Below are 144179 nucleotides of genomic sequence, written 5' to 3' on the forward strand. Positions count from 1 at the left end.
TTGGCTTTAAATGTATTTCTTAAGTAGGTGGATTGAAAGAAATTGTAACCATGACTGTCTTCATGTCTCCCCTCAACTGAGGAGGGGAACCCAGCTATCCACAATGGCATCTCAGACCCCTGCCCAAGTGCCTGTATGACATTCCTATGGAGAAAAGTATCTTAAGATGAGCCCACAAATGCCTTATCATGAGTCTTCTGTTTTCACTTGAAGCTTCTGACAAAATAAAAAGAAAATGTGCAAGAAATATATTGCTCTTCAAAAATACAGCCTTTGTGCAGAGAGGTACATAAAAATGTATACAGAGATAAACATTTTAAATAAAATTTCTACAACATTTGTGTTATTTATTTTTTAACAGACTGCTTTTGGACTCCTTGTTTCCAATAAGTGTCTATTTTCCTATTCACTTAAATTTAAGGGAATAAATGTGTCATCATTGAGATGTATGTTTTTGTTGTCACAAAGGACACTTCTATAGTATAGTGACATGAAAATGATCATACTGTGCACTCATAAAAAGTATTTTCCATGTTTACAACAGTAGGCCACTCAATGAACAACAAAAAAAAACCCACAATGCATGTCAAACAGAAAAGATACACCAATGTGACAATAGAAAAATATTTATTGATTTATAAATGACAAAATCATATTACATATTTGTTTTATTATAGTCTTCTATAATAATCTTTGTATATGGAATATGTATATGTTCTACATCCATTACATATGCTAAGGTTAAATTTTAAGAGACAAAAATTCTTAATATAACATATTTATATATATATATACATATAACATATAATATAATAAATTATTATATTTCTCATCCACATAAAATGAGACAGAAGTTTAACCATCCATCTTTGTTGTGTCAGATTTACTTCATGAATCAGAAGAAGCCCACATTCCTTTAGTTCTACCTAAGGTATGGTTTATTTATTCATAGATATGCCTCCTAGAACTTCAGGAAACACAATTGCACCAAAGCTGAGCTAATGAGAAAGTAATAGAAAGTAATGAAAAGGTAGCAGATTCTCTTTCTTGAGAAGAATTCTTGGAAGTCACAGACAGATAATTCTACCCATACCTATCTGAAATTTGGTGCCATAGTCACATTGAACAGTATGACAGGCTAAGGAAATGTAATGTTTATTTGGATAATAATGTCATCAAGTGCAAACAAGGATTCTAGTTAAAAAAAAAGAAGAGAGAATAAATATGGAAAAGAAACTAGGAATCTTTGACATACACATAATATTTCTACAGTAATAATGATACATTCTAATGAACATTTATAATAAGAAGAAAATATTTGAGAAGTCCAATAGAAGAATGGGCTAAGAATATAAATAAGTAATTCAAAGTGGAGAAAATGCCAGGTAATTAAAATATTTATGTAGAGAAAAAATGAAATTAGTGATCTGAATAATGATATAAAATAATATCTTGTATTCATTTATTAATTCATTTTAGAAATATAGATCTTACCAAACATTAGTAAAAAGTGGGTAGATAACTATCTTCATGTTTTATCTCAAGGGTGAAGACTGATATGGAAATCATTTTCTTAGTGGAAAAATTATGCATATGCTTTATGTTCCAATCACCATATGCTGCTATATTCTCACAATAAGTAGCAATAGAAGTCCACTCAAGTAAGTTCTCCAGGATTTTTGTACCACAATTTGTACTGAATTTAGAAGCCCATTACTTAAATATTACATGCAGAATGTCTAGCACATCTAGCAAGCAATTTCATGATGTAATAAGGCAATATAAAAATAACATTTCATATTAAATATGTATGTATTCATGGATAAACCCAAGAAACACTATTGTAGGGGCATTAAAATGTTTATGTGAAAATATTAAGCATATTTTAAGAAATATTTAGCTATCTACTCAAAAATGACTTACAAATACTTAAAATATACACAGAGAAAAACATTGTGACATATGTTTTTCAAACAAACATCCAAGTGCATAAATAGGACATAATAGAATAAATATCTACATAAAAATTAAGAAATTCTACTGAAGATCAAATCTGTAGTAAAATTAAGTGGATTAAAATTAAAGGGGACTTGCAAGGATCAGCAATAAACTGAGATATTTAATTTAATTTAGTGCACTATTTCTGCTACACCTATAATACCCAGGATGAAGAGCAAAAATACTATAGATTAGAGAGGTATAAATTAAGGTTGAACAAAGTTTCATTGCTGAGGAAAAAAATATCCGAATAAGAAATGTGAAGGGGTTTGAATACTACAGAATTTGGAGGTTAACTGAATTTGTAATAATTCCCAGATTCTTAATTGAGTGGAAAAATGGTGTTGATTTTTGTACATAAAAGAGATTTTATGGGAGAGTTAAAATCAACTTTAGACAGGTTAAAGTGCTAACAGTCTATAAAGATGGAAGGTACATAATTGAATTTTAGGTTCTGGTTCTCAAAAGACACATTTGAGAATAATCATTAAGAAAATCATAGAAATCCACAAAATAAAAAGAACAAAAGTACAACCTTATTAAGCACAAATATTAAGGGCTGAACAAAGATAAAGATACCAAATTAAACCAAGAAGTGACAAAAGAAAAACTAGAAGGATGAGGAATTCTTGAGGTAAAATAATCTAAGGAAATCCTATCAGTAGTGTGTGAAAACTAAAGAAAAAACCTAAGGAGTAACAAATAAGGAAATTATTGAAAAACAGTTATTTGTAATTAGCAACAAGACTTGTTTGATATCACATAACTCAACATGTCCCAAAAACGCTAGAACACTTGCTGGCTGCAAACCTGCACAATGACTACTGAGTACTTTGTGAAAAATACTGATTCAATTAGAATGGCTTCAAATACAATGACAGCAAGTCCAATTGAGAAAGTTTAAAAATAAAGATATTTGTAATTTCACACAACATGAAGGGTTTAATGAAAAACTACATTAATCTTTTCAACATCAATAAAGACCCAAGAACTTTTATCTTTCTGGCACTCTGTCTTCCAATGATGGTTTATTATCTCTCTCCTTCCTAGTTATACCATGACTTAGAAGATATGCTAAAATATGCAAGTGTCACTAGGCATTCATGGGTTGCATGTGGGTCACTGTGCATGAAAGCCTGGTGGATACAGACATTTGGTGTCTGGGAACACCATTGGACATTTCCTCTGTTCCATTGCCCAGGGACAATGTGAATCTCTTTCCCAATCTGCCATGGCCCATAAAGCACCCAAGAGGGGTGTGACCTGCCAAGATATCAATCAACCTGTCGACTGCAAGACATCATGAAGCAAGACTTCACCCTTGAAACCTTATCCCTGTCTTTGATGTACGCCTTCAATAAACCACTGGAGCCATTTTCCTTTTGTCTAGTTCCAGAACCCATGTGGACTAGATCTATCAGGGGCTTCATTCTGTAAATATATTTCTGAGTATTTGCCTTGTTATTTGATAATTATCTGAGATTGTAGTTTTTAGGGTGGCTTGGATTCCTGGGCAGAAATAAGAACCCCTTATTGAGATGCTGGCCATTGATCCCCCTGAAATGCAAGGACAAAAAAAAAATTCCAAACAGAAATGGGAATATCTCTTCCTATATATATTTAATCATTAAGAAAAATCTTCCAAAGGTTGATGATGTTGTTGAGTGGTAGAGCACTGCCTGGAAAGCATGAGAATCTGACTTTTATCAAGAACACTGCAAAGAGAAAAGAAAAACCATCAACAATCCTTAGCCAATTTATTTTGTTTCATTAACCAGAGTTTATCTTGCAGTAAGCCTTAACCCAGCCATTGAGACAAACGAGAAAGCCATGCTTACTTATTATCTCTTTCTCTGGGCTAGCCCCTCTTTACTGAAGAATATAGTTATGACCACTTACAGCAGAAAAATCCACACATGGGTTTCCTTGGAACCTATGATTAGTCTGTGGGCATATACAATATCTGACAGGATTTTGATGTTTACAAACAAAACAAATAAAGTATTCCATGAAATATTGTGTAATGTAAAAACTAAGCCTGCTACATTAAATTATCATTACTATAATGAAATATCTGAAGGAGGCTAAATTTATATGGAAAAAAAGTTTCTTTAGCTCATAGTCTTGGAGATGAAAGTCTTGGAAGTTTCTTAGCTCATGATACTTACATCAATTCAGCTCTGGTGAAGACCTCATGTCAGATGTCATCACAGTTTTGGAAGCATGAATGGGAAGAAAAAGTCAAATCACAGAACAGAAAACCACATAATAATTCATGGGTTTGGCTAACTCTTACAGTAACTTACCCTCATGGAGAACTCAAGGGTCCTATGAGAGATAAATTAATCCCTTCTGAAGGCAGCTGCTGCAATGCCATAAGGAACTAACTCTAGGCCCTATCTCTTAAAGGTTCCATTGATTTCCACATCATAACACTGGGAACCAAACCTCTCACACACAAGCTCAGTTCTACTTAGGGTATGGCTTATTTATTCATAGATATTCCTCCTAGAACTTCAGGAAACCCAATTGCACCAAAGCTGAACTAATGAGAAAGTAATAGGAAGTAATGAAAAAGGTAACAGATTCAGATAGGAATTAAATGAAAGACAACTGTGGGAGACCATCCTTGCACATGACTGAGTTTCCTCCCTGGCTGGGTGTGAGGCGCTCAGTCACTTTTAATGTGGAAGAGCTTTCCCCGCACTTCTTGGGTTTGAGAGCTTGTCCATGTGGAGGTGTGTCTCACCACTGCCCCAAAGATCCAATCATCGAACCTGACCTTGCCACACTGCCCCCACTTCATTGGATGGGATTTTCCCCAGAATTCTTTGTTTCCCAATAAAAACCCTCTCCCTAGAGTGCTTGCTCTCTCTTGCTGGCCTCTTCAGTAAATCTCACTGCCCCCCTGGGTAGCTTGAGGCTGAGGGTTCGAGGAGCCACCCTGGAGCTGGTTTAAAGGTAAAATGGAGTCTGTGTCTTTAATTTAAAGTATCTGAGGATTTTCCCGCATGACCAAACATTTCACATGGTCTACACTGGCTGTGGACTAAAGACAACAAATAGAAATAGTAATAAAAAGAATATATTAATCCAACTATATCAATAATCAATTTAAATAGCAATAGTATAACTGCATCAATTGAAAAAGAATCAAGGTCCAATAAGAAATACATATATTGCCAATAAGAGTTACATATTAAATGTGAAGATCCTTGATGATTAAAAGTAAATGGATTATAATATATACATATATATATATATATGCTAAAATAATTAAGAGAAATCAAGTACATTGATTTAAGTAAATTTAAAAGCATCAAAAGTTTTCAGGTGTAAACAGAAGCATTATATATTTATAAAGGGAAAAATCATGTGGGAGCACATAATGAGCATCTGGCAACAGAATGCAAAATACATGAAACAAAGGTGATAGAAATACAAAGAAATACATTAGTCCACTGTTAGAGTATTCAATAACCATGTATCAACACATAAATCCAGAATGCAGAAAATTAGTAAGGATAAAATTGAATTTAACAAATTCTTCAACCAAATGGATATAATGGGCATCTGGAGACTATTTCATTTACAAACAAGACATAAAACAAAAACAACAGAAATTAAAATTGACTCTCAAATCACAATGAAATTAAACTAGAAATAACAGAAAGGTGGATGCAAAATTTCCAAATACTTGAAATTTTTGTGACATACTATTAAAAAATTATGTGATAAAGGGGGTTGAGAGAGAAGAGGGGAGGGGAGGGGAGGGGAGGGGGGATAGTAGAGAATAGGATAGAGAGCAGAATTCATCAGACACTAGAATGGCAATATGTAAATCAATGGAAATGTAATTGAAGTAACTGATGTGATTCAGCAATCTGTATACGGGGTAAAAATGGGAGTTCATAACTCTTTTGAATCAAACTGTGAAATATATCAAAATAGATGTAATGTTTTGAACTACCAACAATAAAAAAAAAATTATGTGAGTCAAAGAAGACATTTCAAGTGAAATTTTTTTAAAAAATTGAATTAGTGAAAATAAATACCACACATCAAAATTTGTGGAATTAGAAAATACAAAACTTATAGGAAAATTTAGAGCACACAACACATAATTTGAAAAAAAGAGAGATCTAAAATTAATCATCTCAGCTCATTTTAGGAAACTGGAAAAAGTATAATTCCAAAATATGTAGAAGAAGTAGCATAATAAAATCAAAGAAATGAATGAATTTTAAACAGGGAATCAGAGAAAATCATTGAAACCAAAATCTGATGTTTGAAAAGATCAATAAATCAATACATTTTGATCCAAGCTAACCAACAAAGAGAGAGGACAAACATTCTTAATGTCTGAAGGGCAATAGAGGACAAATTATGTGAGCATTAAAAGAATTACATATGTGTGTGTGTGTGTGTGTGTGTGTCTGTGTGTATGTATACATATATACACACATGTGTATATATATATATAATAAAAATTATATGCCTAAAAATTTGATCATCTAGATAAAATGGATGAGTCCTTTGAAAAATATAAGCTGATGAAATTTACACAGAAAAAGTAGAACAACCAAGTAGGCTCTTATATATCAAAGAAATTTGACCAACAACTGGCAATATAGTAAGTATCAGGCACATATAGTACCACTAGTGAATTCTACCAAACATATAAGGAAAAAAAACCACTGTACCAAACTCTAAAATCATCTTCATAACATAACAATGGAAATTCTTCCTACCTCACTCTGTATTATCCTAATATCAACTGCTAGAGAGGATGTAGAACAATGGGGCGTCTCATGCATTGCTAGGGGAAATGCAAAATGATACAGATTCTTTGGAAGAAAATTTGGTAGTGTCTTATAAAACTAAATATTCTGTTACCATATGCTACCTCAATTTTACTTCTCAGTATTAAATTCAAAGGAATTTAAAACTTATACCCACATAAAAATGCACATAGATGATTATAGCATTTTATTCATAATTGACAAAACTTGGAAGCAACCAAAGTGGTCTTATTAAATAAATTAATAAATAAAATATGGTAATTCCAAACCACAGAATATTATTATTCATCACCAGGAAAATAAGCTTTCAGCTATAAAAAGACATGGAGAAAACTTACATGCATATTATAAGTGAAAGAAGTCAGTCAGAAAAGGGTACATACTATGTGATTACCATCTATCTGTAATTGAATTATGACCTTCACATTCTGGTAAAAGCAAAACTAGGGAAAAGTAAAAAAAAAATAGAGAAGGGGCAGAGATGAATAGATATTGCATGAAAGATTTGGGGGGCATGAAACTACTGTTTATGATGCTATGTTGGATATATATCATCATACATTTGTCCAAACCACATAATGTATAAAACCAATAGTTGACTGTAATGTGAACTATAGGCTTCAGGTGATAATGATTTGTCCATTTATGGCCAACAGTAGTAACAAATACACTACTCTGGGAGTGGATATAACAGAATAGGCTACATATGAATAAGAGCAGGAGGTATATGGGGAACCTCTATACCTTTTTCTTAATATTGTTATGTGCCTAAGACTACTAAAAAATAGGTTATTTAAAAGAAAAGTACCATGGGTAAATACAACTCAGATTCAATAAAAGGAAGAAATTATATCAAACTTTGTGGAGACAGTTGAGATAAATTCCTTCAAGATAGGTAGGACTGAGGGAAGTAAATAGGGACAAATAATTATTACACGGTGAACAGTTGTATTTAAAGATTCTCAAAATAGTACATTTTCAAGAGTGAAAGGAGGACAAAAAAATGCATTTTTCTTGGTACTGGATTTGACCCAGGGAAGCTTAATCACTGAGCCTTATCCCCAGCCCTTTTTCATATTTTATTTAGAGACAGGGTCTCACCAAATTGTTTAAGGCCTTGCCAAATTGCTGTGGCTGGCTTCGAACACTTGATCCTCCTGCCTCAGCCTCCTGAGCCACTGAGATTATAGGCATGTAGCTTTGTGCCCAGCACACAATGCTTTTTAAAAACTTTGGTAGATAAACAGATAAGTTAATTCCAAGGATGAGCTAAGTTAAAACCGAGAGTGAATTATTATATAAGATATAGAAATCCCCTTGTCCAAATCCCCTTGTCCATTTGATTTATTTGTTCAATTGATTCTCTTAAGTCTTTTTTCTTGTGCAGTTGATTTTCTTATTCACTGACTACTAGTATGCAAGAAGTCTCTGTGGGATGCTGTACAATAGTTTGTGCTAAATTTCTGTCATCCATACATATATTCATGGAATACATGTCCACTGCAACCTGAATGCCTCTTGCTGATTAAGTATTATTGCTTCATACAACTGTGTGCTATTATATCAGGATATTCCAGGCTTGTGAACTGGATTTCCTTCCAAGGCAGCAGAGCAAAATGTATTATTTCAATACATATATATCTGATGTTTGGGGGTGCTGAGGGGAAGAAGTGCAGAAAGAATAGTGGAGGCTTTCTCCTGTAAAGCCGGACTGACAAGCAAACTAAGGTAAGAGAGAGGGAGAGAAAATTGGATCAAGTGGGGGACTGTGAGGGTCAACACCATAAAACAGAAATACTTGTAAATGGGGAAACTTCAAACAGAAAAACAAACTAAGACTAAAACTAGTTCTGCTGGGAGCAACTATTCCAAACTCATAGATTTGAGTGTTTTTCACACAAACATCACAATAAAACACATCTGCCTTTCAATTCTTGTTTTTAGTCATTCTAATAATATCAAAACCATGCAACTAACTGACCTTGCTTGTGTAGAAGACAAAAACTAAGGGCTCTGAGTGCCTAAACACAAATGCATTAGCTAATATAGTTTTTTTTTTAAGAAAACAAAACAAAACAAAAAACTTCTTATGACACTCAGATTTGCCTTATATCTCACTCCCTTGGCAAAGAATATTCCTTCTGATTTCAATGAAGATTACCACTTAAGAGTCATGTAAGCAAAACAAAACAAAACAAAACAAAAACAAGAAAACAAAACAAATAAACAAAACAAAACAAAACTTCCCTGACATTCTGCTTGCTTGTGTAAACTATGTTATTATTGTCTTAGTGGGTGAATAGCTTCAAAAGTCAATAGATAGACTGATTAGAAGCCAAAGAATTAAAAATGTATGCCAAAGAGAAAGGCTGTGAATAGAAAATTATCTGATATTTATGACCTTGGAAAATTTGAGGAGCCCCTGGGGGGGAAAAATTAAGTAGAGAAGCATGGAACTCTGCAATGTGTTAGATTTATGTGGACTGGAAATTCAATTTGTTCATTGGCCACTGCTCTCAGAATAATTTTTTGTTGTTGTTTTTAATAAAAATTTAAAAAGGTCAAATTCACTTCAAAGGAAGTACTATGATCTTCCAAAAAATAACATTAATTTTCACAATCTGGACAAGATTTAGTATGCTTCCATAAGGAAAGAGAGAATAAAAAAGGAATGCATGAAACTTTGATCTTAAGTATTCCGGTTAAACTAACATGTAAATAATAGCATGTTATGTAAACAGACTAGAAAGAGTAAAATTATTATTTTTATATTGTTTTTCTTTGAGAAATAGATTATGACAAATAAACTCTTCAACATTTTTTTCCAGAATATAGAGAAAAGAATCTGAACCAAGCTCATTTTGTAAATGCTTAGTAGGTATTCCCATATATACGAAAAATCTTCCTTCAAATCTTGCATAAACAGGCTCCATATACAAAACAAAATAAAACAAAACAAAACAAAAACAAATTCCAACCAATAAACTGCTGCTGGGACCAGAAAGACAGCTGCAGTAAAAGTCTACATGTTTATGAGGACAAAATTATAGTATTATAATTAACTTTCTCACTGATGTTGCCTAGGTACTATATCTTGTTCCCATAGTTAAGCTGTTGGACTTAAACTTGAAATGTCTACCTCACCTATCTCATGATAAAAATCAAAGACACAAGAACATCTATATGTATATATATCTTCTGAGAGTACAGAGCTTCTGAGATGGCTGGGAGTTCCAGGTGTTGTAGTTACGTTACAAATCTGTTGATTTAATTTACTTTGGCTTTGTCATATTATCCCAATAATTGTATGTTGTGTAAAATAGCAAATTGAATGGAGTGGAAGATGCTCTCTTGAGTGAAGTCTGCATACATCTAGATCTATGAGTGATAGAATTATTGTCTTTTTATTATAATAGACACTTCCAATAAAATTTTAGTCAGATGTAAGCCATCAAGAGAGGATTTTCTTCTCTCCAAGCCATTCTTTCAAAGAATTCCACTGTGTATTTTAAACTTAATCTTGAAATTATTTTAACTGCACCAATCAGTAGAAATGTGAGCCAAAAGAAAACAATTAGAGATTAAACAACTGTCTAAAATAATAATATTATTAAAATTAAGACTTACTGAGAATTTGCCATATTCTAGGCATTGTAGAAGACAATTATTAGCAATTTTTAGATATTAAGAGTTTAAAATTGTTAATTTTATCAGCAAATTAAATCATCATATTTTTGTTTTCTCAAGCTGATTTACACAACAGATGTATTATTATTTTAATTGCGTGACTGTAAATTGCTCGAGACTGCACTGTAAGTATTTTCCTGTTAGGGAAAATGTATCTCTTCATATCTCTCAATACAAATCTGTTTTAGTTTTTTACTTCTGTTTGTTAGTTTACTAGGACAGCTAACTTATGTTTTAGAAGTGCAAGAAATTTTTTCATAGATTTTTTAAGAAAAGTTTTCTTTCTTCAGAATAATATGGAGGAATTCACTTATTATTTGATATCAGATGTCAATAGCAAAATTTACAACCTTGTCCTTTCTCTAAATAGCTTTCTTTAAAAAATAAGTTTTAATTTGATCTCCATAATTATATCTTTGTTTGTTTGTTTGTTTTGGTGCTAAAGTTTGAACCCAAGGGTGCTTTATCACTCAGCTACATTCCCAACCTTTTATATTTTTAAATTAATTAATTATTTATTTATTTTTAAGTACTAGGGATTGAACTCAGGGACACTCAGCCACTGTGTCACATCCCCAGCTCTATTTTGCATTTTATTTATAGACAGGGTCTCACTAAGTTGCTTAGCACTTTGCTTTTGCTAAGGCAGACTTTGAACTGTCCATCCTCTTGCCTTAGTCTCCCAAGCCTCTGGTATTACAGGCGTATGCCACTGCCTGGCTTATTTTTTTAATTTTGAGACGGGAGCTCACTAAAATGTTCAGGCTGCTCTTGAACTTGTGATCCTCCTGTCTCAGACTCTTGAGACATGGGATTGCATGTGTGCAACCATGCCAGGCTTCTTAAAATAGGTTAACTCAAATTTCTTGGTCCCATTTTTTTTAAAGTTAAGTATAAGCATATGAAAAAAATGATGTCACATCATTGTAATGAAATAAAGAGACAGTCTACATTATCATTCATATATATATATATATATATATATATATATATATATATATATATGTTATTGGCGGGAACATATCTTTATGCAAACTTTTTGAGTGATAATTTAACAATTTCAAAACTGTGAATGCAACAGTTGTTCTACCTTACATCACTGTGTACATTAAAAAAATAGAAATAAGTATTCAGAACTGCAGCCAAGTGTCATTTCTTGAGGTATTAATTTTTATCTTTTTTTTCTTTCTCCTTTTCCTTCTATGTTTTTCTTCCATTTGATGCTTGACTTAAGCATTGCAATTCCTTGGTGAAAAATCTGGGCATAGAAGAAAGCTGGTGGAAGCTTCCAGAAGACAAAAATTCTTCAGGTCCTTCCTGCTGATTCAGAGGAAGACACCCAAAGTAGAAAATGAATGCTTTGAAACAAGGGGGATTCCAGTAGGTAAAACAGAGTCACATGATTACCTCCAAGTGCTGTTCCCACTGTGTGTATGCATATGCATGTGTTGAGTGTGTGATTTCCATTTTCCTTGTGGCTTTTATTTCCCTTGGTGTATGGCAACTCCAGATGGTTAATGCTTTGCCTATAAGAGTATGCCTTATTCAAGTCTGGCTTAGAAGTAGAAGAAATTTTCTGAGATTTAGAAAATAGAGCCAATTCCCCTTTAGTTAGTGACTAGTGATCAAATTCCATTTTACACCAACCTAGTTAGGATTAAGTAGATTCAAAGGAAAGAGTGATTTTCTGTAAAAAGCATTTGAACTTTTATACTGGTGTATGCACATAGGGGTTTGTATAATGGTATTTACTTTGTCTATGGGCCACTAAATTGGAGCACTAATTAAATAAGTAATGAAAACATCCGAAGCACATATAGTGCTATGCAGCATATCATACTTGCTGACAGGGAAAATATAGGGGGTTCTATGCTTAGAAGAAAAGAGTAAGTTATGAGTTTTGTGAATAACATACAAACACACACACTTCTATATATCCACCTACAGGATTGATGTTATAGACATTTTTATAGTCTGAGAAACCATAATCATGTGTTGAATTTGGCAGGACATTTAATATTTAAAATTCAGATATTGAGAGATTGTATAATATATGTCTTAATTATTTAATTTTTCAGAATCTCTCTACTCTCAAAAGATATAGACAGTACACAAAATATCTAAACCATATTGAGAAACCATATTTTCTACTTTTGGTTTTTGGTTTTCATCATGAAACATAGGTGAGGGAGACATTTCAAGTGCAATCCAGCAACTTAACTGGGCTAAAAGATAGAATAGTTCATAAACTGAAGCAGTATGACAAAAGCTATTTTTATATTTTCTCAATTAGATTATTATTTAGAAAGTTCTGGAAAAAAGAAATGACATTTGGCTACAGTCCTGAATACTTATTTCTATTTTTTTTTAATTTTGCATAGTGTTGCAAGGTAAAATAACTACTGCATTCACAGTTTTGAAATTGTTAAATTATTACTCAGAAAGTTTGCATAATGATATGTTTCCACCAATAACATATAAATTCTTTTCTTCCACATTGTCTCATGTGAATATGGTCAGATTTTAAAATTTAAAATTAATGACTTTGTTTATGTAGAACACACTGCTCATAAAAAGCAATTCTATATTGTTATAAACAATAATTCTATATTATATCTATAAAAATTATAATTGTGTTTTGATTGGAATTAGTCAAAGACCTTCATTTTCATGGAAATGTGGTCTTTACAAATTGTTTTTTTCTGCCCTCTGGTGTCCATTTGTCAAAATGCAGAGAAAATTATTTAAACTATTAAAAGTGAGCCCATTAGCTGTGGTTTCACTTTTCACTACTCAGTTAATATTAAGTAGATTATATCAGGAATAAACAAGTTTAAAATAACTTTTATTATAATATAATGTCATGGTTATTTTATTTTTAGTTATTGTTGTTGAACACTCTTCTAATGTTTTATAACTTATAAATTAAACTTTATCATGGGTATGTTTACGTAAGAAAGACATATTACACATATGGACTGTACTCTCTATGGTTTTAGGTACATATTGTGGGTTCTTGAAATATGTCTCCTGCATTTAATGGAGAATGCTGGATGTCTGGGGCACATGAATCATGCATCGAAGTTTGGAGAATTTAGGGTGCTAAGAAATCATTTCACTCAATTTCCTCATTTTAATTTTGCCCCATAAATACAATGACTTAATTAGAATGGTTCACTTGAGGTTTTTCTTATAAAATTTAATTCTATTATCTTTTAACTATTTGCAATCAGTTATTAAAATTATTTATAAGTAGAGTAATTTCCTAAAAACATTTACACATTTATGTGTTTAATATAATCTGAGGTTCTGAATATAGCACACAAAATGTGCTTTTCAAACAAATAATTGAAACACTTTAAAAGGTTCTTTTGCATGTCCTTTTCATACTTTGTTTTATTATTCTTAATACAAGAGTTCCTTGGGACTATTGTCTATTGCCCCCTCTGGATCCTCAGTTTTGCTGAATTGCCCCAACCCTTGTTTGCTAGCACAGAGGGAAAAGGAAGTCTTTAACTTGGACTGAAAAAGAACAGAACACATTTGACAAACTAAAAAATGAGCTTTGGTCTCAGCATTTGCATTGATGAAGTTAGGGGAATAGCAAAAGGGGTGCTCACCCAAAATTTGGGACCATGGAAATGTCCCATGGCATATCTGTCCAAGAGACTGGATTATGTTTCAGCAGGATGGCCAAATTGTCTCAAGGCCATTGCTGCCACAGAAATTCTAGTTAAAGAAGTAGACAAGCTCACATTGGGGCAAAATCTACAAGTGATAGCCCCACACGTTGTTGTGACCTTGCTCAGAAGTCCCCCAGAGCATTGGCTTGCCAGCGCCTGCATCACTCAATACCAGGCTCTTCATCCTAGAATAAGCTTTCTAAAGACCTAAGCTCTAAACCTGTACACCCTCCTTCCTGATGACAATCCATCTGAGTCCTTACATAACTGTCAGAAGATTCTGGAGAGGCTCTTAGAGTGTTAGGCCTGACCTGAGGGACACACCTTGGCTGGACCTGGATGAGACAGCCAGCAGCTACATACAGAATGGAATCAGGTATGCGGGGGCATGTACGGTCACTTTAAATGAGGTTATTTGGGCTCAAGCTCTGAGGAATGGAATGTTGGCACAAAAAGAGGAGCTAATTGCTCTTACCCAAGCCTTCTGACATAGCAAAGGAAAGACTGCTGACATCTACACGGACTGTAGATATGCTTTTACTACTGCTCATGTACATGGGGCCCTCTATCAAGAAAGAAGGTTACAACTTCAGGAGGAAAAACATCAAACACACAAATAAAATATTGACTTTACTAAAGCCTCTCTGGTTATCAAGAAAGGTGGGTATTAAGCATTACTAGAGACACCAGAACACATATACCCCAGAGGCAAAAGAAAACTCTTTTGCTAATAAAACGGCCACAGAGGTGGCTCTAAAACCAGTGGGTCCTGTGCATATTTTACTGGTGTTGCCTAACTGCTCCTTACCTACTTCCCCCACCTACATGGAACAAAAAGACTCTAGGAGAAAATTTAACAGTGACAGAAGACCAAAATGAATGGAAAATTCTACCAGACCAGAGAATCCTGATACCAGAAACTTTTAAGAAAATTGCTAATCAATTACATCAAGAACCCCATATAGGTAGTACTAAATAACTGAGATGATACAGAAGGACTTTTACATTACCAAACTAACTCAATTGACAGAACAAGTCTCTTCTGGGTGTCAGAGTTGTGCTCAGGTAAATCACAATGCAAAGGTAAGACAATTTCTGGGCACTTGACTGAGTGGAGAAGTGCCAGGAGAAAGATGGGAAATAGGCTTCACTGAAGTAAAACCCGGACTGTATGGTTATCAATATTTGTTGGTATTTGTGGACACCTTCTCAGGTTGGGTCAAACATTTCCCATCAAGTCAGAACAGCAACCATTACAGTCAAAAAACTTATCCAGGAGACAATTCCCACATGTGGCCTTCCAATAGATATGGGGTCCAATACTGGTCCAGCTTTCATACCTCAGATAACCAAACTTTATCTAGAGCACTTAATATTAAATGGTACTTACAGTGTGCATACTGGCCTCAGAGTTCAGGACATGTAGAGATAATGAACAGGGCTCTAAAAGATTCTCCAACAAAGTTAAAAATAGAGATTGGCAAACACTTGGTTAGTTTTCTTCCTTTTGCTCTTTTGCAAGCAAATTGTACTCCATACATAATGGGTTTAACCCCATTTGAGATAATGTTTGGAAGACCTCCTCCATTGGTCCCCAAAATAAGAGATTAAAAAACTGACTGAGCTAAGTAATCACTTATTTCTTAAGTCCTTACAGACTCTTCAAAAAGCTTCTCAACAAACTCAGGCTTTGATAAAGGCAACTCAGCTATCATCTGCAGAAAGGACTTTCACTCACAGGTTCCTGCCTAGAGACCTAGTGTGGTTAAAACACCACCATCCATCCACCTTGGAACCTTTCTGGCATGGATCTTTACCAGTGATCCTGACTGTAAAGCAGAAAAGGGCACATGGAGCCAGGAGTCAAAGAACAAGAATAAGGCACCAAAAGGAGTTTTGTTGGGAAGGCGGGGGGCGGGGGGTTGCTCCCAGGTGAGGTTCACTGGTTTGCCAAAAGATGAGGGCTAGGGAAGTCATGTATGCCGGAGGAGAGAACAATACCTATAGAGGTCATTAGAGGTAGGAGGGCCTAGGCCAAAAAAATTGTTCCTACCATTATTGGGTTGGCAGAGCAGAGTTTAGGGGCGGGTCTCTACAGCCAGATGAAAAGTTCCCGCCATGGCCATCATGAAATGGGGAGGAGGAAGGGAAAAGGAAAGGAAAGCTGCTGGCCCAACATCCCAATCTCTTTGATGTTATAGGGCACTATTCTCATCTGGCTACTTTATGCTGGTAGGGGGATGGTGTCTAAGGAAGGTTGGAAGTTGGGGGCTCTTTGGGAAAGTGGCTATAGGGATGGAGGAGCATCTGATTTACTGCCACCCATGAGACTTTGCTGATGTGGTTTTGGATAAATCTGAGGAGACAAAGAGCAATCATTAGCAAGACACAGATCATAAACATGGGGCCAACAATCGGACCCAAATGAGCAGCAAAGGCCAAGTTCCACCATTCGAGGAGGAGTGAGGAGGACGGCTGCTGCCTTCATTTCAGTTCTTCACTTAGCCAGTGTAGCACATCGGTGTTTCTTCTACTATGCCGGTTTTATTGATGTAATAGCAACATTCTTCCCTGAGGAACAGACAGATACCACCTTTGTCAGTGATGAGTAGGTCTAGGGCCCACTTATTTTGGAGTGTGACCCATGTAAGTAATGTTATTTGTCTTTGGAAAGATGCCAGGGAGTTGGCAGAGGCTTTGATGGCTAGCTGTAATTTTTCTTTAAGATCTTTAGTTGTGTTTAAGCTATAGCCTAATGCTCTGGCCCTGATACGTGAGGCAGCCAGGGATATGAGGCAAGGGAAATGCCTAAAATCACTGGAAGAAAGGCAGCCCATTTATATCTAGTGGGTGGAGGCAGGCTCAGTTAGAGAAACTTAGCTTGCCCATACAATGTTAGTTGAGGAACTAGGGTGACAGGGATCCAGAAAAGAGTGGCAGTAGAGAAGTTGATGACTTTTGTCAATGTCTTATCACACCAAAAGAAAAATCTCAGGGGTGCTTGGACTTGGGAGGACACCATAATAGTCACACTTCATCTGGGCCTGGTTTGGGAGGCCTAGCAGATGAAAAGATTTTGCTACTGTTGCAGGGGATTTGTCCAAGAGGGGGATCCCCATCAGAGGTGAAGAGGTATCATCCCCTTGGGAGATGTTGTGGGGGAAAGGTAAGAGGGACAGCCATTAAGTGGGGAGGGCAATCCAGAGTAGGACACAGAAAAAACTCAGAGCCAGATCCATCCACACTGGCCTCTATGGGACCCAACACACAGTGGGCTGGGTTCACCCCTTTCCTGAAGGGGCAGACACTCTCCAGAGCCTAACATCTGGTGCAGGATCCCCCCTTCTGACCATTGGACTTCCACATGTGCCAAGAGCTAGCCCAGAACAGCCACTCCAATCCACACGGGTTCCAGGATCTCAGTAGGCCTGGTTCACCCCTCCCCTGGCAGGGCATATATTACCATAACCTAGACTTTGACACAGTATTACCCCTTCCAACAAACAGACTACTGCTGGAGGTCAAGCCCAGTGGCCCAGATCCACCCACATCAGCTTCTGCAGGGTCCAGGCTCATAGCAGCCTGGTTCACCCCTTTCCTGGTGGGGCAGACACTCACCAGAGCCTAGCCTCTGTCACAGGACCACCCTTACAACCAGCAGACTACCACTGGGGGTCAAGGCCAGAGGCCCAGATCCACCCACTACAACTTATGCAGGTCCCGATCCAGGATGCATTAGCAGTTATTGAAGGACACCAGGAGGGTCTGGGAGCCCAACATCAGGGTGAGGTAGAAACAATCTGCATAGGTACAACAAGAATTTAGGGAAGAAATCGTAATATCTCATATTCACACAGAAAGAAAGGAAGACACATGAGCATCATGAAAAAACAAAGGAGAAAAGTGCCCCAAACAAACCAGGACACTACAATAACAGAACCCATGGACAGTGAATTTGATGAAATGTCAGAGAAGGAGTTCAGATTTATAATTAAAATGATCTGTGAATTAAAGAGTTACCTAAATGAACAAATACAAGCAAAAATTGATCACTTCAACAATGAGATAAGAGATCAAATACAGGTAGCAAAAGTTTACTTTGAGAGAGATAGAGACCCTGAAAAAAAATCAGTTAGAAATCCTTGAAATGAAGGATACAATAAATCAAATAAAAAACTCAATAGAAAACATAACCAACAGACTAGATCACTTGGAAGAAAGAATGTCAGATAATGAAGACAAAATATACAATCTGGAAAAGTAAGTTGATCACACAGTGAAGAAATTGAGAAACCATAAACAGAACATATAAGAATTATGGGACAGCATAAACAGACCAAATCTAAGAGTTATTGGGATAGAGAAAGGCACAGAGTTTCAAACCAAAGGAATGCACAATCTCTTCAATTAGATAATATCAGAAAATTTCCTAAGCATGGAGGAACAAATTGGAAAACCAAAAACAAGAGGCTTACAGGACACCAAATGTACAAAATTATAACATATCTACACCAAGGTACATTATAATGAAAATGCCTCACATACATAATAAGGATACAATCCTAAAAGCCACAAGAGAGAGGAATAAGACCACATATAGGGGGAGACCAATTCGTATCTCAGCAGATTTTTCAACCCAGAACCTCAAAGCCAGGAGATTGTGGAACAACGTATGCCAGGCTCTGAAAGAAAATAGATACCAACCAAGAATCTTCTATCTAACAAAACAAAGTTTTAGATTTGATGATGAAATAAAAACCTTCCATGATAAATAAAAGTTAAACAACTTTACAACTAGAAAGCCTGCACTATAGAACATCCTCAGCAAAATATTCCAAGAAGAGGAAATGAAAAACAATGAAGAAAATCAGCAGAGGGAGGTATTGCACTAAAGTAACATCTAATCAGAGGAGAAATCAAGTCATGTTAAATACCAAAAATAAACAAAAATGGCTGGGAATACAAATCATGTCTCAATAATAACCTTAAATGTTAATAAGCTAAACTCACATTCAAAAGAAATATACTAGCAGATTGGATTATGAAAAGCCCAACTGCTGCTTCCAAGACACTCATCTCATAGAAAAAGACATACACAGACTGAAGCTGAAGGGTTGGGAAAATCATATCCCTCATATGGACTGCAGAAACAAGTAGGGGTTTCCATCCTCATATCAAATAAAGTAGACTTCAAACTACAGTTAATCAAAAAGGATAAATAAGGACATTACATACTGCTAAAGAGAACCACACACCAACAAGACTTAACAATTATAAATATATATGGCCCAAACAAAGGAGCAGCCATGTTCATCAAACAATCTCTCTCAAGTTCAAAAGTCAAATGGACCACAACACAGTAATTTTGGGTGACTCTAACACACCTCATTCAACACTAGATTGATTTTTCAAACAAAAGTTGAACAAAGAAATTATAGAACTCAATAATACAATCAATAACTTAGACTTAACTGATGTATATAGAATATTCCAACCTTCAACACGAGAATATACTTTTTTCTCAGCAGTACGTGGAACCTTCTCTAAAATAGACCATATACTATGCAACAAAGCAACCCTTAGCAAACATAAAAAAGTAGAGATACTACCCTGCATTCTATCAGATCATAATGGAATTAAATTGGAAATCAATGATAAAATAAAAAATAAAATTCATTCCAACATCTGGTGACTAAATAAGATGATACTGAATGAACAATGGGTTACAGAAGACATCAAGGAGGAAATTAAAAAGCTTTTAGAGGTGAATGAGAACACAGATACAACATATCAAAATCTCTGGGACACTATAAAAGTAGTTCTAAGAAAAAAGTTCATTGCATAGAGTTCATTTCTTAAAAGAAGAAAAAGTCAGCAAATAAATTACTTAACACTACATCTCAGAATCCTAGAAAAAGAAGAACAAATCAACACCAAAAGAAGCAGAAGACAGAAAATAATTAAAATCATAGCTGAAACCAATAAAATTCAAACAAAAGAAACAATTGAAAAAAATTGACAGAACAAAAAGCTGATTCTTTGAAAACATAAATAAAATTGACAGACCCCCTTAGCCATGCTAACAAAGAGAAGCAGAGAGAAAACTCAAATCACTAACATACATGATGAAAAAAAGGAAATATCACAACAGACACTACAGAAATACAGAAGATAATTAGAAATTATTTTGAAAACCTGTACTCTAATAAAATAGAAAATATCAAAGGCTTTGACAAATTTCTAGAGTCATATAATTTGCCCAAATTGAATCATGATGATATACACAATTTGAAAGGATCAATTTCAAATGACAAGATAGGATATGCCATGAAAAGTCTACCAACCAAGAAAAGCCCAGGATCGGGTAGATATACAGCCAGTTTTTACAAGACCTTTAAAGAAGAACTAATACCAATACTCTCCAATTTATTTTAGGAAATAGAAAAAGAGGCAGCACTTCCAAACTCATTTTATGAGGCAAATATCACTCTGATAAAACCAGGCAAAGACACATCAAAGAAAGAAAACTTCAGACCAATATCTCTAATAAATATAGATGCAAAAATTCTCAATTAAATTCTGGAAAATTAAATACAAAAACATATCAAAATGATCATGTACCATGATAAAGTGGGATTTATCTCAGAGATGCAAGGTTAGTTTCATGTATGGAATCAATAAATGTAATTCATTACATCAATAGACTTAAAGATAAGAATCATATGATCATCTCAATAGAAGCAGAAAAAGCATTTGACAAAATATAGCACGGTTTTATGTTCAAAACACTAGAAAATCTAGGGATAACAAGAACATATCTCAACATCATAAAAGCTATCTATGCTAAGCTCCAGGCCAACATCACTCTAAATGGAGAAAAATTGAAGGCATTCTCTCTAAAAACTGGAACAAGACAGGGATGCCCTCTTTCAACACTTCTACTTAACATAGTTCTGGAAACACTGGCCAGAGCAATTAGACAAAAGAAATTAAAGGGATACACACAGGAAAAGAATAACTCAAATTGGCACTATTTGCTGATGATATGATTCTATACCTGGAAGACCCTAAAAGTTCCACCAGAAAACTTCTAGAACTGGTAAATGAATTCAGCAAAGTAGGATATAAAATAAACATACATAAATTAAAAGCATGTCTGTATATCAGTGACAAATCCTCTGAGAAGGAAATGAGGAAAACTACCCCATTTACAATAACCTCCAAAAAAAAAAGATACTTGGGAATCAACTTGACAAAAGAGGCGAAAATCTATAAAATAAAAACTACAGAACCCTAAAGAAAGAAATCAAAAATAGACCTTAGAAGATGGAAAGATTTCTTGGAAAGGCAGAATTAATATTATAAAAATGACCATATTACCAAAAGCACTATACAGATTTAATGCAATTCTGATCAAAATCCCAATGGCATTCCTCAAAGAAATAGAAAAAAAGCAATCATGAAATTTATCTGGAAAAATGAGAGACCCAGAATAGCTAAATCAATCCTTAACAGGAAAAAATGAAGCAGGTGGCATCACTATATCAGAGCTTAAACTATATTACAGAGCAATAGTAACAAAAACAACATGGTATTGGCATCAATATAGATAGGTAGGCCAATGGTAGAAAATAGCAAATACAGAGACTAACCCACAAAATTACAACTATCTTATATTGGACAAAGGTGGACAAAACATGTATTAGAGGAAAGATAGCCTCTTCAAAAAATGGTGCTGGGAAACCTGAAAATCCATATGCAAACAAAAAGAAAGAAAAAAAAAGAAATTAAACTCTATCTCTCATCATGCAGAAAACTCAACTCAAAGTGGATCAAGGACCTAGGAATTAAACCAGAGACTCTGTGTATAATAGAAGAAAAAGTAGGCCCTAATTTTTATCATGTGGGATTAGGCCCCAACTTTCTTAATAAGATTCCTATAGCACAAGAATTAAAACCAAGAATCAATCAATGGGATGGAATCAAGCTAAAAAGTTTCTTCTCAGAAAAAGAAACAATCAGTGAGGTGAATAGAGAGCCTACATCTTGTTAGGAAATTTTTACCCCTCACACATCATATAGAACACTAATCTCTAAGGTATATAAAGATCTCAAAAAGCCAAACACCAAAAAAACCAAATAACCCAATCAATAAATGGGCCAACCACCTGAACAGACACTTCTCAAAAGAGGATATACAATCAATCAACAAATATATGAAAAATGTTCATCATCAGTAGCAATTAGAGAAATGGAAATCAAAACTAAGATTTTAGGTCATGCCAGTCATAATGGCAGCTAGTATGCATACAAACAACAATAACTGTTGACAAGATTGTGGTTAAAAAGGTACATTCATACACTGCTGGTGGGACTGCAAATTCTTGCAGCCAATATGGAAAGCAGTATGGAGATTTCTTCGAAAAATTGAAATGGAACCACCAATTGACCTAGCTATCCCAGTACTTGGTGTATACCCAAAGGACTTAAAATCAGCATACTATATGGACAGCCACATCAATATTTATAGCAGCAAAATTCACAATAAATTAACTGTGGAACCAACCTATATGCCCTTCAATAGATGAATGAATAAAAAAAAATTGTGGCACATATACATAATAGAGTATTACCAAGCAATAAAACAGAGTAAAATCATGACATTTGCAGGTAAATGGATGGAGTTAGAGAAGATAATGCTAAATGAAGTTATCCAATCCCAAAAAACGAAATGCCAAATGTTTTCTTTGACGTAAGGAGGCTGATTCATACTGGGACAGGGAGTGGGAGCATGGGAGGAATAGATAAACTCTAGATAGGTCAGAGGGGTTGGAGGGAAAGAGAGGGGCACAGGGCTAGTAATGATGGTGGAATGTGATGATCATTATTATCCAAAGTACAGGTATGAAGGCATGAATTGGTGTGAATATACTTATGTATACAACCAGAGATATGAAAAAGTGTGCTCTATCTGTGTAATAAGAATTTTAATGCATTCTCCTGTGATATATATATAAATAAATAAATAAATAGGAAAAAATCAGAAATATTATCGACCCTGGAGTAGTTTAGAAGTTGTAACCCCTGAAGTATAAGGGCCAGCCATGAAAATTGGTCTCCCTTCTCTGTTTCATGTGCCTCTAGCTGGTGAGTGAGGGCTGTTTCTTTGTGAAGCATTTCTTGGTGAAGCTGAGGAATCACTCCAGTGTAGGTGTAGAAAATCTTAAAAGTTCCAGAGGCAAAACTGTCCCAGGGCCAGATGTACAGCTTTCCCTCTACTCCTACTGCACAATGATTGTCCCAGGGACCTCTGATATTGAGGTTGGTCATACCTCTAGATGGCATAGGAATTGTGTTTGGGTGGTCTCTCTGAGGTGTGCATATTGCAGGAGGTGTGAGGGCATCCTCCAAAAATATCTGGTTGGGACTTTAAGTATCTCTTGGTTTGATCATAGAGGAAGCAGAGGAGGGGCGCTTAGCCAGAAAGGCTGAGGCGGGTTACTAGAATAGAGATAGTTGTTTGGCAAACAGCAGGTTGGCTATTGCTGGTTCCTAATGTCCAGGTCTTCCCATCCCAGATCCCCTGTATGTGAAAATGGCATCGGGAGTAATTAGGCAGTGTCCTTTGGGTCATGGACACCTGTAGGAACAGATTCAAGAGGAAAAGAAGTGGAAGGCCCACAAGTGATCTTGAGTTTAGTGGGTCCCACCAATTAGGATGACCAGGACTTAGGATCTGGGGCAAGCTAGAGGCAAGAAACATGATACCAAGAGGGGTGGTCTAATAGTTTTGCTGATGTAGGAGTGGTGAGAATCATTATATGGGGTCCCATACTGCACAGTTGGAGTGATTGAAGATGGAGTTCCTTTAAGAGGACAGAGTCTCCCGGTTAAAATGAACCTCAGAAGGCACTAGTTCTCCTGGGGCAGAAAGGTGTCGGTTTGCGTGTTCGTGGAGGAGAATGTGGAGCAAGATTAGATAAGGTAAATATGAGGCCAGGAGTGGGGGTTAGACGGAAGATTATGATTAATCAGGAAGGGGCAGTCATAGAGCAGTTTTAAGGGGCTGATCCCTGTGGGAGCTCTAGGGGTAGCTCAGATTTGGGTAAGCACAAGGGGAAGCAGACCAGGCCAGGAGATTTGAAGCTCAGTTGAGAATTTTTTAAGGTGGTTTTTGAGGATTTAGAGGACCTATTACCCCAAGACTGTTGTCTATAAGGAATGTGAAGTTTCCAGGAGATGTTGAGACTTTCTGAGACCTGTTGAGTTATTTGAGAAGTGAAGGCAGGGCCATGGTCTGACTGAATGGACATCAGAAAGCTGAAGCTGGGAATGATCTGCTCAATGAGGACTGAGGCCACAATGTTTACTGTCTCTTGAGAGGTCAGGAAAGCCTCAATCCATCCTGAAAATGTATCAATGAGGGTGAGAAGGTATTGGAACTTTTTGTGTCTGGGCATGTGAGTGAAATCTACCTGCCAATCTTTGCCTGGTTGGTGTCCTCGCATCTGATGAGTGGAGACGTTGGGGCCCCCCTGAGGTGTAACAGAGGAACATATTGAACATGTGGAATGGACCTGTTGAATGAAGTCACACATGCCAGGTAGGTAAAAGAAAGATTGGAGGAATTGAAAGAGTGTTTGGAAACCAATGTGAAATGACTTGTTGATGTCAAAGAGGAGATCTTGGGCTTGGAGTTGAAGAGGGGCAACCTTGTCCCCCAGGAAAATAAAGCCCTTGTCTCTGATATGGCCCTCTCATTGCAGGAGGTCAGTGTGTTCTTGCTGGGTGTAGGCCAGTTTGGTGGGCATAGAAAGAAAGAGAAAGGGAGCCATGGGCGGCTCGCTGATTAAGCTTCTAGCAACCACATCAACCTTGTTTGTTCCCTCAGTTATGGGGTTGGAAGTAGTTTGATGACCCCGGCAATCTATAATAGCAACTTGGGAAGGGAGGTGGAGTGCCTCAAGAAGTTTAGAGATGAGAGAGGAATTGACTATAGGGGAGTCTTTGGTAGTTAGGAATCCTGTCTCCTTCCAAATGGCTGAGTGAGAATGTGCAATAAGAAAGGCATATTTGGAGTCAGTATTGATGTTAATTGACTTGCATTTTGAAAGGTGGAGAGCTCAGATGAGGGCAAAGAGCTCTGCCCTCTGAGAGGTTGTACCTTCAGGGAGGTGGCTGGCCTCCAGGAACCCCAAAACAGTAACCATGACATAGGTTGCTCTGTGGTGATTGTCTGGCCAAACAATTGAGCTTCCATCTACAAAAATTGTCAGGTCTGGTGCCAGCAAGGGGTGGTCAAAGAATTCATCCTGAGATGTGCAGAACACCTCAAGTACTTGAGGAAAAGAGTGGGTAGTAGGATGGGTAGATCCATACATTGGGAAAAAAAGAAGCTGGGTTAAGGGATGGAGAGGCACAGAGGGAAATGGTGGGGTTTTTGATAAAAAGCAAATGAAACTCCCGAATTTGGGAGGGGCCATGGAGGGAGAGAGATTTATGTCCGAGGAGGTCATGAAGTCTATGGGTGGAAAACACAGTCAAAGTTAAAGGAGAGTTAACTTTAGAGATTCTTTGGTAAGTTCAGCTGCCATGGTGACGGTCTGGAGACAGGGCAATCATCCCCATAGTGTAGAGTAAAGCTGTTTAGAGAGATATGTTGCAAGAGAGTAGGAGAGTCCAATGGGCTGGGCAAGAAGACCAGTGACAATCCCTTCTCTTTCATCTTTAAAAAAGTGGAAGGGACAGTTGGGGTTGGGGAGGGAGAGTGAAAGTGAGAAAATCAAAACATCTTTGAGTTTGAGGAAAGATACAGAGACCTAGGCCAGTGATGTCAAGTGTTCAGTGGGAGTGCCTTTAGCTGCCTGGTAAAGGGGTTTGAGAAGAAGCACAAAGTTGGGAAACCAATGTCAGAAGAATCCAGTGAGCCCCCAAAATGAAAGGATCTGGTCTTCTGACTCAGGAGACTGCAAGCTCCCAAGAGTTTAGATTCTGTTTATAGTGAGGCTTTTGGAAAAATCAAAACCTTATGATTTTGGCATGATTGTCAAAAAAAATGCAATAACCATATCTGGGTGGATTTGTCTCTATGTCTTATATTATATTCTATTGGTCTTCTTATCTATGTAATTAGAAGAATGCCCAGGTAGGTAACTGAGGGGACCAAGAGTCAAGCTTTGGCTGGGTAAACTTGGCATCCTCTGGAATCTAAAAAGTTGGGAAAACAGTGAAATGAGAGGTTGAGGGTGGTATGTGAGAGGAGGGTATAACAGTTAGGGACCACTGGATGAAGGGGAATAACTGCTTTGTGGACTAAATGGAGATCTTGTACTAGGCAGTATGCTCTTGATGGTTTGGGGACAGGCAGGATAGGAGTGTCACAGGGAGAGTCTATGGGAATAAGAAGGCCTTGATCTGGTGGTTGTTCAATGATGGGTTTGAGTCTCCTGTGGTGAGGAAGAGAAATGGGAAATTGAGGTCTAGAGGGGAACTTATTGTCAGGCTTAAGAAATGGGAAATTGAGGTCTAGAGGGGAACTTATTGTCAGGCTTTAGCTAAATCTGCACCAGTTGATGGTGTTTTGCTATTTCTGGTTTGGAGGTGTTGCAGACTTGGGGGTCTACTTGGCCTGATGGGAGGGGATAAGTGGTGGTTAGGGAGTGGTGTGTGTATAGTAGATTGAATAAAGGGGAGGAGGAGCTGGGTAGTACAGGGATGGGGTGAGAGCTGGATGGTAGCCCCCAAGAGCTGGAGAACATCTTCTCCTAGGAGGGGAACTGGCCAGAAAGGGATAACTAAAAAGGAGTGGTGAAAGGATATCCCTTTAGGGAGCACATCAGAGTGGACATTTTCTTTGGTAATGAGGGTGTTCCATCTATCCCCATGACTGGTTTTGGGATAGATATAAAGGCTCAGAGTGGACAGGCAAGACAAAATAGGTAGCTCCTGTGTCCAAAAGGAAGGTAATGGACTTACTTGCTACCTGGCGCATTACCCTGGGCTTGGCAAGTGTTGTGGGGGATCAAGGTTTCTTCAGTTGTCAGCCAGTTCCAGAAGCTCAAGAGAAGGAACTGCCTGTTTGGCCATACCCCGACGTTGAGATGCCAAGGAGGGACCAGTCAAGGGACAGTCTCTCTTCCAATGTCCCAGCTGCTTGCAGCTGGGGCATGGCTGAGAAGTAGGTGATTGCTTAGGGCACTTGTGGGCCCAGTTGCCTTCTTGTCTGATTTGAAGCAGGCTCTAGTGGTTCAGATTTCTGAGAAGCCCTGAAGGGAGGTCCTCAGAAGGTGGCATTCCAGACAAAAGCCTTGGTAGCAGCTTTGCAGGAGCCTGGGCTGGCTGTAAAGCTGCTACCAAGGCTTTTGTCTGGAATGACACCTTTTTCTGAATGTGGGTCTGCTGGCTGAGTTCAGCTTTTCTTCACAGGCACTGTAAACTTTAAAGGCCATTCTCACCACATCTTGGATGGGGATTTGGAGACCATCCTCATCCCTCTTTAGCTTTTTTTTTTTTAATATCAGGGGATGATTTAGTGATAAAATGAGTGTCCAGAATGGGCACCCCAGAAGGCGATTCAGGGTCTAATTTAGAGAATGAAGGTTTTCGTTAAGCAGTTAAGGAACATTGCAGGATTCTCATTAGGCCCTTAAGTGACTTCTATCAGTTTATCAAAATTAACAACCTTATTAGAAACTGCCTACATGCCTGCCAGCAGACATTGTATCATCTGGGCACAGTGGCATTGACTCTGTCCATTTTGATAGTCCCAATCAGGATTGGTGTTGAGAACTCCAGCTGTGCCTAGAGGCTTGATGTCTTCAGCCAAATAAACCTGGTCAGCATGGTCCCATACAGCTACCTGGACTTGAGTGTATTTATCAGGGGTAAGAGTGGAGATAAAGATGACATGAAAGTCATGCCAAGTAAGGTCATAGGCTTGGGAAAGGTATTTAAATTCTTTGATATATGTAGTGGGGGCAGCAGTAAAGGAGCCTAAGCATTTTTGATTTGGGAGAGATTTTGTAGAGAAAAAGGGACATGAATTCAAATGATGCCTTCAGATCCTGTCACTTCATGCTGAGGACAGAGTAGTTCAGGGTTTTGGGTCATTTGGTGAGACTTGGTATGGGCACTTACTGGGGAAGAGACAGGGGAGGGAGGATGGTCTAACTCAGGAGGAGCTGGTTCCAGATAACAATGAGAATCAAGATGGGAAGGTCTGGGGGGGGGGTTGAGAGGAGAGTGTCTTAGGAAGTCAGTAAGCAGAGAGGGGTCAGAGTCAGGAGCAGAGAGGGATGTGGAAGTTTCTTTAGCAAGAAGGACTTGGAAAGTGAAACAGGTGGAGCAGACAGAGGAATGGGAGCATAAATCCCAAAAGGCCTGAACATAAGGAACCTAACCACATTTTTTCTGTCTTTTGGCAGAAATTGTCCAAATCAGTGAGGATTTTAAATCAAAAGTCCCCTCAGGAGGCCATTTAGAGACATTATTTAAAGTTTATTATGGCCAGGCCACAGTGAAATAGAAAAGGAGCCATTTACAGTGTAAGTCCTGAGTGAGTCTCAATATGGAAAAATTTATGTTTTGACACCTTTCAAGGAGCTTTTGGGGTCCAGAGTGGACTCTGTGTTTCCCATGATCTTTTGACACCAGGGGGTGAGCAGGAAGAAAAACCACATCCCAATTACCTTCTTCTCATTGGAGAATGGAGTGGCCTGGCCAGGGATTGAGACTTGAGAGAGAAAAAATATATACCCCAAAATCATGCCCCCAATGACCATATCTTACAGCCACACCCTACCTGCTTTCAGTTATTGCTTAGTTTATCCTATCAAGGGATTGATTTGCTGATTGTATTAAGGCTCTCATAACCCAATTATTTCTGCTCTAGACCTTCCTGCACTGTCTCACACATGAGCCTTTGGGGGACATTTAATATCCAAACCATAAAAATCTCCACAGAAATATATTCATTGTGGAAAAAAGTTGAATAGAAATCAAGGACATCTTACACAGATTGTAGTAGCCTCTGGTTTGCTCAAAAACAACAACCAAGTTTGGGATTTTATTGAGAAAGAGAAGAATTATATAACATATCTTTATAAAAACCTCATTGACACTTGTAGCATTATGTGAGAGTTGGAAAATTCTGAATGGCAAGTGGCTGCAGTTAATAAGAAAAACTACTCTTAAAAATCATAGCAGGTAATCTTTCTGGATTGGGTTTGTAAGGTAGTTCTGGAAAAGATGGTTGAAATCTTAGTGTTTCCTCATGGCCTCTAGACTCTCTTTTGTTGAGTGTGACAGGAATGACCAAATTACATAATAAATTCTCAGATTTCCTTCTTTTAATAAAGATCGTTTTCGGGAAAGCAACATGAAAAAATCACCTTTGAAGTTAGGTATTATTGTCTTTCAGTTCCTTGATGGACATTCTTCTTTCTGGTTCCATGTTGGAGGGAAAGTCCATGTAAATGAACTGAGTCTCATTTGAGCATCAAAGAGTACAGAAGTAAAAACAAAATCTCTCTCAAAGCAAGGTCATCTGGAGTGTAGCATTGAATTCTCTTTATTAGTTTTATAAGCATGAGTATAATCTTGAAGAATTGAGCCAACATTATCCTATTTGGAAGGATAACTTTTATAAAGATTAGATAAGCAAAAAAAGAAAAACATAAATATAAAAATATAAGAAAAAAACAGTCACAATATATGTGATTTGAATAAGTGTTCTAAATTATAAACCTTAGAATTACTAGAAGAATTATTATAATTAGTAAGTTACAGAGAAATTTGGTTGCATGTGACATTCAATATTTTAACATTATAATTAGAATTGTGCATAATTTTATAGTAGACATCTCAGTCATCATTTGGGAGATTTTTATAAAAATTTGGAACATATTATAAACTTACTTATATAATTTTATAATGTATAAACATTTTTTAAAAATTTTGACCAAGTTTTTTAATATATAAAATTTTAAAATATTAAGTAAGTCTAATTAGTTTAATACCATTCTTTTATCAGGGGAGGGATACATCTTTTAGGGTTCCAAAGTATCAAGTATAAATTCCCAAGGTTAATTTGACATAAAAAGAAGTAATTAGAGTTTTGATCCTGGTGAAGCCAAGGACAAAAGTTTTAAATAATTTATCAAAATAAAATTATAGGTCACTGAATAATAATAATACTTTATTCAGAGTAATAATTAAAAGACTATATAAAACAAAATATATGATAGTTTTTAGTTATATTTCCCTAATTGCTCATGATGTTGAATATTTTTTCCCATACATATTGGTTCTTTCTTTTTCTTTGAGAAAGGTGTTTTGTTCATTTATTGATTGGCATTTTTATTTGGGGTGTAATAAGTTTTGAGATTTTTTACATATTCTAGAATATATAAAATATATTTTTATATATTCATCTGTAAAAAAAAATAACTGGCAAAGATTTTCTCCCACTCTGTAGACTTTCTTTTCATTCTCTTACTTGTTTCCTTTGCTGTGGAGAAACTTTTTAAATTGACACTCTCCTACTTATTCTTTCTTGATTTTATTTCTTAAGTTTTAGTGTTATTATTAAGGAAGTCAATGTCTGTGTTTTTATGTTGGAGTGTTGATGCTATGGTTTCTTATACTAGTTTCAGAGATTCTGGTCTAGTTTCTAGGTTTAGATCCACTTTAAGTTATTTTTTCCTGTTAAGTGATAGCTAAGGATCTAGTTTTACCTTCCACAAATGGCTATTCAGTGTTTCCAACACCATTTTTTTTAAGACCTTCGCTTCTACCTTATGATTTTGGAATGTTTGTCAAAAAAAATGCAATAACCATATCTGGGTGGATTTGTCTCTATGTTTTATATTCTATTCTATTGGTCTTATCTGTTTTTATGCCAGTACCACATGCTTTTGTTGTGACATCTCTGTAATATAATTTAAAATTAATATAAAAATATCTTCACTTTTATTCTTATTGCTCAGGATTGCCTTGGCTATTCTGGATCTATTTTTTTTTTCATTTGAATTTTAGGACTTTTTTTTCTAGTTCTATGAAGAAAATTATTGATATTTTGATAGGGATTGCATTCAATCTGTAGATTAATTTTAGTAATATGGCCATTTTAATAAGGTTAATTCTGCCTGTCCAAGAACATGGGACTTTTTTCTCTTTTAAAGTCTTCTCCTGTATACATATATAAATATACTGTAGTGAATTACACTTTCATATATATCTACAAGACAACTCATGCTGCTTTATGGTAACTTCAACAGTTTTCAATGCCTTGCAGATATTGAGTTTAGTTTTCAATGTAAATTAAGACATTATTAGGCAGGTTCTAGAAACCTTTGTTTGTGTTGTCTAAATAAAGGCAGTAGTTGCCATTTTCACACTAATTCAAGTTGCTAGACACAGACTTTTGTACCCAAGTCACACTCTACAAATAAGAGAAAAATAGTTAGTACTTCTTGCCACATTCTTATTGAGAGGGACACTTTCCAACAACAATAATTCACAGAATTAAGTTCATTTGGGTAAGCACACAAACAGATGCATGTGATATATGTGAAAATATGTACATATGTATGAGACATGAATGCATATCCATAGATTAAAAATATCACAATGTTCCCATTTTATTATGGAAAATGGGAGAGAGAAGAATATAATTTGGAATAAGAAAATTTGTTGTTTATGTATATCTACTACATTGCTGAATCTTCAATTCCAGATGATAGCCAGAAAAACGTCCTTTGCTGTTATTTATCCACAATTTGACCTGCCAAAATACAAACACATGACATGCCAGTTGAACACTGACTGATCAAGGGAATTCTGCATTACATGAACAGGTTGTGTTCCCTGTAATTATGAAGTATTATATGCCCACAAATATGAACAGCTAAAAAATTTATTGTTTCTGTGCATGTATGTTCTATGAAAATTGAGCCACAAAGACATAGAAATAACACCAATTTTTAAATTTGTTTTAATTAGTTATACACAATAGTAGGATGCATTTATGTAGAATTATATGTTGTAAAATTATATGTTGTAGAATCACATAGGAGATATATATATATATATCTATATATCTATATATATAGATATATATATATATATATATATATATCTGTCTGTTCCATTCTAATATCCTTACTATCCCCACATCCTCTCCCCTCCCCTCCCTTCACTCCTCTCTACCTAAGGTAACTCTCTATTGCCAACTTCTTATTGTGAACTAGCAACTGCATATTAGTGAAAACATTCAGCCTATGGTTTTTTCAGGTGTTGGCTTATTTCACTTAGCATGATATTTGCCAATTCCACCCATTTACTGGCAAATGCCATAATTTAATTCTTCTTTAAGGCTGAGTAATATTCCTTTGAGAATATATATATATATATATATATATATATATATATATATCACATTTTCTTTATCTGTTCCTCTATTGAAGGACACCTAGATTGGTTCCATAATTAACCTATTGTGAATTGAGCTGCTATAAATATTCACAAGTCTGCATCACTGTAGTATACTGATTTTCAATTCTTAAATTGTTCCAAAAAACTGAAAGGGGGAGAATGCTTCCAAATTTGCTCCACTTGGGCAACATAATTCACAAACCAAAACCAGACAAGGACACAAAGACAAAATAAAAATATACATCATAACCCCTGTTAGAAAAAGCATTTGACAAAGTCCAACACCCAAAGTTTAAAACACCAGAGGAACTAGAGACAGAGGAAACATACATCAACACTGTACAAGCTATATAAATGCAAGGCCAACATTAAACTGAATTAAGAAAAACTGAAATCATTTCCTCTGAAAACAAAAACAAGACAAACATACCACTCCCACACATTTTCAATACAGTTTTCCAAATTCTAGCTGAACAATCAGGCAGGAAAAAAAATTAAATGCATATGAAGAGGAAAACAAAAAGCTCAAATTATCTCTGTTTTCTTATGACATAAATTCATACTTACAGGAAAAAACTCTAGCAAAAGACTTCGAGAGCTGATAAACAAATTTAGTAAAGTAGTACAATATCAAAATCTTCATACATAAATCAATAGTTTCGCCTATGCTCCAATAATGAATCTGCTGAAAAAGAAATTGGAAAAAAGACTTCGAGAGCTGATAAACAAATTTAGTAAAGTAGTACAATATCAAAATCTTCATACATAAATCAATAGTTTCGCCTATGCTCCAATAATGAATCTGCTGAAAAAGAAATTGGAAAAAAATCCCATTCACAATAATCTCAAAAATACTTGGGAATTAATATAATAAAAGAGTTGAAGGACCTCTACAATGAAAACTATAGAACACTGTAGAAATAAATTGAATACTTTATAAGATAAAATTATCTCCCATGTTCTTGAAAATGCAGAATTAATATTATAAAAATGGTCATATTACCAAAGTATTATGTAATTTTAATGCAATCCCTATAAAAATACCAATGACATTCTTCACAGAACTAGAAAAGATAGTTCTGAAATTCATTTGTAAAAATAAGAGACCCAGAATACTCAGACATCTGGAGCAAAAAGAGTGACGCAGAGTTATCACAATACCAGAACTCAAATTATACTAGAGTTATAGACTAAAACAACAACAACTGAGTAACAACTACAACAACAATAACAACAAAACCAAGAAGAGTAGTGTGGGTTCACTTGGTCCAGATGAAGCCCACCAAACAGTTGAGAAGGGTGTTGTGATGGAGTTGAAAAGAGACAACCAGAGACCAGTTTCAGAGAACTTAATCCACTTTATTATTGCATAGGGAAGATTTTTATTCATATCCTGTTAATGGGCAAATTTAGCTGAAGGTCATAATAATCCAATGAGCTCACAGCACCCTTAAGAGTGGCAATCAGTGGGCTAAAAGGCCAGCAGCAAAAAGCAGAAGGAAAAGAAACACACTGTGCACCTGAGGGTGGCCAGGTTACCATAGTAATGGGGCTTGGCTGTGTTCAGTGTTACAGACCACAAATATCTGGACTCAGTGTGCTGATCCCTAAGAGCACCTCACAAAGACAATGTAGGCTGCCTTCCAGCTCATGGGCCCAACAAAGTAGCATGGTACTGGCACCAGAACAGACATGAAGATCAATGGAATAGTTATATATAAAAAAAAAAAACAGAGACAAATTCACATGAATACACTTATCTGATACTATGAAAATGTGCCAAAAACATGTTGGAGAAAAGATAGCTTTTCCAACAAATGGGTCCAGGAAAACTAAAACTCCATATGTAGGTGAATAAAACTTGACCCATATATGTCATCCTGAACAAATGTCTACTCAAAATAAACCAAAGACCTAGGAATTAAACCAGAAACTCTGCAACTGCTAGAAGAAAATGTAGGCCCAACACTACACCATGTTGGTATAGGAACCAACCTTATTAACAAGACTACTGAGACACAAGAAATACAACTAAAAGTAAATAAGTGCTATGGCATCCAATTAAAAAGCTAATTCATGCTGGGGTTGTGGCTCAGTGGTAGAGCACTTGTCTAGCATATGTGAGACAGTGGGTTTGATTTTCAGCACTACATATAAATATATGAATAAAATAAAGGTCTATCAACATCTAAAAAATTAAATTTTAAAAAGCTTAAGCATAAGCAGGAAACAATTAAAAGCATGACAAAATGGTCTACAAAATGGGAGACTATATTTGCTCCCTGATTCTCGAAGCATTGATATCCATACTACAAAAAAATAATAAAGTATATATCTATATAAAACTTTCACATCTCTAACAGGGAAATGCAAGTAAAAATTATATTGAGATTTTATGTCACTTCATTTAGAATGGCAATTTTCAAGAATACTAAAAATAATGTGTGGGTGAGAATGTGGGATAAAAGGTACTCACACATTCTTTGTGGGAATGAAAATTAGTGCAACAACTCTGGAAAGCAGTATGGAAATGTCTCATATAGGAATGGAACTGTTATGTGATCCAGCTATACTGCTTCTTAGTATATATCTAAGATATTTAAAATCAACATAGGCTAGTGATATAGCCACCTCGATGTTTTTAGCAGCACAATTAACAATAGCTAAGCTATGGAAGCAATCAAGGTGAATAGATAAAGAAAATGTGATACATATAAATGGTGGAGTGTTACTTATTCATAGAGAAGAATGAACTTATGGAATTTGTTAGTAAAGGAATGGGTCTGAAGACAATAATGGTAAGTTAAATAAGCCAGGCTCAGAAACTAAAAGGTTGAATGTTTTTTCTGATATATGGAGGATAGGCCAAAATAAGGGAATTAAAAGAGCAAGTCCAGTGGTACAGAATAGAAGACACAAAGACAAACCTACATAAATACAGTTATCTCATACTAGACAAAGGCACCAAAACCATTCACTGGAGAAAAATCCTATTCAACAAATGGTGCTGGAAAAATTGGAAATGTGTATGCAGCATAATGAAATTAAACCCCTCTCTCTCATCCTGCATGGAATTCAGCTCAAAGTGGATCAGATAATTAGACACTAGAGGAGACACTGTGCTTAGTAGAAGAAAAAATAATCCTAAATCTTCACCATGTTGGCCTAGGATCTGACTTTCTTACCAGGGCTCCTAAAATGCAAGAAGTAAAGTCAAGTATCAATAAATATGATTAATTCAAAATAAAAAGCTTTTACTCAACAGAGGAAACAATCAATACTGTTAAGAAAGAGCTAGGCTACAGAATGGGAGAAAAGCTCTACAACATACACCTCAGATAAATCATTAATTTTCAGGATATATGAAGAACTAAAAAAAAAAACTTAACCTACATACACACAAAAAAAACACCAAATAACTCAATCAATAAATGGGCTAAGAAACTGAACAGACACTTCACAGAAGAAATACAATGAATCAATAAATACATGAAAAAATGTTCAACACCTTTATCAAGCAAATCAAATCTATTCTAAGATTTGATCTCACCTCAGAATGGTTATTATCAAGAATACTAATAACAATAACTGTTGGCAAGGATGTGGAGAAAAAGCTACACTCATACATTGCTGGCGGCACTGCAAATTAGTGCATATATTATGGATAGTGGTATGGAGATTCCTCAAAAAACTTGGAATGAAGACACCATTTGACCCAGTTATCCCACTCCTCAGTTTATACCCAAAAGACTTAAAATCAACATTTTACAGTGACACAGCCACATCAAAGTTTATAGCATCTTAACTCACAATAGCTAAACTACGAAACCAACTTAGGTGCCCTTCAACAGATGAATGAATTTTTTAAAAGTTACACACACACACACACACACACACACTACGTAAATGTAATATATATATATATATATATATATATATATATATATATATATATATAATGAAATATTACTCAGCCTTAAAGAAGAATGAAATTATGGCATTTTCCAGTAAGTGCATGGAGCTGGAGAATATCATGCTAAACAAAGTAAGCCAATCTCAAAACATCAAAGGCCAAATATTTTCTCTGATATGCTAATTCACAATAATGGAGGACTAGAAAACATTAGAGTTACTTTAGATTAGATAGAGGGGAGTAAAGGGATAGGAGAGGATATGGCAGTAGGAAAGATAATAGAATGAATTAGACATTATTATATTTATGTACAAATATAACTATACAACCAGTAGGATCCTGCTTCATGTTTAACTAAAAGAATGAGAAATTATACTCCATCTATGTACGATGTATCAGAGTGCATTCTATTGACATGTATAAGTAATTAGAACAAAAACAAATAAATATATACATAATACATAGATGTCTGGGCTATTAAAAACTATGAAAAAACTCAACTTTAATGAAGAGAGGTTTATTTGGGGGCTCACAGTTTCAGAAGTCTCATTTTCAGACAGCCATCTCCATTCTCTTAGTAATGCCTCATTAGTGAATTCAGCAAAGTAGCAAGACATAAAAAAATCCATAAATCAATTGCATTCCTATATTGCAAGAATGCACCACCTGAATGAGAAATTAGTAGATCTATCCCATTCACAATGGCCTCAAATACAAAACAAAATATAAAATACAAAATACTTAGGAATACATCCAACAAAAGAGGTAAAAGATCTCTGCAATGAAAACTACAAAACACTAAATAAATTGAAAAAAACCTTAGAATATGTTCTTCCCACTTTCTTGGATATATAGAATTAATATTGTCAAAATGGCCATACTACCACAAGTAAAATAAAAGGCCCAGAATAGACAAAGTAACTTTTAGTGAAAAAAGAAAAGCAGGAGGCATTACAATGCCAGACCTTAAATTATACTACAGAGTCATGGTAACAAAAACAACATGGTATCATCACCAAAACAGACAAGAAAACCATGGAACAGAAGAAGAGACAAACCCAAGTAAATGCAGTTATCATACACCTGAGGCACCAAAAAATATACACTGGAGAAAAGATAGCCTTTTAAACGAATGGTGCTGGGGAAAATTGAAATCCGTATGAAATAGAATCAAATTTTAAGCCTATCTCTTACCCTACACAAAAATCAATTCAAAGTGGATCAAAGACATAAAAATTAAATTAGAAACACTATATGTTCTAGAAGAAAGTGTAGTCCCAAAATTGCAATATATTGGCTCAGGAACTGATTCCTTAACAAAACTCCTAAAGTGGAAGAAGCAAAATTAATAAAAATAAATAAATGTAATGACAACAAACTAAAAATCTTCATTACAGCAAAGGAAACAATCAAGAGCACGAAGAGAGAGCATTCAGAATGACAGAATATCTTTGCCACCTGCACCTCAGATAAGGCATTAATTTCGAGGATGAACAAAGAACTCAAGAAAGTTAACACACACACACACACACACACACACACACACACACACACACACACACATAACCCAATCCATAAATAAGCAAAGGAACTGGACAACTGAACAGACCCTTATCAAATGAAAAAAAATGATCATCAAATATTTGAAAAAGTATTGAACATTTTTAGAGAAATTAAAATTTACACTGAGATTTCATCTCACTCTAGTGAGAATAGCAAATATCACCAATACTAGTAATAGTAGAGTTTTGTAAGCATGTGAGGAAAGGGATACATTCATACATTGTTGATTGTATTTCAAATCGGTGCAACCACTGTTGAAAGCAGTATGAAGATTCCTCCAAAAATCTAGGAATGAAACCAATATTTGGCCTGGTTTTTCCACACCTCAGCATATATCCAAAGAAGTTAAAATCAGCATACTACAGTGCTGTATCCACATCAATATTTATAGAAGCACAAATTGCTATAACTAAGCAAGGAATCACCATATGTGCTCTTCAATAGATGAATGGGTAAATAAATTTAGTATATATACACATAGGAATATTACTCATCCATAAAGAAGAATGAATTTATGATATCTGCCAGTAAATGGATGGATCTAAAGACTATCCTTTTAAGTGAAATAACCCAATCCCAAATAACCAAGGGCAGAATGTTCTCTGATACATGGAAGCTGAGTCGCAATAAAGGGGTTGGGAAAAATAAATTTTCATAGGTTTAACAAAGGGGAATAAAGGGAAGGGAGAGGACAGAAAGAGAAAAGGCAATAGAATAAATCTCACATAATTTTCCTATGTACATGTATGAAACTACCCAGTTGAATCCCACCATCTTGCTCAAGATCAGGGTCCTAACAAGAATAAGATATATTGCAGCTTGCACAATTTTATCAAAATGGATTCTTCTGTAATGTATAGCTAGAAAGAAACAATGGAAAATAAAAAGAAATGCCAAGGTGTCACAATATATCAAACGCTTTTAAAAGTGTGTGAGAAAGGCAGACTTTTACTTTTTACCTCAAAGCATGCTGCAGAACTTGGCTTGTAAACACATCTGGGCAGGCAGGCTATCTATTCATATGCAGTGCTGTCCTTTGCCCCTGATTGGAAGACTCAAGGACACAACCTACACAATCTACACAATTGGCTAATTTTAAAATTGGGGTGAGGAAATTGAAGGGCTATAATGAAAATGGCTACAATTGGATCCAATTAAGGCTGCATACTATGTTCTAAAAATGGACCACTGGAATTTACATTTCTCACAAAATTCACCTTTTTTAACTTTATACATTTGGTTTAATTTTCATTGAATCTTTTTTATTGGCATCTACCCTACACACATAAAGTATTTGAGGTGAAAATAACACTTGGTAATGAGTTTTCCACTTTTTAGCAGTTCAGATATTCATCCTGATGATCAGGAGCACCCGGTAAGGTACTTTTATGTTAGTTGAAGCTTGTCTCTATTCTAGGTCTTGATTAAAATCAAGTCACCAGACTCGAAGTGATTAAAATTGAAAATTATAAAATGGGAGTGTGAGCAACAGTTCATAATAATTTTAAAAAATAAAAACAAACAAACTAAACAGATAGGTCTCATATTCACTCAGAACTAACTTGTATATTCTTTAGTCCTGTGTTTAAAAACAAAACAGCAAACAAAAATAACTTTTTTATAACTTCCCAGTGTTATTTATTTGGGAGGACCAAAACAAATGTACATTTCTAATTACAATAAAATAACCAGTTTTTTAAATGTTGTGTATTGCTGTGCTTTGGTCATAGTCTCTTGTCAGGTGCTTAAAACCAAGTTGACCAAAATTGACCTTATTTCTATTCATTGTTAAGAATCACCTGACATTTGTTATGGTCACACTTAGGAACTTGTGAGAAGCTTCATAACTACATTACCTTTTCTCTCCCCAATAGTGCCATCTGCCAAGATAAACCAGAGTCTTTCTGACCACATGTGCATCCCATGGATTCATCAGGGATATTTCCCTCTCCAATGATCCTTCTCTTTGTAGAATGTTTACTGGTTGGCTTTCTATTTTCCAGGGTCTTGTTGATCCTTCTCATCTAAAGGTCATGTGACCCAGAGTTATAAAGCCCTTAGAAAAGTCCCATTATTCCCTAAGTTTTGGCTAACCTAACAGGGCAAGGGTCAAAGTATTGACTATTTTTCCTTAGTCCTTTAACGTCCTTGATTTTGTTTGGGTATTAAACATCCAGCAAGCAAGTTTCATCAGTCTTAATATATGAGTATTGAGTTTTAAATTTAGTGTCTATGATTTTATAATTATTTACCTCTTCCATTTAATTGGGATTGGTATTAGTACTTGAAGTCAGCCTTATTTTATTTCTGTCCTATAGATGATAGCTTATTCAAAATTAACTCAAATTTTTCTGTTCAAGGGAATATTTCTTCAAAGCACTAACAGTCAGAAGTTATAAAGTTCAATAAGGAAAATACAAAATGAAATTAACAATACCAAAAACATTAACTTTGTACAGTAAGTTTTAACCAAAAAAGATAACTTTTATTATAACATTAATATATGTTTTGTACCTATTTTGCCTCAAAAATACAAATAAATTTATCAACTCAATCACATATGAAACACTTTACAATTTTACTTTCTTTTAAAACTCTCATAACCTGACATATCTTTTATAATTTGCCAAAATCTTTATTAGTTTTGCATTATATTCCTTGGTTATTTTGATATCATAGTTATGTTTACAACTATAATCTATCTTTTGAACACAATTTTAAATTAGCTTAAGCTTAGTCTACTTTGGAGCAATCTTAAAATGATGTAGAGTGAGAGACAGAGTCCAATCTCAGATAAGATGAGGCTATTGAAAAATAACACAATACATCATTACTTCTGAAACATTAATCCAACAAAAACTAAGAGAGATCCTAACTTTTTTGTGGAAAAGTAGAAAATGTTTTTCTTTTGTACAATGTCAACCTTTAGATAAATGAGGCTCTTTTTAATACTTTATAAATACACTTAAATTTTTAATCCAGTGAAAAAGTATCACAAACTTTTGTATATAATTTATTGACAACATTTTAACCTTTTCCTGGCTGCAAGACATCAAATGATATAAATAAACATCAACCAAATCTGTTATTTCTATATAAATTTGAAGACTATTGCTGCTGACATTTTTAGTTTGGGAAAAAGCAATTTGATAAAGTGCTCTATCAAACTTTACTTTTTAAAAGGCTTGTTTACTTGAAAAACATGAATACATCTAATATACAAAGAAGCCAGTAATACTGGTAGGGGACAGATAGAAATTGTGAGTAGAAGAGGTTAATAGTTCTATTAAATGGACACATTGTGCTGACCCCCCACAGGCTTTTTTGCCAAAAAGCAACTGGTGTACAGCTCTTCATGGCTTAAGTGGATTGGATATGTCACATTGCTCTGCAAACTGAGAGGGAGCAAAGATCAGGCAGTGTGTCAGTAATGAATGATGTGGGTCGAGAGAGGGATGAGTGATTATTAAAGACAGAACAATGAGTTGATAATGCTTAACTTCTGTGATTGTGCTCCTAGGCACTAAGAGTTTTAATCAATTAACCTCTTCACTCCTGCTCCTTCCTACTCCCAGGCATGAATACAGAGAAGACAATAATTAAAGAAGGAGATTCTTGGGTCCATAAGAAAATAAGTTGAACCTCCTCCCATTGACTTTCAGCTACAAGAACCCTCCTCTTCAGCATAGTTTGTTCTCTATTGCTTTCTTAAAAAAATACTTGCTGTCTGTGTTTGTCTCATTGACTTGGGGTGTTTAATTTTCAACACCAGGGAAGAAGAAAACATTCCCAAAATGCACAAAACAAGTACCAATAGAATCACTATTAAGCTGAAATCCTTATATTAACCAAATTTAACTTTTAAAAAAATTTAGATTCTACAGTGCAGACTAATATCTAAAACATAGTAGTTGTTTATTTAACCAGCATTGTACAACCCTAATTCCTTAAAGATTAGTTCCCAAAATAATAAATCTTCATAGACACAAGAAAATTATCTTGATATATAAGAGAGATCAATGTTCAGACTTTGCTTCCTATTGGTTGATTACAATTTAAATAACTTTATCAGATGGTGCTAATTACAGCTAATTTAATTATATACACAATTTTTTGAGATTTACCTTTCATAAACATCCTACAATTTAAACATTCTACAATTTAGACATTTTACAACTTGTTTATATTATTAGTTATGTCCTTTTTTAATTTTAGAATTTAGCATAAGCCAGTATAGTGGTGCATGAGCTGGGGAGGCTAAGGCAGGAGGATCATGACTTCAAAGTCAGCCTCTGCAAAAATGATGAACCAAACAATTCAGTGAGACCCTGTCCCTAAATAAAATTCAAAATAAGGATGAGTATGTGTCTCACTTGCCAATTTTCCCTGAGTTCAATCCCTGATATCCCTCTCCCCCTCCCAAAATTATTATACCATAAAACTTTTTTATCCAGAAAAAAATTATTTACTTTTTAATTTTTCCATTAAAATATACTTCTTCAGGACTGTCCCTGCTGATCTGCCAAACTGCCAGAGCCCAAGGCCCCTGGACCAGGATTGCCCCCACTCACCTACACATAAGCCCAGACCCAGGTTAGGCCCAGGACCACCCTGCTAACTGGCAGACCCACACTGGAGCCCAGATCCTGGCCTAGAACCACCCCCCTGACCCATACTAAGGCCCAGGCTCAGATCAGGACCAGAATCACTCAATAGACTAACCTGGGAGCCCATCTCCATCTTGAGATACTGCAGCCCTCCCCATAGCACTCCCCCTTAGGATAACAGACAGGACTAGAGGCAGCTGTGCCTCAGATCAGGCATCCCAAAGCCACTGTAAGTCACTCCCTATCAGCTCCATCTCTAAAAGTGGTTACATACATGTTAGCACACCCCTCTGCTAACTTGAGTTACATCTGCCATTGCCACCACCACCTTTAGTTATAGTAGCATCCATAATGGGAAAATGGCCAGAGACAAGAAGCCCAACACCAAGTTAAGGTACAGGTAATCTATAGAGACACTACAAGAATATAGGGTAAAAACTGTAATAGTCACTGCTGCACTGCAACAAAGAAAGACACATGAACATGTGCAAAGAACATGCTTGGTTACAATTACATGATCATGTGCAAAGAACATGTCAGACCCTGTCTCTAAATAAAATACAAAGTAGGGATGAGTGTGTGTCTCACTTGCCAATGTGAGATACTCACCCTTACCTTAGAACCACCCCCTATTCCATCTGCTAGTTCCTTCCCATTACCCCTTCCAAGGTGAACCTTACTGTCTGAGATGTCTCAAGTCCTTCTATCAGCGTACACCATGAGCTCATTCACATCCATCTAAAAAAATATCCTCCATTTTCTGGCCCAGTCACAATACCTGCCCTCCCTTCTTTCTGCTGCTGTCTCTCTTTTTGCAGAGTAGCCTTGTCAGACTCCTGACAATAAACCTGCTACTTATGCCAGGTGTGTGTGTGTGTGTGTGTGTGTGTGTGTGTGTGTGATTAGTCCTTCTCCACTTTTCTTTCATTGGTGCCAGTGACTTGCTCATGTTCTATCAGCTTTGCTCTCCCCTCTGGGTACTTGAGATGCTTTGGGATTCTTTCCTGAGGGCCCCGGATAATTACAACACATCTATTTCCATTCACCTAGCGCTCTTCTTCATCCACACTCTGCCCTTCCCCTCCTCTCCTCCTGACAAGTCTATTCCCTAGAGACAGCAGTGACAAGTCTCTCTAGAACTTAGATCTTGGCCTAGCACCAAGAGTCTCATCCATCCTTTCCCCTTGGAGAGTTCACTCCAACTCACTATGGGGAACTCCCAATCCCTTCCTCTTGGAGAGTTCAATCTTGGGTCTTGATTCTCAGCTCCTCAGCAGAGCTAATGAAAGCCCTGACCAGGAAACTGAGACTCCCTACAGGCAAAGCCTGGAACTAGGGAAGTAGTGAGTGACTCCCTTCTCTCAGCCCCGGACTTCAACTCACGATGGGGGACTTCCAAATCCCATCTGACTCACCTCTTGGCTGCCTCGTGCCCACATCACCCCACTCCATTTATATCCTGATCTAAAGGCCCTGGACGAATTCAACTTTACAATCTTCATAACTTTTTTGAGTGCTCAGGAAAATGAAGAAAATCACTTATGTGCAGGATTTCTCTTTCCTCCATTCTAAGCCTTCCCTTTACTTTTCTTGCTCTCCTGCCCAGCTTCTACTTGTCACTAAAGCTCTGGACTCCTCCAGAGACCCTTTTTCTAGACAAAGAGACCCAGAACTCTCTTACTTTATAAAGCCCTAGGCAGCAATCACCCTGGCCAAGGCAAACTTCAGCTAACATTGAAATACAAAGGACAGACTCAGCAGGTTTGGTAAGAGGCCTAAGGGGGAAAAAGGATAAAAAGTGTCAAATTAACTTTTCCCTTGGCTACAATACAGAAGAATGACTTTACTTTTTTTTCTCTCTCTATCTTCCTGATTTTACATGCCCATTTAAGCTTTACACAGCTGAAAAGCAGGGATTTGCTCTAGAGGTCCTGGAACACATGCTGGGGTCAACTGTAGTTATCTATTGCAGGGTTTTGATTCTACTGTTTGGGGATGGGCCCCTTGCTTATGAACACTGGCTATAGCCTCTTTACTCATCAATGAGTCAAAGAAACTCACCTTTGGGACCCTACTAACCATCCTGGCTCCCCATCACCTAAAGGAACTCCTCACCTACAAAGGGCTTACCTTCCTTACCTCCTATTGCCTTTTATCTCTACAGGTTTCCCTGGTGGACGATCCCAGTCTTACTTCCCACTTGTGCTCACATTTAAATCCTGCTACTCTCTTTCCTGCTCCTCTGGACTCTTCCACCCCTTCTCCACTTAGCCATTCATGCATTGAAACTCTGGAGTAGTTTCTTCCACATCCCTCCCACATACAGAAGGTACCTTGCTCCAGGCAACACACACAAGGTTCACAGATGGTCCCTCCTTTCTTCAGGAAGGAGTTTGTTGGGCAGGGTTTGCTATAATCTCTAACCTTGGTTGTGGGAGCAACTCCCCTCCCCAATAATACATCCAATCAGCAGGCTGAACCTGTTACCCTCATCAGAGCCTTCACTTTGACAAAGGGAGCCTCCCTCAAGGTCTGACTCTATGTTTTCCACATCGGTCTTTCCCACTCCGCTATTTTGAAGGAGTGTCAGTTTTTCTTATCACCAAGGGAACATCAATTACTAATGCACCATCATTTCTGATATTGTTCAAGCCTCAAAGCTTCTCTCCACCATTGGAACTAAAGGATGGCAGCTCAGGAACCCCTTTCTCCAGTGGGCATGTTTTTTCCCTGACTTCTCTCTTTGTCATAGGCCTTTTGCTAATGCTTGCCCTCTGCATCATTAGATTTCCTCAAGACAGAATTCAAAGGATCTTTAACAATTTGTGAACCAGCTTCTATTGCAGGACTTCAAACCCCTCACCAAAATTGGGCCATCCAGACTCATCATTGCCTGGCATCTCCTGACCATCACCACTGCCTCCATGACACTCCATACCCCTAAAAAGTGTCCAAACACTGCTCCTTCCCAGCATAAGGAAGCTACAGAAGATTTATCTATGCCCCTGTCCCTTAAGGGGACCAATAACAAACAAAAACAGGAGGAATGTAAGGTTCTTGCTTAGCATTGGAATGGACATCTTAAGTGACAGGTGTCAATTTTTTTTAAATTTTATTGACTTTTTAAAAAAATAAATGACATCAGAATGCATTACAATTCTTATTACACATATACAGCACAATTTTTTATACCTTTGGTTGTATAGAAAGTATGTTGACACCAATCCATGTCTTCATACATGTACTTTGAATAATGATGTCTATCACATTACACAATCCTTGCTAATCCCCTGCCCTCTCCCTTTACCTCCCATACATCTTCTCTATCTAAATTTTATCTAGCCCTCTCATGCTTACCCTCCCTACCCCACTGTGTGTCAGCCTCCTTATATAAGAGAAAACATTCAGCATTTGTTTTTTTTTGTGATTGGCTAATTTCACTTAACATCATTATTTCCAACACCATCCATTTACCTGCAAATGTCATGATTTTATTCCCTTTTTTTGCTAAGTAAAATTCCATTGTGCATATATGCAAATTTTTTCTATCCATTCGTCTAGTGGAGGGCATCTAGGTTGGTTCCACAGTTTAGCTATTGTGAATTGTGCTACTGTAAACATTAATGTCACTGTGTCTCTGTAGTGTGTTGATTTTAAGTCCTTTTGGTATAGACTGAGGAGAGGAATAGCTGATTTATATTGTGGTTCCATTCCCAGATTTTTAAGGAATCTGCATACCGTTTTCCATATTGGCTGCACCAATTTGCAGTCCCACCAGCAATGTATGATTGTACCTTTTTCCCCACATCCTTGCCAACAGTTATTGTAGTTTGTTTTCATAATAGCTGCCATTCTGACTGGAGGGAGATAATATCTTAGAGTAGTTTTGATTTACATATCTCTAATTGTTAAAGATGACAAACATTTTTCTTTGTTGTTGTTGTTGTTGTTGATTATATTTGTTGTATATCCTCTTCTGAGAAGTGTCTGTTCAGGTCCTTGGCCCATTTATTGATTGGGTTATTTGATTTTTTGGTGCTTATCTTTTTTTCTTTTTTTATTATTAGTTGTTCAAAACATTACATAGCTCTTGACATATCATATTTCATACATTTGATTCAAGTGGGTTATGAACTCACATTTTTTGCCCATATACAGATTGCAGAATCACATTGGTTACACATCCACGTTTTTACATACTGCCATACTAGTGTCTGTTGTATTCTGCTGCCTTTCCTATCCTCTAGTATCCCCCCTCCCCTCCCCTCCCTTCCCATCTTCTCTCTCTACCCCATCTACTGTAATTCCTTTCTCTCTCTTGCTATTTTCCCCTTTCCTCTTACTTCCTCTTATATGTAATTTTGTATAATGATGAGGGTCTCCTTCCATTTCCATGCAGTGTCCCTTCTGTCTCCCTTTCCCTCCCACCTCTCCTCCCTGTTTAATGTTAATATTCTTCTCATGATCTTCCTCCCTGCTCTGTTCTTAGTTGCTCTCATTATATCAAAGAAGACATTTGACATTTGTTTTTTAGGGATTGGATAGCTTCACTAAAGCATAATCTGCTCTAGTGCCATTCATTTCCCTGCAAATGCCATGATTTTGTCATTTTTTAGTGCTGAGTAATACTCCACTGTGTATAAATGCCACATTTTTTTTTTATCCATTCATATATTGAAGGGCATCTAGGTTGGTTCCACAGTCTAGCTGTTGTAAATTGTGCTGCTATGAACATTGATGTAGCAGTATCCCTTTTATGATCTTTAGGGAATAGTCCAAGAAGGGGAATGGCTGGGTCAAATCGTTCTGAGGGCCATAGCCAAGTAGGAATGACGCATGGCATTTTTTGCCAGAATGGAGTAGTTGAGAGGTGGCACCAGCAAGCCATTGAGATGATAATGGTTATGTTAAGCTGTGTATTCAATCGTAATATTAGACACCTGCTGTCCACCTCGGCCTGCTACTTTGGAGTTCTTCTGCTAATTTGGAGTTCTCACACTAATTTGGAGTTCTCATTGGGATTCCCGGAGAGTTCCCATTGGTTGGGGAAGTGCCAGAGGAGGGATTTCCAGTTGGTGTGTGGTGTGTCCCGGGAGAAGGCCGCCTGCATGGCATTCAGGAGAGTTCCTGGGGAGCATGTGTGGAGTGTGCTGGTGGAGTTCAGAAATAAAGTTTGTTCCTCTGGAGTAGCTCATGATTTGTGCCAAGCCAGATTGCCGCAGAATTGTGGTTCAATTCTCAGCTTCCCAAGGAATCTCTGTACTGCTTTCCAACATGGCTGCACCAATTTGCAGTCCCACCAGCAATGTACAAGTGTACCCTTTTCCCCACATCCTCACCAGCACTTGTTGTTGTTTGACTTCATAATGGCTGCCAATCTAACTGGAGTGAGATGGTATCTTAGGGTGGTTTTGATTTGCATTTCTCTGACTGCTAGAGATGGTGAGCATTTTTTCATGTACTTGTTGATTGATTGTATGCCCTCCTTTGAGAAGTGTCTGTTCAGGTCCTTGGCCCATTTATTCATTGGGTTATTTGTTTTCTTATTGTTTAATTTTTTTGAGTTCTTTGTATACTCTGCATATTAGGGCTCTATCTGAAGTGTGAGGAGTAAAAATTTGATCCCAGGATGTAGGCGCCATATTTACCACTCTTATTGTTTCTCTTGCTGAGAAAAAAAAATTTAGTTTGAGTGAGTCCCATTTCTTGATTCTTGTTTTTAACTATTGTGCTATGGGTGTCCTATTACTGAATCTGGAGCCCGACCCCACAGTATGTAGATTGGAGCCAACTTTTTCTTCTATCAGACACAGAGTCTCTGTTTTGATATCAAGCTCCTTGATCCATTTTGAGTTAACTTTTGTGCATGGCGAGAGAAAGGGATTCAGTTTCATTTTGTTGCATATGGATTTCCAGTTTTCCCAGCACCATTTGTTGAAGATGCTATCCTTCCTCCATTGCATGCTTTTAGCCCCTTTGTCAAAAATAAGATAGTTGTAATTTTGTGAATTGGTCTCTGTGTCCTCTATTCTGTACCATTGGTCCACCCACCTGTTTTGGTACCAGTACCATGCTGTTTTTGTTACTATTGCTCTGTAGTATAGTTTGAAGTGTGGTATAGATATACCACCTGATTCACACTTCCTGCCTAGAATTGCTTTTGCTATTCTGGGTCTTTTATTTTTCCATATGGATTTCATGATTGCTTTATCTATTTCTACAAAAAATGCCATTGGGATTTAGATTCACATTGTGTTAAACCTATAGAGAACTTTTGGTAAAATTGCCATTTTGATGATGTTAGTTCTGCCTATCCACGAACAGGGTATATTTTTCCATCTTCTAAGATCTTCCTCTATTTCTCTTTTTAGGGTTCTGTAGTTTTCATTGTATAAATCTTTTACCACTTTTGTTAGATTGATTCCCAAGTATTTTTTTTTTGAGGATATTGTGAATGGGGTGGTTGTCCTCATTTCCATTTCAGAAGATTTGTTTCTGATATACAGGAAAGCCTTTGATTTTTGAGTGTTGATTTTATATCCTGCCACTTTGTTGAATTCATTTATTAGCTCTAGTAGTTTCTTTGTAGACCCTTTTGGGTCTGCTAGGTATAGAATCATGCCACCCACAAATAGTGATAATTTAAGTTCTTCTTTTCCTATTTTTATGCCTTTAATTTCCTTTGTCTGTCTAATTGCTCTGGCCAGTATTTCGAGAACAATATTGAATAGAAGTGGTGAGAGAGGGCATCCCTGTCTTGTTCCAGATTTTAGAGGGAATGCCTTAAGTTTTTCTCCAATTAGAATAATACTAGCCTGAGGCTTAGCATAGATAGCTTTTACAATATTGAGATAAGTTCATGTTATCCCTAGTTTTTCTAGTGTTTTTAACATAAATGGATGCTGTACTTTGTCAAATGCTTTTTCTGCATCTATGGAGATGATCATATGGTTCTTATCTTTAAGTCTATTGATGTGGTGAATAATATTTATTGATTTCCGTATATTGAACCATCCTTGCATCCCAGGGATGAAACCTTCTTGATCATGGTGCACATTTTTTTGATATATTTTTGTATCCAATTTGCCAGAATTTTATTGAGGATTTTTGCATCTAGGTTCATTAGAGATATTGGTCTGTAGTTTTCTTTCATTGTAAGTGTCTTTGTCTGGTTTCAAAATCAGGGTGATTTTGGCCTCATAGAATGAATTTGGAAGAGCTCCTTCTTTTTCTATTTCCTGAAATAACTTGAAAAGTATTGGTATTAATTCTTCTTTAAAGGTTTTGTAAAACTCCGCTTTATACCCATCCAGTCCAGGGCTTTTCTTTGTTGGTAGTCTTTTGATGGCTTCTTCTATTTCCTCCTTTGTTATTGGTCTGTTTAAATTATGTGTATCTTCCTGACTCAATCTGGGCACATCATAACACTTAAGAAATTTATCCATATCGTCACTATCTTCCATTTTATTGGAATATAGTGTTTCAAATAATTTCAAATTATATTCTGTATTTCTATAGCGTCTGTTGTGATATTGCCTTTTTCATCCCGTATGTTAGTAATTTGAGTTCTCTCTCTTCTTCTCTTCATTAGCATGGCTAAGGGTCTGTTGATCTTATTTATTTTTTCCAAGAACCAACTTTTAGTTTTGTCAGTTTTTTCCATGGTTTCTTTTGTTTCAATTTTGTTGATTTCCACTCTAATTTTAATTATTTCTTGCCTTCTGCTACATTTACTGTTGTTTTGCTCTTCCTTTTCTAGGGTTTTGAGATGAAGTGTGAGCTCATTTATTTGTTGGTTTTTTCTTTTTTTGAGGAATGAATTCCAGGCAATGAATTTCCCTCTTAAAACTGCTTTCATTGTGTCCCATAGATTCTGTTATGTTGTGTCTGTATTTTCATTTATCTCTAAGAATTTTTTGATATTCTCTTTTATGTCTTCTGTAACCCTTGATCATTCAGTAACATATTGTTCATTTTCCAGGTGATGCAGGATTTTTCCTTCCTTCCTTTATCATTGATTTCCAGTTTCATTCCATTATGATCAGATAAGATGCATGGTATTATCTTTACCCCTTTATATTTGCCCTATGGCATAATATATGGTCTATCTTTGAGAAGGATCCATGTGCTGCTGAGGAGAATGTATATCCACTTCATGATGGTTGATATATTCTATATATGTCAGTTAAGTCTAAGCTATTGATTGTGTTATTGAGTTCTATAGTTTCTTTATTCAACTTTTGTTTGGAGGTTCTGTCTAATGGTGAGAGCTGTGTATTGAAGTCACCCATAATTATTGTGTTGTGGTCTATTTGATTCTTGAACTTGAGGAGAGTTTGTTTTATGAACGTTGTAGCACCATTACTTGGTGCATACATATTGATAATTGTTATGTCTTGTTGGTGAATGGTTCCTTTTAAAAGTATATAGTGTCCTTCTTTATCCATTTTGATTAACTTAGGTTTGAACTTGATTTTATTCGATATGAGTATGGCTACTCCTGCTTGCTTCTGAGTACCATGTGAGTGGTATGATTTTTCCCAACCTTTCACCTTCAGCCTGTGTATGTGTTTTCCTATCATATGAGTCTCCTGAAGGCAGCATATTGTTGCATCTCTTTTTTTAATCCAAGTTACTAGCCTATGTCGCTTGATTGGTGAGTTTAAGACATTAACATTTAGAATTAGTATTGATATATGGTTTGTACTTCCAGTCATGTTTATTTATTTATTTATTTATTTATTTATTTATTTATTTTAATTTGGCTTGCTTTTCATCTTTGGTTATTTCTCCCCCCTTTACTCAGTTATCTCCCACTGTTGGTTTTGGATGCTGTTTTTTATTTCCTCCTCTTGTAGTATTTTGCTCAAAATGCTTTGCAGTGCTGGTTTTCTGGCTGCGAATTCTTTTAACTTTTGTTTATTGTGAAATATTTTAATTTCATTGACAAACCTGAAGCTTAATTTTGCTGGATACAATATTCTTGGTTGGAATCCATTATTTTTCAGCATTTGAAATACCTTGTACCAGGAATTTCTCACTTTCAACGTCTGTGTTGAAAAATTAGCTGTTAGCCTAATTGGTTTACCCCTGAATGTAATCTACCTCCTTTCTCTTGTAGCTTTTAATATTCTCTCCTTGTTCTGTATGTTGGATATCTTCATAATAATGTGTCTTAGAGTTGGTCTATTAGGGTTTTGTATGTTTGGGGTCCTGTAGGCTTCCAGGATTTGGCAATCCATTCCATCTTTCCTGTCTGGAAAGTTTTCTAAAATTATTTCATTCAACAGATTGTTCATTCCTTTGGTTTAGACCTCTATACCTTCCTCTATCCCAATGACTCTGAAGTTTGGTTTCTTTATGACATCCCATATGTCTTGGATGTTTTGCTTGTGGTTTCTTACCAGCATTTCTGCATGTGACTATACTATTTTTGAGTTGATAAACTTTGTCTTCATTATCTGATGTTCTGACTTCTATTTGACCTAATCTATTTGTAGTATTCTCATTTGAGTTTTTGATTTGGCTTATGGTTTCCTGCATTTCTAAGATTACTGTTTGATATCTTTTTAAAATCTCTATCTCCTGGTGGAGTTTATTTTTTGCTTCTTGAATCTGCTTATATAATTCATTTTCAAAGTATTCTTTCATTGTTTGGACTTACTGTCTAATGACTTCTTTAAGATTCCATTCCATCTGAGTCAGGTATGCCTTGAGTTCTTTCTCTGTCCATTTTTCTGATGCCTCTAGGTTCTCCTGTAAATTTAAGTTGTCCTGCATTGTTTTTAATCCTTTTTTACCTTGTTTATTCATGGTGTTCATGTTATTTTCCAACTCTGTTTAACTGCTGAGTTTCTGTTTTCTCCTATAAATTTATTTTGGTTTTGCATATCTCTGAAGTCTATCCTTTGTGTTTGGAAACTATGTCTAGAGATGTTGGGCTTTATTGTAATTTAAAGCTGATTCATTTGAATCATAAAAGGCTTACAGAATCTGTAGGCATATCGTGATCTGTTATTTGGTCTTAGGACTTTATATTTAGGTTGGGTGCTATGATGGTTTGAAGGTTAGCATGTCTTGGCTACTTTGGAAGATTGTTCTACTGAAGGGGGATATTAACTGGTGAATGGATCAGGGTATTTGGTAATAGCTAGGTACTTATCAGCCCTATAGACAGCCTAGGAACATTCATCTATTTGCATTTAGAAAATGAATGTTGTAATGCTTGGGACGAAAGTTAGGGGGAAGTGGAAGGAAGGAGTCCTTAAAGAGAAAGAGGGAGAGAAAAATAGGTAGAATAAAGGAGAATGGAAAGAACAATAAAAATTGAAAAGGGAAAAGAAAAAAAAAGATAAATGAAGACTTAGAGTTCTATTTTCTTCTCTTCCAGTAGGTGGAGCTGGGCCCTCCAAGCCGAGCTTCTGCCCTCTATGTTCCGGCAGCAATCCCTGTAAGGTGGCTCCTCTTCCCCTACTGGATGTCGTTCCAATCCTGTTAGTCCAGAGCCTTTTCTCTTCTCCAGCCACTCCCCCCTCTTCCTCCTGCCAGCCAGCCAGGCCCTGCTCACTGGAGATGATCTCCACAGATCTAGTTACACTTGCAGCCCCCGAGTGCCCTATTTCCCAAACGACTGAGCACTCTCTCTGTTTGTCATTTATCCAGACCCCAAGGTTGTGGAGGGGTTTATCTGGCAACCATCAGTTTAATTTGTCTGGACCCCTTCGGTGGCCATGCCCCCGGGAACTGGTGGCTAAGGCCTTGGTTGTCGAAGCTGGTGGTTGGGGAATTTGGGGGTCGGGAGTCCCCTCTGCTTCCCTCAGCCCCTACAGTCATTCCCAAGGAGCTCTGGGGCGAGATTTTTGAGGTTTCCCAGCTGTATGCATCTGGTGGGGATGGGGGTCACACACCTGTGGAAGCGATTTCACTGGGAAGGGATCCCATCCACTGAACTCTGGTGATGTCAGCTCTCTTCTATGGCGGGCCCCAGACTCCTTGCCGGAGTGTCCGATGGGAGGGGTGGGTCTGGCCTGTCCCTGGTCTGTCCCAGACTCAGTTTCAGTTCTGGTCTGCTGTTTCATGAAGACTTGGTTAGCAACCTCTTCAAATGTATCCCACAGTGCTGAAATGCTTCCTCCTTGCAGGGTGGTGGAGATTCACCCCTCCAGGGCAAGCTGTCACCTCAAATAATCCCAAATTTCCCACCTAGGTCTCACTTCAGAGGAATTTTGCTGGGAGTTTCTCAGCAGGTAGAATCCGAACATTCTGATGTGTCTCTCTGTCCCCGTGGCTGAGGAGGTACTGAAAGCCCTTCCTCCCCGCCCGCCGCCATGTTGAATCTCTCCTGGTGCTTATCTTTTTGAGTTCTTTTTATACCCTAGAGATTAGTGCTCTATCTGATGTGTGAGGGGTAAAAATTTCCACTCAGGATGTAGGCTCTCTATTAACCTCACAAAATATTTCCTTTGATGAGAAGAAACTTTTTAATTTGATTCCATTCCATTTATTTATTCTTAGTTTTAATTCTTGTGCTATAGAAATATTATTAAGGAAGTTGGAGCCTAATCCCACATGATGAAGATTAGGGTATACTTTTTCTTCTATTAGACACAGGGTCTCTTGTTTTATTCCCAAGCACTTGATCCATTTTGAGTTGAATTGTCTGAATGGTGAGTAATATGTGTTTAATTTTATTCTGTTGCATATGGATTTCCAGTTTTTTCAGCACCATTTGTTGAAGAAGCTATCTTTTATCCAGTGCATATTTTTGGCATCTTTGTCTAATATAAGATAATTGTAGCTTTGTGGGTTAGCTTCTGTGTCCTCTGTTATGTACCACTGGTCTACCAGAATGTTTGGTTGGCACCAAACTGTTTTTGTTTCTATTATTCTATAGTATAGTTTAAGTTATGGTATAGTGATGCCACTTGCTTCACTCTTTCTGGTAAGGATTGCTTTAGTTCTTCTAGGTCTCTTATTTTTCCAGATAAATTTCATAATTGCTTTTTCTATTTCTATGAGGAATTCCATTGGGATTTTGATCAGAATTGCATTAAATATGTATACTGCTTTTGGTAGTGTGATCATTTTGATATATTAATTCTGCCTATCCAAGAGCAAAGTAGATATTTTAATCTCCTAAAGTCTTTTTTGATTTCTTTCCTTAGCATTCCGTAGCTTTCATTGTACAGATCTTTCACCACTTTCATAAAGTTGATTCCCAAGTATCTTATTATCATTATTTTTAGCTTATTGTAAATGGGGTAGTTTTTCACATTTCCTTCTCAGTGGATTTGTCACTGATATTCAGAAATGCCTTTTATTTATAGGTGTTGATTTTATATCCTGCTACTTTGCTGAATTCGTTTACTAGTTCTAGAAATTTTCTGGGTCTTCTAGGTATTGTCAGCAAATTTTTGGGGGGGTCTTCTAGGTATTGTCAGCAAATAGTGCTAATTTAAGTTCTTCTTTTCCTATACATATCCCTTTAATTTCTTTTATCTGTCTAATTTCTCTGGCCAGTGTTTCAAGAAATATGTTAAATAGAAATTGTGAAAGAGGGCATCCCTGTCTTGTTCCAGTTTTCAGAGGGAATGACTTTAATTTTTCTACAGTTAGAATGATGTTGGCCTGAGGATTAGCATAGTTGCCCTTTATGATATTGAGATATGTTCCTGTTTTCACTAGTTTTTCTAGTATTTTGAACATGTAAAGATAACAGATGCCATTTTAATAATTTTTTTCCTTTCCAAGAACCTTTCTGAAAAAGGCTCACTACTTTCTCATACCAACCCCTCCCTTAACCACTGTATTAAGACCAGCCTAGCTCTAATCCCTGAGCCTACTCCATAAAAATCCCAAACCACAAGCTTGTTTTTCCTCTCTAAGACAAAAAAAAAAACTCTTTGTGTATCTCTGCCTGTCTCCATCTTTCATTTTTTGTTCACCTATATCCTGATTCCTTTATTTCCTTTCAGTAGCAATTAAATGAGATTTACAAGGATGATTTCAATAAGAGAGGAAAGAAACTGCAATGACCTCTGCAGTGATAAAGTGTGTTGTGAGTACAAATCCCCATTACTGAACAATGGTCTCAGCTGGCCAAAAAGTCACCAATACAAACTGTTATTAAGGCTGAGCACAGTGGCACACACCTGTTATCACAGCAGATCCTGAGGCTGAGACATAGGATCATGAGTTACAGGCCAGCCTCATCAACTTAGACCCTAAACAAATCATCAAGACCCTGCTTCTAAACAAAATATATAGAAGTCTCTGGTTTGGGCTCAGTGGTAAGTTATCCCTCAGTTCAAATTCTGGTTTAAAAAAAGAAAAGAAAATTGTGTTTATAGTTATACATGCTTTACACATCTCATGAGAGAGAGTATGCTGTGTGGAGGGGTTAAAGGCTTATGTAAGTCTATTTTTAAATGTGATATTGAAAGGTTTAAAATGAACTAGAACACAATCTCTCCATTATTTTCACAATAAAAGAATTCTAGTGTTCTGTAGTGGTGGTGGTGGTGCTTGTGATTTTAACAGCATCCCCTGTTTGTAAAAGAGTTGACCAGAGTACAATTATTTTACAAGCTAGTCTCATAACAACCCAGCCACCTAAATGTTGGAGTTTTCTGGAGCAGTGTTTCTCAAAGTGTGATCCCCTGACTAGCAGCATCAGAAGCACATGATAGCTGTGAATGCATAGGGACCCAGATGTCCCCCTGACTCTGAAGGTTAGGAGGCCTGCCCTAATGTGATGTAGAGCAGCTTAGCGTGCTGGTCCCAGGAGGTATGAGAAAGACTTGAGGCAATCTCCACAGTGTGCCCTCAGTGGGGCAGAATTGGTATCCTCATGATCATAACCATTTCCAAAATTTTATAGCTGAGAACATGAAAGAGTAGGTGTTAAACAGTCTTGAATGGTTTCAGGAAGCAGGGTTTAAAGCCAAACCTGATTTTAATCACAATTCTTCTTTTCGTTGGTTCTGTTATAGAGTATGGTTTTTGGTTCTTTGTCTCATAACTTTGAAGAGTAAAATTTAAGGATACGGGGTAAAATCAAAGTAACATTATTTATTAGATCAATAGAAAGAAAGCATAGATAGCAAGGACAAAGGAGTCCTAAGAGAGGGATACAAAAGAGTGTCTAATGACTAGGTGTTTACATAGATCTATTGGTTTAAGGAAGTCAGCTTCCTCTCAATCCTGGGAGTCTTTCAGTGTTTATGAGGTATTCATGCAATCTTTAATCCAATCAAAATATCAATCAGATATTTTTTTCTTCTTTGGAGAGGTATGCATGCCAGTCACATAGGTCCTGATTTGAAAAGAACATTTTGTAAGTTTTTCAGCAAATGCAGGTGCTCTTAGTACTCTACTGCCAAAGGAAGTTACCCATTGGACAATCTTCCTATCCTCCCAGCCATATCCTTTCTTCCTGAATTCACACTTAGTTTTTTGTGATTACAGATGAGGGATGTGACAATATTCAGGATACTTCATTGAGAAAGTGGTCACAAAGGCCTCTGGAAAACTGAGGGGATCTATGTGTATAGTATTGGCTGTCTCTCAGTCTGGGACCTAAGCAGCCCTGGAGGAAATAAAATCCTTTTATCTCTTGCCCTAACTATGCTGCTAAAGTTGCTATGTAAGTTCTGTGTTCAGGGCACCTGTATTGGGAGTGCTGAGGGAGGAGTTACTGTACTTCATGTAGTGGACATGCACCTAGGAAAAATTTCCAGAGCAACATCTGTAATACCCATCATCCCAAACCATCAGCAGAATCTGGTTGTTTCTTCTTCTGAGGTGAAGGTTCCTCTCTTGGACTTGAGACCTCTAATCTCCCCTAGACCTGGAGAAGAGTTTACGCAGATTGGCAAAAGACACCTTGAACAACACCTGCATCATTCACCTAATTAAAATAAGCTTGAGAGATGGGAATAGTGATGTACACGTATAACCCAGTGGCTGGAGAGGCTGAGGAAGAAGAATCCTGAGTTCAAAGCCAGTCTCAGCAAAGGTGAGACACTAAGTAACTCAGTGAGCACCTGTCTCAAAGTAAAATACAAAATTGTGCTGGGGATGTGGTACAGTGGCCATATGTCCCTGAGTTCAATACAGGGTACCCCCTCAAAAAAAAGAGTAATCTAGTGCTGCTCCCCAAGTGGGGCATGGAGCACATGGGCCTTTCTGACAGGAACCCACAAACTGTCTTGCAGGCTAGCTCACTATAGTTATCTGAAATGGTGGTGCCAGTAGTGGTGGTTTTTCTCTGTTGACTCTTCTCATTATTCTAAAAGGTAAGGTGAATTCTAACCTTGCATTTACCATAATGCAAGGGACATCCCTTTTGTTTGTAATGTTGTCATTGGAAGTGTTCAGGTACTACCTGGTGGATGCTCTGCATCAGGGTTCATAAAACTCATATCTGAGGGTTATATATCTCTGGCCTCTTTTTTTACAAATAGAATTTTATTGGAACTCAGTTACATCATTCATTTGTGGTCATATTGAGTGGTAGATTTGAAGTCCAACTAGATCACATAGGCTGCAATATTTACCACCTGGTTGTTTATTGAAAATATTTGCTAGCCACTGCTCTAGAACAGCACAATTCAGTTTTTTTTTTTTGCTTTTGCATATATGTCTTGTGTCAACTCAGTTTAATCCAGTAGCTTGGCATATAGAATTTGGTATATAGTGTTGCCCCTGACCAGCAAGGGCAGCCAAACTAAGGGTCACTTGAGTGAATTACCTAAGGTACCAAATAAAACACAGACACACAATTTACCTTTAATTCAAGCTCCCCTGCCCTCAGCCTCAAGCCCCCAAAAGGGAGAGTGAGGAATGTCACAAGAGGCTGGAAAGAGAGAGTTAGCACATTCAGGAGTAGACTTTTATTGGAGAACTCTCATTCTTTAGAAATTTCCATCCAAAAAAAATGTCAAGGGGGGCAGGGTGACAAGGACAGGCAAGGTAATTTAACCCCTGGGGGTTTTGGAAGGCACATCTATGCATAAAGACACATTTTGTGACTTCTAGGATCAGGGCAGCTGTCTAGGGCCACTTTGATGTGGCCAGGTCCTGGGAAGTGACTGACAGAGCCTCAACAAATCAAGGAAGGAAAAATGCTGGTCACACAGCATTCCAACCTTCCACAATACAGTTCCTATAAACTAAGAAGGGGAATTTGTTAGAACCCAAAAGCAGAAAATGAATAATTGGTCATTTAAGTAGTGTTCAAATTTTAGCCATCCAGCATCTCACTCATACACAAAGACATGTTTCAATTTTAATTGTTTTTTTCTTTATAAACACAGTACCTTCAAAGAAAGTAAAATCTGACATAAGGAGAATGTGTTGGTTGAGTGCTTTTCTTGTATTGATAATGTGATTGACTTTGAACACCCAGGTGCTACCTAGTGAAAGCAATGAATCTTTCCAGGTATTTCCTGTTTGTGAAAATGGCCTGGATAATGAGTGGGAGATTGGTAAGGCATGCTGTGTTTGGGTCTGCAGTGGACTGAACTAGAGGGATGATACATATTCCATGCCAAGATAGTCTATCATTCAAAGTGATTCAAAAGAGGAAAATGTTGCATGCAGGAATGGGCATTAGTATCCATAGTGCACACCAGAGAAGGTAAAGGATAGGTTTGCAGATGGCTCCAGGAGATCAGAAAATGGATACTGAAAGAAATAGGCCAGAGTAAACTACAAAGGTGAATTGGATCCTATATAGAGAAGCACATGCATACACAAGTTTAGACAAACCCCCTGTTATTAGAAAACTAAACATTTCATGTAGTTTCTCTGAGTCAGGAATTGGGAGTGTCTAACTGTGTGGTTCTGGCTCAAGGTACACATAAGCTTTCAGTCATTTCAAGAATGGACTGGAGTATACATTTTCAAGCTCATGCATAAAGGTTATGGTAGGCTCTGCTCCTCACTGAAGACAGAGACTTTAGCTCCTTTCCAGGTGAGCCTCTGCACAGTTATGCACAAAACATGGCAGGCTACTTTCTTCATAGAGAAAACCTTTTTGAAGCAATGTAACACCATTTACAATGTATGCTTTTTGGCAACTTAATACAATCTTGGTAGAGATTGGAAAGGGAACATAAAAAATGAGAGTGTCAGGAAGCAGATGTCACTTGGGGGTATCTTTGAAGCTTAGACCCACAAAAGTTATTGAAAGAAAATTAGATTTTATTTTCTAAGGTTTTAATTGGGAGTGTTATAATGTAACTTTTAAATACTTACTTTTAAATACTTACTTAAGTTTTTTTCTTTTTTAAATTAGACCTCAGAGAGGTCTCATTAAACTTTACTACCAATCCCCCAGGTAAAAATTATTTTAAATATTGAACACTGAGTTTCATAGGCTTATCATACACTGGGATTTGGCAGGGATAAGATTTATTTTTATTGATTTAAAAAAATAAATGACAGCGGAATTCCTTACAATTCTTATTACACATATACAGCACAATTTTTCATATCTCTGGTTGTATGTAAAGCATTTTGACACCCATTCTTATCTTCATACATGTACATTGGATAATGATGTCCATCACATCCTACCATCTTTGCTAACCCCTGTCCCCTACCTTTCCCTCTCACCCTCTGCCCTATCTAGAGTTTGTCTATTCCTCCCATGCTCCCCCTTCCTACCCCACTATGAATCAGCCTCCTTATATCAGAGAAAGCATTTGGCATTTGTTTCTGAGGGGATTGTCTAACTTCACTTAGCCTTATCTTGTCCTATGCCATCAATTTACCTGGAAATGCCATGATTTCGTTCTCTTTTTATTGCTGAGTAAAATTCCATTGTGTATATATGCCTCATTTGTTTATATACATTCATCTATTGAAGGGTATCTAGGTTGGCTCCACAGTTTAGCTATTGTGAATTGTGCTGCTATAAACATTGATGTGGCTATGTCCCTGTAGTATGTTGATTTTAAGTCTTTTGGGTATAGACTGAGGAGAGGGATAGCTGAGTCAAATGGTGGCTGCATTCCCAGATTTCCAAGGATTCTCCATATGCTTTGCAAATTGGCTTCACCAATTTGCAGTCCCAGTAGCAATGTATAAGTGTACTTTTTCCCCACATCCTTGTCAACACTTATTGTTGTTTGTCTTCATGATAGCTGTCATTCTGACTGGAGTGAGATGATATCTTAGAGTAGTTTTGATTTGCATTTCTCTAATTGCTAGAGATGATGAACTTTTTTATTGTATTTGTTGATTATATTCATTGTATATCCTCTTCTGAGAAGTATATGTTCAGGTCCTTGGCCTATTTATTGATTAGGTTATTTGATTTTTCTGTGCTTATCTTTTTGAGTTCTTTTTATACCCTAGAGATTAGTGCTCTAACTGATGTGTGAGGGGTAAAAATTTGTTCCCAGGATGTAGACTCTCTATTCACCTCATAGATTGTTTCTTTTGATTAGAAGAAACTTCTTAGTTTGAATCCATCTCATTTATTGATTCTTAGTTTTAATTCTTGTGCTATAGAAATTTTATTAAGGAAGTTGGAGCCTAATCCCACATGATGAAGATTAGGGGCTGCTTTTTCTTCTATTAGATGTGGTGTCTCGAGTGCCTGCAAGGTAGGCAAACCTGCAACCCACAGGCAGGTCAGGCCCAGCAACCTGAGGAGTGAGGGAGCTGCCACAAGTGCCTGCAGGGAATGCGGACCTGCTACCCACCAGCAGGACAGGTCCAGCGGCCTGCTGAGGGGCAGGCCCGCCCCCTTCCCCAGTGCCTGCAAGGTAGGCAGACCTGCGACCCACTGGGAGGATAGGCCCAGCAACCTGCAGAGTGACAGAGGTGCCCCTTGCGCCTGCTGGGTAGGCGGACCTTCGACCGACCAGCAGAGCAGACCTAGGGCCCGCCAGCATGGTAGACGGATCACACCAATTGGAGGAGGATCACAGCCACTACCTGCCCTGCAAGGGAGATTTTTCAACTATACAAGAGCAATATAAATAAATAGAGGGAAAATTTCAAAAACACAACAGTTTCACCAAGCAGAAAGAAACGCCAGCAGTATGAAAAGACAAGGAAAGAAAGGACCACAGGCAATGCAGGTCAACTCAACTTTAGAAGAGGTAATAGCTGCAACAGATGGAATGTCAGATAGAGAGGTCAGGATATACATGCTTCAGATGATCTGGAGTCTCAAGGAAGACATGAGACAGCAAAATCAGACAATGAAAGATCACATTGACAAGGAACTACATAAACAAATCCAGGAAGTAAAAGATCAATTTCACAGGGAGATAGAGGTAATAAAAAACAAACAAATAGAAATCCTAGAAATGCAGGAAGCAATAAACCAACTTAAAAACTCAATTGAGAATACTACAAGCAGAGTGGATCACTTAGAAGATAGAACATCAGACAATGAAGACAGAGTATTTCAACTTGAAAAGAACATAGACAGCTCAGCAAGTCTGCTAAGAAACCATGAGCAGAACATCCAAGAACTATGGGATAATATCAAAAGACCAAACTTAAGAGTCATTGGGATACAGGAAGGCACAGAGCTCCAAACCAAAGGAATAAACAATCTATTCAGTGAAATAATACGAGAAAACTTCCCAGACTTGAAGAATGAGACAGAATCCCAAATCCTAGAAGCCTACAGGATGCCGAATGTACAAAATCATAAGAGATCCACACCTAGACACATTATAATGAAGATGTCCAACATACAGAATGAGGAGAGAATTTTAAAAGCTACAAGAGAAAGGAAGCAGATTACATTTAGGGGTAAACCAATCAGGATAACAGCTGATCTCTCAACACAGACTCTAAAAGATAGAAGATCCTGGAATAACATATTTCAAACGCTAAAAGAAAATGGGTTCCAACCAAGAATCGTGTATCCAGCGAAATTAAGGTTCAGGATGGAAGATGAAATTAAAACATTCCACGATAAACAAAAGATAAAAGAATTTGCAGCTAGAAAACCATCTCCTCAAAAAATCCTTGGCAAAACACTACAGGAAGAGGAAATGGAAAACAACAATGAAAACCAACAGTGGGAGGTAGGACAGTAAAGGGGGGAAAATAATCAAAGAGGAAAACAAATCAGGTTTAGTAGCATTAATAAACAAATATGGCGGGAAGAACAAACCATTTCTCAATAATAACCCTAAATGTTAATGGCTTAAACTCACCAATTAAGAGACACAGGCTAGTTGAATGGATCACAAAACAAGACCCAACAATATGCTGTCTACAGGAGACGCATTTGATAGGAAAAGATATACATAGACTGAAGGTGAAAGGTTGGGAAAAATCATATCACTCATATGGACTGCGGAAACAAGCAGGAGTGTCCATACTCATATCGAATAAAATAGATTTCAAGCCAAAGTTAATCAAAAGGGATAAAGAGGGACACTATATACTGCTCAAGGGAACCATACACCAACAAGACATAACAATCATAAATATATATGCCCCAAACAACGGTGCTGCTATGTTCATCAAGCAAACTCTTCTCAAGTTCAAGAGTCTAATAGACCACCATACAATAATCATGGGAGACTTCAACACACCTCTCTCACCACTGGACAGATCTTCCAAACAAAAGTTGAATAAGGAAACTATACAACTCAATAACACAATTAACAACCTAGACTTAATTGACATATATAGAATATACCACCCAACATCAAGCAGCTACACTTTTTTCTCAGCAGCACATGGATCCTTCTCAAAAATAGTTCATATATTATGTCACAGGGCAACTCGTAGACAATATAAAGGAGTAGAGATAATACCATGCATCTTATCTGATCATAATGGAATGAAACTGAAAATCAACGATAAAAGAAGGAAGGAAAAATCATGCATCACTTGGAGAATGAACAATAGGTTACTGAATAATCAATGGGTTTTAGAAGACATCAAGGAGGAAATTAAAACATTTTTAGAGTTAAATGAAAACACAGACACAACATATCAGAATCTGTGGGACACATTGAAAGCAGTTCTAAGAGGAAAATTCATTCCTTAAAAAAAGAAAAAACCAACAAATAAATGATCTCATACTTCATCTCAAAATCCTAGAAAAAGAAGAGCAAAACAATAGCAAAAGAAGTAGAAGGCAAGAAATAATTAAAATCAGAGCCAAAATTAATGAAATCGAAACAAAAGAAACAATTGAAAAAATTGACAAAACTAAAAGTTGGTTCTTTGAAAAAATAAATAAAATTGACAGACCCTTAGCCATGCTAGCGAAGAGAAGAAGAGAGAGAACTCAAATTAGTAGCATACGGGATGAAAAAGGCAAGATCACAACAGACACTTCAGAAATACAGAAGATAATCAGAAATTATTTTGAATCCTTATACTCCAATAAAATAGAAGATAGTGAAGGCATGGATAAATTTCTTAAGTCATATAATCTGCCCAGATTGAGTCAGGAGGATATAGACAACCTAAACAGACCAATATCAATTGAGGAAATAGAAGAAACCATCAAAAGATTACCATCTAAGAAAAGCCCAGGACCGGATGGGTATACAGCAGAGTTTTACAAAACCTTTAAAGAGGAACTAATACCAATACTTTTCAAGCTATTTCAGGAAATAGAAAAAGAGGGAGAACTTCCAAAATCATTCTACGAGGCCAACATCACCCTGATTCCGAAACCAGACAAAGACACTTCAAAGAAAGTAAACTACAGACCAATATCTCTAATGAACCTAGATGCAAAAATCCTCAATAAAATTCTGGCAAATCGGATACAAAAACATATCAAAAAAATTGTGCACCATGATCAAGTAGGATTCATCCCTGGTATGCAAGGCTGGTTCAATATACGGAAATCAATAAATGTTATTCACCACATCAATAGACTTAAAAATAAGAACCATATGATCATCTCGATAGATGCGGAAAAAGCATTTGACAAAGTACAGCATCCCTTTATGTTCAAAACTCTGGAAAAACTAGGGATAACATGAGCATACCTCAACATTGTAAAAGCAATCTATGCTAAGCCTCAGGCTAGCATCATTCTGAATGGAGAAAAACTGAAGGCATTCCCTCTAAAATCTGGAACAAGACAGGGATGCCCTCTCTCACCACTTCTGTTCAACATAGTTCTTGAAAGACTGGCCAGAGCAATTAGACAGACAAAAGAAATTAAAGGTATAAAAATAGGAAAAGAAGAACTTAAATTATCACTATTTGCAGATGACATGATTCTATACCTAGCAGACCCAAAAGGGTCTACAAAGAAACTACTAGAGCTAATAAATGAATTCAGCAAAGTGGCAGGTTATAAAATCAACACGCATAAATCAAAGGCACTCCTGTATATCAGCGACAAATTCTCTGAAATGGAAACGAGGACAACCACTCCATTCACAATATCCTCAAAAAGAATAAAATACTTGGGAATCAACCTAACAAAAGAGGTGAAAGACTTATACAATGAAAACTACAGAACCCTAAAGAGAGAAATTGAAGAAGACTTTAGAAGATGGAAAAATATACCCTGTTCATGGATAGGCAGAACTAACATCATCAAAATGGCAATTTTACCAAAAGTTCTCTATAGGTTTAATGCAATGCCAATCAAAATCCCAACGGCATTTCTTGTAGAAATAGAGAAAGCAATCATGAAATTCATATGGAAGAATAAAAGACCCAGAATAGCAAAAACAATACTAAGCAGGAAGTGTGAATCAGGTGGTATAGCGATTCCAGATTTCAAACTATACTACAGAGCAATAGTAACAAAAACAGCATGGTACTGGTACCAAAACAGGCGGGTGGAACAATGGTATAGAATAGAGGACACAGAAACCAACCCACAAAACTACAACTTTCTTATATTTGATAAAGGGGCTAAAAGCATGCAACGGAGGAAGGATAGCATCTTCAACAAATGGTGCTGGGAAAACTGGAAATCCATATGCAACAAAATGAAACTGAATCCCTTTCTCTCGCCATGCACAAAAGTTAACTCAAAATGGATCAAGGAGCTTGATATCAAATCAGAGACACGGCATCTGATAGAAGAAAAATTTGGCTACGACCTACATGCTGTGGGGTCGGGCTCCAAATTCCTCAATAGGACACCCATAGCACAAGAGTTAACATCTAGAATCAACAAATGGGACTTACTCAAACTAAAAAGTTTTTTCTCAGCAAAAGAAACAATAAGAGAGGTAAATAGGGAGCCTACATCATGGGAACAAATCTTTACTCCTCACACTTCAGATAGAGCCCTAATATCCAGAGTATATAAAGAACTCAGAAAATTAGACAATAAGATAACAAATAACCCAATCAACAAATGGGCCAAGGACTTGAACAGACACTTCTCAGAGGAGGACATACAATCAATCAACAAGTACATGAAAAAATGCTCACCATCTCTAGCAGTCAGAGAAATGCAAATCAAAACCACCCTAAGATACCATCTCACTCCAGTAAGATTGGCAGCCATTATGAAGTCAAACAACAATAAGTGCTGGCGAGGATGTGGGGAAAAGGGTACACTTGTACATTGTTGGTGGGACTGCAAATTGGTGCAGCCAATTTGGAAAGCAGTATGGAGATTTCTTGGAAAGCTGGGAATGGAACCACAATTTGACCCAGCTATTCCCCTTCTAGGTCTATTCCCTAAAGACCTAAAAAGAGCATGCTACAGGGACACTGCTACATCGATGTTCATAGCAGCACAATTCACAATAGCAAGACTGTGGAATCAACCTAGATGCCCTTCAATAGACGAATGGATAAAAAAAATGTGGCATTTATACACAATGGAGTATTACTCTGCATTAAAAAATGACAAAATCATAGAATTTGGTGGGAAATGGATGGCATTAGAGCAGATTATGCTAAGCGAAGCTAGCGAAACCCTAAAAAACAAATGCCAAATGTCTTCTTTGATATAAGGAGAGTAACTAAGAACAGTCTAGGGAAGAAGAGCACGAGAAAAAGACCAACATTAAACAATGATGAGAGGTGGGAGGGAAAGGGAGAGAGAAGGGAAATTGCATGGAAATGGAAGGAGACCCTCAGGGTTATACAAAATTACATACAAGAGGAAGTGAGGGGAAAGGGAAAAATAATACAAGGGGGAGGAATGAATTACAGTAGTGGGGGTAGAGAGAGAAGAGGGGAGGGGAGGGGAGGGGAGGGGGGATAGTAGAGGATAGGAAAGGCAACAGAATACAACAGACATGAGTATATATATCAATATGTAAATCAATGGAAGTGTAACTGATGTGATTCTGCAAGCTGTATACGGGGTAAAATGGGAGTTCATAACCCGCTTGAATCAAAATGTGAAATATGATATATCAAGAACTATGTAATGTTTTGAACAACCAACAATAAAAAAAAAAGATGTGGTGTCTCTGGTTTAATTCTTAGGTCCTTGATCCACTTTGAGTTGAGTTTTGTGCATGGTGAGAAATAGGGATTTTAATTTTATTTTGTTGTATATGGATTTTCAGTTTTCTCAGCACTATTTGTTGAAGAGGCAATCTTTTCTCCAATGCAGGTTTTTGGCACCTTTATCTAATATAAGATAATTGTAGTATTGTGGGTTAGTCTCTTTGTCCTCTGTTATGTACCATTGGTCTACTAGTCTGTTTTGATGCCAATACCATGTTGTTTTTGTTTTTATTGCTCTGTAGTATAGTTTAAGGTCTTGTATAGTGATGTCACCTGCTTCACAGTTCCTGCTAAGAATTGCTTTAGCTCTTCTGGATCTCTTATTTTTCCAGATGAATTTCATAATTGCTTTTTCTATTTCTATGAGGAATGCCATTGGGATTTTGATCAGAATTGTATTAAATATGTGTAGTACTTTTTGTAGTGTGGTCATTTTGATAATATTAATTTTGCCTATCTGAGAGCAAGGTAGATCTCTCCATCTTCTAAGGCCTTCTTTGATTTCTTTCTTTAGGGTCTTATAATTTTTATTTTATATATTTTCACCTATTTTGTTAAGTCAATTTCCAACCATTTTTTTTTTGAGATTGTTGTAAATGGGGTAGTTTTCCTCATTTTATTCTCAGAGGATTTGTCACTGCTATACAGAAATGCCTTTGATATACGGGTGTTGATTTTATATTCTGCTACTTTGCTGAATTCATTTACCACATCTAAAAGTTTTCTGGTGGATTTTTTGGGTCTTCTAGGTATAGAATCATATTTTCAGCAAATAATGCTAATTTAAGTATATATATATATATATATATATATATATATATATATATATATCCCTTAATTTCTTTCAACTGTTTAATTGCTCTGGCCAGTGTTTCAAGAACTATATTATGTAGAAGTGTTGAAATAGGGCATTCCTGTCTTGTTCCAGTTTTTAGCAGGAGTGTCTTTAATTTTTCTTCATTTATAATGATGTTGACTGAGGCTTAGCATGGATAGCCTTTAGGATGTTAAGATAAAGATAAGCTTACTAATGACAAAAAGCCTGGGACTGGATGGATACACAGTCAAATTTTACAGGACCTTTAAAGAAGAACTAATACTAATACTCTTCAATTTATTTCAGGAAATAGAAAAAGAGGCAGAACTTCCAAACTCATTCTATGATGCCAATATCACCCTGATACTAAAATCAGGCAAAGACACATCAAAGAAAGAAAAGTTTAGACCAATATCTCTAATGAAAATAGATGTAAAAATTCTCAAAATAATTATGGCAAATCAAATCCAAAAACATGTCAAAAGGATTGTGCACCATGATCAAATGGTACTCATCCCAAGGATGCAAGGTTCATTAAACAACAATCAATAAATGTAATTCATCACATTGATAGACTGAAAGATAAGAATCATATGATCATCTCAATAGAAGCAGAAAAAGCATTTGACAAAATACAGAATCCTCTCATGGTCAAAACACTAGAAAAACTAGGGATAACATGAACATATCTAAATAAGAATGGGATTTGAATGTTGATGTTAATTTAGGAGGACACAGAAGGCCACATGCCATCTCTGGTGGGCTGGGGGTCAAAGAAAGACCTTTCGACCTCCATCACAAATGAAGTTTACATACAGGTTGCACCAGGTGGTTTTCTTAAAGCAGTTTGGCACCATATAAAATAAACAAATAAAATAAAGTTATTGTGTCCATCTACAAGGGAAAAAGAAAGAGAGAAAGAAGTAAGGGTTCAGGTTTGAGTGTAAGGGGGTATTTGGTGATTAAGGTGGTGGATGTGGTTTGAGCTGCATTTGATATTACCATTGTTCTGGCAGTAGTGTTGAATTCTCTCAGATAATCTTCTACATTAATTGAAATTATCATGCATATTTGTCCTTTCCCCTTTTTAATTGATTACTTCATTTTGTTCTGAAGCCTTTTTTATTAATGTTTTTTTATGTTTTTTTCTAATGTTTTGTTTCTTACATCAGTTTTCATCAGGGGTATAATATAAATTCTACTTTTCCTGGTTCAGCTTTGGTTATTGCATCAGTGTAAAGATGGCTTCATTAAGTGGAGAGGAGTTTTCTTCTTTTCAGGTTTTGTAAGTGTTTAGGGGAATTAGGCTCAAATATTTTTCAAATACTTTCAAATATTTGATAGTAATCTGCAATAAATCTATCTGGTCTAGCAATGTACATACAGGTAGGTTTGGATTAGTGATTCAAATACCAATCTCATTATTGTTCAATTCAGACTTGATGTTCCTTTACCATTTCTTGGTCGGTTGTGTTTGTAGAAAATTGTCTACTTCTGCAGGGTTATATTATTTATTGAAATGCAATATTACATATTATTGTTCCCCAATTATATATTATTGTTAAGAACATATAAATAAGGTTTGGTTGGCAGAAAGAGCCTCAGGATTTCAAGGATATTGCCTATTGTTATGTTATGGAACTTGTTCATCAAGATAACAAGCATCACTCAGAGGATTGGAGAACAAGAGTTTATTTACAAAAGCAGAACCAGATGAGCTATTGCTCTGAATTCTAGGCCCTGAGCTGTGGTAACACAGGACTTTCATGATAGTTTGACATAATTTCTTAGCTGTTGTAGCATTAAAGCAGTAGATTTGAATTATTGGGCTACATGACTAAGGATCATGAGTGGGAATTCTAGTGGCAAGCCTGTTTGCTGAAGCAGAGAGAGAGAGGTCCAAAGCATAGCCAATATCTAATGATAAGTGAAGTAGAGCCTTTCACAGGCAGCTGTTTCCTGAGATAATTCGACCTAGCATAGAAATGTAACAGTTTAAACCAGTATTTATACAATACTTTTATGAAAACAACACCTATGAAGTATTTTTTTCCTCTTTAGTTAGAGAAATTAATAGGCTCCTTAAGTTTAATCATTCTGGATAAGTTTATTTTGACCCTCCCTGGGATTCCATTATCCTACATCTCAGGATTTACATTTCAATCTGTAGGCATTGTGAAGATGCCCTCTGGGATTTGTGGTAAAGTCTCAAGTGTCATTTGTGATTCCTGTAAATTAAACAAAACAAAAAACAATCTGAGCTCCCCTCTCTTCTAATATATTTTGACCTAACAGAGGATGTGGATAGTCATGAGGAAATGTCCAGTTCCCCCATATGCACAAACACTGGTTCATAAAAGTGTTTGTTCTGGGCTTATTCATTGATTCCTGTTAACCCCTCAAAAGCTGGTAGATAGAGGATCCAAGATGGCAGAGTAGAGTAGATACCATTTCTGGCTTCTCTGTGCATGAATCCAAGAAAGTTATCAGATGGCTTCTCTACAGGATCTTGCTTTGACGGATTACAACATCTCAGAGCATGTGACAGAATCCCACACAGCAGATTTTTTTGTGAAACTGAAACATCACTTTTCACAAATCCTTACTTTATATTTATAAATTTTATTTATGGTTACTTTTCTCTATTTATTTTAAGTGCAAGAAGAGGCTTGTGCTCAGGTGCTCAAAGGTAGAAAAATAAGCTAAGCAAGGCTGTACTTTTCAACACAGAGAAGATAGTATTTTTTATGTTAGATAAAAATTGCTCCAAATTCCATGTAAAAGTACAGGGCAGAGGCTCTGACCAAAGCTGCCCATGGAAAAATGAAAACTTTAAGAACCCTCTTCAGCAGTTTGTTAGGTTGGTCATTCAGTTATATGTCTAAAGTGAAATGACATTTGGCAAAGTGGTCAGCTTCACTCTGTTCAATAATTTACCATACTTCCAAAATTACTGAAGCAGAATCACATTTGCCTTCCTAGGGATACAGAAATATATCTGGATCTGGTTGAATGTAAATTAGGAATAGATATGTTAACACTTACTTGACTCTCTCTCTCTCTCTCTCTCTCTCTCTCTCTCTCTCTCTCTCTCTCTTTCATTTTGGTTCCCAACTTGTGAAAAACTAACAACAAAATAGCAAATCAAATTATGTCAAAAATTATTCATAGGATCAAGTAACAGCAGGATCCCCACCTGGGCAAAATGCAACCAATACATTTTTTTTTTTACATTTGATGATATACAAACGTTTTATATTGATATCCCAGTTAAAGTTTGCTCAAGAAGCACCTCTGATCACTAGAATATCCCTTTAAAATATCATTTTCTTTAGGGGAAATTTTAAACTAAAACATATAAAACATATAAAAAAAACTTCTGATGAATCCAGCCTAATTTCATCTCAAGATTGGAAGCCATATCATCACAAAGTCATGAGAAGTTAATTTCTGTTTTACTATAAATTACTGCAATTTCTAAACTTGTTTGGAATTCCTGCACATTCCTTGAACTCACCCATATCTAACTTTCCCTGACCAAATAACAACCCTCTCTGAAACCTCAGGGGTGCCTCATAAATTGTGATGTTGGGATCTGAATTTACCTCCTATCTTGAAATATCATGTCATGTAGATCATTAACCTACTCTCAGCCTTTGTATTGTGCTTGTCAAATCCTGTTATCTGTAAGTCCTCAAAATACCCTCTTTGCAACTTTTTGTTCTATAAAATCTTGTTCCTAGAAAGTTGGGGTGCTGGTCTCTAGCCTGCATTAGGGGAGACAGTTGCTAATCAGCTCTCTTTGTGTACAAAATACAAGCTTGTTTTAATTCAATTTAAAATTTGAAATGGTGGTCTTTCCCTTCCATTAGAATTCAACATTTGAAGGCATTAGCAATACCCAGACAGCCAAAAATTCTGAAGCCAGATCTTCACTCTGGGACTCTTGGGCTGAAGTGCCACCCCAGGGGGTGTGCACCTTGAGTTCCAAGGCCCTAGGGGGAAACCTCCAGTTCATCAGAGTGCTAGAGTGAATTGTTTCACTAAAACAAAAACAATTAGAAAGCATTCAGGAGAAGAGATCTCCATTAGGTAAGTGGCACCCTTATAACATCCAGTATTGGGTTAAGAGAGATCTCTTCTGGGGACAGTGAGGTGCCTGTTGAGGCACATACACAAGCCTTTCTAGGACAGTAGCAAAGTGTTGCATTGTCCTCTGGTATTGATTGGTAAGGAATTCCTGCAGGGGGAAACAGAATTGTCTGTTGAGACACACACACTCCTTTCCAGGACAGTAGCAAAATGTCTCACTGTCCTTTGGTATTGGCTTGGTGGGGACAGAGAGGTGTCTGATGAGGTACTTACACACATCCGTCTGGAGCACTAGCAAGATGTTGCACTGCTCCCTGGGTTTGGTGCCTGGTTTTGTTCTCCTGTGTATTGTTCTATGTTCTATATGTTTTTTCTGCCTTTTCATTGTGTGTCTTCTCTAGTAGAAAGTTAAGACAATTGAACAACAAAATGGGTAATAAGACAAGTAAGCCTAATACTTCTTTGAGCTATGTTTTAAGGAATTTTGATAAATTTAACCCTCGTTTTTTCAAGCAGAATTAGGGAAACAATGCTTTCTTTTCTTCCCCTAGTTGGCTGCCTTTAGTATACCCACTGCAGGAAGGAAATGCCTACTGGGATCTAGAAATTGAATATCTCCCAAATTAGCAAGTGATTCCTAACATGCCACCATGGAGTCCTAGGAGCCCCTACCTAAATGTAACTCTTGAAAAATTCCCTCAAAATCCCTTGTCCCTCTGGATCAAGAGAGTCACAGCCTTTGGGACAGGACTCTCCTATGTTTCTCCTTTGCTAGCAAGGCAATAAACCTTTCTTTCTTTTTTTCTCAAACTGTGTCCTCATTATTAAATTTGCATTAATTGGCTTTGGGGACAGGTCCTTAACTTTCAGTTACAAATTTTGGCACTGGGGTGCAATGGGACTCCAGAGCAACCCCTCTCTGCTTTCTTGGGGAAGCCTAGTACTCCAAACAAGTGTACTTCCATGCTGAGGATGTAAGATGAACTTTTTGAGAGATGACTATTGGGAAGTTAGGAGACATGAAAGTGAGCTGGAGGTCAGACCAAACCAGAGGAGCTATTTCTGTAAGTAAAGAGGGAGGGGGAGACTGAGGGACTTCCAGCAACTGCTGAAGTCCATTTTGCTTTGGGGATCTCCTGCCTTCCTTCCCTACACTTTAAAAATTGATTCATCTTTGTCAAAGAAAGAAAGAAAGAAAGAAAGAAAGAAAGAAAGAAAGAAAGAAAGAAAGAAAGAAAGAAAGAGAAAGAAAGAAGAAACTGAATGGAGTAAATTGCCACACTGAGACCCTTGATTATACACTTCTGGTTTCCCTTTGTGGGAGCATCTGGTCCACTCGTGGGAAAATCTGTGGTAACACTGGTGTAGGAGTCATGGTTAAATGGAAGTTGGAACCTTTAACACATGGGCCATAATGTGTTGATCTTATAGATTGTTTCGTGGGAACAATCTTGGCTGATTGATCACCTATAGCTATAAATGTATCTTAAAAAAAGATTTTACTGTAACAAAAAGATATTTTTTACTGTATCTTGTCTTTGAATGGTTTTCTGAAATATTGTACAATATTTAAGTTGAGAGTTGGTTTGTCAGAGATAAAATAATTATCTAGGTGGTCAAAAAACTAATAAAATGTTGATATTTATAAAATGTCTAATATCCCTTGGTTATAGGACTTTTCTTCAACAAGGAAGAAATGTCTAATATTGTTCAATAAACTCATCTGATATCTTGGTAAAAATAAGTCAAGTATACTTGACAGAAATTACTTATAAATGTGTTTGTAATACATCTGATTAATTTATAAGGTTAAAATGCCAACTGTTAAATATACCATCAAGTATTCTTAACTCCTTGGATTCCATTGGGTAGCATCATTAATTTTTTCATAAATTTGCAAATGAAGTAAAAAAGGATTTAAAGTTGCTTTGTCATCACTAAAAAAATGTTTTACTAAATGTTTAAGTCCCAACAGGCACAATTCTATACATTTAAACATTGTGTTTTCATGAAATGGTAAACAGATATGATTCTATATGCAAAGGTTTATTTTAGATTTCTGAAATCAAAGGCCCAAAAGTTTCAGCTGTTCCAATTAAGAGTAATGTAAACAACATAAAGTATTTCTTTTTATTAAAATGAAATAATTTCTCTAAATTAAAAAAAACTTACAAAGATTGTTTCAAATTGTTAACAAAAAAGGGGTTAAGAGATGGAAAACAGAAATTAAAAATTCTATATAAGCTTTTTTACACACATACACACACACACACACACACACACATATATGTAAAATGATCAGTCAAGGCTATTTGAAGTTTTTCCTTATGGTCAAATGTTAATACACTGATATAGACCAAAGTTTAATCTGTATATTAAAAAGACAAGGATTTCTTAAAACATTACTTTACCCATAACATTATGTTTATTAAGTCTTGCTTTTTTGAGCAAGTAATCTTGAAGGAATTAAGGATTATACAAGTACGGTTAAACAGCAACTGTTATTTTGAAATGTCATAATATGTTATTTCCTCAAGAGATAAACTTAATTAATATAAAAATATAAATTTAACTATGGTGCTATTACTTTTATTTGTATATTAATTATGTTCATATCATCCTAGTATACAAGTCTTAATGTGGAAGCTTTAAAAGAACATTATATCAGGGCTGGGGTTGTGGCTCAGTGGCAGAGCGCTCGCCTAGCATGCACAAGGCACTGGGTTCAATTCTCAGCACCACATACATGTAAAATAAAGATATTATGTCCACCTAAAACTTAAGAATAAATAGTTTTTAAAAAGAACATTATATCAAGCTGATATTTTTCAAAATAAAGTTGTATGGTAGTTTTGGGCTTATAAGGATGAAAAACTTTATTAGAAATTTATTTTTATCATTTAATAATCTATAACTGGACATTATGTTTCATGTTATTAATAACATATAAAGTTTTATGTTACTTTCTTGACTGGAGTACAATTTAAATATATTTTAAGTTAATAAGAGCCTAAGTTATATAAAGGTTCATATTGTGAAGCATGAAGACATTTTGCTACTTTTCCACAAAAGGTTAAAAGCTCTCAGCCTTTCTTTAATTCATGTTTTAAATGTAATATCATATTGTGTTAGCTAATATTCATGTGAACTTGAGCAACTATATATATATATATATATATATATATATATATATATATATATAAACTTTGCAAAATTATATTTAAGAAACACAGATTAATTTCAGAACTAGAACACACACCTAAGATTTGTAGGTGCTTCGCCTTACCTGAGATAAGGTTCTGCTTCCCACCTTGCTACATGTCAGAATGACTCCAAAACAAGCCAGACTTCAGTTCATTTAAAGTTTTGTTCAAAGAATTGATTTCTTTTTGTTGTTGTCATTGCTCATTTATTTTTATGTGGTGTTGAAGATTGAACCTAGTGTCTCAGATGTGTGAGGCAAGCACTCTACCACTGAGCCCCCAATGGATTGATTTTTGTTGTTAAGGTTACTAGGATCTCAAACAACAAATATAAAATATAACTCAGCCAAAATTCAAGATAGTTATTGCACAAACTAAATATGTATTTACTCTTATTAATTTTACTTTGTATTTCCCTTGTAAACTGTCTAATTGTTGCCTGTTAGTGTTTTACAAAGGTATTGCTGAAAGGAAACAAAACTTGGGTTAATTTAGGAAAATAAGCCATCATTTAAAGGACATATAGGATAGTACAGGCCTCAATTAATAAACGGGTAAATGACTGTAAGGTCATATACATTAAAGTTAAAGCCCAGTATTCTTAATTTAAGACTGGTGCGACTGACATGCTAGATGTTTAGAAGCAGGACTTAAATTTTTTTTAAAGAGAGGGTGAGAGAGAGGGAGAGAGAGAGAATTTTTTAATATTTATTTTTTAGTTTTTGGCAGACACAACATCTTTGTTTGTATGTGGTGCTGAGGATCGAACCCAGGCCGCACGCATGCCAGGCAAGCGCGCTACCACTTGAGCCACATCCCCAGCCCCCTCAAGACTTAAAATTTAAAGATAAATTAAAAAGACCAAGAACCAACATTTGGCTCCTGCCCTCTGAGTTAGTCTAAACCCAGGGAACAGGGAACTTCTCTAAGGAGCTTTGAAACTCTGGGCCACATAACCTCCCACTCAGGGAGATTAATGAGACCACTGGAGAACAGAAAACCAATTGATACACTTACTATGAAGAGGAGGGTTATAGAAGGAAGACATTCCTGATTCTTCCAATAGAAGGCACATGGTCAGCAAGACCTGGTCCATCTAGCACAAATGGCACTAGCAGAACTAAAAAAAAAATGCTCTCAAGATCCTCCAAGAGTGACTCTCATGAAAACTCAGCTAACTCATAATAATAGATAGAAACAATTGTCAGTTTGGCTTGCTTCATCTTAAACACCTAGGAAAAACTGTTAAAACCAAAACATCCATTCCTGGGAACTTAAAAGATAAATAATAACAGTTAATATAACTTAAGATATACACTTTTGTTAGCCCACAAAAATAAGTATGACTGGAGGCTGTAAAGAGAGATTCTTAGGAAGGAATGCCTAATAACTATCAAGTGAAATTGCCAATTCAGAAGTTTTGGTCAGTTTAAGGCCTATAGATCTTCCTAACCTCCTATATAGGCAGGATCAATATTTGCTAATATGATTATTATTAATATTAAATTTCTTATAACTCTAAGGATATTAAAGATTTACATTCCTATATAAGAGCCTTGTTCACTCTGCCCTTATTATGGGGATGGCTTCTTAGTCTTCACATGTCCTGGTGAGAAAAAAATTAACTTCTGTCATCTTTATGATATTCATTGACATGTTCCAGAGGCTACAATATTTGTTCAGCACTCATGTTTTTTTTGTTGTTGTTGTTGTTTCTCTCTCATAGAAGCACCCATTCACAGAGGACTTTACAACCTGTTCTTCCCCATCCAGACTTCAATCTGATCTGAACTCCAAAACTGTTTGCTCCACTCCACATTGCCCCCTCTCAGCTCTGAAGAAGCCAGAACAGTCTGTAGCTTCCCCACCTACCCCACTTTTTTGGCAAAAGAAAGTAGTTCTTAAATTAGAAGGGGGGAAAATGAAGCCATAAATAGACAGACAGTCAATATAAATAGATAAATTGAGTCAGGTTGGATCAGGGAGGCGAGTTTTGAGTGAGTACAGGAAGTTAGGGACTGTCATGTGAGGAATTAAAATTCCATCAGAGCTCTTTCTCCACCCTATCAAAGATTTAAAGGGACACATAAGACAAGGGGGGAATGATGAACCTACCTTAATTCCATCTCAAGATTGGGAGCCATCTCATCACAAAGTCATAAAAAGTTAACTTCTGTTTTACTATAAATTACTGCAGTTTCTAACTTGTTTGGAATTCCTGCCTGTACATTAACTCATCCATGCCTGGCTTTCTCTGACCACATAACAACCCTCTCTAGAACCTCAGTGGCACCTCCTAAATCCTGGCTCCCCCTGACCAGATAACAACCCTCTCTGAAACCTTAGGGGTACCTCAAAAATTGTGATGTTGGGATCTGAATTTACTTGCTACCATGAAATACCATGTCAAGCAGATCATTAACCTACTCTCTGCCTTTGTATTATGCTTATCAAAATCCTGTTATCTGCAAGTCCTCAAAACACCCCCCTTTGTAAAGTTTTGTACTATAAAATCTTGTTCCTAGAAAACTGGGGTGCTGGTCTCTAGCCCGCATTAGGGGAGACAGTTGCTGCTCAGCTCACAAATACAAGCTTGCTTTAGTTTGATATAAATTGGAGTTAGTGGTCTTTTCTTTGAGTCGGGGTTTAGCACTTCATTCTTTTATTCTTCTGTGATTCTTTTCCCATCCATAAACAATTAAAATTACTTGAATTATTTTTTTCTGTAAACCAATATTTTTCTTGACATCAATTGACTCATGGTAGGTTAGAATGTCTTAGATGGTAATAACTTTTTGTTAATAAGTAACCTTATGAGAATATTACCTACCAGATGTTTTGTTTATATAGATGTTAACTAGTTATTTGTGTTCAAATTATGTACCTGTAACATTCTTACAATGAAAGAATTGACTGTACATTTTAGCCTGTATTAAAAATTAGTGTTGAGGGCTGGAGTTATGGCTCACTGGTAGAGCACTTTCCTCCTACATGGAGGCACTGGGTTTAATCTTCAGTCCCACATAAAAATAAGTAAACAAAATAAAATTATTTATTTTAAATAAAATAAACTACTAAGTGCTAAATAAAATTTAATATTTAAAAATAGTATTAAAATAATGTGATGACATTAGAGTTAATTTTTTATTAATATTTTCTTCCAGATTATTTTGTGTGTAGCACACATGTATTTTTAAGAATTATTAAATTCAGATTATTTATTTACAATTTCACTTTATTTTTCAATTACATCATATAGATATTTTCCATGTCATTAAATAATCTTTTTAGCTTTAATCCAGAGTAGACACAGAATAGCTTAGTGTGCCATGAGGACAGATAGCATGTGATTTCATTCTGACTCTGCTCCTTACTACCAATTTTACTTAACCAATTTGTGTTCCTCTTTGCTTTGGCTTTGAAATGGGGATTATAATACCACCTACTTCACAGGGAATAGTAGAATTGCATGAGTCAGTCCATAAAGTGCTTAGAACACTGTGCATGCAGCTCAATCAACAACCAATATCATTACTTCTTTGATTTATGTAACCTTTTAAATTGAATATTCAGTTGAATCCAAGGTTAAAAATATCAACTACTTTAACTTTTTTTTAAACACATTATTTCATTGCAGCAAGGAGCATGGCTGTCACATTTTCTGTCACATCCCCGGGGGAGGAGAAAGTTTTTTTTTACATAATCATTTTTTTATTCGTTGTTCACAACATTACAAAGCTCTTGACATATCATATTTCATACATTAGATTGAAGTGGGTTATGAACTCCCAATTTTACCCCAAATGCAGATTGCAGAATCACGTTGGTTACACATCCACAATTTTACATAATGCCCTATTAGTAATTGTATTCTGCTACCTTTCCTATCCCCTACTATCCCCCTCCCCTTTCCTCACATCTCTCTCTACCCCATCTACTGTAATTCATTTCTCTCCTTGTTTATTTTCCCATTCCCCTCACAACCTCTTATATGTAATTTTGTATAGCAATGAGGGTCTCCCTTCATTTCCATGCAATTTCCCTTTTCTCTCCCTTTCCCTCCCATCTCATGTCTCTGTTTAATGTTAATCTTTTCTTCCTCCTCTTTCTCCCTGCTCTGTTCATAGTTGCTCTCATTATCAAAGAAGACATTTGGTATTTGTTTTTTAGGGATTGGCTAGCTTCACTAAGCATAATCTGCACTATGGCCATCCATTTCCCTGCAAATTCCATGATTTTGTCATTTTTTAGTGCTGCGTAATATTCCATGGTGTATATATGCCACATTTTTTTATCCATTCATCTATTGAAGGGCATCAAAAAGTTAATCAACAACAACAAAACAAATAAACCAATCAACAAATGGGCCAAGGACCTGAACAGACACTTCTCAGAAGAGGATATACAATCAATCAACAAATACACACAAAAATGTTCACCTTTGCTACCAATCAGAGAAATGCTACTCTAAGATACCATCTCACTCCAGTAAGAATGGCAGCCATTATGAGGTCAAACAACAACAAGTTCTGGTGAGGATGCAGAGAAAAAGGTACACTCATACATTGCTGGTGGGACTGCAAATTGGTGCAGCCAATTTGGACAGCAGTATGGGGATTCCTTGGAAAACTGGGGATGGAACCACCATTTGACCCAGCTATTCCTCTTCTTGGACTATACCCAAAAGACCTAAAAATGGCATACTACAGGGACACAGCCACATCAATGTTTATAGCAGCACAATTTCACAATAGCTAGACTGTGGAGCCAACCTAGATGCCCTTCAATGGAGGAATGGATAAAAAAATGTAGCATTTATACACAATGAAATATTACTCAGCACTAAAAAATAACAAGATCATGTCATTTTCAGGGAAATTGATGGCATTAGAGCAGATTATGCTAAGAGAAGTTAGCCAATCCCAAAAAAACAAATGCCGAATGTCTTCTCTGATATAAGGGAGGTGACTCAAAATGGGGTAGAGAGGAAGAGTATAAGAAGAAAATTACCTCTAGATAGGGAAAAGAGGTGGGAGGTAAATGGAGAGAGAAGGGGAATTGCATGAAAGATGGAAGGAGACCCTCATTGTTATACAGAATACACGTATGATGATGTGAGGAAAAAAAAACACACTTCTTTTTTTTCACATTAAATTGAGTAAAGAGAAGTGATGGGAGGGGAAGGAGGGGAAGGGGGGAATGGAAGGACAGCAGAATAAAATAGACTTTAGTATTTCTGTGGGTATATATGTGATTGCATAACCAATGTAATTCTGCAAACTGTACACTCAGAAAAATGAGAAATTATATCCCATCTGATTCAAATGTATGATATGTCAAGATCATTGTACTTTCATGGGTAATTAATTAAAACAAATTTTTAAAAAGATAGAAAAAAATAGGTGACAACATAAAGTACTGGGTAAGCTGATAAAGCATTCAAAGAGATTTCCTACTAGGAGCTCAGAGATAAAATAGACAACCAGGATTGCAGATGGTCAGCCTGTGAGAGACCTTATCAAGTTAACACCTTCCTCCTGGACAGATGGCAAAGGGCTTATAGAATCTCAGCTTTGAGGCTTTTTATGATTGTGTGCACACACATGTGTAACTGGTGAAGAGTAGGGTGTATGTACATCTGCTGAAGAGTGTAAGCCTGTCACCCTGTATGAAAAAATGCTTGCATTCCTCTCCAGGCTGTGCTGAAAACTCGAGCTGTGAAGTTTGGATTGAAAATATCCCCTACCTGAAACAATTAAGAAGCCCTACTTTTACCTAAACTAAGGTCTAAATTTTCCTATTAAAATGAAACATAAACAGAGGGAGGGCTGGTGCTGTAGTTCAGTGGCAGAGCACTTACCTTGCATGTGTGAGGCACTAGATTTGATCCTCAGCACCACATAAAAATAAACAAATAAAATAAAGACATTCTGTCCATCTACAACTACAAAAAAAAAGAAACATAACAAAGAAACAAACAATACCACCACCAAAACAAAACAAAACAAAAATGCTAAGAAACACCAGAAATAGTTAGAGGTCAATTTATTTGGTAAGAATATATTAAATTTAATTTGTATATTTGCTCCTTGAAAACTGGATAATTGAGTTCTTTAGTTGCAAATATATTTGTTTAAAGAATAAAATTAACTTAAACATTACTATTTGTAAGAATTGAAAAGATTCCCTTTTATGCTTTGTTTTTCTATGTCTTTTTAAAAACTACAAATTTCTACTTAATCCTGGTTTATCTCTAAAAGAAATAAGAATTTATCTAAGGGTATTTAGCTGCAGAATAACACCAGAGTTAGCATAGCACTTCCATGTCAAAAGTACTGGTTTCCTTTTACAAAAAAAAAAAAAAAAAATATATATATATATATATATATATATATTTAATATATATTTATTTATTTATATATATTTCCTTTTACAAAAAAATATATATAATAAATATATATTTAATAAATATATAAAATATATATATAAAATATATATATTTAATAAATATATATATATATATTCTTCAGTTACTCTCCCTGAGGATGATCAGAAATGGGTTTTTTCTTGTTTTTAAACACTGTGCACACAATAAGAAAGCCAGCAATTTTGCAGTCTAAATGCTGGAGGAAGCTGCCACAGGGAGCTCAGAGTTGTTAGACCTTGGTTTAGATAAAAGAAGGGCATAATCAAATTATCTCAAGTAGGTCAATGGGAGATGGAGTAAAATACAGAGACATTTTCAAGTAAAGCTGGAAGAGGGACATATTTATGTCATCAGATCACAGAGCAAGGACCAGATCTGGAAAAATGACCCATACATTGTCTAGGAAAGGTGTGACATAGATTAAACAATGGTACACAGTAGCTACTGAGTCATGATGACTAGAATAATGTCAAATTTATAAAAGATTATATAATTTAACTCTCTTAGTAGACTCAAAGGGATCACCTTAATTACTAATATAAACTTTTAAAAAAATGTTTTGCTAAGTTACAAGTTCAGGCCCCCCCAGCAACATCATTATAACCTAAAGAAACTTTTATTGTGGAAAACTTAGCAAATAAAAAAACTGATTTTTCTCAAATCATAGTAACCCAAAGGGCACGTTAGTGTCCCGCGACTTTAAAAGTAGTCATTTTTCATTCAAGAAGTATATTTTGAGCATATACTAAAGTCAAAATGGTCTCCTGGGAACTCAGAATACAGTAAAAAAAAATTAACACATTTCTGTTCCTCTTGAAAATTTGCTTTCCATAGAAAGAGAGTGCACAAAAAGAAAAAAAGAATGAGTGATCATATAGAATGTTGTGGGACACATGTATGTTAGAGAGACAAGGAGTAAAGGTTTGGGAAAACCTCACTGGGAAGGGGATCCCTCCCCAAGATTTGAAGAAATGAAGAAAGCTAGCCACAATGATTGTAGAAAACAGCCTTCCCATCAGGGAGCCAAGCCCTGAGTCGTGGGAAGACCAGAGAAGTCACCATGAGAGGAAAGAGTGACCCAGGTAAAAAGCATAGAAAAGAGGCATAGTGACAAACATGGCTCTGATTATATTCCACCTAGGTCCCCACTAGCCTCCTTGCGTAAGTTGGCTGTTACTTTGAAGTAGATGGTAAACTCCTGAAGGGTATTGAGAACAGATTGCATGATCTAATGGGACCCAGATCCTGGAGAAGAGGACAGATGCTGAAGAATAATTGTGGGGAGGAAAGCTACAAGGAGAATTCAGACTCTGGAGGGGAGAAGGACAGGTGCTGAAGAGAGGAATCCTGAAGGAAAGTTTCATGGAAGGCCCAGATCCTGGAGGAGAGTAGGACAGGCAGTGAAGAGAGGAATCATGGGGAGGGAAGCTACATGGAGGGCCCAGAGCCTGGAGAGGAGGAGGACAAGGTGCTAAAGGGAGGAATCATGGGGAGGGAAACTACATGTTGAAGAAAGTCCCAGAAATCCAAAAGAGAGTAATACTGCAAACCACAAAAGATAAAGCCTGAGCACTCAGGTGTCATGTGTTGGTCAGTGAGTGACAGAAATGAAAGGTATGTGACAAAATCTAATGTTGGGTATTTCTTGGGGGAGACAGATATTTACAAACTGTTCTGGGGTAAAAATAACACTGCCTTTAGTGGAAATTTTTACAAGCAGGTTAATTAAGGCACCTATGATTTTCACATTCAAGTCTAGCTATATGAATTAATCAAGGAATTGTTTCCAATATATCTGGCATTTTAAATATGTGGGTATTTTTGAAAGGTTTAATCAAGCTCAAAAATTAATTTTCATATTTTCAAAAATCAAAAGCACATCATGGATTGAAATTATCCTTTTTAGTCATAAACATTTGCTTCTCCAAGTCCTTTAGTAAGTCTCAGTGTAGTGTTTTCTTCTCGTTGCCCTCACCTAGGACTACAACTCTCAGCAAACTGTTTTCATGCTGCCCACATTTGGAGAAATCTGGGGAAAGAGCTAATCTATCATTCCTTTACATGGACCTGGAAAAGTGAAAGAGCCTTCTTAGTGTCAGTTCCACAAACGTACATAGGTGTGACAAAACTCCACTGCTAACCTGTCCAGTGCCTGTTTTCCCCAGGACACAGTGACTTATGTCTCCTATTTTGCCTCTAAATCTGCAATTGGGCTCTTCCCTCACAGTTCTGTGCCAAACGAGGCCCCAGGAGGAAAGCTCTTTGTTATATCTCTTCATCCTGTGGCTAGGTGATTTTCAGAAACATGGCTCTGCAGAGGTTGCAATCCCTGGGATTTGTGCTCAGGGAGATGCCCTGGTGAGAGCAGCTTGGGCTTCTGTGCCAGGACAGAGCCCAGAAGTCATGCCATCATCACCCTCCTGTAGCAGTGTGTGTGGCTTTACTATAGAGAGTGGGACCCTATCTGCAGCATCTCAGGCCTGAAGCCTTCTTCCTTTTCCACCTTCCCCTCTCCCTGGATCCTGTACTATCTCATGGCCTCTCAAAAGGAAGATTTGTATATTTATCTCGAAGACCTGTCAGGAAGGGCTGAGTCCTTAGGGGAAAATGGCTTCTCTTCCTGTTGGGGTGAGCATTCATTTCCAGCCTTCCTGCAGAGTCCTCTCCCTTTGGTTTTCAGGGATGACTCTTTATACCAGAAGAAATGGAATTTAGCTTCTGATTCCTGTTCAACTTCCTTGTTTTACACACATGCTGTGGTACTAACCTCACTAAATTTGGGGGGAAATTAATTACTGCTCATGCAGTCAGCCCTACCCCTGCCCCAAGTAAGAGGTCATTGATACAGGCACAGGCATGTGCAAGTGGCTGTTGGTGGCTCACCGGGGGCTGTGAAGCCAGAATTAGACAGGTAGTCAGTATAGATAGGTAAATAGAGTCAGATAAAGGAGGTCAATTTTGAGTGAGTCAGGGAAGTTGGAGACTGTCCCCTGAAGGATTGAAATGTTAATTCCTTTGGAGTCCTTCCTCCAACCTGTTGCCGAGGTAATCTGTCTCAAGAATTGCCCCTTCCTACAGGTAGCTATAAAGTTGTTAATTAATGTGTTCTGGGCTGCCCTATCTTGCCCTTACCCCTTCAGCCCACTTATTTCCCACCTTTTGGCCATCCCACCTAGCAGTTCCTAGGCCCAATTAAATGCCCAGTCACACAAACAGGAAGGAGAAAGATAACTGGAAGAGGACAGGAGAACAAAGGAAGCCTAGGGCATATAAGAAGAGCAGAACACTTCACTTTGGGGGATACCAGAGCCAGCTATGCCCCCCTTCTTTCTCCTGGAAGAAGTCTATGCTACTCCCCTTTGAATAAACTTTGCTTTATGTGCTTGCATTGGCAGGCTTCTCTGATATTCAAACTTCAACATGTGAGGAAGCAGAACTCGTCACTGATAAACAGCAGTATCAGCTACTGTTGGTGATGCCCCAGACTGACAGGGTTGAGGAGGGTTTCAAGCAGCTGCTGGGACCCTGCTGTGCATTCCAGCATTGTAGCCTGTCTGAGCACTGGGCATTAAAGGTGGCGTGGAAGTGATGGAGTAAAGAAGGTACAGATATCTGTGTGGGGACTTCTCTTAGCATCCTGGACAATTGTCTGCCCACTGTGAAGGAGGTGCTTTATCCATGGCAGTTGCAGAAGAACTTAGCTCTCAAAACACTTCTATTAATGAAGTGTGAACAAATTTTATTTGACCAGATTGTCATTTGTTCAACCAAGTGCTACAGCTCTTCCACCCACATAGCATCCTCAAGGTAATTCCTGTGGCAAGAGAGTGAGCAGAGCTAGTCCTGGGTCAAACTGAGGGTAAGTCTCACCATGGAACGAGTCACTTTAAGGCCACTGTTTGTTGCACTGTTGTCTCTTGTCTTCCAGGAGGCCTTGGCACACGACTCCTTACACTTCCAGATCCTGATACTCTGGAGATGTAGTCCCTTTTGTATGGGCACACATAATTGGATCAGGTCAGGTCAGAAATTCTCTCTTACAGTGAACCTAACCCTGGACTAACAGCCACTCATGTGTGGATTCTGTCCACAATCTCTGGGAAATTACTACACAAGATGTGCTCACTAGGGACAGAATTTGGACAGGCAGCTATCATTGATAGAAGATCCTGTTGGGTAGGTAAGATGAAAGCTGATTCAAAGGAAATAAAAGGTTAATACTTCCTCCTCATCTGTGGCCAAGGTCACCTGCATCCAGGAAATTGTCCCCCCCCACCCCAGCAAGAAATTGTCAATGAGTACTCCCCAGGGATGGCTCAATTTCTGCCTTTCTGGGCTGTTAATGGAAAATAGGGAGAAGTATCCTGGATCTCTCCCTCCAGCCTTTTGGCCCCAAGAGTGGGATGGGAGTAGGGGGCATGAGAAGAAAGAAACCTAGAAACTAAAGAGGACAAGATTCACTCTGTCCCTTCCATACCAACTCTGGATACCCTTCGCCTTCTGGAAAAGTCTGTGTCTGTTCTAACCATAAAAAAAAAAAACCTTTCTTTTCTGCACTATGCTCTAATGTTTCTTGTGTGTTTGTGTTCAACATGTGAGAAAAAACAGAAACTGATTTCCAAGAATGGTATCAGAACCATGTTAGTATTCCACCTACCATATCATTACATACCTCACATCAAGTTTTAATCAATTTGAAGGGTTAAAACAGATTTAACTGTCATGACCTAGTAAAATATTTTTCTTAGCTTCTTATGTCTGTGTGTATGCAAATTGGACTTGAGTGTGAAGAGAAGTGTGGCCCAGAAAAGTAGACAGCTAGAAAGAAGAATGTTCATGGATCCTTCCAGTGGGAAGTTGGGTCAGGAACAAAAATATAGTGCCCATGATGGAGCAGGTATTTACCTGTCCACATGAAGTTTCCTCCTCTTTAGGAAACTTTTTGCAGTTCCCTATGGGATTTCTTGGATTTCAGAGTAATATCATTTGTGACTTATTTGCAAATGCAAATGGTTATTACTATAATTTGGATATTCTAGAAAGTAAAAGGTGGACAATAGATGCAACTTTTATCTATAGAGGAAGTTGCATTAAATATCTACATGAGAAGATACAAGAAATCAATAAGGTTTAGGACATACAGTCTTTTTAAAAAAAAAAAAAAACCTTTAACCTATATTTATTTAAATATAGATATTTTATTTTTAAAAAGGCTCACAAATTTGGTCCTGTCTCCTACCTGCCTTGGTGGCTTTTTATTCAGAAGACAGCCATGTGTAGCATGATATCTTGATCAACTGTGATCACTAATAATAGGGTAGTGGTCCCATAAGAACACAATTGAGATATGAAAGTCCTCTATACTACTTTTACTGTGCCTCTTGTATGAAGGTACATGTATGTGTTGCAGAAGAACTTACTTCACACACCCAGTCACACACACCCGAAGGAGTAAGACAAGGGGAAGACGGCAGGAGAACAAAGGAGATGATCAGATAGGGATTTACACTGGTGACATTGTGTTGCTTTACAGAGCATGTTGTGTGTGGGTGTGAAACACAGTCTGTATTGTGTTGGTACGAGTGCTCCAGATGACCAAGGAAAGAGCAAGTGTGCAGGACTGCATTTGTTTTGAATTTGTCCCCACAGAGAGCTTGCCCATGACTTTTATCCCCACCTGCCTGTCCATGGAAACGGGGAAAGAAGAAAGCACTTGTGACTGAAATAGAGCAACTTATATTCTGTGCTTCTATGATTATATCAAAATGAACTTTCCTAATACATATAACTATTATGCACTATTGAAAATTAAATAATAATTTAAAATTAAAAGTGTTTTATACAGATACGTGTGTTTTTTTTTTCTATTTTAAAGAGGATACTAGCCAGGTTAAATAACTGAAGATTTAAGAAGACTACAATTAAGTAGACAAAAAAGTTAAAATGAATTGGTAGGAATAAGAAAAAAAAAGATAAAAAAGGACAAAATGAGAATAGAGTGGAGAGGAGGAGAAGTGTTGTCACCATGATATTTTTTTACAGAAAAAAAGAATGTTTTATTACCTACTATCTTATTCAACTACAGAGAACACATAGAAATTCAGTGTCCTAGAGTTCTTTATCCTTTCTTCCTAACTGCAAAAATTTCCATATATTTTTCAAGATCTCATCTTTAACCAAGTATATGTAAGGCAGCATGTACATAATAAATCTAAGTAACACTTGACTTGATCAAGGTGAAGTTTATAATGTCATTGGGAGCAAGACCAGTGTTGTTGAAGAGAAAAGTAAGGGTGTTAGTAAATAAAATGTTGGGGAGAAAAAAAGCATTAAAGGCTGGTTGAATAAAGTTAGTCACATCTACACACTGAGAGTGAGGGAGTGTTCTTAGTGACAGTTTCATTTTGTTTATATTTTGAATGAATAGGAATTCAAGAGAACGAACATCTGGCTCAGTGCTCCGCACTAAAATTGCGAAGCAGCTTATGTTGGGAAAAATATCATTAGAAAAATAGAAGGAAGAAAGAAAGATGGACATGGCATTACAATTTTATAGGATAGTGCCAAGAAGTTTTGGGTGTCATATGTATTAAATTTTGACATGAAAGTTCATGGATCTTCACACCATTTGAATATAAAAGAGCTCTTTAAAGTTCACTTCTAAATGTGAGTGACACTCTTCTTGCCTATACCCAGCACATAGACACAGACCAAAATTATAAATTCTAGACAAAAAAAAAAAAAACAGTGTAATACTACCCAAAGGCAATAAAGAATGACCAAATTAAGGTAGATACCAGAGGTAAAAGCTTAACACTTGTAAGAAGACAATGGCAAATTACTGAAAGAGTTTCTTCTTTATTCATCTTTTAGCATGAGGACAGTCCCCTGGATGGAGGGTTAACAACACCTTAAAGAAAAATCTATAATCTGGCTGGTTTAAAAAATAGAAAACAAATAGTGATAGCCACAGTTAATGGAAAATGAAGGGAAATGCCAGGTAGTATAGTGGGAACCACAAGTTTTGTGGACACCTTCTGCCCACACCTCTGGCAAACACCTGAAGCAGCATTTGTGGGCAGACTGAAAACACCATGCAATTAAAATTAAAATAACTGAGAATTAATCCATGAAGAGAGAGTTTCTGACAAATAACCCACAGAAGTCTTCAGAAATATATAAATTTTGAGACTAGGTCATCAACAGAACATGTCAAGGTTATCAGTGCATGCCTGGGTGCTACGTTTATTCAAATAATTGAGAAGTACATTAGAAAAACAAAGTTAAGACTGCCCAGCCAATATGGAGTTTCCATTTAAGTTTGTTTATTAGTGATTCCAAACTTCCCTCCTGAGTATGACTTCCCCTCTGAGTGCCCAAGGTTTACCAAAAAGGAGGGGGGTTATCCGGTATAGAGAAAATTAGGGAGGATCAAGAAAACCTAGTGTAAGAAAAATCAAGAACCAGATGGATTCTCATCTAAGATCTAACAGACCTGTAAAGAAGAGCTATTGCCAATCCTCCTCAAATTATTTGATGAAACAGAACAAGAGGGAGACACTGCCAAATTTATTCTACAAAGGCAGTATCATTTTGATACAAAAAACAAAGACACATTAATGAAAGAAAATGTCAGACCAATGTCCCTGATGACTATAGATGTAAAATTACTTAATAAAATATTGGCAAATGGCATTCCAAAACACATTAAGAAGATTGTACATAATGATGAAGCTTCTTTAATCCCTGGGATGCAAGGTTAATTTAATATATGCAGGTCAAAAATGTAATTCAACATATAAACAGATTCAAGAACATTAAAAAAACATAATTAACAAATGAAGAAAAGTCATTTTAAATCACCCAGCAAACATTCATTTTTAAAACCCTAGAGAAACTAGAGATAGAAAGAAATATTCTCAATGTTGTAAAAGATGTGCATGACAAAGCCAAAACCAACATACAGAATGAAGAAAAATTGAAAGTGCTTTCTCTAAAAACAGGAATAAAACACCACTACTATGCAACCTAGTCCTTGAAATTCTAGCCAGAGCAATCAGACAAGAGAATAAAATTCAATGTATACACATAGAAATAAAGGATTTAAATGATCTGTTTGCTGATGACATTATTTTTCATTTAGAAGACCCCATAAAACTTCTACAACTGATAAACAAGTTTAGTAAAGGAGCAGTATACAAGATCAACATGTAAATTAATTGCTTTATTCCACCCTAATAGTGTATTTGCAGGAAAAAAATGGTGAAATTATCTTATTATAACCTAAAACATATAAATACTTGGGAATCAATATAATCAAGGAAGTAAAAGACGTCGTCAATGAAAACTATAGTACACTGAAGAAAGAAATTGAGCACCTTAGAGGATGGAAAGACCTCTCATGTTCTTGAACAGACAGAATTAATATTCTCAAAATGGCCATACAAACTGAAGCAATATAAAGATTCAATGTAGTTACTATGAAATGTGAATGACATTCTTGTCAGAATTAGAAAAAAAATTGTTCTAAAATTTATTAGGACAAAGAAGACATACACACCAATTAAAGCACTTCTGAAAAAGAAGAGTAATTCTGGAGCTATCACAGTATCCGATCTCATAGTGTAAAAATGCATTTCAGGGGCTGGGGATGTGGCTCAAGAGGTAGCGCTCTCGCCTGGCATGCGTGCGGCCTGGGTTCAATCCTCAGCACCACATACAAAAAAAAAAACAAAGATATTGTGTCCGCCGAGAACTAAAAATAAATAAATAAATTAAAAAAAAATGCATTTCATTGGCACTAAAACAAACCTGAAGACCATGGAATAAAAGAGAATATCCAGACACAAATATGCATAGATACAGTCACTTAATACTTGACAAAGATGCTAAAAATATATGTTGGAAAAAACATGGTCTTTTCAACAGTGGTGCTCTTAAAACTGAACACTTGTATGTAGAAAAAGAAAACTTGATGCCTGTCTCTTACTCTGCACAACAATCAACTTCAAATGGATAAAATATATAGAAATTAGACCAGAAACTCTGCAAAAGCTAGAAAAAAAAAAGTAGGTCCAACACTCCAACACACTGACAAAAGTATCAGCCTTCTTAACACAATTCTAAAGCACATCAAATAAAACCAAGAATAAACAAGTGGAATGACAGCAAATGCCAAAGCTCCAATAATATCAAAGAAAATATGAGAGTGATGAGAGGGTCTACCAATGAGATCCTTGCCACCTGCTCCTTAGATAGGGAAGTAATATCTAGAATATATAAGAAACTCAAAAACAACATGAAAAACCCTAATTATTGAATAGACAAAAACAACTAAACACTCATTGCTCAAAAGAAGAAATATAAATGGTCAACATAATATATGAAAATCTGTTCAAAATCCCTAGCAATTAGGAAAATTAAAATGAAAACTGCATAAATATTCATCTCATACCCTAGTCACAATGACAATTATCTCCATTAACCAATGCTGGTGAGGATATGAGGAAAGGTTCACTTATGCATGCTTCAGGGATTGCAAATTAGTGCACAAGCATTCTGAAAATCTATGGAGATCTCTTAGAAAACTTGTAATGAAATCACCATATGATACAGCCATTCCACTCCTTGGTATATAGTCAAAGAGCTAAAATCAGCACACAATTGATTTTACAAAGCAATATCAGCACAATTTGCAATGGCCAAATTATGAAACTAGCCCACATACCCATCAACAGATGAACTGATAAAGAAAATGTACATATGTACAATGCACTTTAACTCAATCACACAGAAGGATAAAATTATTGCATTTGGTGGCAAAGTCATGAAACAGGAGAATACAATTCTAAATGAAATAAGGCAAACCCAGAAAGTTAAGGATCAAAAATTTTCTGTCATATGGATGCTAGACAAAAATAAGAGGGAAAGGGGGAATCACATGAAAACAGAAGATATCTGTGGACTAGAGGAAGGACATTGAGAGTAAGGGAGTAGGGACAAGTGAATGAAACTAACCAAACTCAATTATTTACATATATAAATAAAGCACAGTGAATTTTTATGTTTGTCTATTATATACTAATTTTTTTTAAAGTACAAATTGAAGAAAGACCATTAGAATAGAGGAAAGGAAACAGGGGAAGGGAGGAGGGAACCTAAGGAAAGAAATCTGGGGATTGAATTGGTACCAATTATATTCTGTACTTTATAATTATGTCAAAATAGACCTAATTGCAGTCATTTGTGACTGTAATTCACTAATAAAACTTTTTGAAAAGAAATATGAAGTTATCTGGAAGAGAGTACTCATCCTTATAAACATGAAATTCAAGTGTGATATGGAAGAGAAAGTAAAGACAAGAAGAGACTAATGGAGTGGAGAAAGTGGGGGAGCTCAGTATTTTACACTAAAAAGCAATCTGTACTTCCCCCCAAAAAGTCAAAGCTTCTACATATCAAAGAAAATAATAAGAAAAGTCTATGCTTTTTATTGAATTTTCCTATAATGACAGGCTAAAGAAAACAGAGGACAAATACAGTACTTTTCCAAATGAAATAAAAAATTAGAATCAATGTGGTGGATAGTCAAATAAAATTCAAACTGATACTGCAGTTATTTCAGAAAAAAATGATATTTTGTATGGAAATTAAAATATGAATAACAGAATTATGAGCGCATTATGGGAGAATTTATTTAAAAGGAGTTTTGTGAATACTAACACTTAAAGACATGAAAAACCTTTATCAGTTTTCTCATTTTGGACTTTTAAATTTTATCATGAAGTCTGCACATTTTACAATGAAGTTAAATATAGTATAAGCTACTTTTTCATGAATGATACCTGAATTGTTTTGCACCCAGATGAAAAATTTCTGAATTTAATTTGACATTAAGATGATGTCAGTCATCTGAAATATGTAAGGAAAGTGGCCTTAGTCTCATTTCAAGATTCATATCTTATTCTTATTTTTATGATCATTATTATTTTTAATGCTTGGGCCAAAGTTTTCTCATTTGCAAAAGACAAGGCCACTCTTCACAGGATCCCACAACTGGTTCTGATTAACAAATATGGATGTGCAAATTTAGCCTCAATTTCCTGTAACACTCATACCTTTTGCCATATTTTTTATTCTTACATGCATTTTTTTTTTACTGAAAGCTTAATGTTCAATCATGATGACAGTAAATTATGGTGGCCTGACCTTATATATCAATGTTAACATACTAGAAACAAAATTATTGGGTGAGTAAAAAGGAAATATCACACACAATTTCCATCTGATTAGTTGGCCACATAGAGATATCTGTAGAAATCATGTTAGTCCTCACATTATTAGTAGTAACAGTATCTAGGCAAGACATCAAAGTCTTCTGACACCCATCACTGAAACCTCCTTTTTAAAATGTGACCATTAGTGAGAACAGACAACAAAGTGAATTCGAAAACCAAGAAGGAAGCTTAGAACCTACAGCATTCTGTGCCATTAACTCTGCTCTGAGCATAAATTTTAAGGAAAAGTTTGAATCATGAAGGAACAGATAATGCTAATTGCTGTTGCTTATAGAGAAACCACACCTATGGCTGATTTATAAAAAAAAAAAATCCTCTTCTACTCAAACTTTTAAAAAATACTTAATAGCAAATTCAAAAGAAAAAAATACTTTAGGTAGAAGTTTGAATTTTTGGCTTTCTACTAAATTAGTGCTCAAGAATTAAAACTTTTGCTGAAATAAGTTTCTATGAGGGAGGAAAAGAAAAATCATCACTTGATTTTTGGGACACAGTCATGTGCCTAGGTTTCAGACTTCATTGGTACTGCATTTTTAAGGTACCTCTTCCATATGACAGGCCTGTGGAGAGTGGGACATGGTAGTACATTCCTTTGATCCTTGTATTAGGAATGCAGTATCACAAAGATGGCTCATTTTTCTTTCATAGAGATATTTATACCTCAGAAAGAAAAAAAAACTAAAAACTAAATGTGGACTTACAGTTGACTAATTCTGTGACTATGTTTGCTACAAACTGAACTGTATTACAGTTTATTCTTGGAACTTTTGCTATAAAATAATCAAGTTGCCTGAATTGCCACCATGTACAATATTACCACCATATACAATCTTATAATTGGAGGTAATTGTATAATTCAATAGCCTAGCCAATGTATTTTTGTGAGGAGTAGGAGAAAGTGAAGAAAAAAAAGAATCATCAAAATGAATTCTCCTTTCTGACTTTGGGAGTCATTCCTTGATGAACAACAATTTCACAATAACTCCTTGGGGCTCTTTAGGCTCTAGACTCAGATTTCAAGTCTTGGTGAAATTTACAAACTGCTTTTTTTAGAAGACAGAAACTGGTACTGGTGGGGAGTTAATAGATGTAATTTCTTACCTAATGCTCAGGGGGGTCTTAAAAAATTGTATTTAAAATCAGCCCTAGCTTCATGTTTGTCCTCCGGGTATCTTTGGGTCTGTATACAATACAGAAGGATGTATGCAATTTGAAAACTTGTAGAATTAGAAATGAATCACAAATGGCAGGTAATTTCCAAAGATGTGTGCAAACTGAAATTCACCAAGGGTTTTTGATGAATTTACACCTGTTGCAACAGCAATTTCAATTTCCTCCCAGTGGCTTAATTGTTATATTGCTCCACAGTACCCAATATGTGCATTAGGAAAACTGCTAGAAAGAGCAAGAATACATGTAGAAAGCCTCACACTGCATAGTAAAACTTTATTCTCAACTCTGACATTGGGAGTTATTTTTTCATGGACCAAAATGTTACAATACCTCACTTAGCCCAGGTCTCAGATTTGAAATGTGCAGTTTGTTAACTACCTTTGGTATTATATTGGGAATGGTAGTAGTAGGGAGTTAAGAGATGTAATTTCTTTCTTATGCTCAAGAGAGCCTTAAAGATTACTGTTTTGCAGTAGCAAAACTTTACATTTGTTCTTATGGTATCTGTACACATACAGAAAAGTATGTCCATTTTGAAACTCCTTATAGAAGTAAGAGAGAATTATAAATGTCAGGTAGTTTCCAAAGACTGATCCAAACTTAATTATCAAAGGTTTTCTACTGAATTCATTCCTGCTGCAACATGTATTTTATTTTTTTCCCAGGGGTTAAATAGGTACTATGCTCCACAGGGTAAAAATACAAATATATATATTTGTATAAATTATATATATGAAAACTACATATACATAGTAGTTTTCAATTGAAAACTGCTAGAATGAGCAAGAGTGAAACAGTACACATATACAGCCTCAAAATGCATGACCAAACTGAATGTTCAATTCTGGCCTTGGGATCCTTCCTTGATGAACTACAGTGTTGCCATAGCTTACTGTGGTTCTTTAGACCCTCTTCTCCTATTTGAAGTATATGTGTAATTTGTGAGTTGCTTTTGAGGGCAGATCAAAAACGTTATTGTAGGAAGCTGGTAGATACATTGTTGTTACCTAATGCACAAAAGGGGCATTAAGGAATAATATTTTATAGTAACAGCCTGCCACATGTGAAGCCAGATTTATAGATGATACTTAGCAAATTGGTTCTAATATGCAGTCTAATAAAGAAAATAGATTCCATAAAGAAAATGGAGTGGATCTGAGTCCAGGAAAAATGTTGAATACTGGAATATTGAAATGTTAATGTTCCCAAGGCTTTCACCCATTCCAAAGAGCTGTTAATGAAGTAGCTCCCAACAAAACAGGGAGATACTATTAAAATCACCCTAGAAACTTCCTGCCCAGATCATACCTCCCCCTCCCCATGGCCCACCTGTTTTCCACCTTTTGTTCTTCCTGTCTGCATTCCCTATCACATGCAGGATAGAGGGAGATAAGCAAAATAAAGGATTCCAATGCAGGAAGACAAAGACCTTAGATATAAAAAGTAGAAGACCTCCCCTTCACAAGAACTCTTCTTTTTGGCTCCCCTCCTTCCTCTGGGGGAAGTCTTTTCTGTTATCCTTTAAGAAAACCTTTTACTTTCCACTTGCTTCAGCATGTTTCTATGGTGTCCTACTTCAGCATTTGGGGAAGCAAGAACTCGTTACAGCAACCAGCAGTATCACTTGCAGTTTATTCCTATCCCTATTATGTATTTTCAAAATGCACAGATTCAGATATATTGAGAAAAGCCTGAAGATGTTTTGGAAATTCAGGTGAACTCATTACTGACTTAAAATACTTTTTATTAATACCCACTAGTGCATGATATAAGAAATTAAATTGGTTTATTCCCTGAAGTTACCAATTACCATCTGCTATGAAGATAAATTTACACATTGTACCTAGACTTAAAATCTGAGACCTGGAGATATAGAGAGGTATGGCAATATTGTCGTTTATCAAAGATTGACTTCTAATGCCAGTTTGATCACACATTGTGCTGCTTTCTATATGTAACATTTTACTCCTGCTCATTCTACCAGTTCTTTAATGTGGATATTCAGTGTTGTGGAGCAATGTACCTATTAAATCCCTGGTGAGAAATATAAAACTGCTATAGAAAAAGTAATGAATTTAGTAAGACCTCTTTTGGTATTCCCCAAAGTTCAGTTGCTTTAGCATTTGGAAACTGCCTCCCAATTTCAATTCATTCCTACCTGTATGAGACATTTTCAAAATGCACATATTCAGGTATATAGAATAGAGTTCTGAATGATTCCCAATGCCAGAACTAAAAATTCAGTGTGATGCTGCATTGTGAAGCTTTCTACATGTACCGTTTCCCACTTGCTCATTCTAGTTTTTCCAAATCTGGATATTTGACCTTGTTGAGCACTTTAACCAGGAATCCCCTAGGAAGAAAGTAAAGGCTGTCTTGCAGCAGGAGTCAATTCAGTAGGACCTATTTGTGAATTAAGTTTGAATCTGCTTCTAAAATATTCCTACCACTTTCATTTCACTCTTATTCCTATAACGTGTTTTCAAAATGCACATTTTGGCTGTATTGAGCTTAGGTCTTAAGGTTCCCTTTAGACAAAGGTAAAGGTTTTTGTGTTTCATTTTGTTTGTTTGTCATGAAAGATAATTCCTCAAATTCCCACATGAGTATCATGGCAGTAATTATCTCTCTAAACTCTAAGTACATTCTCCTGTCTTTTATAAAAACAAATTACAAATTGCACTTAGAAAATCTGAGTCTTGTGCCTAATGGGCCACAGAGATTACTGGGGATATTCAATGAAGGCTTGACTCCAAATGTCAGAATTAAGAACTTATTTTGATCCTGCATTGTGAGATTTTCTCTATTACCCACTTCCCTCTTGATTATTCTAGCTTTTTTCCAAAGGCAGATATTTGGCCCTTTTGAGCCATATAATAAGTGAAGCCTGTGTCACAGCAGGAGTCAATTCCATAAGATTCCTTTGTGGTTTCATTTGAATTGGCTTCTGAAAGCTGCCTGGCACATTTATTTCACTCCTGTTTTTATAAGTTGTTTTCAAAATGCAGCTATTTGGCTGTATTGAGTTCACAAATTTTGCTGTAATTTTATGGTTTAGATTTTGGTATTCCCCAAAAGATCATGTATGATAAAATTCCTGAGAGTTTAGAGGTGAAATGATTTGAATATTAGAACCTTAAACTAATCCATACATTAATCTCCTGATGGGTACTTACTGAAAGGTGACAGTAGGCAGATGGTGTGAGGTCAGAAGAGGTAGGCCCCTGGGGCATGCATTTGGGTTATATATTTTGTCCATATTGAGCAAAGCTCTCTCTCTCTCTCTGATTCCTGGTGGTCATGTCCTGATGTGTTCTTCTTCATCACGTACTTCTAACATGGTATTCTGCTTCACCTTGAGCCCCCAGGAATGGAGTCAGCTGTCTTTGAATTGTGACTTCTGAAACTATGAGCCACCATGCAATCTTTTTCACCTAAAATTATTCTTGTCAGGTCTTTTAATCACAGCAGAAAAGAAAGTTGACTAGCAAACTGCACTTAGGATGAATGTGCATAATGTGGGTTTTGAAAGACAATTCATTAATACCCCCCCCTTAAGCTTTATAAAGAAATTCCCTCTAAAAACTCCTTCCAAGCAAAGTTCCCTGGTTCCTATGAAAAGCAGTTTACAAATTGCACATAGTCTTCAAATCTGAGACCTGGACTTAAAGGATCCCAGAGATGTATGGGAACATTGGGATGACTCCAAATACCAAAAATAAGAATTTGGTTTTATTCAGTATGGAGAAACTTTCTATTTCACTCCTGCTCAGGATAGCTTTGCCAAATCCAGATATTGGGCCTAGTTTGGCACTTTGACTAGGAAGTTCCTGGGGAGAAACTGAAGTCTATGCACAGCAGTATGGAATTTAGTAGGACTTATTCGTAAATTATGTTTGAATCTGGAAGTTACTTGATACTTTTATTTCACCCTTGTTCCTATAAACCACACTAAAACTGCACATATTCAGGTGTAATGAGGTCAGAATTTGTGGTGCAGAGAACAACTCTTTCTCTCAGGGGATGGCCTTGGCTTGACTGCAGGTTATGAATGGGATGAGACGTGCTCATGTATGAAAACCTGCAAGAAGTCTGCTGTCTTGTAAATCCAAATTTAAGAGGATTTATAAGGATTCTTCTGGCACATCTTTGGCACCTGTGAATTATCTTCTCTTCCTCTAGCCAGTGTTATAAAAAGATCTAGTATTCATAGCTGGGCATCCAAGGACTGGATGAAGAACCTTACTCCATTCCAACCGCTAGGAGAAGCAGAAAGAGTGAAAGTAAAAAAATTTTTTTTTGCCACAGAAGCAGGTGATACACAGGCTCCAAATGAGCTACCTGCAGGCAACCTGAGGCCATTTCTGTGATGAAGATGGATAAAAAAAATTCTGGAAAGAGAATAAATATTTATATTAGTGAGGGTGCATGGATAGTCCAGAGTTTTGTGGTGACATGTAAAAGTTGCACACAGGGAAATCTGTTCCCAGACTACGACCAAATTACAACACATTCCTTGGGGTTCTTGTGACCCAGACTTGAACACTGGAGTTACCCTCCCCTGACAATCAGAAGATTTGTCACATGTGGGTACCAGAAGCCACATAAAATTTCTTTATCAGTGATAATTCTAGGAACAGTTTTCTAAAGTTAAGATAAAATTTCCTTTAATGAAAATGTATGAAAATTCTTGATTCTCCCAGGAATTTTCTCAAGAAAGCCCGCTTTATCTAGCATTTGGTTCCCCAATTGTGCCTAATCAAACAACTCTTTTTTTCTTTTTCTTTTTTTTTTTAAGAGAGAGTGAGAGAGGAGAGAGAGAGAAAGAGAGAGAGAGAATTTTTTTTTTTTTTTTTATTTATTTATTTTTTTTTATTGGTCGTTCATAACATTACATAGTTCTTAATACATCATATTACACGGTTTGATTCAAGTGGATTATGAACTTTTAATATTTATTTTTTAGTTCCCGGCAGACACAACATCTTTGTTGGTATGTGGTGCTGAGGATCGAACCCGGGCCCCACGCATGCCAGGTGAGCGCGCTACCGCTTGAGCCACATCCCCAGCCCTCAGACAACTCTTTAAGTTTGTCCAGAGTAGCATTATTAGTCCAATGTGCCAATACTGTGCTAGAAATGTGACTTTCTGGGGCTCCAAACTACATGCTGGTTTCCGCACTTACACAGTTCCCAGTCCATCAACCACCTGGGGCCAAGTCACAGACACTTTTTCAGAGGAACAGTTCTCTTCCCCCCAGGAATTTTAAAGTAGGAAAAGCAGGGTGAAAATTTCCCTAATATAGACAACCTGAGGACATTTGTGATACAAAAAAATAGAAGAAGTCCTAAAAGAAGTATAGTTTCTCCTGATCATTGGTGTTACTTGGTTCCAAGTTTGGGTCAGGATTTGAAATGAACATGGGTGGATAAGTGCACCCAGGAGGAGGACCTGGAAAGTCATGTCATTCGGGGTGTTCTGATCCACTACTGGCACCTTGGAATAATCCTCCCCTGACTAGAATTCAGAGTTGTGTTGGTCACAGGTGGGAGACAGGGGATAGACTGGAAATTTTGCTCTGCTTTAATCACTATTAGAAATATGGTAAGCTAAATTGAGTGTTTTCCACAGAAATTGAGGGCAGCTGGGATTTAAGGTTGCTGGTTTAAGGAGTTCTGAAACCATTCCTGGAAGAACAGGGAGAAGGGAATTCCTGGGGGAAGAGAACTGTTTCTCTGAAAAAGTGTTCGTGACTTGGCCTCAGGTGGTTGATGGACTGGAAACTGTGTAAGTGTGGAAACCAGCATGTAGTTTGGGGCCCCAGAAAGTCACATTTATGAGGGTTCTCTTAGCACAATGTTGGCACATTGGACTAATAATGCTACTCTGGACAAACTTAAGAGTTTGATTAGGCACAGTGGGGGAACCAAATGCTAGATAAAGTGGGCTTTCTTGAGAAAATTCCTGGGAGAATCAGATTAAGTGGAAGTATACTTTTTTCCATAGGGACTGGTGACAACCAAGATGTAACAATGTCAGTGTCAGGATGTCTTAGACAATTTCTGTCAGAAAAAAAATAGAGAAATTAATTTATGGGAGGAGCTGAAGAGTTTCTCTAAAGTAGTGAACTTGGCTCGGCTGCAGGTTATTGGTCAGTGGTGATGTGTCCTTGTGTGGAACCTTGCATCCAGACTGCTGTCCCAGAGCAACATTCATTAGGGTCCTTTGGGCCCTTACTTTGGGCATTAAATTAACTTAGACGATCTGGGGGAGATCATTAATTGCCTGCTTTTACCCAGTGGCTGGATGAAGAGACTGGTGCCTCTTGAACTGCTAGTTCCAAGACATAGCACATAAAAGTAATAAGGCCTACATGGCACCTTAAGTCATGGAGGCAGAGTCTCCAGGGTGACAATGAGTCAGCTTTGGTTCCATTCTTTGCAGAAGACCAGGATTGATGCACATGACAAAGAGTGACATCACCACCTAACACCATCAGTAACTTTGCTCGTCTCTGCCTTAGTCAAGACCACTACAAGGAGAAGAAAAGTGTCTAAAGATGCTCTTGGGTATCAGTTCTCCTGCAGATCCTGACCTGTGGGGGCTCTACCTCCCAAGTAAGATCAAGCAACATCACAGGCACCACACCCAGCTGGGATTAGGGGACCTGAAAATTTCCACTGCCCTACTCTCCCTTATCTTTAAACCTGTGCTTAAGAGGAGGGTTGGATTCCTAGGTTTCTGACAAGACTCTAGTTCTCCCACATTGACTGGAAATTACCTCCTCAGATTTGCAGTGAAAATTACCCATGACTCATGTGGTAGTATGTGTGCATGCAATGCCCTGTGAACTGTAAAAACTGTGAGGTATTTAGGACTTCCTGACTTCCCATAGGCTGTGCCCCTCTGGCAATTTGCTTTACCATAGGACTTCTCAACAGGTGAGACTTATGTCTAGGGCAAGGGGTGAAAATATTTCTTAATTTGTCTCTTCTATTCCATCCTCTTAGGGTTCTACATGGTTGTATTGTGCATGTATCAAACTGAAATTGATGCAGATATACTAACATACTTCTTTCCACCAATCAGAAATTGTATTCTAATTCTTATACCCATGGCCCATTCTTAGTAGTACCAATAGCTTCCTCAATGTACTTCCATGGCAAACATTGGTTGTTTCCTTTAAATTCAAAACTTATCTGGACTCATCAGCACATGCATTTGATTCCAAGTAACACAAGGGACTGAAGCAAGAGGATTCCAAGTTGAAGGCAAGTCCCAATAACTTCGTGAGAAGGCCTCAAAACTAAAAATAAACAAGATCTGCAGATGTAACTGTATTTTAGAGTGACTCTGTGTTCTGTCTCCAAAATGGTAAAGTAAATAAATAAGCTAATTAATTAAATTAAAAGGATAAAATACTTGGAATCCTAGGACAAGTTTTGGGCTGGAGATGTGGCTCAGCAGTAGAGCACATGGAAGGCCCTGGGTTTTATCCTCAGCACCACATAAAAATAAAATAATGATATTGTGTCTAACTACAACTAAAAGAAAATATTTTTAAAATAGAACAGTTTTAACTGTCTTATTACATTAGACTACAGAACCCTGGTACCACCTACTAAAGATTCTCTGTCTACTCTTTTCCCTTGAATGCTCACTGGAGGCCATGAGAACAAGTATATGGAGACCACATATTTGGCCATGATGAGCACTGGTCCTGATGTTTTGAAATAAATAATATAAACCTGGTGCTTCTACAGGGGACAATTCCCAACACTCTATTTGTAAACTTAGTAAGAACCTGCCTTTGGATCCTCCCTGCCTCTTGGGATTCACTGTTTCTCATAAAAGTTGTTTTCAAACTGCACATACTCAGTCAAAAATGTGTGGATAATCTACTAAGCCAACATGAAGAATGTGAATCTGTTACTGTAACAGAAAAAATCCCAATGACCTCTCTGTGAATGAAGAGAGAACCTGCCTTTGGGATCTCCTGGCCAATATCTTTTATTTTCTTTTGGGGGGAAAGGGGTTATCAGGGATTGAACTCAGTGACACCTGACCACTGAACCACATCCCCAACCCTATTTTATATTTTATTTAGAGACAGGGTTTCACTGAGTTGCCTGTTTCCAGGTTCAAGGGAGAAGTGGAATGTGGGTTTCCTCTGCCCTTTCCAACCTGTATTACCCCTGCAAAATGGTCTCCATGACAGAAATTCTCTGCCAAAAATTCTCCTGATTTGTTAAGCTCAATTTAGAGCTCTCATTTGGTCTTTGCTGGATTTGTGTAATGAACTTAGTCCCAAATTCATGGATCTAAGTTCCCAACCCAGTTTGGTGCCACTGCTGCAAGGAGGTACCAAAATGTCTCCAGGCTGGGCTGCCAATGCCCAACACGCACAGCTATTTGACTTTCATGTACCAGTTTAATGAGCCAAATAGCTTCTGGATCAACCCAGTGAAGGTTGCCCCTCTGATCCTGGGAGATCCCATGCTAAGAATTTCCTAGCACTGTTTAATCTTTTTCTACTTTTTCTATTAATTTTCCTCACACTTGCCAGGAGCTCAGAAACAATTTGCTTCCTCATCTTTGTCTGATGTACCCCAAATTTCCCAGTCTTCAAGGTTATCTGTCCACTCTTGAGTATTAGTCAAGGGCTTTGTTCTCTTCCCTCTCAGAGAGGAGTAGTTTTCTCACTGATTGAGTCCAGAGTCATGGAGCTGTGAAAAAAAATAACACTTTCCACTAATCCCAATAAAATATTGCTCAGCCATAAAGAAGAATAAAATTATAGCATTTGCTGGTAAATGGATGAATCTAGAGAATATTATGGAAAGCAAAATAAGTAAACTCACTTCCAAAAAGAAGGCCCCATATTCTCTCTTATAAGTAGATACTAAAATACAATAAGGAGTGGTATATGGAAGAATATGTTTAATTGATTAGACAAAGGGGAATAAAGGGAAGGGAGAATGGATGGGAATAGGAAAGATAGTAGAACTGGTGAGACATAACACTCCTATATTTATATATGAATACAAAATCAGTGAATCTCTGCATCATGTTCAACTGCAAGAATGGGATCCTAATTGAATAACTTATGCTTAATGTATGTATAATATTTCAAAATACAGTCTATTGTCATGTATATCTAAAAGGAACAAATTTTAAAATAAATAAACAATTGGAAGAACAGTAGAGCTGAGGAAAGAGACTAAGGGGACAGAAGAAAGCATGAAAGGATTGGGTACTGGATATTGAAAATAAGAAAACTATGTGATGTGTATTTATTAAAATGTCAACCATGACCCCACCATTATTTATAACTGTAATGCAGTTACAACAACAAAACAGATTCAGAATTTATCATATATTTTAAAACCATCAAAATTAAATAGCTAGTACATTCAACTAAAAAGTTTAATTTATTATAATAATATTAAATCTGTCAAATATGTACTTTCTACAATAAATTATATAAATAAATTAAGACATATTTAAATAAAAACCAGACTACACAAAGTAAAGAAAATGCAATTAATTAAGAAAAATTAAAAATAAAATGATATTATTAAAAAGCAAAAAAGCCAGACAAGGTGAGGCATGCCTCTAATTCCAGAAACTCAGGACAGAGTCAGGAAGACCACAAGGTCCATGTCAGCTTCAGTATCTTAGTGAGATGCTGTCCCAAAATAAAATTAAAAATGGCTTGGAATGTATCTCAGTAGTAATGTCCCCTTGTGTTCCATCCCAATAATTAATAAATAAATGTAGAATAAATATCAGTGGGAAAAGAAGTATTTTCTAAGAACTACACCATGCCACCACAATCCAAAATAAATCATGGACTGATTAAAGATTTAAAATGGGAAATTAAATAGAAAAACAAGAAAGCATAAAAGTAAAACTGGTTTTAAAGGCAAGGGGAAGTGGGTAAGCAGAAATGCTTTTATTTTATCTGAAGAATTTACTGGCTTCTCCTCAAAAACTTGTGTTTCTGTAATTCCATGTAATAAACTCTCCTAGAGCCATGCTGGGAACCAGGGGGATATGGAAGGGTTACATATGGAGGGATATGGAGATTTGTAGAGACTATGTCCAGCTAAGTTTCTTGGAGACCAGGCATTCAGCGTCCTGATGTTCCAGTCTACCTTAAACCCAATCATCAGCTCCAGAGAAGGTATCTTGGCAAAGTTCAGACTTTGAGCCACCCCCTGGAGCCTCATCCCAGTGTCCCCATCCTTCATGGAGATAAACATCTGCACCTTGGAAAGGGCAGTTCTTCTGAGATGGGGTATTGCCAGTGACACAGGGACAGCTGAAATGACAGAGTTTCATTCTTAGCCTGTAGGTCTCTGGTCCAGCTCAGGTAGGCTACTCACTGGCATACAACAAGGCATGCAACCTGGTTGAAAATCTCAAGCCATGACTCTGGATAGCCTAGGATGTTACAAGCCAGGGACACCAACTAAAGGAGTTAATTGTCAGACAACAGCCCTAAAAGAGAGTGAGCCCAAACAGCAATATTCCCTCTCTAAAGTGCAGACTGGCCCCTGGGTCCTGGGAATTCCAGGTATCACACAATAATGTGTAGCAGGGTGCCTTGGAGGTACTGAATCTGCATGCCACAGACTGTCCTTCCAGAAGCTCAGGTAGGTCTTTTCCTTGCACCTTGCTCAGTAAGTTTTGGATGGCACCCTGAGGCTTCAATTTCATCCACTTCTCCTTCTGCTGCTGCTGCTGCTGCAAGCTGTGAAGTCAAGGTTAAGCTTTCCTTCCCCCAACAAGGTACTGGGCCTGGAGGCAACCACTTTCACTTGAGTTCTCAGTATACTATATACTCAGTATACTATACTCAGTATACTATATACTATATATTATATACTATAATACTATATATCCCACATGTCCATCTACTACTGGGCAGAAGAGCTAGGAGCTGACTGTAGTGCAGGTGGTGAATCTTCCATGAGCCAATCACAGTTGGCCTGGCAGATTCTATCCTGTGAGAGTGCAAGGCACATTCCCATGCAGTTCTGTTTATTGGTGTTGCTTAGCAACGGGTATTTTACCAAGGAGGGACGCCTAATCTTGGAGCACTATACTATTAGGTGCTTTTCAGCGATTAGTTTGACTAATCTATAATTACAAGAATTGAGCTGGAGGCAGAAGAAGCCCTCCAGAGAGCGAGTATCCAATGACTCATGATGAACTTGGTCTGGAGGAAATTTGTGGCTTTCTGATTGGAAAATAAGGCTAGCAAATTCCACTAAGCTGTCAAAAATGGTGACTTAGCTCGAGTAATATATTTCCCAGCTCACAGAAGTCATGTTGATGATGCAGACAGAAAGAACAGGTATGGGGTCTGGGAGATCAAAGGCTGAAGGGCACGGGTCCTATTTGGGGAAGCAGGACTGATGGGTCTGCAAATTTCAGGCTGTGCCCATGGGGGAAAAGTAGAAGGGAGACCAGCTCTTCTTTCCACAGAATACTTGACTTTCATACCCCCATGGAGGCTTCTGTACCTGGGACCTGCAAACCTTTGAGATATAGCACCCAGGCTGACTTAATGAGCAGTAAAATTAAAACAAAACTGTAGATGGTTTCCCAGCAGTACATACCTCCCCTATGGAGTGACTGATCACTTAAAATGAAGTACACACAGCAGTTTATTGTTAATGTACAGCATTCAAAAGTATGGCATAAACATTATAGAAAAGTACATAATGAGAAAAATATTATTCATAATATAGCAACATTATATTTTTTTTCAAATATAGTCCACTATCTCTTTTCTACTGAGGAACCTTACTCTAACTCTTTGAATTGAGAATGTGGCTCCACATTTTTCTTCTTCTTTTTTTAAAATTAATTCACACTAGTACATTTAGGAGGGATACTTCCACTCCTCTATAGATATTACATATTTCTCACATGTTTGACTCACTAGTTCACCAAATTTTGAAGGATAAGTCGGTGTCATCTTCATTAGCCCAACAATCTTCATAGTTCATCAACAAAGGCTTATTGAAAAGCCCTGAAATTTTTGCAAATACTTTATTAACTTAAGTTCAAGAGAGCAGACAATAGAGTTCACTGGCAGCTTTTCCACTTTCCAAAGCATCAAACACACATTGCTTTTCCAATTTTGTTACCACGTCAGGCACACTACACTTAAAGAAAAAAAGTGCCAAAACCTTTCTGCACAAAATTGATGATTTTCCTGTTCCAATACACTTTTATGTAGTTATCTCTTACTGTATTTCTATTTATTTAAACAGAAAGAGCAGAGCATTGGTCCACAGGATCCAGGCAGTTTCAGTCAGAAGGCCAAGGGAACAGCAAACAGAAGGTTCCCAGGCTACACAGGCTGCCTGCTGCTCCCCTAATGCCCCTTGACCTGCCTTGTTCTGAAGGGACAAAGGCTATTCATAGTGTGCCAGGGACCTGGTGGTGGTATTTGTGAAAATGAAATATTCATTGTCTCCAATGTGTGAGCTTTTTTTATGGTTACCAATTTCACAAAAATTAACAAATAAATAAAATATCATGGTTATAACATTTTTGAGTCCCACCAGCATGCAGTATTTTAAGACCATGATGACACAACAAAAATGTAGTGGACAAAGTCTAGCCAATATGGGTGTCAAAATATATTGTAAACTTTCACAAATTTTTTGTTTACCAAAAGTCAAAATATAAGTGAGTAGATCAGGAATAATACAAAACATTCAAATATCTGAAAGAATATTTAATATACTAGAATTGGTGGGTAGAATCTATATATGTATAGAAAATATACATATGTATAGAAAATATACATATATATATATATATATATATATTTATACACAAAAAAGGAAAGTGCATAATGTGAAAAAATATTACTCAGAATATATACAGAATATTATATATATAAAACTCATAATATATGTAATTATTCATAATATATATAATTACTCTTTATATATTATGCACACACATACACACACACACACACACACACACACACACATATATATATATATATATATATATATATATATATATTTCTAACTGTTTCACAGAATTTCCATCAAGTCATCTATTTGAGGAGTATTAAGTAGGTGAACATTAAGCAGCAGAATAAATACAACTTCTCTGCATCCTCAAAACTTTTTTGCTCAGAAATATATTTTTATTTCTTGTTAGAATTAAATTTCTTCTCTTAACAGGAACAAAAATATTTTTTCTTAGGTTCATATTTCACTTGAGCATCTGAAAAATAATACATTGTCCAATATAAATGAGTATGACTTTAGCAAACTTAAGGTCATGCATTCAATCCTCAGCACCAGAGTAAAATAAATAATAAACAAAAAATAATAAATAAAAGATTTTAAAAAGAGGTAGAAAAAAGGAAGTCTTCTTTTAAGTTCATTCTTCCTTAGGAAAGTTCTTGCTAATATAAAATGTACAAAAAAAAACATATTTTTGTTTTGTTTGAGTACATTTCTCTATAGAAGCAAAGGGAAACTTTTCATCTGTGTTTATAAATATTACTACACATAAATTTCTTATAGGTATGTTTTGTTACATAAATGCAATTATAGGTTAATAATTCTGTTTTAGTGGCTTTCTGGTTAAAAAATAAGAGAACAAGTATAAAAGATTACTACTACTGCTAAAGTATTGCTTTCCTTCAGAAGTTTTGCTTAAAAAATAACATAAAATGAACTGAATTCAAGTATACTTATCTGTTCTTTTATTCTATTCATTTACACCCATACACTGAATACCTGTTATGTAATTGACATAATGTCTCTTAAAACCATTCCTTAAATGGTTTATGCTTGCTTGATCAGAAATTTAAGATGGAAAATATAGGACTCAATTTCAAGTAAATCACTTCCTCTTCCACTTTAAACAGAAGCACTCTGGTGGTAGGCTCTTGTAACATGCCCACTTTAAAAGTTAAGACAGTGTTAAATACTGAACATTGGATATACCCGATTTACATATATTATATAAATCTAAATATTGAATAGATTGAACTGTGCTAATTTATTTGAGTCCTTTAACATTTTCCTTAACTTTAAAAAAAAGAAAAGCAAAGATTGCTGTTTTTTTTTTAATTTGGTCTTAAAATGCCACACATATGAATAGAACCACTATAGACTTCTAGCTTGTATCCCATTTCACTTAAGGTAAGGTACTGTGAACTATATGATGGCCCTTTGTTTCATGTATGGAAAAAAAAATATAGAATGCTGCCATTATACTTATAATGCAGTCTAAATTATTAATGTCATTCCAATGTCAGTGGTGTTAAAATGATAGAAAGAAAGAGCATCAAGAGTATTATTCAAATGCATAGTCCTTACAAGGTATTTATAAAATCACTATAATAGTACTACTTCATTAATTAAAATGCTCTGGTGACTCATAATAATAGTAATAATTACAATAGTTAACAATTATCAAGCTGTTGCTTGTGCTAGAAACTATTCAGACTTTGCATGTATTTTCATTGTAAGTATCACACCACCATCCCAGGAGGTAACTATTAAATTTAATACTTATTTTATTGGTGATAAAGTTGATGAATAGGAGAACTACCTAGTAAGTCACAGAGGTTAAAGTAGAATTCAAGACAATGCTGAGCTAAATTCAAGGTCCATGCTCTTTCTAGGCAAATAGGATGCTCTGAGATTGGATGTAATTCAGTGGTAGAGCCTTTATGTAGGAGGCTGCAGGCCCTGGTTTCCATCCCCAGCGCCACAAAAAAAAAAAAAAAAAGATCAATGGGACCAGATACAGTGGCTCATGCCTATATTTCTAGTTATTTGGGAGATTGAGGGAGAAGCATTGCAAGTTCAATGACAGCCTGGGCAACTTAAACTCTGCGTAAAAATTTATATAGAGATAAAATATGCTCCTAGATTCAGTCACTAGCAACATCCAATAAGAGAGGCAAAAGAAAAAGTCAATAGAATAGGCTGCTCATTCATTAATTTAGTATGTACTAACAGCTAGAAAATATTGTAGTTTATTTAGAAGATAATAGAAGAATTGCATGCTATTTAACATTGATAATAGCATAAATAATTGTGTATTTTAAGAGGGTGCTTTATGAACTTCTAATAAAGCCTCTTACTTTCACAGGACCATTCTACATTATGCCTGTGACTTTTGCAACCCAGAATCATGCCTTTTTTAGTGAAGAAGAATTGTAATATCCACCTCTGTGACTGTGATGGCAACACACCATTTATGAAGGTAGACATAGCCAAGAATTTCTGCAGGAATAAAAAATGGTAGAAATGCTTAGAAAAAAATTAATTTAATTTCAATATGACTAATTAGTAAAACATGAAATGTTTTTCTTGGATTCTCAAAATTTACAGTTTATTTATTGGTATAAAACCACAGGCCCCCTTTGAGCCATTTTACTGTGTGGTGAGGTATGCAGAGAGTGCCTTCTCCATCATTTTTTTCTTTTTGATTGAATAATAATCCATTATGTGTATTTACCACATTTTCTTTATCAATTCATCTGTTAAGAGGTATTTGGGTTGGTTTTATAGCTAGGAATTGAGCTGCTATAAAAACTGTTGTGGCCACATCACCATAGTAGGCTGATTTTAAGTCTGTGCATATGCTGAAGACTAGGATAAATGTGTCAAATGATTGTTCATTCCTAATTTTCTATGGAATCTCCATATTGCTTTTCAGAATGACTGCACCAATTTGCAGGCCCAAGAGTAATGTATGAGTGCACCTTTCCCCCCACATCCTTGCCAATATTTATTGCTAATTGTATGCTTTAAAATTGTCATTTTTGACTGAAGTGATATAAAATCATAGTGTAGTATTAATTTCGTTTCTCTAATAATTGATGATGTTGAAATTTTTTTCATATATTTGTTTACTGATTGTATTTCTTTTGTGAGGGGTTTGTACAGTTCTGATGCCTATTTACTGATTGGGTTATTTGGAGGGTTTTGGGGGGTTTCAAAAGGGTGTGGGTGTGATATCCTTTCCAATACTAATCTTGTTAACTTGTTTCTTCTCTCTCTTTTGGTTAGTTCGTGTGAGATTTTGTCAATTTTATGTGAAGAAACACCTTTTTTGGGGGGAGGGGGAAGTGCTTTAGCTGCTAGCAGGATATTACAAATTAACTGAAATTAATAATATTAAAATATAAATCAAAAATTGTTTGCTCTATGTTCTTGAAATCTCACAAACTAAATTAGTTCTTAGTGAGCACACTCTGCTTTATTTCTGGTTGAAGTAACCATAAGCAGAAACAGTTTTCAACATATGCATAACACCTTCTTTAGGAAGCACTTTAGCTTCTAACTGAAAATTACCAATTTACTGAGATTTCTCCACAAAATTTTCAGACAGATTTTATTGAAATTTGGAAGAATTGATCCTTTAACCATTCCCACATAGCTTCACGATTTTGTTTCATCTAGATTTAAGGATGCACCTGAAAGAAGGCTTTTAATTTTTAGGTTTCACTGCATTTTGTTCTATATGAATGAATGAATTTAGTTGGACCTGGATATCATAAACGGATTGTGCAAGCTGCTTGAAATTTTACAAACTCAGTTAAATCTTTGTGAGCACACTATGATTTGTTTCTGGTTGAAATAGCACTTAGAATAAACAGTTCTCAACACATACATAACACCATCTTTTCAAAGTGCTTTAGCTGCTAGCAGGAAGTTACAGATATTACTGAGATTTCTTCCCAAGAGTTTCAGATTTATTTCATTGAATCTACCAGAATTAATCCTTTCACAGTCATACATTGCACCCCAACTTTGTTTCTCCTCTTTTCATGGGTTCACCTAAAGGATAGTTTTAATTTTTAGGTTTATCTGCATTTTGCCCTATAAAAATGAATGAATGGAGTTGGAGGTGAAAATCAAAAAATGGTTTGAGATAGCAGCATGAAATTTAATAAACTTAAATAATTGTTAGTGAGCTCACAGCACTTTATTTCTGGTTGCTGTAGTACTAAGAATTAACAGTTCTCAGCCCATGCATCACACCTTCTTTTTGAAGAAATTTAGCTGCTAGCTGGAAATTACCAACTTACTGAGATTTCTCCCCAAGGTTTTCAGATGGATTTTATTGAGTTTTGCCAGAATTGATCCTTTTACCATTTCCATGTTGCTCCCCAAATTTGGAATCCTCTGTTCAAGAATTCACCTGCAAGGAGACTTTAACTTTTTAAGTTTCAATGTATTTGCCCTCTGAGAAATGAATGAATGGAATGGGACCTGGAAATAAAAAAAATGTAATTACTTGAAATTTTCATACTGAACTAGTTTTTAGTGAGCCCATGTTGCTTTATTTCTGGTTGAAGTAGCCCTTAGATTAAGCAGTTCTCACACAAACATTAAACCTTCTTTGGGAAGTGCTTTAGCTGCTAGCAAAATATTACTAATCTACTATAATTTCTTCCCATGATTTTCAGACAGATTTCATTGAAACTTGTTAGAATTGATCCATTCACCTTTCCCACATCCCTCCCCAATTTTGGTTCTCTTATATTCAAGGGTTCTCCTCCAGTGAGTGTTAATTTTTAGGTTTCACTTTGTTTTGTCTTATATGGATGAATGAATGGAATTGGACGAGGAAGTAAGAAATGATTTGTGCCAGCTACGTGAATTTCATAAACTCAATTAGTTCTTAGTGAGGAAACTCTCCTCTGTTTCTGTTGAAATAATTTAGCAATAGCAATTCTCAGCACATGCAGGAACACATTCTTTTGGAAGCACTTTAACTACAAGCAGTAAAATAAAAATATTCTGATATTTCTCCCCAAGATTCATAGAAGAAGGTCATTCAATCTTGGCAGAATTGATCTTTTCATGACTCTCATATTGCTTCCCCAAATTTGTTCTCCTAGATTCAAACCTTCCCCCCAAAGAAAACTTTTAATTTTTAGATTTCAATGTGTTTTGCCATATTAAAAACAAATTAATGAATTTGGACCAGGAAATCAAAAATGGCTTGTTCTTTCTATTTTAAATTTCAGAAATAATTACATGCAAGTGAGCATACTGTACTGTGTTTCTGGATGAAGTATCCCTAAATAGAAGCAGCTCTCAGAAAATGCATAACACCTTCTTTTAAAAACACTTTAGCTCTTAGCAGGAAATGATCAATTAACTGAGATTTCACCTCAAGACTTTCAAATGGATTTTATTGTTTGCAGAATTAATCCTTTTACCAGTCCTACATTACTATCCACATTTTTGTTCTTCTGTTTATGGGTTCACATGCAAAGATACTCTTAATTTCTAGGTTTCACTGCATTTTGATCAATAGGGATGAATGAAGGGAAATGGAAGTGGAAATCAAAAATGGTTTGTGCTAGCTACTTTAAATTGCACAAACTCAATTAATTCTTAAAGAGCACATCCTGCTTTCTTTATGGTTGAAGTATGCTTAGCAGAAGTAGTTCTCAAGTGCATGCAAAACATCTAGTTTGGGAAGCAATTTAGTTGCTAGCCAAAAATTACCAACTCACAGAAATTTTGCTCCATAATTCAGACAGATTTCAAATAATATTGGCAGAATGGATCCTTTTACCAGTCCTACATAGCTCCCATAGTTTGGTTTTTGTAGGTTCAAGGGGTTGCTTTCAAGTACACTTTTTAATTTTTAGGTTTCACTGCAATTTGCCCAATAGGGATAAATGAATGGGATTGGATGTTGAAATAAAAAAAAAAGTGTTTTGTGATAGCTGTTCAGAATGTCACAACCTCATTTAAATCTTAGTGAGCACACTCTGCTGTGCTTCTGGTTGAAGTATCCCTAAGTCCTAGATTCTCTCAGCACATGTAGAAACACCATTTTGGGAAGTGATTTAGCTGCTAGTTGGATATTACATATTCACTGAGATATCTCTCATATTTTTCAAAAGATTTTTATTAAAAGTTGGGAAAAATTACCCTTTCACCAGTTTTACATGGCTCCCCAAATTTGGTTCTAGTAGAATCAATGGTTCTACTTCAAAGACACTTTAATTTCAAGGTTTCAATGTGTTTTGGACTATATGGATGAATAAAATGAATTGAATATGGAAATCAAAAATTGTTTGAGCTAGGTGCTTAAAATTTTACAAACTCAATTAATTCTTAGTGAGCACATTGTGCTTTGTATCTGGTGGAAGTAGTCCTAAGCCCATGTAGTTCTCAGCACATGCATAGCACCTTCTTTTGGAAGTTATTTAGGTGCTGGCAGGATACTACCAATTTACTGAGAATTCCTTCCAAGATTTTAGATGGATTGCATGAAATTTGGCAGAATCCATACTTTCATGATTCCCATATTGCTTTGCAATTTTGGTCCTCCAAGATTCAAGGGTTTGCTTGCCAGAGGGCTTTAAATTTTAGGTTTCACTATGTTTTGCCCTATATAAATGAGTGAATGGAATTGAACCTGGAAATCAAATAAGGTTTCTGATAGCTATTTCAAACTTCACAAACTCAGTAATTCTTATGAGTACACTCTACTTACTTTCTAGTTGAAGTAGCCTTTAGCAGAAGCAGTACTCAACACATACAGTGATACCTTCTTTTTGAAAGTGCTTTAGTTACTAGCAGAAAATTACCATTTAACTGACATTTATTCTGAAGGCTTCAGACAGATTATTTTCTTGGCAGAATTGATCCTTTCACCTATCCTACATTGCTCCTCAAACTTAGTTCTCCTAGGTTCAAGGGTTTGCTTGCAAGGACAATTTACTGAGATTTTACCCTAAGATATTAGAGGATTTCATGAAATTTTACAGAATTGATTCTTTCACTAGTCCTACATTACTGTCTACATTTTCTTGTTCTCTGTTCTGGAGGCCGCTTGCACGGACACTTTTCATTTATAAGTTTCTCACATTTTGCCCTATAGGGATGAATGAAGGGTAAAGGACATGGAAATGAAAAACGATTTGTGCTAGCTTTTTAAAATTGCATGAACTCAATTAAATCTTACTGATCACCTCCTGCTTTCTTTCTGGTTGAGGTGTCCATAGTAGAAGTCTTCTCAGCATATGCATACACCTTCTATTGGAAGTGCTTTATCTGCAAGCAGGAAATTACTATTTTTCTAAGATTTCTCCCTAGGATTTCAGACAGATTTCACTGAATATGTTGATCCTTCCCCACATTGCTCCACAAATTTGGTTCTCCTAGGTAAACCATTCACTTGCAAGAATAATTTTAATTTTTAGTTCACTATGTTTTGCTCCATATGTATGAATGAATGGAATTGAACATAGAAATTTTAAAAATGGCTTCTGATAGCCATTCATTCTTAGTGAGCACAGTCTTCACTCTCTCTAGTTGAAGTAGCTCTAAGCAGTAGCTGTAATCCTCACATGGGAGAATACCTTCTTTATAAGCAATTTAGTTGGTACGAGAAAATGACCAATTTAGTGATACTTCTCTGCAAGTTTTTCAGATGGATTTCATGAAATCTTGTCAGAATTAATCCTTTCACCAGTCCCACATTGATCCCCAATTTTCCTTATACCAGAATCAAAGGTTCACCTGCAAGGACACTTTTAACTTTTAGATTCCAGGGTGTTTTGCCCTGCATGGATGAGTAAATAAATTGGACCTGGAAATCAAGAATGCTTTGAGCTAGGTGCTTGAAATTTTAGAAACTCAATGAGTTCTTAGTAAGCACCTTTTGCTTTGTTTCTGGTTGAAGTACCCCTCATCAGTAGCAGTTCTGAGCACATGCAGCCACAACTTATTTTTGAAGCACATTAGCAGGCAACAGAAAATTACAAATTTACTGAGATATCTCCCCAAGATTTTCACATGGATTTAATTAAATTTTGGCAACAATGATCCTTTCACATTTACTACATTACTATCTACAATTTTATTCCTCTGTTCATTGGTTGGCTTGAAAATTCACTCTTGATTTCTAGGTTACACTGCATTTTGAGCGATAGGAATGAGTGAAGAGAATTGGAAGTGGAAACCAAAACCAGTTTGTGCTAGCTACTTGAAATTGCAGAAACTCAATTAATTATTGAGGATCACAGCCTGCTTTCCTTCTGGTTGGATTGATCCTTTACCAGTACTACATGGCTTCTCAAATTTTGTTTTCATACATTCCAGGATTGGCTTGCAAGGACATTTTAACAATTTTAATTGTTAGGTTTCACTGCAATTGACCAATAAGGATGAATGAATGAGATTAGACATTGAAATCAAAAAAGGTTTTTGATAGCTTTTTGATATTTCACAATCTCCATTAGGTCTTAGTGAACACACTCTTTTGTGTTTCTGGTTGAATTAACCCTAAGTAGTAGAAATTCTCAGCACAAGCAAGAACACGTTTTGAGGAGTTATTTGGATCTATTTCGAAATTACACATTTATTGAGATATCACCAAAAATGTTCAGATGGATTTCAATGTAATTTGGGAAAATTGATTCTTTTATCAGTCCCACATTGCTCCCCAATTTTGGTTAAACTAAAGAGTTCACCTGCAAAGAGCCTTTAATTTTAAGGTTTCAGTGTGCTTTGCCCAACTTGGATGAGTAAATACATTTGGACCTGGAAATAAATAATGCTTTGTGCTAGCTGCTTGAAAATTTTTAAACTCAATTAGTACTCAATGACAGTAATTAGTAATTAGTTACTTCAATTTGATGTAATTCTAAGCAGTAGCAGTTCTCAGCACATGCAGCAACACCTTCTTTTGGGAGAGCTTTAGCTCCTAAGATAAAAATTACCAATTTACTGAGAAGTTTACAAGATTTTTAGCTGGATTTCAATGACACTTGGCAGAATTGATCTTTTCACCATTCCCCCATTACTTTCCAATTTTGGTTCTGCTCAGTTCAAGAGTTTTTCTACAAGGACATTCTTTCTATGTTTCAATGTGCTTTGGTCTCTCTGGATGAATAATGGAACTAGATAGATTTCAAAATTAAAAATGGTTTGTGCTAGCAACATAATATTTCACAAGCTCTTTTAATTTTTTCATAATTATACTGTGTTTCTTTTTCTGGTTGAATAAGGCTTATGCAGAAGCTGTTCTCAACACATTCAAGAACAACTTCTTTTGTAGTGCTTAGCTGTTACTTGGAAATTTCCAATATATTGAGATTTCTCCCTATGATATTCAGAGAGATAACATTGAAATTTGGCAGAATTGATCCATTGATAATTCCCACAGTGCTCCCCAATTTTGGTTCTCCTTGATTCAATGTTCACCTGCAAGGAGACTTTTAAATTGTAGGTTTCACTATGTTTTGTCCTATAGAGATGAATGAGTAGAATTTAGCATGGAAATAACAAATGTTTTCTTTTGCTGCTTCTAATTTCTCAAACTCAATCACTTCATAATGAGCATACTCTACTTTTTTTTCTGGTTATAGTAGCCCAAGCAGAAGCTGTTCTCAACACATACAGGAATACCTTTCTTCAGAAGTGCTTTAGCTTCTAACAAGAGATTACTAATTTACTGAGATTAATTTTAAGATTATGCTTCTTCTGAGTTTATGGTTTTAATTTCAATGACACTTCGAATTTTAAGTTTCACTGTTTTTTGCCCTATATAGATGAGTGAATAGAATTGTACCTAGGAATCAAAAATGGTTTGTGCAAGCTACTTGAAATTTTACAAACTCAATTAATTCTTAGAGAGCACACTGTGGTTTCTTTCTTGTTGAAGTAGCTGTTAGCTAAACAGTTCTCAAACAAATAGGAACACCTTTTTTTTGGAAGTGTTCTATCTTCTAGCAGAAAATTACACAGTAACTGATATTTGTCTCCATGAATTGAGGGGAATTTTATTAAAACATAGAAGAATCGAATCTTTCACCACTGCTGCTTTGCTTCCCAAATTTAGTCTTCCTAGATTTAAGGTTTCACTTGAAAAGAATCTTTTAATTTCTATGTTTCACTATCTTATATGGATGCATAAATAAAACTGAACCTAGAAATTAGGAATGGTTTGTGTTAGCTGCTTTAAATTTCACAAACTCAATTAGTTCTTAGTGAGCACACTGTGATCTGTGTCTGGTTGAAGATAGCCCTAAGCAGTAGCAGTTCTTAGAACCTGCATCAACACCTTCTTTTTGGAAGCTCTTAAGAAGTTAGCAGGAAATTACAAATTTACTGAGATATATCACCAAGATTTTCAGACAGACATCATTGATAGTTGGCAGAATTGATCCTTTGTTTTGTCCTAAATAGCACGCCAAACTTGATTCTTGTAGAATAAAGGGTTCTCTTCTAATGAAGCTTTCAATTTTTCAGTTTCACTGCAGTTTGCCCAATATAAATGAGTTAATGTAATTGGACTTGAAAAATTATTTAAAAAATTATGTTCTAACTACATGAAATTTTACAAACTCAGTGTACAGTGAGCACACTCTTCTTTATTTCTGGTTGAAGTAGATCTTGGCAGTAGCAGTACTCAGCACATGCAGAAACACTTTTAAAAAAACAATTTAGCTGTTAGAAAGTAATTTCCAATTTACTTTGATTTCTTGTCAAGATTTTCAGACAGATTTCTTTGAAACCTTACAGAATTGATCCCTTTAACCAGTTCCCCATAGCTCCCTAAATTTGGTTCTACTTCATACAGTGGTTTGCCTGAAAGTAGACTTTTAATTTTTAGGTTTCTATGCATTTTTCTTATGTAGATGAATGAAAGTAAGTGACCTCAGGATGAAATATGATTTGTGGTAGCTGTGTGAAATTTCACAAACACAATTAATTCTTATTGAGCACACTATGTTTTGTTTCTGGTTGACATAGTCTTAAGCAGAAGCTGTTCTGAGCACATGCAAGAACAATTTCCTTTGGAATAGCTTTAAGTGCTAATAGGAAATTAACTATCCACTGAGATACCTCCACAGGATTTTCAGATGGATAACATTTAAACTTGGCAGAATTTATCCATTGACAATCCCATATAGTTTCCCCATTTTGGTTCTCCTAGATTCAAGGGTTTGCCTTCAAGGGGACTTTGAATTTTTAGGTTTCACTACCTTTTGCATATAGAGATGAATGAGTGGAATTTGACATGGAAATCACAATTTTTAAATTTATTTATTTTAATTTTACTGCTTGTAATTTCACAAACTCAATTATTTTGTACTGAGCACACTCTGCTGTTTCTGGTTGATGCAGCCCTAAGCAGAAGTTTTCAGCACATGCAGAAATGCCTCCTTTTGTAAGTGCTTTAGCTTCTAGCAGGAAATTACCAATTTACTGAGATTACTCTTTAAGATTTTCAGATGGATTTCATTGATCCTTGGCAGAATTGACTCTTTCACCACTTCTACATTACTCGACAAAGATCATTCACCTGGATTCAAGGGTTCAATTGCACCAGCAATTTTAGGTTTCACTGTGTTTTGTTCTATATGGATGGATGCATAAATGGATTTTCACATGGAAATCACAAATGTATTTTTTTAGCTGTTTGTAATTTCACAAACTCAATTATTTCTGCTTTGTTTCTGATTGAAGTAGCTCTAATAAGAAGCAGTTCATGGTATATGAAAGAACACCTTCCTTTGGAAGTTCTTTAGCTTTTAGCAGGAAATTACCAATTTTCTTATATGACTCTTTAGGATTCTGAGACAAATTTCTTTGATATCTTGCAGAATTTATGCTTTCACTACTCCTATGCTACTACACAAATTTGGTTCTCCTGGGTTCAAGAGTTCACTTGCAAAGACCCCTTTAATTTTAAGTTACACTGCATTTTTTTAATAAATAGATGAATGAATAAAATTGAACCTAGGAATAAAAAACATTTTGTGGTAGTTACTTCAAATTTCACAAACTCAATTAGTTCTTAGAAAGCACACCCTGCCTTTTTTTTCTTGTTGAAGTAGCCCTTAGCCAAAGCAATTCTCAGCACACGCAAGTACACCTTTTCGGGAAGTGTTTTACTGCTGGCAGGAAATTAAGCATCAACTGAGATTTCTCCCCCATTAATCAAGATAATTTTATTGAAAAATTGCAAAATTGACTTTATCCAGTACCAAATTGCTTCCCAAATTTAGTTGCCCTAGGTACATAGTTTCACTTGTAAGGACAATTTTAATTTCTAAGTTTCACTGTGATTTGCCCTATATGAATGAATAAATGGAAAAGTTTGTGCTAGCTACTTGAGATTTCACAAACTCAATTAGTTCTTATGAGCTTGCTATGATTTGTGTCTGCTTGAAGTAGCCCTAAGCAGTAGCAGTTCTTAGCATATGCAAAAACACCTTCTTTGAAAGCACTTTCGAAGGTACCAGAAAATTACAAATTTACTCAGATTTCTCCCCAAGATTTACATACATATATCATTGAAACATGGCAGAATTGATCCATTCATTAATACTCCATTGTGCACTAAACTTGATTCTCCTATGATAAAGCATTCACCTCTAAAGAATATTTAAAAGTTTAGGATTAACTGCATTTTGCCTAATGTGAATGAATGAATGGATTGGACTTCAAATTTTAAAAAAAATGTATATGCTAACTGCATAAAATTTTACAAACTCAATTAGTGTATAGTGAGCTCACTCTACTTTGTTTCTGGTTAAAGTAGCTCTTAGCAGTAGCAGTACTCTGTGTAAGTAGGGACAACTTTTTATGGAATCAATTTAGTGGCTAGCAAGTAATTATGAATTTACTGTGAATTCTCCCTAAGATTTTCAGACAGATTTCATTGAAACTGGGCAGAAGTTCACCAGTACTCCATTTCTTTCTAATTTTGGTACTCTTTTGTTAAAGGGTTCTCTTTCCAGTGCACTTTTAATTTCTAGGTTTCACTGCATTTAAGTCTATATTGATGAAAGAATGAAATTGGACCTGTTAATCAAAAATGTTTGTGCTACCTGCTTGAAATTCCACAAACTCTACTTGTATTTAGTGAGCACACTCTACTTTATTCCTCATCCAAGTAGCTCTTGGCAAAAGATGTTCTTAGAATGTGAAGAATAGCCTTCTTTGGGAAGTGCTTTATCAGTAATTTATTACTAATAAATTACTAATTTTGAAATTTCTCCCAAAGACTTTCAGACTGATTTTATTGAATATTGGCAGACTTGATTCATTCACAAGTCTCACATTACTCACCAAATTTGGCTCACCTCAATTAAAGAATTCATCTGCAAAGACAGTTTTAATTTTTAGGTTTCTCTGTGTTTTGCCCTATAAGAATGAATGAATGGAATTGAACCAGTAAGTGAAGAATGATTTGTTCTATCTGTTTGAGATTTCACAGAATCAATTAATACTAAGTGAGCACAATATGCTTTGTTTCTGGTTGAAGTAGCTCTAAGCAGTAGCATTCCTTAGCACATTCATCGAACCTTTTTTGGGAAGGGCTTTATATGCTAAATGGAAATCAATTTACTGATAACTCCACAAGATTTCCAGATGGATTTTATTAAAACTTTACAGAATTGATTCTTTCACCACTCCCCCATTTTTTCCCAATTTTCATCCTCCTAGGTTATAGAATTTTTTCAAGGACATTTTAATTTGTAGGTTTAACTGTGCTTTGACCTATATTGATGAAAGTCTGGAATTACACTTGTAAATTAAAAGAAATATTTTTACTAGCTGCTGAAAATTTCACAAACTCAACTAGTATTTAGTGAGAAAAATCTTCTTTGTTTCTGATTGAGTAACCCTTGGCAGAAGATATTCTTAGCATGTGAAGAATAATCAATTTGGGAAATGCTTGATCTGCTGCCAAAAAAATTTACTAATTTACTCAAAAGTGTCCTCATCATCTTCAGACCAATTTCATTGAATCTTGGCATAAATGATTCTTTACCAGTTCCACATTGTTCCACAGATTTGGTTCTCCTTTATTTAAGGAATTGTCTGCTAGGATAATTATAATATTTAGGTTTCTCTGCATTTGACCCTATAAGACTGAATAAATGGAATTGGACCAGAAAATGAAGAATGGTTTGTGCTATCTGCATGAGATTTCACAAAATCCATAAGTGAGTACACTGTTCTTTGTTTCTGGTTGAAGTATCTCTAAGCAGTAGCATTCCTCAGCACATCCATCAACACCTCTTTTGGAAGCATTTTAGCTGCTAAATGGAAATTGCCAATTTACTGAGAATTCCAAAAGAAATTCAGAAGGATTTCATTGAAACTTTGCAGAATTGATCTTTTCATCAATTCCCCATTGCTTCCCAATTTTGGTTCTACTCAGTGAAAGAGTTTGTATACAAGGACACTTCTAATTTGTAGGTTTTACTGTGTTTTGCCCTATGTGGATGAATGAATGAAATTGGACTTCAAAATCAAAGACTGTTTGTGCTAGCCACTTGATAAATTAACAAAATCAATTAATTCTTAGTTCACTGTGTTTTGATTCTGGTTGAAGTAGCCTTAGGCAGAAGCTGTTTTGAGCACATACCAAAACAACTTCCTTTGAAAGCACTTCAGCTTCCTATAGGAAATTACCAATTTACTGAAATTTCTCCCAAGAATTTTTAGGCTGATAACATTGAAACTTGGCAGAATTGATCAACTGACCAGTTCCACATCACTCTCCAATTTTTGTTCTCCTTGATTTAATTATTCACATGCAAGGAAACTTAATTTTTAAGTTTCACTACGTTTTGCCCTATAGGAATGAATGAGTGAATTTTGACATGGAAATCACAATTTTTTTTCTGCTTGTCATTTCACAAACTCAACCATTTCATTGTAAGCACACTCAGCTTTGTTTCTGGTTCAAGTAGCACTAATCAGATGTAGTTCTCAGCACCTGCAAGAACACCTTCCTTTGGAAAAAGCTTTAGCTTCTAAGAGAAAATTACCAGTTTATTGAGCTGTCTCCTTAGGTTTAAAAAGGATTTCTTTGATCCCTGTCAGAATTGATCCTTTTGCCACTCTGACACTACTACACAAATTGGGTTCTCCTGGCCTCAAGTGTTCACTTGCAACCACACCTTTAATTTTAAGTTTCACTGAGTTTTTTTGCTAAATGGGTGAATGAATCAAATTGTACTTGGAATAGAACACAGTTTGTGGTAGGTGCTTGAAATTTCACAACTCAGTTCTTAGAGAGAACACTCTGTTTTGTTTCTGGTTATAGTAGTCCTTGCAGAAGCAGTTCTCAGCAAATGCAGGAACTCTACTTTTTGGAAGTGCTCTACTGCTAGCAGAAAACTACACATTAACTAAGATTTATCCTAATGAATTTAGGCAAAATTCATTGAAACAGCACAGTTTATTCTTTCACCCATACTACAATGCTTCCTAAATTTAGTTCTCATTGGTTCAAGGTTTTGCTTTCAAGGACACTTTCAGTTTTTAGGTTTCACTGCAATTTCCAAGTATGAATAAATGAATGAAATTGGACCTGGAAATGAATAATGGTTTATGCTAGCTACTTCAAGTTTCACAAATTCAATTAGTTCTTAGTGAGAACACCGAGCTTTGTGTCTGGTTGAAGTTTCCCTAAGCAGTGGAAATTCACAGCACCTGAAGCAACACCTTTTTGTGTAAGTGCTTTAGCAGCTAACATGAAATTACAAATTTACTGAGATTTCTTTCCATTATTATCAGGCATATATCATTGAAACTTGAAAAAAATGATCCTCTCATTCGTACCCCATTTTGTCACAAACTTCAGTGTCCTACGACAAAAGTTCCACCTCTAAGGGAAATTTAAATTTTTAAGATTTATTGCCTTTTGCCCAATAATAATGAATGAATGGAATTGGACTTGAACATTAAAATAAATATAGGCTAACTGCTTGAAATTTTACAAACTGATTTAGTATAGAGTAAGTACACTCTGCTTTGTTTCTGGTTAAAATATCTATTTGCAGTAGCAGAATCAGCATATATAGCAATATCTTTTTATATATAGCTGCTAGCAAAAAAATTACAAGTTTTCTCTGATTTCTTTGCAAGATTTTTAGTTTGATTTCATAGAAACTTAGCTTAATGTATACTTTCAATAGTATCTCATTTTTTCCCAATTTGGTACTTCTCATTAAAGGGTTTTAATTCAAGGACACTATTAATTTCTAGGCTTCACTGTGTTGTGAACTTTATTGATGAAAAAATGGAACTAGACCTGTAAATCCAAAAAGGTTTGAGCTAGCTGCTTGAAATTTTACAAACTCAACTAGTATTTAGTGGGCACACTCTACTTTTTTTCTGGTTGAAGCAGTCCTTGATGACGATGTTCTTAGCATGGGAAAATCACCTTTTTAAAAGTTTTTATCTGATAGCAAGAAATTACTAATTTACTGAGATTTCTTTCCAATATTTTCAGACATATTTTATTAAATATTGGAAGAACTGATCTTTAAACAAGTCCCACATTACTCCCCAATTTGGTTCTCCTCTGTTCAAAGATTCATCTTCAAGGATAGTTTCTCTGTTTTTTCCTCTATAAGAACAAAAGAAAGAAATTGGAGCCAGAAATCCAGAGCAGTTTGTGCTATCTGCTGAACATTTCACAAACTCAATTAATACTAAGTGAGCACACTGTGCTTTGTTTCTGGTTGAAGTAGCCCTAAGAAGGAGCTGTTCTGATCACATGAAGCAACATGTTTTATTTGAGTGCTGTAGTTGCAAAATAAATAAATAAATAAATATTACCAATTTACTGAGAATGCCACAAGATTTTACCAGCTACCCATTGCTTTTCAATTTTGATTCTACTCAGTTCAAGGATTTTCCTGCAAAGACATTTTTAATTTGTAAGTTTCACTGAGTTTAGACCTAAATTGGACCTCTAAATCAAAAGTAGTTTGTGCTAGCTGCTTAAAATTTTAGAATTTCAATTTATTCTTAGTGAGTACACTCTGTTTTGTTTCTGTTTTAAATAACCTTAAGCATATGCTGCTCTCAGCACATGCAGAAACAATTTCCTTGGAAGCACTTTAGCTGCTAGTAGAAAATTACCAATCTACTGAGATTTTTTCATATAATTTTTATACGGATAATATTGGAACTTGGCAGAACTGATTCATTGACAAGTTAAACACTTCTCCCCAGTTTTTTTCTTTTAGATTTAAGATTTAACCTGCAAGAATACTTTTAATTTTCAGGTTTCACTACATTTTTCCCTATTGGGATGAATGGATGAAACTTGACCTGAAAATCACCAATTTTTTTCTAGCTTCTTGTAATTTCACAAACTCAGTTAATTCATAGTGAGCATAATCTGCTTTATTTTTGGTTTTAGTATTCCTAAGCAGAAGCAGTTCTCAGCACAAGCAAGAAGCATTTCCCAACACATGCAGGAAAACCTTTCTGTGGGAAGTGCTTTAGCTTCTAGCAGGAAATTACCAGTTTATTGATATTACTGCTTAAGTTTCTCAGAAAGATTTCTTTTATCTGTTGCAGAATTGATCCTTTCACCACTTGTACATTTCTCCCCAAATTTTCTTTTTCTGGGTTCAAGGGTTCACTTGCAACAAAACTTTTAATTTTAAATTTCACTGCATTTTTTTGATCTATAGATGAATAAATAAAATTGGATCTAGGAATCAACAATGGTTTGTGCTAGCTGCTCAAAATTTCATAAAATCAATCACTTCTTAGAGAGCACACTCTTCTCTGTTTCTGGTTGAAGTTTCCCTTAGCTGAAGAGTTTTCAGCACATGCAGGAACACCTATTTTTGGAAATGCTCTATCAGCTAGTAGGAAATTACACTTTAACTGAGATTTCTCCACATGAAAATTTAGAAAGATTCATTGCAACATATCAGATTGATTTCTTCACCAGTACTACATTGCTTCCCAAATTCAGTTTTTCTAGGTTTGAGCTTTTACTTTCAAGAACATTTTTAATTTTAGGTTTCACTGCGATATGCACGGTATGGTTGAATGAATGGAATTGGACATGGAAATGAAGAATGGTTTGTGCTAGCTGCTTGAGATTTCACAAATGCAATTAGTTCTTTGAGAGTGCATTCTGATTTGTTTCTGATTGAAGTAGCCCTTAGCTGAAGTAGTTCTCATTACAGGCAGGAGCATCTTATTTTGGAAGTGCTCTCTTTGCTAGCAGGAAATTAACTGAGATTTCTCCACATGACCTTAGACAGATTTCACTGAAACACAGAAGAATTGATTCTTTCACCAGTATTATATTACTTCCCAAATTTAGTTCACCTAGATTCAAAACTTCACTTTCAAGGACACTTTCAGTTCTTAGGATTCACTGCATTTGCCAAATATGGATGAATGAATGAAATTGTACCTGGAAATAAAGACTGATTTACTCTAGCTGCTTGAGATTTCAAAAACTCAATTAGTTTCGTGAACATACTGTGCTTTGTGTCTGTTGCAGTAGCCCGTAGCAGTAGCAATTCTCAGCAGCTACAGCAACACCTTCTGTGGAAGTGCTTTAGCTGCTAACAGGAAATTACATATATCATTTTACACATATATTATTTCAAGCTGTCAGATTGATCCTTTTGTTAGTCCTCCATTGTGCCCCAAATTTGAATCTCTTAGAATAAAGAGATCACTCCTAAGGAAACTTTTAATTTTTAGAATTTACTACTTTTTGCCCAACATGAATGAAGGAATAGAATGGACTTGAAAATTAAAAAAAAATATATATATGTTGTCTCTGCTTGAAATTTTAAAAACTCAATTAGTGTATAGTGAGTACACTCTACTTTATTTCTGGTAAAAATAACTCTTAACAGTAGAGTACTGAGCACATTACTGAACACCAAATTTTGGAAACAATTTAGCTCCTAGCAAGAAATTACAACTTTCCTGTGATTCTCCCCAAAATTTTTATACCGAATTCATTGAAACTTGGCATAATATATACATTCACCAGTATCCCATTTTTCCCAATATTGGTCCTTCTTGGTTAAAGGGTTGTCTTTCAACGACATTTTTATTTGCTATGTTTCACTATGTTTTGACTATATTGATGAAAGTCTGCAATTGGACCTGTAAATCAAAAATGTTTTTTCTCACGGTTGGAAATTTTACAAACTCAACTAGTATTAGTGAGCAAACTCTCTTTGTTATAGTTTTAAGTGACTCTTCACAGAAGATTTTCTTACCATGTGAAGAATGATCTTTTGTGGAAGCGCTTTATCTCTAGCAGATAATTCCTTATTTACTGAGATATTAATCCAACTTTTTCGGACCAATTTCATTGAATCTTGGAAGAAATGATTCTTCACCAGTCCCACATTGCTCCCCAGATTTGGTTCTCCTCTGTTCAAGAAATTATCTGTGCTATATGGATGAATGAAGGATATTGGACCTCAAAATCAAAAATAGATTGTGCTAGCTGCTTGAAAATTAACAAAATCAATTAGTTCTTAGTGATATCACTGTGTTTTGTTTATGGTTGAATGCCTTAGGCAGAAGTTGTTTTGAACACATACCAAAACAAGTTCCTTTGAAAGCACTTTAGGTAATAGTAGAAAATTACCAATCTACTGAAAATTCTCCCAAAGACTTTTCTAAGGATAACATTGAAACTTGGCAGAATTGATCAATTGACCGGTCCCAATTTAATTTTGGTTCTCCTGGATTCAATGATTCTCCTGCAAGGGGACTTTTAATTTTTTGATTTAGTACATTTTGCCCTATAAGGGTGAATGAGTGGAATTTGACATGGTAATCACATTTTTGGTCTGCTTTTAATTTCACAAACTCAAATATTTCATAGTGAGCACACTCTGCTTTGTTTCTGGTTCAAGTAGCCCTAATCAGAAGTAGTTCTCAGCACCTGCTAGAACATCTTCCTTCGGAAGTGTTTTGGCTTCTATAAGGAAATTACCAATTTATTGAGATGATTTCTTAGGTTTCAAAAGGATTTCTTTGTTTCCTGTCAGGAGATCCTGTCACAAATCCTACATTACTACACAAATTTGGCTCTTCTGGGCTCAGTGGTTAACTTGCAACCAGATCTTTAATTGTAAGTTCTTTGTGTTCATTGCTATATGATGAATGAAACAATTTGGACCTATGAATCAAATTTGGTTTGTGGTAGCTAATTATAATTTCACAAACTCAACTACTTCCTTTAGAGCTCACTCTGCTTTGTTTGTGGTTGATGTAGCCCTTAGCTGAAGCAATTATCAACATCTGCAAGGACACCTAGCACTAAATTACACAATAACTGAGATTTCTCCCCATGGATTTACAAAATGTCATTGAAACATTGTAGAATTGATTCTTTCACCAGTATGACATAATTGGTATTGGACATGAAAATCAAGAAAGGGTATAATATTTGAATAAAATTTTACAATCTCAATTAATATTAAGTGATCACACTGTGCTTTTGTCTGATTGAAGTAGCATGAAGCATGTTCTCAGCACATGCAACAATTTTTTTGGAAGTGATTTAGCTATTAGCAGAAAATTACAAATTTTACAGAGATTTCTCTCTAAGATTTTCAAAAGAATTTTATGAGATTTGGCAGAATTGATCCTTTCACCAGTTTTACATTACTCCCCAATTTTGGTTCTCCTATATTCAATGGTTCACCTCCAAGAAAGCTTTGAAATTTTAGGTTTCACTATAATTTGTCATATATGGATGATTTACTGGAATTGGAAATCAAAAACTGTTAGGGCCACCTGTTTAAAATTGCACAATGTCAATTAACTTTCAGTGAGCACCCTCTCCTTTTATTCTGGCTGAAGAAGCCCTTAACTGAAGCAGTTCTCAGCACATTTGGGAACAACTTTTTTGGAAACATTTAATTTGTTAGCAGGAAATTACAAATTAAGTGAGATTTCTCCTGATAAATTTAGAAGTATTTCATTGAAATATGGCAGAATTGATTCTTTCACCAATCCTAGACTGCTTACTAAATTGGGTTGTCATAGGTTCAAAGGTTGCTTGCATGGCAATTTTAATTTTTATGTTTCACTGCTATTTGCCTTATACGAATGAATGTATGGACTTGGACATGGAAATCATAAGTGGTTTTTGCTAGATGCTTGAAATTTTACAGCTTCAATTTGTTGTTAGTGAGCACACTCTTCTCTGTTTCTACTTGAGGTAACACTAAAGAGAAGCCGTTCTCAACTCATGCTTAACACCTTCTTTTGGAAACTTTTTAGCTCCTAGCAGGAAATGGCCAATTTACGGAGATTTCACTTCAAGATTTTTAGATGGATTTCATTGAATCTTGGCAGAATTGGTCCTTTCACCAGTCCTACATTTTCATCCAAATTTGGTTCTCTGCTATTCAAAGATTCACTTGCAAAGGCATTTTTAATTTCTAGGTTTAACTGCATTTGGATCTATAGGAATAAATGAAGAGAACTGGACATGAAAATTAAATGGTTTGAACCAGTTGTCCAAATTTCATAACTTTCATTAGTTCATTGTGAGAACACCCTGCTGGGTTTCATTTTGGAGTAACCCAAAGAAGTAGAAGTTCTCATCACATGCAGAAACACCTCATTTTGGAAGCAATTTAGCTGCTATCTTGAAATGACCAATTTACTGAGTGATCACCCATAATTTTCAAATGGATTTCATTGAAACTTGGGAGAATTGATTGAATCACCATTCCCACATTGCTCTTTAATTTTGCTTCTCCTACATTCAAGAGTTCACCTTCAAGAAGACTTTGCATTTTTAGATTTAAATGGGTTTATCCTATATGGATGAATGAATGGCATTGGACAAGGAAATGGCTTGTGCTAGGCACTTGCAATTTCAGGAACTCTGTTTTTTATTGAGCACACTCTGCTTTGTATCTGGTTGAAGAAGCCCTAAGAAGAAGTGGTTTTCAGCACATGTATAACCCCTTCTTTTGCAAGTGTTTTAGATGCTAACAGGAAAATATTATTTTTCTGAAAAATTTCCCAAGATTTTCAGAAAAAAATTATTAAATGTGGCAGAAATGATCCTTTCACTAACCTACATTGCTACACAAATTTGCTTCTACTGGGTTCAAGGGTTCACTTGCAATGAAAGTTTTAATTTTTAGATTTCAATGTGTTTTTCCCTCTAAGAATGTATGAATGGAATTGGACCTGGAAATCCAAAAAAAAAATTTGCTACCTGGTAGAAAATTCAAATCCTCACTTAGTTCCTTGTGAGCACACAGAATTTTGTTTCTGTTGGAAGTAATCCTAAGCAGTAGAAATTCTCAACACATGTAGTAACACCTTTCTTTAGAAGTGCTTTAGCTGGTAGTAGGAAATTGCCAATTAACTGAGATTTCTCCCAAGATTTCAGACTGATATCTTGAAACATGGCAGAATTTATTACTTCTCCAGTCCCCCATTGCTCTACAAATTTGACTCTCCTAAGATAAAGTGTTCTCCACTAAGGAAACTTTTTAATTTTTTAGTTTCACTGCATTTTGCTCAATATGGATGAATGAATGGAAATGGATTTTAAAATCAAAAAAGCTATGTGGTAGCTTCTTAAAATTTCATAATTTCAATTATTTCTTAGAGAACACATTCTGGTTTGTTTGTAGTTGCAATAGCTCTAAGCAGAAGTATGTATAAATACATGCAGGGACACCTTCTTTGGAAGTGCTTTAGCAGATAGCAGCAAGTTAAAAATTTACTGAGATTTCATCCCAAGATTTTCAGATGGGTTTTATTGAAACTTGGATAATTCATCCCCTCTCAATTTTTTATTGCTCCCCAAATTTGGTTCTACTATGTTTAAGGGTTCACCAAAAGAGACACTTTGAATTTTTAGGTTTCACAGTGTTTTGCCCTATGGATTAATTAATGGATTTCAACCTAGAAATCAAAAATGTTTTGCACCAGCTGCATAAAATTTCACAACCACAATTAATTCTTAGTGAACACACTGTTTTTTTTTTTCTACTTGTGATAGTTCTAAGCAGAAGCACTTCTTAGCACATGTAGGTCACCTTCTTTTGGAAGTTCTTTAGCTGCTAACATCAAATTAACAATTTAGTGAGATTTAACCCCAAGATTTTCAGATGGGTTTTATTGAAATTTGGGAAAAGTAATTCCATCACATCTCCACAATGCTACCTCAAATTTGGTTCTCGTAAGTTCAAAGATCACCTGCAAGGATACTTTTAATTTTTAGGTTTTGCTGTGATTTTCCTTGTGTGGATTAATGAATGGATTTGGAACTTGAAATCAAAAATATTTTGTGCTAGCTGCTTGAAATTCCATATTTCAATTAGCTCTCACTAAGCATGCTGTGCTTTGTTTCTCTGGAGTATCCTTAAGCCAAAACAGTCTGAACACATGTAGGAATACTTGTTCTGAAAGAACTAAGGCTGTCTACAGAAAATTACCAATTTTACTCAGATTTCTCTACAAGATTCAGATGGATTTTATGGAAACTTGGTATAATTGATCCTATCATCAATCCTGCATTGCACCCCTAATTTTGTTCTCTGGGTTCAAGAGATTGTCTGTGAGGACACTTTAAATTTTTAGGTTTTAATATGTTTTTTCTTGTATGGATGAATGAATGGAATTGGTTCTGGAAATCAAAAATGGTTTGTGCTGGCTGATTGAAAATTCAGAATGTAATTAGTTCTTAGTTATCACACTCTGCTTTGTTTCTGGTTGAAGTAGCCCTAAGCAGAGCAGTTCTCAGCATATTTAAGAACATCTTCTTTTGGTAGTCTTTAGCTACTCACTGGAAATTAGCAATTTACTGAGATTTCTTCAATAGATTTTCAGAAGGGTTTCTTTGAAACTTGGCACAATTGATCTTTTCACCAGTTACACTTTGCTTTGTAAATTTTCTTCTCCTAAGGTCAAGGGTTCGCCCATAAGGCCTCTTTTAATTTTTAGTTCTCACTGCATTTGGCCCTGTATGAATGAGTGAATGGAAATGAACTTGGAAATCAAGACATTTTCTGCTATGTACTTGAAATTTCACAAATTCAATTTGTTAGTACTGAGCACCGTCTGCTTTGTTTCTTTATGAACAAGCCCTAATCAGAAACAATTCTCAGCACATGCAGGTACACCCTCTTTTGTATGTGTTTTAGCTGCTAACAGCAAATTTCCAATTGGCTAAGATTTATCCACAAGATTTTCAGATGGATTTTATTGAAACTTGGCAGAACTGCTCGTTTCACCAGTCATATTTTCCTCCTTAAATTTGTTCTCATACTTTCAAGGGTTCAACTGCAAAAACACTTTTAATTTTTTTTTTAGGGAGAGAGAGAGAATTTTTTAATATTTATTTTTTTAGTTTTTGGTGGACACAACATCTTTATTTTATTTGTATGTAGTGCTGAGTATGAAACCCAGTGCCCCGTGCATGCCAGGTGAGCTCGTTACCGCTTCAACCACATCCCCAGCCCACACTTTCAAATTTTTGTTTAACTTCATTTTGCCCTTTATTGATGAATGAATGGAATTGGACCTGGAAATCCAAAATTTTGTGCCAGCTGCTTGAAATTTCCCAAGCTCAATTTTTCTTAGTGAACAAACTCTGGTGTTTTCCTAGTCGCCATAGCTCTAAGCAGAAGCACTTCTAAAGAAGCACATGAGGGAATACCTTCTTTTGGAAGGACTTCAGCTGCTAGCAGCAAATTACCAAATTAGTGAGATTTCATGCCAAGATTTTCAGATGTATTTTATTGAAACATGGGAAATTAATCCCTTCACCATTCTCTCACTGATCACCAAATTTGGTTCTTCTAGGTTCAAGGGTTTCCTTGAAACGACACTTTAAATTTTTAATTTTCACTGCATTTTTCCCCATCCTGGTGAATTAATGGAATTGAACTTGGAAATCAAAAACATATTGTGCTAGGTGCTTGAAATTTCTCAAACTCAATTAGTTTATAGTGCACACACTCTGCTTTGTCTCTTGTGAAAGTATCCCCAAGCAGAAGCACTTCTCTGCATATAGATGAAAACCCTCTGTTGGAAGCACTTTAACTGCTAGCAACAAATTACGAACTTAATGAGATTTTTTGCCAAGATTTTCAAATGATTTTCACTGAACCTTGGAACAATTGATCCTTTGATTAGTCACATGTTGCTCCCCCAATTTTTCCTAGGTTCCAAATTGCCTGCAAAGATACTTTTAATTATTAGGTTTCACTGTGATTTGCCCTATGTGGATTAATCAGTGAAATTGGACCTGGAATTCACAAACATTTTTGCTAGCTGATTGAAATTTCAGAATTCAATTAGTTCTCATTAACCACACTGTTCATTGTTTCCATTTGAAGTAGCACAAAGCCTAAATAGTTCTGAGCACATGCAGGGACACCTTTTTGGGGAAGTGCTAAGTCTGCTAACAGCAAATTATCAATTTACTGAGATTTCTTCCCAAGATTTTCAGATGATTTTAGGGAGACTTGGTATAATTTATCCTTTCACCAGTCCCACATTTCACCCATTGAACCTCTAATTTTGTTCTCTAGGCTCAAATTATACCCTGCAAGGACACTTTAATATTTTAGCTTTTACTGTTTTTTTTCCTATATGCATGAACAATGGGATTGGACCTGTAAATCAAAAATAGTTTGGGCAAGCTGATTGAAATTTCAGAATACAATTAGCTTTTAGTGACTGCACTCAGCTTTATTTCTTGTTGAAGTAGCCCTAAGCAGAAGCAATTTTCAACACATGCATGTACCCCTTCTTTGTATGTGCTTTAGCTTCTAACAGAAAAGTATCAATTTACTGAGATTTCTTCCCAAAACTTTCAGATGAATTTTATTGAAATTTAATAGAATTGAATTTTTTTACCAGTCACACATTGCTTCCCAAATTTTGTTCTCCTAGACTCAAAGGTTGCCTGCAAGATACTCTAGGTTTTACTATGATTTGCCCTATGTAGATTAATGAACAAAATTGGATCTGATAATCGAAAAATGTTTTGTGCTAGGTGATTGAAATTATACATTTCAATTAGTTCTTATTGTCACACTGTGCTTTGTTTCTGGTTGAAGTAGCCCTTACCCAAAACAATTCTGAAGACATGTAAGAACACCTGTTCTGTAAGCATTAAGTCTGCTAACAGAAAATTCTGAATTTACTGAGATTTCTCCCCAAAATTTTCAGACTAATTTCATTGAAATTTAGCAGAATTTAACATTTCACCAGTTGCATTTTGCTCCCTAAATTTGGTTTTCCTAGGTTCAAGAGCTCATCTGCAAAAAATTTTATTTTTTTTTGTTTTATTGCACTTTGTCCTACATTGATAAATGAATGGAAAAGGACCTGAAAATCAAAAATTTTGAGCTAGTTGCTTTAAATTTTCCAAACCTATTACTTCTTAGTGAGCACACTTTGGATTCTTTTTTGTTGTTGTTGTTATAGAAGCCCTAAGGATAAGCAGTTCTCAGCACATGCTGAAACACCTTCTTTTGGAAATACTTTAGGTGAAAGCAAGAAATTACCAATTTAATGAGATTTCAACCCAAGCTTTTAAAATGAATTCTATTAAAAGTTTGTATTGTTGATTTTTCCCCAGTCCCATATTATTCCCCAAATTTGTTTCTCCTATGGTAAAATGTTTGCCTGCAAGGACACTTTGAATTTTTAAGTTTCACTCTGTTTTGACCTATGTGGATGAATGAATGAAATTGGACCTGGAAAACAAAAATGGTTTGTGCAAGCTGATTGAAATTTCAGATCACATAGAGAAAACATACTCAGTTTTGTTTCTATTTGAAGTAGCCCTAAGAAAATGCAGACCTCAGCACATGCAGGAACACACCATCTTGAAGTTCTTTAACTGCTAGGAGAAAAGCAGAAACAGCTTCTTTTGGAATCCCTTTAGCTTCTAGCAAAATATTACCAGTTTAGTCAGTTTTCACCTCAAAAAATAAGATTTTAAGATGGATTTCACTGAATTTTTGCACTATTGATCCTTTCTATATTCCCAAGTTTCTCAGGAAAGATGGTTCTTTCATGGTCGAGGGTTCACCTGCAAAGACACTTTGAAGTTTTAGGTTTTATTAAATTTTTCCCTTTATGGATGAATTAATGGATTTGAACCTTGAAATACAGAATATTTTTGTTATCCTATTGAAATTTCAGAATTAAATTAGTTCTTATTGGCCATCCTCTGCTTTGTTTCTTTTTGAACTAGCCTTATAAGAAGCAGTTCTCAGCACATGCAGGTACATAATTGTTTTTTATGTGCTTTAGCTACAGAAGGCAAATTACAAAGTTACTGAGAATTATCTCAAGATTTTCAGATGGATTTCATTGAAACTTGGCATACCTGATTCTTTAACCAGTTGCATTTTTCTCCCTAAATTTGCTTTTCCTATATTCAAGGGTTCTCCTGCAAGGTTAGTTTTTTTTTTGTTTGTTTTTGTTTTTTATTTGATTTTGCAAGTATCACATTTGTTATTTAATTCTTATTCCTTCATTAACTTTTTTATTGAGCTTCAACTATTTTTACATAATTTACATACAGCTCTCATGCATACTCTACACACTATATCTAAGATTTAGTAAAAATAGAAGTGTAGAAAAATGAATAAGAGTTAGACTTGGAAATAGATCTGTGTTTGAATCCCAGTTCTACTATTCACTAAATGAATCAGAGTTAGACTTTGAAATAGAGCTGTGTTTGAATCCTGGTTCTATTATTCACTAACTGTAGCTAGTTGAATTGTACCCCAACCCCCAAGAAAATATGTTCACCCAGAATTTCAGAATGTGACTTTACTTGGAATAAGTCTTTCCAGATGTAATTAATGTCTCTTGATGTTATGTCATCCTGACTTGGGTTGGGCCCTAAATCAAATAATAAGGACCTTAATAAGAGACAGAAAAGAAGAAGATATAGAAAAAGGAAAAGGCTGTGTGAAGATGGAGATACAGATTAGAGTTTTACAACCCCAAGTAAAGGACAGGCAGGGGTTGCTGGAAGGCACCTGAGTCTAGAAGAGAGGAAGGTAACAGATTTTTTCTCTGAACCAAATCTGTCAATATTTGATTTTTGGACTTTTAGCCTCCTAGACTTTGAGAGAACAATGAGCTCCAAATTTCACACTAATTTATTACACTAGTCCAACTAACATCCTACCTGTGTGGCTTTTGGTTAATTACCTCTTTCTTTATCTCCATTTCTATCTCTGTAAAATAAAGAGAATAACATTATCTGCTCATATTTTTTGTGAAGAGGTATTGTATGTATTATGAGATAATGCATGTAAAGTGTTTAGCATAAGATCTGGCACAGAAAGGGCTTGATAAATGTAAGTAATTATTATTAAAGTATGGGTAATCTTTATGGGTCAGGGTAAATTTTAAATTTTCTAATATTGTGATTACTATAATAATTATCCCAGCTGGTTTTGGGGAGAGGCTAGGAGATCTTTTTATCTTTAAAAGAGAAAGAAAGAAAAAGAAAAAGGATATCACACAAATGAATTGCTTCTCACTTATTTCTGGTTGCAAAAATCATATGAGCTCCATAACCTCTGCCCCATAACAAGAACACAGTACACATTTTCAAAAATGTTGCTGAAGACTTACAGTAGCAAGAACTTGTACATATTGTTTATATATTATAATGCATTTTTCTAAACTGGGTAATTTATATATCTCCATGTTTATAGTAATCCCATCAGTTCTCGAGAAAAAGATGTGTATAGTGAAGTGAAAAAATACATGACACTGTATGTATTTCATTTGAAAATTGTAGTAGAAAACTACTTATCATATTCAATAACATAAAATTTTCTCCTCAAAGTTCTTAAAGATTTTTGTTAAATTTATTCCCAAATAACTTGTTCTTTTATAGGTTATGCCTATTTTCAAATTGTTTTCTAGTTACATTTTTTATATAAATTGGTAATTTATTTTTTTATTTTTAATTGATTTTTAAAAATTAATGACAGCAAAATGCATTACAATTCTTATTACATATATACAGCACAATTTTTCTTATCTCTGGTTGTATATATAGTATGTTCCCACCAATTTGTGTCATCATACATGTACTTTGGATAATGACGTCCATCACATTCCAACATTCTTATTAACCCCATACCCCATCCCTTCCCTTCACTCCCCTCTGCCCCATCTAGAATTGGTCTATTTCCCCATGCTCCCCTTTCCTACCCCACTATGAATAAGCCTCCATATATCATTGAAAACATTTGCCATTTGTTTTTTGGGGGGGATTGTCTAACTTCACTTAGCATTATCTTCTCCAACACCATCCATTTACCTGCAAATGTCATGATTTTATGCTCTTTTAATGCTGAGTAATATTCTGTTGTGTATATGTGCCACATTTTTTATCCATTCATATATTGAAGGGCATCTAGGTTGATTCCTTAGTTTAGCTATTGTCAATTGCACTACTATAAACATTGATGTGGCTGTGTCCATGTAGTATGCTGTTGTTAAGTACTTTGGGTATAAACCAAGGCGAGGAAAGCTGGGTCAAATGGTGATTCCATTTCCAATATTCCAAAAAAAAAAAAATCACCATACTACTTTTCATATTGGCTGCACCAATTTGCAGTCCCACCAGCAGTGTATGAATGTATCTTTCCCCAATATCCTCGCCAACACTAATTGTTGTTTGTCTTCATAATAGCTGCCATTCTGACTGGACTGAGATGGTATGTAAGAGTAGTTTTGATTTGAATTTCTCTAATTGCTAGAAACAGTGAGCATTTTTTCATATATTTGTTGATTGTATGTATCTTCTGAGAAGTGTCTGTTCAGGTCCTTGACCCATTTGTTGATTGGGTTATTTGTTGTTGGTTTTTATAGTGCTTAGCTTTTTGAGTTATTTATATACCCTAGATATTAGTGCTGTATCTGATGTGTGAGATAAAAAAAAAAATTGCTCCCAGGTTGTAGGCCCTCTTCCACCTCACAGATTGTTCCTTTTGCTAAGAAGAAACTTTTTAGTTTGATTCCATTCCATTTATTGATTCTTGGTTTTAATTATTGTGCTATTGGAGTCTTATTAAGGAAGTTGGGGCCTAATTCCACATGATGAAAATTAGGGCCTACTTTTTCTTCTATTAGACACAGAGTCTCTGGTTTAATTCCTAGGTCTTGATTCATTTTGGTTTAAGTTTTGTCATTGGTGAAAGATAAGGGTTTAATTTTATTTTGTTGAATATAGGTTTTCAGTTTTCCCAGCACCATTTGTTGAAGAGGCTATCTTTTCTCCAATGCAAGTTTTTGGCACCTTTGTCTAATATAACATAATTATAATTTTTTAGGTTAGCCTCTGTGTCCTCTATTCTGACCCATTGGTCTACCAGTCTGTTTTGTGCCAATACCATGATGTTTTTGTTACTATTGCTCTGTGGTATAGTTTAAGGCCTGGAATACCACCTGCTCTCTCTTCCTACTAATGATTGCTTTAGCTATTCTGGGTCTCTTATTTTTCCAGATTAATTTCATGATTAATTCTTTTTCTATTTTTATGAGGAATGCCATTGGTATTTTTATCAGAATTGAATTAAATCTGTATAGTGGTTTGGGTAGTATGGTCATTTTGATAATATTAATTCTGCCTATCCAAGAACAAGTTATATCTTTCCATCTTTAAGGTCTTCTTTGATTTCTTGCTTCTGTAGTTTTTATATTATAGATCTTTCATTCACATGTTTTGTTAAGTTGATTCCAGAGAATTTTATTTATTTATTTATTTATTGAGGCTATTTTAAATCAGGTAATTTTCCTCATTTCCATCTCAGAAGATTTGTCACTGACATACAGAAATGCCTTTTATTTATGGGTGTTGATTTCATATTTTGTTACCTTGCTGAATTCATTTACTAGTTCTAGAAATTTTCTGGTGGTGATTTTTGATCTGTTAGGTATAGAATCATATCGTCAATAAACAGTGCTAATTTAGGTTATTTTTCTATATGTATCACTTTAATTTCTTTCATCTGTCTAATTGCTCTGGCCAGTGTTATACAAACTATGTTGAATAGAAGTGGGGAAAGAGCGGATCAATGTCTTGTTCTAGGATTAGAGGGAATGCCTTTAATTTTTCTGCATTTAGACTGATGCTGGCCTGGGGCTTAATGTAGATAACCTTTATGATATTAAGATATGTTCCTGTTATCCCTAATTTTTATAGTGTTTTGAACATGAAGGGGTGCTATATTTTTTCAAATCTATTTTTTGAAAAAAAAATTTATGAATCTATTGAGATGATCATATAATTCTTATCTTTCTGTCTATTGATGTGATAAATTACATTTATTGATTTACTATGTTAAACAAACCTTACATCCCTGGAATGAATACTACTTGATCATAATGCAACATCATTTTGATATGTTTTTGTATTCAATTTGCCAGAATTTTATTGTTATTTTTTGCATCTATATTCATTAAATATATTGCTCTAAAGTTTTATTTCTTTCATGTGTCTTTGCCTGGTTTTTGATGCAGGGTAATATTGGCCTTATAGAATCAGTTTGGAAGTGCTGCTTCTTTTTCTGTTTCCTGAAATAAATTGGAAATTATTGGTATTAGTTCTGCTTTTATGATCTTGTAGAACTTGGTTGTATAACCATCTTGTCCTGGGATTTTCTTGATTGGTAAGTGTCTGATTGTGTCTTTTATTTCATCACTTGACTTTGTTCTACTTAAGTTGTGTATATATGTTCCTGGTTTAATCTGGGCAAATTGTATGACTTAAGAAATTTGTCAATGCCTTCAATGTCTTCTATTTTATTGGAGTATAAGTTTTCAAAGTATTTCCTAACTATCCGTTGTATTTCTGTTGTGATATTGCCTTTTTCATCACATATGCAGGTAATTTGAGTTTTCTTCTCCTTCTCCTTGTTAGTGTAGCTAAGGGTCTGTAAATTTTATTTTTTTAAAGGACCAATTTTTTGTTTTGTCAATTTTTTCAATTGTTTCTTTTGTTTTGATTTCATTGGTGTCAGCTCTAATTTTAATTATTTCTTTCCTTCTACTGCTTTTGCATGAAATTCATGGTACTATCTCTACTTTTTTTGTATAGGCTAAGAGTTCTTTTGGCATATTATATGGTCTATTTTAGAGAAGGATCCATTTTCTGCTGAGAAAAAAGTGTATCCAGTTAATGCAGGTTAAAATATTCTACATATGTCAGTTAAGTCTACGTTATTGATTGTGTTATTGAGTTCTATAGTTTCTTTATTCAACTTTCATTTGAAAGATATATCCTGTGCTGAGAGAGGTGTGTTAAAGTGACCCAGATTATTGTGTTGTGGTCAATTTGCCTCTTGAACTTGAGAATAATTTGTTTGATTAACATAGCTGCACCATTGTTTGGGACAGATATATTTATGATTGTTATGTCTTTTTGGTGTATGGTTCCCTTGAGAAATATGTAATGTTCATCTTTATCCTTTTTGATTAACTTTGACTTGAAGTCTACTTAATTTGATACAAGGATGAAAACCCATGTTTACTTCTGCAGTCCATATGAGTGTTATGATTTTTTCCCATCCTTTCAACTTCAGTTTCCGAATGTCTTTTTCTATGAGATGAGACTCATGGAGATAGCATATTGTTGGGACTTTTATTTTTTAATCCAATCTGTTAGCCTATGTCTTTGATTGCTGAGTTTAAGCCATTAATATCCAGGATTAATATTGACATATGGTTTGTATCCGCAGCCATATTTGTTCCTTTTTGTTATTTAAGTTGACTTGATTTTCTTCTTTGATTAGTTTTTTCTTTACAGTATTACCTCCAACTGCTGAATTTCAGGGGTTTTTTTCCCCTTCATGGAACATTTTTCCAAGGATGTTTTGTAGTGACAGGAGGTATTTATTTCATCTTCAAATATAAAGTTTAATTTTACTGGATACAAAATTTTTGTAGGCACCCATTTTCTTTCAGAGCTTGCTATATGTTGTTCCATAATCTTCTAGCTTTCAGGATCTGTGTTGAAATTCTGCCATTATTTTAATTTGTTTTTCACCACATGTAACTGATTCCTTTCTCTTGTGGCTTTTAAAATTATCTACTTATTCTTCACATTGAGTATTTTCATTATAATGTGCCTTGTTGTGGATCTGTTATGATTTTGTGCATTTGGAATACTGTAGGCTTCTTGAATTTCTTTTTTTAATATTTATTTTTTAATTATCGGCAGACACAACATCTTTGTTTGTATGTGGTGCTGAGGATCAAACCCAGGCCACACGCATGCCAGGTGAGAGCGCTACTGCTTGAGCCACATCCCAGCCCTGGCTTCTTGAATTTCAATTTCCAATTCATTTTTTTATGTTTAAAAAGTTTTCTAATACTACTTCATTGAATAGATTGTTCATTTCTTTGGTTTGGGTCTCTATGACTTCCTCTATCTCAATAACTCTTAAATTTGGACTTTTTATGCTATCCCATATTTCTTGAATATTCTACTAATGGTATTTTACTTTTATCACTGTATGGTCTATGTTCTTTCCAAGATATATATTTTATCTTCATTGTCTGATTTCCTATCTTCCAAGTGGTCTACTCTGTTTGTGATGCTTTCAATTGTGCTTTTAATTTGGTTTATTTTTTTTCATTTCAAGGATTTATTTTTGGTTTATTGTTTGTTTGTTTTGGGTTTTTGTTTGTTTGTTTGTTTGTTTGTGGTTTGTTTTGGAACTTCTCTCTTTTGACTTGTTGAGTTAATCTTTTCTTCCTTTTTCTTAGCTCCTTGTTAATGTAATCTTTCATTTCCTGAATTTGCTTTCTTAAATCTTCCTTGTGTTACAGAATATTTTATCCATGTACAGCCTGAACTCCTTCTCTGTAATTTCTTCTGCTGCGGCTGCCAATGATTCTAATGATGTCCAGTCTTGATTGTTTAGGACATTTTTTCCCCTCATCTTTTTATATTACTTGTGTGTCTTCTTTTCCAGCTCTGTAAGTCTGGGATGTTATTGTTTTTACCCTATAGGATTATAGTACTCTTGTAAGTTTTCAAGATCTCTCCTGGCCAGATGGAGAGCTAATCTGGGAGCTGCCCTCATGAAATATGATGAGAAAAGGGATCCAAGATGGAGACCATCTGCTTCCAGCACTAGGGTGTCTGGTTAGGTAAGGGAAGCTGGGCAATGGTGTTGTGCTGTGGGTACATGATCCACGTGGTAGTAGAGCAAAGTCTGAGAGTTCTGTAGAGGTGCTGATACGTGATTGTGCTAAAAAGTTTGCAAGCTCTGTGTAGGCCAGAACATAAGGCTTTGGGTTTCAGAAGCCAGGAGGTCAGAGTCCTACTCAAATGCTGAGGCTCAGAGCCCTTAGTGGGGGTCACAGCACTGGTATTTCTGCAGAAATTAGCTGCTTAGTGTCCTCTAACACTTTTAGTGATTCAGCATTCTGACTAGGTGATATCTGAGTGGCACAGAATGCTGCCTCACTGTAGCCTGCAATCTTCTCCTCACAAGGTTAGTTTTAATTTTCAGATTTCACTGCATTTTGCCCTGTAGATTTTTAATTTTTAGGTTTAACTTTGTTTGCCCCATATGGATGAGTGGAATTGGAACTGCAAGTTGAACACATTTTTTGTTAGCTTCTTGAAGTTTCACACACTCAACTAGTTCTCGGTGAGCATACTTTGTGTTCTTCCTGGTTGAAATAACCCTAAACCCTAACTCTTTGGGGAGTGTTTTAGCAGCTTTCAGGAAATTATCAATTTCTTGAAATTTAGACCCAAAAATTTTAGATGAATTTTATTGATATTGAGCAAAATTGATACTTTCACTAGTCCCACATGGATCCCCAAATTTGGATGTCCTAAGTTCAAGGTGTCAATGGAGAAACACTTTTAATTTTTTGTTTTACTTTGTTTTGCACTATATGGATGAATGGAATTGAAACTGGAAATCAAACACAGTTTGTGCTAGCTGCTTGAAATTTAACACACTCTACTATTTCTCAGTGATCACACTTTATTTTCTTCCTGGCTGAAATAGCATTAAGAAGAATTACTTCTCAGTGAAAGCAGGAATACCTTCCTTTTTAATTTTTTAAGGCACTTGCAGGAATTTAAAATTTTTGAAATATCTCCCCAAAATTTTCAGACAGATTTCATTGAGACTGTTTATTAGTGATCCATTAAGCAGTCCCACATTACTCAATGAATTTGGTTATCCTAAGTTCAAAATATCACTTACAGTAACATTTCAATATTTAGGTTTCAATTCCTTTGGTTGTATATGGATGAATGGAATTGGAACAAGAAATCAAACATGGTTTGTGCTAACTGCTTAAAATTTCAGTTATTCACATAGTTCTCAGTGAGAACACTCTACTTCATTTCTGTTTGAAGTACCCCAAAGCAGAAGCATTTCTCAGCACATGGAAGTCCTTCTTTTGGTATCATTTTAGCTGCTTGCAGAAAATTACAAATTGACTGAATTTTCTTACCAAAATTTTCAGATGGATTTCATTAATACTGTTAAACATTGATCACTTCACAAGCCCAATATTGCTCCTCAAATTTGATTACCTCAAATTTGATTAAGTATTTGCTTAAATAAGCACTTAATTTTTAGGTTTCACATTGTTTTGCCCTATATGGATGAATGAAATTAAAACAAAAATCAAAGATGGTTTATTCTAGACATATGAAATTTCATACACTCAGTTAGTTCTTAGTGAGCACACTCTATATTTTCTGAATTAAGTATACCCAAGTAGAAGAACTTTTCAACAAATGTAATAAAAATTCTGTGGACTGTGTTAGGTACTTGGATAAAATTTCCAATAAATTAAATTTTTTTTCAAAAATTTTCAGATAATTTTCAATGATATTGAGCAGATTTCATTCTTTTACTAGTCCTACATAGCTCCCCAAATTCGGTTCTCTTTGGTTTAAGGGGTTGCTTACAGGAAAAACATTTTAATTTTTAGGTTTTGCTTCATTTTGTCCTGTATGGATTCATAAAATGAAATTGAAAATCGAACACCATTTGTGTTAGCTTCTTGTAATTTAACACACTCAATTAGTTCTCAAGAGAGCACCCTCTGTTTTGTTTCTGGTTGAAGTAGCCCTATGCAGAAATACTTCTACACCATGAAGAAATACATTTTTTTGGGGGGGGGGATGTTTTAGCAGATTGCAGAAAATTACCAGTAGACTGAAGTTTCTCCCCAAAACTTTCAGATGGATTTAATCAATACCTTTCACCAGGCCCACATTGCTCATGAAATTTGGTTCTCCTAGATTCAAGGGATCACTGAAAGGAACATTTTAATTTTAGGTTTCACTTTTTTCCCCTATATGGATGAATGGATTTGGAACAGGAAATCAAACGTGGTTTTTGCAAGACACATGTAATTTCATACAATCAGTTAGTTCTTAATGAGACACTCTTTATTGTTCCTGGTTGAAGTAGCCCTAAGGAGAAGCACTTTTCAGCACATGCAGTAAAAAAAAAATCTTTGGACTGTTTTAGCTGCTTGCATGAAATTACTAATTTTCTAAAATTTCTTTCAAAAATTTTTTGATGGATTTCAATGATATTGGGCAGATTTTATATTTTTGCCATTCCACATTGTTTCCCAAATTTGGTTCTCCTAGGTTCAATGGTGTCCTTGAAGGAACGCTTGAAATTTTTAGGTTTCACTTTATTTGCCCTATATAGATTCATAAAGTTGGAAGTGGAAATCAAACACGGTTTGTGATAGCTGCTTGAAATTTCACTCAACTAGTTCTCAGTGAACACACTCTATTTTATTACTGGTTGGTGTAGCCCAAAGTGAACACACTTCTCAGCACATGCAAGATTACCTTTTATTGGAAGTGTTTTAGCTGCCTGAAGGAAAATTAAAAGTATACTGAAATTTTTTACCAAAAAAAATTCAGATGGATTTCATCGATACTGTCACAATTGATTATTTCAACAGTCCCAGTTTGCTCCATAAATTATATTTGCCTACGTTCAAAGGTTCATTTGAAAGAACACATTTAATCTTCAGGTTTTAATTTTCTTTTTCCTCTGTGTCAGTTGAATTGGAAAATAAATCAAACATGGATTGTGCTAGACATATAAAGTTTGACACTTTCAATTATTTGGTTGTGAGCATACTCTATTATTTCTTGTTTAAGTAACCCTAAAAAGAAGCACTTTTCAGCACATGCAGTTAAAATTTACATGGAGCATGTT

Source organism: Urocitellus parryii, chromosome 9 (genome assembly GCF_045843805.1).
Source record: "Urocitellus parryii isolate mUroPar1 chromosome 9, mUroPar1.hap1, whole genome shotgun sequence".
NCBI lineage: Eukaryota > Metazoa > Chordata > Mammalia > Rodentia > Sciuridae > Urocitellus > Urocitellus parryii.